The sequence below is a fragment of the Carassius carassius genome, chromosome 9 (assembly GCF_963082965.1).
Source record: "Carassius carassius chromosome 9, fCarCar2.1, whole genome shotgun sequence".
Lineage (NCBI taxonomy): Eukaryota > Metazoa > Chordata > Actinopteri > Cypriniformes > Cyprinidae > Carassius > Carassius carassius.
Window position 1 is genome coordinate 34697842 of NC_081763.1, and position 144179 is coordinate 34842020.

Consider the following 144179-nt stretch of genomic DNA (forward strand, 5'->3'; position numbering starts at 1 on the left):
GCTGTGGCTTAAATGCCGTTTCCAGTTTTGGGACGCAGGATTTTTGTGCGCACGCGACTGCATTGAACGTCTTCGCTGTTGCCTGTATAACATTTGCATTGGATGTGCTGTAAAACCGTGGCCTTTGATTCTGGGGCCACCTGGTGTTCGCTGGTAACTCCATCGTGTTTGTTGTTTTGTGTATTTTGTTTAAGTGTGTGTGAAATGGAGTTTGATTAAAATTGAGTTTGTTTCAGTTCAAGTTGCTTCATTGTATCTTATTTATTAGGTTTTGTTTATTGATCAATTTATTTAGTTTATATTATTTGGGTTGGTTGTATTTCTTTGTCTTGTTTCACATTGATGCTGCTCCAGTAAAAAGTTGAGATTGTGGTTTATTTTTGTTTTTTTCCTGGTTTTGGTTTATTTGGTTGATTTGGAGTGGATTTAAATTATTGAACTTTTGGTTTTGACTGTTTTGAAGTGTTTTTTTTTTTTTTTTTATCATGGAGCGGTGAAATGTGTTATGCCAAGCAGGGGCGTAGTTTATGGGGGGGTGGGGGGGAGGTAACCCCCCAATATTCAAATCCATCAGTTACGACCCCCCCATTATTTCAACATGAAAATCACAGTAGATCAAATGAAAAATATAATATGAAAAAATAGAATTTTGTGAAAATAATTTTGTTCCTAATCAAATATGAGTATGTCATAATAAATCAGACAAAAAATACTCCCCCTCCATTGAACCGATTGGTAACGCCCAACCAATGAGTCGCACTTTCACCAAAACAAGCGAGTGGTGTTTGAATGGGAGAGCACAGGGTTAATGTTAGCGCCAAAAATGAAGAGAAGCGCTGCACAGCGGACTATATTTAACTGCTGGTCAGAGAGGGATGCAAAAAAAATAAAGCATGTACTGAGAATGAGGTATGAAAATATTGTGTAATAGTTAGTACACACCACATATATTTTAGCTAGCTAATCCATTGCAATGTATTTAGCTATAACTATCAGTATAACAAGATACCAAAGCAGCTGTCTGTCTTGCTAGTATATTTTTCAATAGTGTCAATAGTGTAATTATCAACGACAAAAGTATTCACATCGGTGTTTGTTTTCTTACTAAATTAATCTGACTTTTGAACGAATTGGATGAATGAACGATAGAAGTGGCTAACTCATTAAAACAGTGAAACACTGCCGCCTACTGGCGGTTTCAATACTTAATTTATTTCTTTTGATAATCTCTACTATGTTAGAATTTTATGAATGATGATTATACACAAATTTCATAACGTTATGAGGTTTATAATCTCTTAACATGTTTTTATAACAGATTTGAGGTAAATATAGCTGCAGGGTAGAAAAGTCAGCAGAGGGAGAGGAGGAGCAGGTGATCAGGTAAAGAAGAGGAGGCTTCAAAATTGGGGTATTGAGTGCGTGCCTTACTAGTTTAAGTCGATCGAGTTATATGGTCACATAAAGGAGGACTCCCCTAATTTTGTGTGAACCCTTGGTATTTCTAACTGACTTGATCCTAGTGATCTGAGTGCTCTGTTAGGCTTATATTCAGTGAGCATATCTGCAATGTATTTCAGTCCTAGGTCATTTAGTGACTTATATACAAGTAAAAGTACTTTAAAATCAATCCTAAATGTAACTGGAAGCCAGTGTAAGGACCTGAGGACTGGTGTGATATGCTCAGATTTTCTGGTTCTAGTCAGAATCCTGGCAGCAGCATTCTGGATGAGCTGCAGCTGTCTAATGGTCTTTTTGGGAAGAACGGTGAGGAGCCCATTACAATAGTCCACCCTGCTGGTGATGAAGGCATGAACAAGTTTCTCCAAGTCTTGACTGGAAACAAAACATTTACGTTAATATTCTTGGCTAATCTGCTTGTCTGTATGCTTTATTAAGGTGTGTACTGAATTTAGTCATCCAGTGTGTAACAAACGTTCATAGTCACGAGAAGGAGGCGAGAACCGTCGATCATTCAAACAAATCTTTAAAACATTATACCTAAAAGAGCGTGACAGCCCCTTCTTGTTGACGACTGTCGCACACAAACAGAACCAAAACCCAAAATGAAGTCCGAGCCTGGTCCTCTCTCGTCCAACACTGTCATCAGTCCCTCCTTCAGTTCTCCCCAATGTGGCCTTAACACATCCTACACAACCATAACAAATTTTAATTGGATGACACACACAAGACTCTAGTTGTCTGTTATTTCTTTTATTCTCCATAGCAATATTTGTCTCTGAGGAATACATCAAAATATATTATTAGACGGGGAGAAAACACTGCAGACATAAATTACTGAAATAAGAAAAACATAAAATGAACAACTCTATCGTTAAGGGTTACTGTGTGTATTCCATTAAGCTATCTGATGTTGGGTCAGCAGTAGCGCATTAATTTAAATTTAAGACATGTGCCACAAAGATAAGTACTCAACAAAGTTTCCATCTGACATATAAACTCTTACAGCAACTCCCGTTATCCATACACCCAGACAATGCAATCACTAATATTCGAAGTGGAGACACTCAGGCCTTTCAGAGGTTTGCCCTCAGAGTCCGAGCATTGGTGGGTATGCTTGATCAGTTGGATGACAAGGAAGCAATTGCAATGTGCCTCACATGTTGCAGGACTCATGTCCAAACTCCCCCACGATCTCAAAGCTAACTTCAAAAGATATGTTCACCCCCTTAAAAATCCCATTCCAAATCTCCTTGATTTTTCACTCTGGCTTGAGTAATACCGTGAGTAGTGCCGCGATTAGAACAACTCATGGGTATTTTACCCAATTCAAGACAGCAGTCCAATACAGTTAATATAGAAGTTCACTTCAGGATTTAACAAAGTTGCTTCGATGAGTTTGAAGTTTTTTGAAGTAGTTTGACAAAACAGAGCAAACGGAAAGAGAAGGTGCAATCTATGGCTATAATTAGCTCCCTATATATACCCTACAGACAGAAAAAGGTTGTGAGTTTAAGATACACAATCTTCCACTCTAGGATAAAGTCATTATGAACATTAACAACAATTTGGGACAAATATAATGTGATTTTATGGTAAAAAGTATATATGTAAGTGGCACTCTGTGGTGCAGCAGGATTTGGAACAGCATCCTGAGCCGCTTGGGTTACTGGGGTTTATGTCCCCATCAATGTCAAAAGCAAATGTGACAGTATAGATGTTTGGCTTCAGGCTACTATTGGTTGCTTCAGGTAAAATTATTGAGCCTATCACAGCTAAAGGCCGAGCATATATACCTGCTTTGTAAGGAATCATGTCACGGAGCTTCTTCCTTGTTTTCTGGTTCCGCATGCTGAGTGGCATGCAGGAAATTTGTCTGTTTGGTCCCTCGTATGGCATGTAGGAGACCGAGTGCTGTTTGCCACGGCTGACATTCTAGTGTAGAGACTCCTCAGGTAGGAACGCGGTTGTTTATAGCGTTTATTTAATCTTTCTTATAGGGCAGTGGGTAATCCAAAATGCCTTCTTTTCTATTTACAGTCGTGGCCAAAAGTTTTGAGAATTACATAAATATTAGTTTTCAAAAAGTTTGCTGCTAAACTGCTTTTAGATCTTTGTTTCAGTTGTTTCTGTGATGTACTGAAATATAATTACAAGCACTTCATACATTTCAAAGGCTTTTATCGACAATTACATGACATTTATGCAGAGTCAGTATTTGCAGTGTTGGCCCTTCTTTTTCAGGACCTCTGCAATTCGACTGGGCATGTTCTCAATCAACTTCTGGGCCAAATCCTGTCTGATATCAACCCATTCTTTCATAAATTCTTGGAGTTTGTCAGAATTAGTGGGTTTTTGTTTGTCCACCCGCCTCTTGAGGATTGACCACAAGTTCTCAATGGGATTAAGTTCTGGGGAGTTTCCAGGCCATGGACCCAAAATTTCAACATTCTGGTCCCGAGCCACTTAGTCATCTCTTTTGCCTTATGGCACGGTGCTCCATCGTGCTGGAAAATGCATTGTTCTTCACCAAACTGTTGTTGGATTGTTGGAAGAAGTTGCTGTTGGAGGGTGTTTTTGTACCATTCTTTATTCATGGCTGTTTTTGGGAAGAATTGTGAGTGAGCCCACTCCCTTGGATGAGAAGCAACCTCACACATGAATGGTGTCAGGATGCTTTACTGTTGGCATGACACAGGACTGATGGTAGCGCTCACCTTTTCTTCTCCGGACAAGCCTTTTTCCAGATGCCCCAAACAATCAGAAAGGGGCTTCATCGGAGAATATGACTTTGCCCCAGTCCTCAGCAGTCCATTCACTATACTTTCTGCAGAAGATCAATCTGTCCCTGATGTTTTTTTTGGAGAGAAGTGGCTTCTTTGCAGCCGTTCTTGACACCAGGCCATCTTCCAAAAGTCAGATCATTCAGGTCGTTACAAACTATAAATATCTTGGCATTGTACTTGACAACAAACTTAAATGGGACTCTTGGACTGATCTTTTGCACACTAAGACACAGCAAAGAATGTATTTCCTAAAGAAACTGTTTGTTTTTAATGTCAATAACAAAATGCTTCAGATGTTTTATACTGCTTTGATTGAAAGTGTTTTAACGTGCTGTATCATTTGTTTGTTCAGAAATGCCACACAAGCACAGAAAAACATAATTAGAAAAACAGTCACTATTGCTAGCAAGCTACTTGGGATAACATTACCAAGCATCGAACACATTTACAAGGACAGAATGTTGAAAAAAGCCAATAAAATTGTATGCGATCACACACACCCATTAGCATCCCATTTAATTTATTACCATCTAGGCGTCGTTTCTGCCCACCTCTTATGACCAAGAACAGATCAACATTTTATTTTGTACCACAAGCCATTTAGGCGTTAAATCAATTAAAATAAGCTATCTGTCCAGCTGGCAGGGTTAGACCCAAGGGTATTTTTATTTGTATGTATGTATTTTAGTGTTTTGTAATGCATCGTATTGTTTTGTTATATGTTTGTCATGTAGTGCCTTGCGACTGCGCCGTAAACCCAATTGCCCCACGGGGACAATAAAGTTCTTCTTCTTCTTCTTCTCCTCACTGTGCGTGCAGATGCGCTCACACCTGCCTGCTGCCATTCCTGAGCAAGCTCTGCACTGGTGGCACTCCCGATCCTGCAGCTGAATCCTCTTTAGGAGATGATCCTGGCGCTTGCTGGACTTTCTTGGACGCCCTGAAGCCTTCTTTACAAGAATTGAATCTCTTTCCTTAAAGTTCTTGATGATCCTATAAATTGTTGATTTAGGTGCAATCTTAGTAGCCACAATATCCTTGCCTGTGAAGCAATTTTTATGCAACGCAATGAAGGCTGCACGCCTTTCTTTGCAGGTCACAATGGTTAACAATGGAAGAACAATGATTTCAAGCATCACCCTCCTTTTAACATGTCAAGTCTGCCATTCTAACCCAATCAGCCTGACATAATGATCTCCAGCCTTGTGCTCGTCAACATTCTCACCTGAGTTAACAAGACGATTACTGAAATGATCTCAGCAGGTCCTTTAATGACAGCAATGAAATGCAGTGGAAAGGTTTTTTTTTAGATTAAGTAAATTTTCATGGCAAAGAAGGACTATGCAATTAATCTGATCACTCTTCATAACATTCTGGAGTATATGCAAATTGCTATTATAAAAACTTAAGCAGCAACTTTTCCAATTTCCAATATTTATGTAATTCTCAAAACTTTAGGCCACGACTGTACAGTGTGCGCATTGATTTTGCACTTTGGACTGCCGTGACTGGATTCCTCGCACCCCAAACGTGCAGTGTTTTCTGCCGAGTAGCGGGGAGGATTCCGTTGCTGGGGTTACCTGTCATTCACCCGTTGATCACGGAGCGCTGCTGTTTTGCTGCGGTCTTAATTAGATATCAAAACGAAAGGATTTCGTCAAATTCATCCCACTCTGGCTGCGGCCGAACAAGAAACTGTTAGTGTTTTAACTAGGTATGCAAGTCGACAGGAGGAATATCACCGCCCTACAGTTAGTGCATGTGTGTGTGTGTGTGTGTGTGTGTGTAGGCTACCTTCGTGTGTGTATGTGTGCAATTTTACAAGGAGTGTTGTGTGTTGTTTGGTAATTGTATTGGTTACTTTCAAATGTTTATTGTTAATGTTGTACTCGCGTTTTTACCATGAACTGTGTATTTAATTCTATGTTTGTGATTCTGTTTGATTTCATTAGGGGTTGAGTGTCCAAAAGTAAAGGGGCAGGGCTTGATTTGTGGATTATTTCTGTGCTGTCTATGTGCACCAGTGTGTGAAGGTGATACTAATTTTGTTATTGTTCTGGTTTTCGTTTGTATTTCTTGTGCTACTTACTGATTGAGTGTTGTGGTGCTCATTGAGTCCCCACCTGCTGGCCACACTCAGTCCTGTTGTCTTATTTTTGAGTGTTACCCTTTTGATTAAGTGTATTTATTTTTTATTGATGTTGTGAGGTGTGATATTCAGCGCTGCAGTATTATTTTGAACATGTTTATTGTATTGTCTTGAACTTTATTATAATTGTGTCCTTTAATAAAAATAAAATATATATATATTATTTATACATCCACATCTCTTGTCCTATTAGGGGAATAAATTTGTGCAGTCTATTTTAGGTTGGCTTTCATGGGTTGAGAATTCCCAGGTGGCATAGCCCTTACACTAGATCTTTAGCAATTCCTCTGCATGCCAAATTTGGCGCAGTCGGCAGGGTTTTTTCCCATACTTGAGACAGAGATGTGGGTGGTTATTTTTGTGACTTGTTTTGGGGTTGTATTTTGTTTTTCCCTTTCCTTTCTAGAAAAGCAGTAAAGCAGCAGTGCCCATTTGGTTTGAGTCTGAGATGCTACGTCAAGAACGTGCCCCTGTCCATATCAGATCAATCTTTCTTTTATTTGACCAATTGGAGAGGGAGGCACGAGAAGAGATGTGTTACTGTCCTGCTAGCGAACGAAGTGACCCTGAGAAAATATTTGCCGCATTGCGTGAGGTTTATGGAGGTTCTGAGTCCCATGTGGCCTTGCGGGAGGCTTTCTTTTCTAGGAAGCAACAAGAAGAGACTTTGTTAGTATTTTCCCTCGCATTGATGAGTCTAATGGAAAAGGTTAAACAACATTCGGTCATTGTGATAGATGTTCCCGTTTTATTGCGTGATCAATTCGTGGAACATGTATCTGACTGTGCGCTTCGGCGAGAACTTAAACCGTTAGTGTGCCGTCAACCGACGGTTACTCTATTGGAAGTATGGGGTGAAGCCATTAGATGGGAGCGAGAGGGAATGCCAGGGGGTGTGAGGGGTCGCAGCCAATCAGTTCCATTGTCTTATGGCATTCAGTATGGTGTTCAAGGATAGATGCATTCTTTTGTAGCTGCTTCTCCCAACCTGTCTGAAATGGGTGATTTTAGAGAAATGTTGAAAGCCCAACAGAAACCATTAAATCAACTGACACACAATTTTGCTCGGTTTCAAGAGTTTTGTTTGCGTGACCGTTCCTCACGTTGTGGCCCAGTAATTTGCAGATGGTGTCAACAGCCCAGCCATTTTGCTCGAGATTGCGAAGGCCTACGAGTACCTTCACGTCCACCAATTGTGGGCCCTCCAAAGTTCCTTTGTCTGTGGATGGGCGCCGTCATGATCGCCAGCCATTGGGAAACTAGTACCCACCGAATTTCAGAGCCACAAATCGGTAGGGGAGATCATTGGCTCAAATGAATTGTCTAGCTCTGATCCTAATTCTCACCTAATGTCTTCATGCCCACATCTTGTTGTCGGTATGGGAGGAGTGAAGATACCTTGTCTCATTGATACCGACTCCATGGTTTCTACTATAACGGAAAGTTGTTTTCTCGCTAATTTAGCACAATGTGGGCAGCAGCGTTTGAGGTTTTGCCAGTCGTTGCAGATTAGGGCTGGAAATGGGCTGGAAATCCCCTACATTGGCTACCTGGAGCTGGATATCGAATTGAGTTGTGGGAAGGTAGTGTTAGAATGTGGAGTGTTAGTGATTAAGGATCCCCTGGGTGGTTTGGGTGTCCAAGTTCCTGGAGTTCTAGGGATGAACGTTCTTAGTCGTTGTTACCAGGAACTTTTTGGGCAGCATGTTTTGTCCCTTTTTAGTTTACCTGTGGTTTCAGGGGCCCCTGGTCCTGTAATGCAAGCCCTACAACACTGTCAACGGCAGGCTCAACCTTCAGGCTTAATGAGTAAGGTAAGGGTACGTGGGCATAAAGCAAGACGCATTTCTGGTGGTATGATGCAGATAGTAGCAGCCACATGTTCTGAACATTGTTCAGGGAACACAGTGTTGTTTGAGCCTGTTGATCCAGGCCTTCCTGCTTGGTTGCTTGTGTCTCCAGCACTAGTACAGGTTTATTGGGGTACTGTTTACATACCTGTGGTTAATAATAATAATTCATTACATTTATATAGCGATTTTCTAGGCACTTAAAGCGCTTTACATAGTCTGGGGGTATCTCCTCATCCACCACCAGTGTGCAGCATCCACCTGGATGATGCGACGGCAGCCATAGTGCGCCAGAACGCCCACCACACACCAGCTTACTGGTGGAGAGGAGACAGAGTGATGAAGCCAATCAGCAGATATGGGGATTGTTAGGAGGCCTGATGGTCAGAGGCCAATGGGCGAATTTAGCCAGGATGCCGAGGTCACACCTCTACTCTTTTCAAAAGACATCCTGGTATTTTTAATGACCACAGAGAGTCAGGACCTCGGTTTAACGTCTCATTTGAAGGACGGTGCTTGTTGACAGTATAGTGTCCCCATCACTACACTGGGGCACTAGGACCCACACAGACCACAGGGTGAGCACCCCCTGCTGGCCTTACTAGCACCTCTTCCAGCAGCAACCTAGTTTTCTCAGGAGGTCTCCCATCCAGGTACTGACCAGGCTCAGCCCTGCTTGGCTTCAGTGGGAAACCGGTCTTGGGCTCCAGGGTGATATGGCTGCCGGCCCGTAGGGGCCGTAGAAGCTCTTATTTATCCTGGTGCAGTCCTAGGCATGAATGCTGTTTTTGTGACTAGTTTACCCCAAGGAGTCACTGAAGTTAAAGCTGTGTCTGCAACAGTTGGCTCGCAGTCATCCAAGACTGGGTCCACTGTGCCTGAACCAATCGATTGATTTAACTGTTTTGACACAGAGTGACCAGGTTCAGGTGAGAATGTTGCTTCAGCATTATCAGTCAGTGTTTTCAGCCCATGATGGCGATTTGGGTTGTACCAATTTACTCTCTCATGATGTTCCTCTTCTAGAGGATACTCCGGTTAGGCAGAGGTATCGACGCATACCGCCTTCCGAATATGATGTTGTGAAGACCTACATCAGTCAACTTCTCGATGCTCAGGTCATAAGGGACAGCTGCAGTCCCTATGCTTCCCCTATTGTTCTCGTTAAGAAGGACGGTAGTCCATTAAAATGAGAGGGTTTGAAAGCAAATTTAGGCAAGTGTGCTTTCTTCCATCAACAGGTGAGGTATTTAGGGCTTATTGTGTCTTCTCAGGGGGTGGCTACAGATCCCAGCAAAGTTGAAGTGTTAGCACAGTGGCAGCGCCCTCACATTGGTTGGTAGCCGAAATGGGTGGTTGTCGACCCCAGAAACTAGCAGAGCGGAATTTTACAAGTACATGGACAGCCCGGTGCCAGGAAAGTTTTACGCTCTAAAGAGTAAACTTATTACAGCACCTGTCTTGGCATACGCCGACTTTTCCTTGCCGTTTATTTTAGAGGTGGATGCGAGTCACAGGGGTTTGGGAGCTGTGCTCTGTCAGGAACAAGAGGGACAGGTAAGACCTATTGCTTATGCAAGTCATTGTCTTAGGCCCACTGAGCGCAATACTTCCACCTGTAGCTCTATGAGGCTAGAGCTTTTGGCGCTCAAGTGGGCCATGGCCGAAACATTTCAGAAGTACTTGTTAGGGCATAAGTGTACTGTTTTTACTGACAACAACACTCTGTCACTTGGCTTCCACTAAGCTTGGGCGATGGAACAGTGTTGATCGTCCCAGCTTTCAGCTTTTAACTTTGAGGTGCGTTATCGTTCTGGGAAGAGCAATCACAATGCTGATGCCCTTTCCAGGCAGCCTCCACTAAACAGTGGGGAGATGCTCGAAGTACTCCCGTTTACTTCAGTTCCTGGCTCGGTAAGGCAGGCAGCAGAGGCAGAGTTGGCCTCAGTGGCTACCCAGCCCCTGGCTACTCAGTCTGTTGTGACCACTCTTCCTGGTTGTCCATTGGCGTATATTAAGAGTTGCATTAGGCTGATCCAGTGACTGGAAAAATATTGCCATTTTGGAGGCGTGGAATGTTTCCTAGTTTTCAAGAGCATCAGCTGCTATTGAAAGACACGATGACTCTTCTTCATCAATGGGAGCATTTGGTTGAACAGGAAGGTGTTTTGTATCACCGTGTTTTCCGCCCAGATGGAAGGGAGGAGATCCTTCAGCTGATTTTGCCCTCTGTTTTAAAAGATAAGGTGGTAATAGGGTTGCAGGGTTGAGCGCACCGCCGAATTGGTATGGCAGAGGTGGTTTCTCCCAAGGTTTTTTCTCCATTCTGTCTCTGATGGAGTTTTGGTTCCTTGCCGCTGTCACCTCTGGCTTGTTTGGTTGGGGTCACTTCATTTACAGCGATATCGTTGACTTGATTGCAAATGAATGCACTGACACTATTTAAACTGACTGAGATGATGACATCACTGAATTCAATGATGAACTTTCTTTAACTGTCATTTTGCATTATTGACACACTGTTTTCCTAATTAATGTTGTTCAGTTGCTTTGACACAATGTATTTTGTTTAAAGCACTATATAAATAAAGGGGACTTGACTTAATATAGATGGAGTGCTCCGCTATGCTACCCCCCTTTTGAGAAAACCAGATATGCCTCAACTGAAAGCGCCTAAAGAATCTGTCCTTCCCAAACTCAAAGCATTAGAATGATGACTCAGTAAGAGTAATGATTAATTAAATAAACTCTGCCTATTGTCTAAAACTACCTATGTTCACAAATAAATGGTGGTCTGCGCTTGTCTAATACATTCTCAGTGCAGTGCACAAAGGTGTGCCAAAGATGTATAGGCTAGTAGGTAGTTGTGAGTGCAGGTGCAAACTAAATTAATATTTAGTTGAGAAACCAAATGTTTCACTGGTAGGTTTCAGAATTTATAATTTTTAAAAATAAGAAATAAAATATTTTTTTTCCTCATTACAGCACCCCATATTGACAGAAACACAGACTTGTTGACATTTTTGCACATTTATTAAAAAGAAAAACAAATATCACATGGTCCTAAGTATTCAGACCCTTTGCTCAGTATTAAGTAGAAGCACCCTTTTGATCTAATACAGCCATGAGTCTTTTTGGGAAAGATGTAACAAGTTTTTTACACCTGGATTTGGGGATCACCATTCCTCCTTGCAGATCCTCTCCAGTTCTGTCAGGTGGGATGGTAAACGTTGGTGGACAGCCATTTTCAGGTCTCTCCAGAGATGCTCAATTGGGTTTAAGTCAGGGCTCTGGCTGGGCCATTCAAGAACAGTCACAGAGTTGATGTGAAGCCACTCCTTCGTTATTTTAGCTGAGTGCTTAGGGTCATTGTCTTCTTGGAAAGTGAACCTTCTGCCCAGTCTGAGGTCCTGAGTACTCTGGAGAAGGTTTAGGTCCAGGATAACCCTGTACTTGGCCCGCATTCATCTTTCCCTTGATTGCAACCAGTCTTACTGTCCCTGCAGCTGAAAAACACCCCAACAGCATGATGCTGTCACCACCATGCTTCACTGTTGGGACTGTATTGGACAGGTGATGAGCAGTGCCTGGTTTTCTCCACACATACTGCTAAGAATTAAGGCCAAAAAGTTCTATCTTGGTTTAATCAGACCAGAGAATGCTTCAGGTGTTTTTTTAGCAAACTCCATGCAGGCTTTCATATGTCGTGCACTGTGGAGAGGCTTCTGTCGGGCCACTCTGCCATAAACCCCCGACTGGTGGAGGGCTGCAGTGATGGCTGACTTTCTACAACTTTCTCCCATCTCCCGACTGCATCTCTGGAGCTCAGCCACAGTGATCTTTGGGTTCTTCTTTACCTCTCTCACCAAGGCTCTTCTCCCCGATAGCTCAGTTTGGCCGGACGACCAGCTCTAGGAAGGGTTCTGGTCTTCCATTTAAGGATTATGGAGGCCATTGTGCTCTTAGGAACCTTAAGTGCAGCAGAAATCTTTTTGTAACCTTGGCCAGATCTGTGCCTTGCCACAATTCTGTCTCTGAGCTCTTCAGGCAGTTCCTTTGACCTCATGCTTCTAATCTGCTCTGACATGCACTGTGAGCTGTAAGATCTTATATAGACACGTGTGTGTGGCTTTCCTAATCAAGTCCAATCAGGATAATCAAACACAGCTGAACTCAAATGAAGGTGTAGAAACATCTCAAGGATGATCACAATAAATGGACAGCACCTGAGTTAAATATATGAGTGTCACAGCAAAGGGTCTGAATACTTAGGACCATGTGATATTTCAGTTTTTCTTTTTTAATTAATCTGCAAAAATGTCAACAATTCTGTGTTTTTCTGTCAATATGGGGTGCTGTGTGTACATTAATGATGAAAAAAATTACTTAAATGATTTTGGCAAATGGCTGCAATATAACAAAGAGTGAAAAATTTAAGGGGGTCTGAATATTAAAATCTGATGTCCAATTAGTAAATTACTAGTATAACTACAGTACAATTACAAAATTTAGAGTATAATGCAGAATAACACATATTTAGAATTGGTGTTCTGCATTAATCCCATCCAAGTGCAAACACAGTTAAAAACTAAAACTTAATGGCTTCTTTATGTACAGCCATGGTTCTCTATAGCACCTTAAACTACCCAAAGAACCACTGAAGAACCATTTTTCTTAGTGTATGTTTCCTGCTCTGTGGTCATTAAGTCATCGCAGATATGACACATCATGCACAATGCATACCAAATTCAGACAGACTAAACAGAACTTGGATGAAACAGGATGTGAGCCTTTAAAAAAAAAAAATATATATATATATATATATATGTATAATATACATACATGCCTGTGTGAAAAAAATAAAGCTGTAGCACATCTACCACAGTGACAAACCCATCTACCCATCCGTCTCTACCTGTGTGTCTTCTCTGGGTCACATGACTAACTAGTCACACCTGAGATCAGTGGCTGTTCAGTCTAAAGCTCAACTACCCACCCAAAAACTGCTGCTGTAAACTCTGACTCTTCAGTGGCTGATCTTACAGTCCTTCATTCAGACCCAAGATCTCCATTTACATAAACACATGACAAAGGTGTTACTAAAACAGTTCATTAAACGCATTTATTTACAGATATTAACACAAAAGTAAAAACAATGGGAAAAGAATAAAACAAAACAGTAAATTTAAATAAAGTTACATCATCAATTAAAATCTCCATTAGAAATGAATGACACTGAACTCTGATCTGGATTTGGTCTGAGCTCATGAGAGTTTGATCAGACTATCAAAATTGATTATGTGTGTGTCTCCACTGGCTCCAGCCTCCTGATCTTCAGTCTTCATCATGAGAGGTTTAATTTCATGTGATTCTGAGTTCTGGTTCTTGTTTGATCCAGTGGCAGGAGATTCATCGGATCCTGCTGCGGTCTGTGTTTAGAACAGAACATCATTTTTAAAGTATCTCTCTGATGTGGGACATCAGTTTAACAAGAAGTAAACAGTCTCCATATATTGCAGGTCTTCAGACTTTTGTATTTTTTCTAAGGACACTCACCTGAGGAATCTGATCATGCTGTGATCCGGGGTCTGCATTCTGTGCTCAGAAAAATAAATAGATTTTAAACAATATTTGCACAAGATCTTTATGCTGCTTGATGAAAAAAAAAGCTTCAAACATGATACTAACCTGACAAGTCTGCAAACATGTTCTGATTTGGGGAATCACTGTGTATTCAGAGAAAAATTAGAAGATATTCAGTGGATTATTTAAAAACTGCAAACATAGATAATACATGCTTCAGACTGTATAGTGTGCTTGAAAATTAAAGTACTATTCAGTCACAGTTGGTGAGTCACAGTATCCAGCATCCTTGTATACCAAACAGTTACAATGAATGACTACTATTTTAAATGAGATTCAGCTTCTTCCCTCTGGATGGAGGTTTTTAATTACAAGGTGTAAGACTGCTGTTTTAACTGTGGTAAATAAATGGTATGATGGTGAAATTTTGAGCAACTGTGTCGTGCAGGGATATGTACAGACTTTTTGAGGGGCAGGAGCTCTCTTAACAAAATTGTAAATATATTAGTAGTGTGCTATACAGATAAAAAAAAAAAATCAATATTTTCTGGGTTTTTATTGGTAATGATTATTAGTAGGGTTGGACCAGAATATTTGTTTGGTGGGATAGCATTCGATTTTCAAGTTTGAGATTTGAATATTCTAAATATTTATTTTTAACTTTAACTTTAAATTGAGTGAGGACAAGACAAAGGCAGTGTCTCAAATATGCGATTTGAAACTGTCCTACCACAACAGCATATCAAGTTTGAAAAAATTAAAAGTTCTGTAATTAGTGCGTCTATAGTATATTGTTGGAGTACAAAAAAAAAAAAAAAAAAAAAAAAAAAAAATCTGCATCTTTTATCCACCTTGTTAATCAGTAATTTTACATATGATAAAAATGTGCACTTAATTTGCTTGGAAAATACTTGCGTATATGGCAAAACCTACGCTAGCCCAGCCTAATAATAATTTGTCTAAATTAAAAGTATTGCTCTTAACAGACCTGTGTGTTTTGCATACTGCCAGAGGCAAACCAAGATAAAGTGGGGGCCATTATTATTAATAATACAACTTACAAAAAGTAGTTAAAACACACAATATAACATAAATTGTTTATTTTTAAAAAGTTTTATTTACATTTACAAAGGCCCATTTTTATGCATAAATTATATTTTGATATATTAAACATAAAACATTGAATAGTAATATTTGAAATGATTTAAATAATAAAAAGATACTTTAAATGTGAAATTAAAACCACCAATAGGTCACTGTTAACAGTCACTGTTAAAAAGTGAGTCATTGCGATTTAATTGAATCATTTAAATGTTTCATTAACTCAGGAACGAAACACTGTCATGTTGCTCAGAAATGCAAAATAAACCGAAGATCAATGGCTGTGGCTTTGTTTGGAATTATTTATTTTGTTGAAATTAAAAATATAGGTCCTATATTTACATTTATTCATTTAGCAGACACTTTTATCCAAAGAGACTTACAAATGAGGACAATGGAAGCAATCAAAAACAACAAAAACAGCAATGATATATAAGTGCTATAACAAGTCTCAGTTAGCTTAACACAGTACACCTAGCATGGGCTTTTAAATAATATAATAAATAAAAAGAAAACAGATAGAATAAAAAAAAAGCTAGTTCAGTTTGGCCGGACGACCAGCTCTAGGAAGGGTTCTGGTCTAGAATAGAGCAAGCTAGTGTTAGAGGTCTTTACACATACACACGCACACACACAATTGCATAGTAAATGAAAAGAAAATAGAATACAAAAAGATTAGAAAGATAGTTCGATTTTTTTTAAGAATAGAATTAGAATAGTGAGTGCGTCAAATAAAGATGGAAGAGATGTGTTTTAAGCCGATTCTTGAAGATGGCTAAGGACTCAGCTGCTCGGATTGAGTTGGGAGAGGGTCATTCCACCAGGAGGGAACATTTAATTTAAAAGTCCGTAAAAGTGACTGTGCTTCTTTGGGATGGCACAATCAAGCGACGTTCACTTGCAGAATGCATGCTTAGAGTCACAGAAGTCTGAAGTAATGAATTTAGATACATTTATAATCAAAGAGAGAGAGAAAAAAAAAAACGAACTTTTCATGTGAATTTGATTAAATGAAGTTGTATAAATATATACATATTCTGCCACCATGTCTTGAATTTGTGATCATTCTGAATGTATTTTAAAAAATGCACTGTAAATGCACACTAGACTTCACGTTTTTTTTTTCTTTTCTTTTTTTAACTATATGATGTTAGGAACGAACTAAACATTTAGAATTTTTACCTCAAGTGTGTCTTTTCTGAGTTTCTTTATGTGTGCTGTTACACCAGGGGAGCGTCTATGTGGTGGCCGGGGGGCACCGACCCCCCCTGAAATTCGATTGGCCACCACAGGTGCCCCCCCCCCCCCCCCCCCCTTGGACTTTTACTTTATCAAGTGTGGGCAGTCGAGACACTAGTGATGGGAAGTTCGGATCATTTTACCGACTCTGACTTTTGAGTCGCGTTCAGCAAAATGAACGAATCTTTTTTCGAGTCATTTCGTTCATTTTAGCAAAATGTAATTAAAATGTTACGTGTTACTTTCCCAACACATCTAGTACTTACACAAACGTCGATCACACTACAAACAATACAAAACTAAAATGCTATAAAGATACAGAAAAGATTAATTAATTCTTTACCTGGGTCTTCAGTCTGTGATTAACCAACTTGTTGGCTGGCGACAGCCTCCGACGTCACTACCGGCGCGACAATAAATCAGCACCGGGAGAGCACGTCATCATCTTCTTCATCTTCACTGACTGTTCTGTTTGAAGCGTGCATCTGAAAGAACCGGTAAGGGCGAATCTTTCTCTGTTTATCATGGTGACAACTAGCAAGCGTTTAGACGATGTGTGCATCCGTGTCGGCGTTATTTGACACCCGATGACACACGCGATCTTTGCGTCAATTGTTTGGGTGAATAGCACGCACGCGATGTCTTTGAAAAAACGCTCACAGTGCACGCAGATTGCCTCCTCAATGGAAAAAGCTCCGCTCTCGTTCGTCTCTCTTCTGAAAGAAAAAAGGCAAGCCATCTGCTTCCCGCGGTTCAGGATCTGTCCACGCTGAGGGGTGGAAGAAAATGAGCTCGTGAGAATACAGGTGGATCTGTCTGAATGGTTTAAAGAGGGACTTTCCCTTTTGCGCTCGTAAAAAAAAAAAAAAAAAAAAAGGGGGGCGGCGGACGAGAGAGAGCCTCGGGAGGATGATGTTATATCTTTAACACTTTCTGATACTGAGGTTAGTGCTCTGCTGGGTTTTTACGCAGGAAAAGCAGGAGATATTTGAGGATGGTGAAGAAGCTGAGGCTGAGCCTTCCTTTTGACCATGGCCCTCCAGCTCAGGTGAGCCTTTTTATTTCTGCATGATCTCCATACAGAGATTAAAAAGAAATGAAACATGCTGCTTACTTCTCGCATCCATCGGTTTCTGCATGAAAGTAATCTGCCGACATCGAGGTGATGCACGAAAGTGGCTATGAGGGAATACCCCCTGTAGAAAGAGCTAAAATTTTATAAATAATTTATAAATTTTTATCTGTGAAAATTTTTTCTTTTTTCTTTTTTCTTTTTCTTTCTGCAGGGGAAACATCCTCTCTTAATCTCCCTCCTTGCCATCTAAGCCCCTTCAGAAAATCATCTCGCTTAAATGGCAAGGCATACGCAGTAGCAGGTCAGGCTGTGGCTTTATTACACACGATGCTGTAGAGGCAGGGGCCTTTTTCTGATCCGCACCACGGATCTCTCTTCGTGCTACCAAGCAGGTCGCCTCCGCCATGGGCAGGACTATGTCAGCCATGGTGGCAGCGGAGAGACATCTGTGGATGAACAGACATCGGGAGGAAAGAAAATGCTTTCTGCTCGATGCTCAGGTTTCGCCTTCTGAACCTTTTGGTATTTCCATTGAGACGGCGATTTAATAAGTTCAGGGAGACGAAGGCGCGCTCTGCTGCTTTCAGATCCTTCATTCCACGAAGGTCCAGGTCTGAGCCCAAACAACATAGGGGTCCTGGTCTGTCTCGATCTGAGGATCAAAGATGGGCACAGAAGGCTAGTGTTGCAACTCACTCTCCTCCCCCACCTGCGGGCAGGGGTTAGAGTAATTGTGGGTCACAAGGAGGTAAGCAGAACCTAAGGGGTATGATCTAGACGAGGCAACGTTCTCGTCCGAATCGGAGTGATACCGAGGTATCTACTCGTTACCTTTGGGGATTTTTAACCCTCTGGAGTCTAAGAGGTTATCAGGAGAAAATAGCCTCATAACGCATAGATGCGTTAATCGACTTCAGTGGGTAAAACTTCTGCTTTTATCCTCCCCTTCCTAATTCCCCTGTAACCACCAGCTCTCCACCTGATCGAGGTTAGGTGAAAACCTCTCGCACAACAGTCTCCTATGCTGGACCTATAATGTTTTTTATGGTTCTATGTCCATAGCAAGCACCTGACTGATGGTCCAGACTAAAAGGAGGCGCCCCTTGAGCGGGGCTCTGGCGTAGGAGGGTGGGTAAATATAAATAAATAAGTAAATATAACCCTCTCTGTATATACTTATGTGTGTTTAATTGCTGGTGGTTACGTGTCTACTAATAAACTCTGTGAGTTTCCTTTGCAGTGCTCAGTTACAGTGTTTACTAAACACTCGCCAGTACCGGCTTCATGTTCCGGTATTAGGCGGCTGAGATCACAGGTTTCTGAGGGAGCCTCCTTGATCATTAGGCCTGGCACAGCACTGCAGGGAATTTTATGGATGTCCGGCCAGGTCACCCCGAGGGGTCCCCTGGCTGCTTAGTAGTGCTGTCGCATCTAGCGGGAAGTGGAGGTGGCAGTTACAGAAGTCTTCTTGTATATGCTGCCTCAGGTGATGCTCCCCTCGTCCGAGGTTTGTAAAATTGAGCTTGCCTCTCCCGTGAGATTCAGCACCTCTGCGATGCTTAGGAACCTTTAAGTACACACGCTAAGCTTTGTGTACTTTCTCAAAACCACATGGTGGTCAGTGTGCACGTGAACACTTTGCGCACTTTCTAAAAATCCACAAGTGGTAAGTTTGCACGCACTCTGCAAACTTTTTTGAAATCTTGTACGATAAGGGTTACGCGCTCTGCTCCGTTCCCTTTCTTGAGATGATCAGACCTTGGTTCCTTGGACTCCATTCAGCCAGTGTGTATTTGTTTATACACCTCAAGCATCGCTTCCCTCAACATGAGGGGCTATTTGGGTGATTCTCGTGGTAATTTAGCAGCGCTCCCCTTTTTCCCCCCCAAAAAAAGGGTCACCTATGAGCGCGCTACTCTGAGCTCGGAGTTCTCCTCTCGTATGAGATGGAGTTCTCTGTTTTTTCCCCAGAGCGCTCCAGTATTTTTTCCATAGATCGAGTTGATGGCTCTTAATCATACTGTTTTGAGATGCAACATTCCATCTATGAGCTGCTCTATCGGAGTGCCACGTGAGCCCCTCCTTAGAACAGTATTTGAAAATCCATGCTATGGTAAGTGTGCACGTGTAGTCTTTGCACACTTTCTGAAATCCACACTGTGGTAAGTTCTCACACTAGTATTCTGCTTTCTTTCTAAAATCCTATATGGTGAGGGCTTCGCGCGGTTGCTTCGTGCCCTTTCTTGAGTTGGTAAAAGCCCCGTTCATCTTGGGCGCCACTCCACCTATGTATCCTCGGATACCTATCTAAACAAGGTGTTGCTACTAGAGAACTGTTGAGACAGCTCTTTCAGCAAGCTTATGCGTAAGCTAGCGGTAGCCCCTGTGTGACAGGCAAGACTTGGTACAAATGCTAGGTTCTTAGCCATATCCCTTTAAAGGAATCTTTCCTGATTCCAAGCCTTCAGCTATACCCTGGGCCGAGGCCCTAACAATTAAGTTGGGTATGTAGCTTAGGCTTTTTGGCCGTAAGGGGTACTGTCACAGACAGCCGTCTAAACGTCCCAGGGGCAACTCCCATGGAAATAGGTAGAGTTGGTACTTAGTGATCACCATGATTCTGGCCTGCATTCCCCTCAGCATGGCGGCGGGGGTATACTGTTCCCCAAAGCGCCCCCTAGAGGACGCAGTTCGAAGTTCCCTCGAAAGGGAACTGTCTCAGGTTACGTATGTAACCATGGTTCCCTGAGTAGGGAACGGGACACTGCGTCCTCTAGCTCCCCTGCCATGCTTCGGACGCAAGCTTCAGATAAAGAAGATAATGATGTGCTCTCCCGGTGCTGATTTATAGTCGTGCCAGTAGTGACGTCGGAGGCTGTCGCCGGCCAACAAGTTGGTGTTTTTTCAATGTATGCTTCAGACACGGGTCACGACGAGGTGTTCCCCAAAGCGCCCCCTAGAGGACGCAGTGTCTCGTTCCCTACTCAGGGAAACATGGTTACATATGTAACCTGAGACAGTTTTCTCAGATCAATGTTTTTACCCCGTCAGGCTCTGCTTGCGTTGGTCGTGGTTGATTTCAATCGAATGTTCAGTCAACGTTTAATAAAACACAATAAAAGTAAAATACGCTGGGCGCTATCAAACAATATACAGTCATGTTGATTTGCATATTTTGTATCGGTTTATTTTGTGACAGTGACCACATAGAAAGATTGCACCAAATGACAATATGCACAGAATGTTGTCAGTTAAATTGTCAGGCCTAACTTAGTCATTTACACGTGAAATGACATGGATGCATTCTGTACATTTCATTCACAATTTGAATTTTTTTTTTTTTTTTTTTAAGATTGAGAATAACAGACACACATAAGTGTTTCTTTTGAAGGCAGGGAAGACAGCAGTGCCAAGCCATGAAAAGAAGTAAATATATAGGGAGTTTCTTTAAAAAATAAAAAAAATAAAAGATTTATTCTCAAATTTAAAAATCAATCGATATACAGGGATGACAAAAAACTAAAACAAAAAATGTGCTTTATTACTGCATTTGTTTACAAGTAACTTGATTCAAGTTAAAAATAATAATAAAATCAATAGGATTTACGTAATATACTGTAGAATTTCGCTTTTTTTCTGAAATCAGTTACAGTTATTAAGATTTTTTTTTAAATTAAATTAGTTACTTATGAAAATGTTAACGATTACAAAAGGGATTACATTTGAATATTTACACACATCTACAAACATAATTAATTGATTTATTTTCTAAATTGCAGACATATGGCCCTATAATTTCCGCGATAAAGAAAACACAGTGTGGTTCATAGAATCCAGTCATAAAAACGGAACTCCGGTAGCCTAACGCAGACGGAATATGCCACATTTTGGACGAATAAATCAACTGTTTAAAGGACATTATTATTATCTATTGTAAAGTTACAAGCAGAAAAATAATCATATTTTATAATAGGTTTAGGGAAAGCTAGGGCAGACAACAACACAACCCTTATGAAAATTAATGTATGGCATGGTTACCACAAATTAACCATGTTTTTTGCTACACTAACCATACATTAACCATGGAATTTTTAGTAAAAATAAACACAAATGGTCATTCATTTGCCACAAAAAAAAAAAAATAATAATATGGTTACTGTACTTGGTTGCAAAACATGGTAAATTTTTTATAGGTAAAAACATATATCATGTTCAGTATTAGTATTTTTCTGTAAAGATAGTGTAGTGATGTACTAATTTTGACATGTAGGCATTGTTAAATCTTAAGTATTAAAGTCATGAGAGAGAGATATCAGGGCAAAATAAAGAAAATGAAAAGAAGAATTAAAGTGAAGGTGCAGTTTAGGAGAGAACTTTCAATGCCAAGGAACTTGAAACTCGACATACGTTCCACTACAGCTCCGTTGATGTAGATGGGTGTGTGTGCATGACTCCTAGTCCACCTGAAGTCCACAATGATCTCCTTTGTCTTCTGGGTGCTTAGTTCCAGGTTGTTGGTGGCACACCACACAGCCAGGTGCTGCACCTCATCCCTGTAGGCTGACTCATCGTCATCCTTGATCAGACCTACCACCGTGGTGTCATCTGCAAATTTGATTATGGTGTTGGAGCCATAAACAGGAACGCAGTCATGGGTGAATAGGGAGCACAGGAGAGGGCTCAGTACGCATCCCTGTGGCACGCCGGTTTTCAGGGTGATGATGGAGGAGGAGAGGTTATCTAACTTAACAGACTGAGGTCTGTTAGTCAGAAAATCTAGAATTCAGTTGGGTGTGCTGATCCAAGCTGGCTGAGTTTGGAGATCAGCTTGGAGAGGATTACTGTATTAAATGCAGAACTGAAGTCTATGAACAGTGTTCTCATGTGTGTTTTGACTGTCCAGGTGGTTGAGGGCAGAGTGAAGTGCCGTTGAGATGGCGTCCTCTGTTGACCTATTGTGGCGATACGCAAATTAGAATAGGTCTAGTTAAGCAGGGAGACAGGATTTTAAGTGGGATGCAACCAGTTTCTCAAAGCACTTGGCAATGATGGATGTGAGTGCAACAGGACGGAATTCGTTAGGGACCGAGGCAGTGGAGTGTTTCAGTACTGGTACAATGGTGGAAGTTTTGAAGATAGTGGGGACAGTAGTTTGGGCCAGGGACAGATTGAAAATGTCCGTGAAGACCTCAGCCAGCTGCTCCACACAGGTTTTAAGCACACGACCAGGTATTCCATCAGGGCCAGCTGCTTTCCGTGCATTCACCTTATGCAGAGTGGAGTAAACATCTGAGGTGGAGAGTGTGAGAGGCAGTTCACTGGGTTGATGCTCAGCTTTGAGTAAGATCTCCTTATTATTTTGATCAAAACGAGCATAGAAGTGATTGAGCTCAATTCCGGTCGGAGCGAGTGATCCGCTTGTCCGCGGTGATCTCAGTAGCTCCGGCAGGAGTTCGCTGAAATCGAAAGGATGATCTAAAACTGTGTTGGAACACCGTTTGTTGATGTCCAAAAGTGACTGTTTACTATAGCTGTAGTTCGCATAACTAAATCGCGTGAACATGAATGAAATAACCAGGTAAATTGACACTGTTTTCTGAAATCTGGTAAGACGCTGAGCCTCGCGATGTGTTCGCGCCACCATCTTGGTCTATATAGATCCAGTGTTTTCTGTAGTTATGCAAAGCTTTGGTTTCAAAAACGGTATCAGTAAACAGTTTCTTATGATTTTAAATCTGCATTGAACTTCAGATCAAAGTAAAATGCAGAACTAAAGTCTAATTGCCAGGTGGATGTGTTCAGATTTGATCATCTTAATTCATGTGTTGAAGGATTGTGAAAGTCTGACAGTTTTGAGCTCTATATAAGGTTAACCCTGCATGCTATTAATGTTTGAAAACGATTAAAAGTTGAAAATAAACATTCATTGGAGATTTAGAAAAGTAATCAAAAGTAATCAGTTACATTAATAAATTGAATAAGTTACACTACTATTACATGTCAGGGTAGCTTGTAATCTGTAACCTATTACATTTCAAAAGTAACCATAGGTTAAATTGGGCCGGAGCGCACCGGAGTGCAGCTCTGCCTCCTTGGGTCCACAACACACCATGCCGGAGCTCAGCTCCGTCTCCTTCAGCACCAAATATTGTTATTCCACTTGAATTATTTTTCATCTCCTGGTAAATACATGACATATGAGACTGAATAATTAGCAAGACTACACAGAGACACCCAGGCTACATGGAATTATCAGACGTCATAATACATTAATCCCTTCGTTCTCTGGTTCAGCACCCTGCCCACCATCGACGTTACAATGGAAACCATGGAAACCCGCGAACGTCTAGCAAATTTCAGTCTTTTAAATTCAACTGCTCGATGGGCTCATTGTGCGGTCTAATTCTTTATCGATCATACGTGAATATTTGGTTTAATTTAACTCAGATAAATAAGATACGTAATTATTCAAACACATCCGACAACTTCATTTTCTTATGTGACTAATGTAGCCTCGCTCACACTGTTTAGTTTTTCATTTCATTTGTCTGCTAAGGCCATAGCTGCCAACTCTCACGCATGTACACTCTCACGTGACGCCACACATCAATTTTCTCACGCACAGTAAAATCGCAAAGCAAAGAGGACACGGAGACCAACAGACAAGACAGAGCAGGATACTTATGTTATAAAAAATAATCTCATCTCTCAGATTATGTCAATTTTATTTCGAAATTCAAGCAATAAATACCATTTTGGCGCTTGTAAATGTGATGTGACAGATCCCTACAGCGTCACGTGAACGGATGATCTCTAGCTAATGCACAATGTTAAATACAGTTTTTGTTATAATAAATAAAAACGCATTATATGTCTGGCCTGATTAGGTTTTTTTTTTTGTTTTGTCTTGAATGCCTATCTTGTGTAGCCTACCTAATATTTATCCAAATGAGTCAATATCGAATCAAATCACAAGCACTGAACTGAATTTAAATCATAAAACTTGTCAAGCAATAAAAAAGTAACTTATCAGAAATTGTACCATGTAAACAATATAAATTGTTGTTACTAAACCTAATACAATTCTGCTTAGTTACTAAAATGTTCGTTTTTTTAAACACCAATTTGATATTTAAAAATAAAATATTTAAAAAGTATATAATTATCTAGCATCTGACTAATTCATGCATGCAGTCCAGGATGGTCCCAGAGCATGAGCTGGCACTTTTTGATCCAATAAATGTGTTGTCACCTGACACCTGACCCTTTCCAGTGCCAACAAGAACTGAGGAAGCTGTGTGATAGTCAGGCAATGAACTACTGTAGTGTCAAACAAGGAAAACCCAAACATGGCAATTAAAGAGGGTCTTCTGAAATCAAAACACACAGTAGATACTAGGGATGGCAGAGTTCGCTGAAAAAAAAAAAACCATACCGTTCGGTTTACCACACACGGTTCGCACGCGCTGGGACCGCGGTTCAATTTAAATCTGACAAAGCATCTGTAATATGGTTTGCTACAAATAGCACGTAAAACAAACAGGGTTCAGTTAATATATGCTTCTGTTGATGAATGCGTATTCTGGATTCCTAGACATTACAACAACAGCGATGAGGAGGGAAAAAAAAACCTGGACAAATCATTCACTCTTGATCAATGTGAATGCCGTATGCTGGATTGAGATCTGTACTTTATTCAATTTCTGTACCTAAAAATGTATGCTAGACCTGCCTAAAATAATATAATAATAATAATAATAATAATAATAATAATAATAATAATAATAATAATAATAATAATATTATTATTATTATTATTATTATTATTATTATTATTATTATTAGTGGGAAGTCGTGGCCTAATGGTTAGAGAGTCGGACTCCCAATCGAAAGGTTGTGAGTTCGAGTCCCGGGCCGGCAGGAATTGTGGGTGGGGGGAGTGCATGTACAGTTCTCTCTCCACCTTCAATACCACGACTTAGGTGCCCTTGAGCAAGGCCCTGAACCCCCAACTGCTCCCCGGGCGCCGCAGCATAAATGGCTGCCCACTGCTCCGGGTGTGTGCTCACAGTGTGTGTGTGTGTTCACTGCTCTGTGTGTGTGCACTTTGGATGGGTGAAATGCCATACCAAAACTGTGACTCTAAAACCGTGAAACAAACTGAACCGTGAAAAAGTTGAACTGTGCCACCCCTAGTAGATACACTGGCTGTGAGCACAGATGAGTGTGAAATGGGATTGTCAGTGATGAATATTATTGTTTCATTGCTGAGAGTTGTCAGGTTGTAAGTTTGTTGAGAAGTGGGTGATGACAGGGAGGTCAGCAGACCATGCTGCCTGTAGACAAAATACAGCATAAACCAGAGGAGCCTGCATTTACTCCTATTTGGAAGCTGATGAATGCGTGAATTGTAGTATGTGAATAAGTAAATCTGATGTATTTAAAGTGTAAACTGTTATGTCTGCACAAGTGTTGTTCGGGTTGTTGAATAATGCATTGAGTTGAGTAATTACCTCCCGTGTCGGTGTGATTTAAGTGACAAACAGCCAAGTATGGTGACCCATAATCAGAATTTGTGCTCTGCATTTAACCCATCCGAAGTGCACAAACACAGAGCAGTGAACACACACACACACACACACACACACACCGTGAACACACACCCGGAACACACACCCGGAGCAGTGGGCAGCCATTTATGCTGCGGTGCCCGGGGAGCAGTTGGGGGTTCGATGCCTTGATCAAGGGCACCTAAGCTAAAAATGGTAAAGTATTTATCTTTGTTTGAATTACTACTCAACCTTACCTTACACATTAATACTGGAAAAATAGCCCCTTTGGTGCAATTTATGGCGCGATTTTTAATGATGACCACCGTAAATAAGGGCTCCCCCTCCCTGCAAAAGCCAATTTAACCACTGAAAGTAACCATCCCAACACTTATAAAACACGCATTGCTTTTGTTTTTGTCCCAATATTCTGAACACTTTTTCTATGTACACAAAAGGCCTATTTCTCTGAAATGTTGTTCACAAATCTGTGTAGAAAGCATAATAGGTTCTTTTGTATTTTGTTGTACCCCGCTGCTCATGTCCCGTGTAGACATGGTGTTAGAGAGAAGAATATGTTCATCCCCCTCCCTCCAAAGCTTTCAATATTTAATGTTAATTACTACTAAGGTTCGAAGCTCAAAAAATGGTATTCGGACCAGCCCTAATAATTAGAAAATATTTTGCTCAATTTCTCATTGAGTCTGTTATTGTGCTGGTATCATTAAGGACTACCGTGGACAGTTTTTGATATTGTGCATATTCTGTGTGGTGATCAGTTCACAACATTGATAGAAAATAATATTTTAAAATGTTTCAATTTTTTTTTTTTTTTACCCGTTATGAGCATTTTTAACTTTTTTTCCATAATGCATAATTTGGGCTGTTAGCAAGCAAATTAAATAGGTTTTGACAAAAATCATATTTGCAATGGAGAAAACACAAAAGTGGCATTTAGGTTACATTTACATTTAGTCACTTTGCAGACGCTTTTACCCAAAGTGACTTAAAATTGGGGTATACATAAAGTGATTATTCTTAAAGAGGCAAACAGATACAGGAAGTGCTTGTAATACTACGTTTCAGCACTCTTTTTTCTTAAAATTATAATTTAATAAATAAATGTTAAATAAAACCTATATTCATAATAAAAACAGCTTGCTTGTGTTAAATTTTTCTTTTACCCCCATTATTACCCCGTTCTATGTAAAGTGCTTTGAGTGCCCAGAAAAGCTCTATATAAATGCAAGTTATTATTATTATTATTATTATTATTATTATCGTTAACATTACATCCCAGGATAATGCATTAAATATTTCTCTAACTCAATTAATTACGTATTTTAACATTTACTAAGCACTCTTTTTTTCTGGTTTGAGACCTTCGTATGCCATATAGATTTCTCCTGGTTGCTGTTTTGGATTTGTTTACTGGATTTGTGAGTGTCTTCACACTACTTTGATAAACATCTAGTGACAATTTATTCATCATTGTGATATTTGAAATCTTTGAACTATGATCTGTTTAACTGTTTGTCTGAAAATTAAAATAATTGAGGATTTATACTCACAGGGTGCCAATACTAGTGAAATCAGCAGGGATAAGAGACAAAGACATTCAGAAGAAAAGACAATGATCTTCAAATCTCCCAGTGCTCCTTCACCATTAACTGAGAATATAAATATTACAGAGAATACAATAAGATTTAAATAATGGTATATGAAGAATACATTTCATCTTAACAACATCAACAATCATTTATTGGCCATAGTAATGCTTTTGTATGGTTTAATTGTGCAACATACTAGATATACTGTAGGTAAATTCCAATAAGGGAAAACAGAATTATTTTTTCCTTGAGATGCGTTGAACTTAATTAATGTTCATAATACATGCTGTCCATGATGATTATTTATCATTTAATGAATTATAGAAATATTTTAACTCCGTTTAATTAGATGAAATATTGTATGATGTTAAGTGTTTATTTGCTTACTTGTTTTCAGTATCAGTTCAGTCATCAGAGCACCAGCGTTCAGTACCACTAGGACAACTGATCCGAGCAGATACACAGGAACAAATGTAGGAATATCTGTGAGTTTGATTAATAGAAGTTATTATCTTCATTTCATAAAAAAAAAAAAAACAGTTAAATAAAATGTTGAAAATTAGAAAAACATCAATATTAAACAACAGATTAAACTACTGGTTCTGCATTTAGTCAGTCTCCACATACAGTAGATGTAGTATCTTTCAGATAAGTTGCATTAATCTGTTCAGAAATTGACAGACTTCAGCTTTTCACTCTTCTTCTGCTCATCCGAAACTGACTGCCTGGAAGTGTATTTTGATAGCATTTATTTGTCAATATATCCTTTATTTTACTGCTTTACAGATATGACTGCTTCCTAAGGCTTAAAAGTGTCTTCCAGTTCAAACAAAATCAATAATAATAATAAAAAGGGCCATCTTGAAGATAAATGTGATTTTTCAAAATATCAAAAGGTTATATGCTCAATATAAGGGGGGTGAATACTACCATAAACACCCTCAAAACAGGATTTTCAAAACAGTTTGAACAAACCAAAAAAAAAAAACACAGAAGGTTTGAAGACAACAACTAGAGTTGGTAGAAAAACCTAAAAGTAAGATGATCAAAGCAGATGTAAACACTGTACCTGTATCATCAAATGACCGTTCAAATATCCACACTGTCCAGAGTAACTGAAGAAATCCAATCACAAAAGTCCATCCACTATGATCTGCACATGAGATTAAAAGAAAAATATCACCTATCAGTGTTTTTTTTTAAAGTGACATCACAAATAAGCTTTTGACACACATTTCAAGATGTAATTTTCACATTTTGCTTGTTTTCAGACCTTATTTTAATATTATTTCTGTTTTATGGATTTTGTTTCTTACTCAAGTTTCCTTCCTGTTTCTGAGTTTATCACTATACAGTAGTTACTGATTAAGTACATCAACAGCGTTGTGTTTAGTTACTAATTTTCTTATTATTCTTCTGTATTTATAGCCCTTTGTTTTCTTAGTTATTTATTATGTGAAGTTCCTGTGCCTTAAAGGTTTTTTTTCTTTTGCGACAATGTTTGTGTGTGTGTGTTTTGATTAGTTAATAAAGACTGTGTATTCAGCCTCCATCATCCCTGGACAATAGTGAGTTATACTAAAATCTTTCAATTCTTAATATATTTAAAATATGATCACACCTTTATCACTTTCCAGAACCATGATGTAGAAAAAGACCATAACAGCATTAATTAATAACATCAGCATTAACCACACTGATCTCCTGACCAGAGGTGAACCTGGAAAATAAATAAATAAAATAGTGTTTAATAAACATGTTTAAACCAGATGCATAATAAATTTGTGTGTGTGTATATATATATATATATATATATATATATATATATATATGGCGACAGAGCGCATCCACTCATTAGATTTTCCACCGAGGAGCCGAGAAGGTATTATCAGGGAATGAGGGTTACGTACGTAACAGAAGTCGGTCACTACGAGTTATGTCGAACGACATTAGGGGTCTGTGGAAAATGCCACAACCTGAACACTGTCACAACCCTGTGGCACTGCAAATATTGACAAACCTCACGTAAAGAGGTGATGTGGAGTTATTAATATGGACTGATATGGAATGGTTCTCTGAGGCAGGACCTTTCTTGTAATAGGGATGGAACTGCCAGAAAAGACTGACAGTGAGGCCTTGGAGAGGCTTTTATTAACAGAAATCATAAAACGGGATTAAAGTGGCCAAAGGGGGAGAGTGTCCAAAACAACAGGGGATCTGGTGTCCTCAACGCACCCCTCCTGGACCCACGAGGACACCAGTGTGCATGCACAGGGAAGAGACCGGTCTCCCGAGGAGAGGCGCGTTGGGCTTTTAAACAGCGGTGGTGATGAGGCTCCATTTCCTTCAGGTGTGCCCCATCACACGCCACCAGCCCTGACTCATCCAGCACCCCTCCTCTCACACACCCACTCCAGTCGGGAGCCTGGTGAAGGGCGGCGATTTGGGACAGGGTGCCGATGACAATCAGGGAGGAGGCAGCTGACTCGTCACTATATATATACACTTGTATTAGGTTTCACATAACGTGTACATGTTTTACTAGTAAGACTTTCTCCAAACTATAATTGCCGACTAAATGTATAATCAGGTAAAAAATTATGAAGTTGCATTTCCATCATCTAAATGTTCTACTGTACTAGTATCAGTGACCATCAAAATAATGTTAATAATGTAGTTGTCCAGCATCAGCTGCCATAACTGCCCCAAGGCTATATGCACTGCCAGCAACTCCAGACAGTTGATGTACCAAAGCTGTCAAGGTCCTGTCCAAGACCACGAGGCTGCCTGCCCCGTGCATGCGTGCATGCACACTGGTCATAATGGGTATTGAGACAAGATGGCGGATTTGGCAAGGTGTGTCATCAATATAACAAATATAACAAATCTACTCAGATATTTGGATCTTTGGGAACATATCGGTGCAGAAAAATCAATGGCAACAAGAAAAGCAGCCGAGATGGAAGAAATAAAGGCTTCCTTAAAGTTGCTACTCAACAACAAATTATCCTGGCCCTCATGGAGGACATACGTAATCTAAGAGAAATAGTAAATCTGAGAGACAAAAAGATTGACGAACTTGAACAAAGGATTGATGCATTGGAACAACAAACTTGGAGTAAAGATGTCATCATTACTGGACTACAGACAAAGCATCATAGCTATGCTAGAGCAGCAGCTGGAGTAAATGAAGGCGAGGATGCCCTCTCAGAAGAATTGCAGACATTGGAACAACAGGTTTTGCTGTACCTAAGCAGTATACACATCAATCTGGATGAGAGTAATATCTCTAGCTGCTATGCAATCCCAAACTTAGTATTCACTAGGTTTATAGAGCAGCAAAGGAAACCATTCCACAATGTGCATGTTTAGAAAACATTTTCTATGCTTCTAGTTTCAAGTATATCTGAAGAGTTCAGATGCAAAAGCCTCTAAGTGCCATCTGAAATTTTCTTATGAGTTTTTTTTTTTTTTCAAGCTCGTATTTAAGTTCAGTAATTTAACTTAAATGACCATTAATAGGTAATTTCCATTGCCAGTAATGTGAAATAAGTGAACATAAACATACAAGCTTGATAAAAATGATCATTATTGAAGGAAATTTCAGATGGCACTTAGAGGATTTTTCATCTGAACTCTTCATATTTAGAATAACCTAAATAACTGCATCAAACAGAGGGGCGTGTTTTACTAATAATTTGTTTATTTTTGCACAAGGCACTACATCGTTTTAATTATTTTGGTGTTATCAGAATACATAACACTTTAAAATTAAACTTACCAAAATAATTGAGTAAAAATTCAATAAAAGCCAATGTCATGTATGTATTTGTGGTGGTATGGAATACTATTTTATAAAGGTTTCAAGGAAATAATAAAAGTTAAATTACTTAAATAGTTAATTTATAAATATTGTTATTTTTAAAGTTTAATGTTAACTTATTTCTACTCAGTTTTATTTATTAATGTACCAGATGCAGTTACTCAGATTTACTACATTTTTTAGAGTGTATCCTCCATCTGTTTACATCTGTAGATTTCTTCTAAATTCAGCAATTTAGATTTCTAAATTTCAGGGGGAAAGACTCTTGATGTAAGTCAATAACTGGGGACGTTTTATATGCAAATTAGGCGTCAACTAGTTAAAATGCGCACATTTGCATCTAATTGACAGGGAAATGCAGGTAAATAGGATAAACAAAATAACTAAAGCATATCACCTGGTGGTGATATATGCTTATTTTATTAACTTATTTTATTACATGGCTTGGTTGAATTCCAATGTAGAATGCGGTCTGTTATAACCAACAGACCGCTGAGCGGAGTATAACAGACCGTTGCCATGAACAACAGAGCGTTGCTATGGACTCACAGGATTCTAACCGTAGAGACGGAGCGGACTATTTTCTTTAGCGGAAGCAATACAATCGGGAGAGGGAGCGCTTCAGAACTCCTGACCTGATATTAGATACTATATTTCAATAAATATATTTGTTTGACAGGGAAGCTGTGTGTAAACAGAAATATATATTATTTTTCAAAAATTAAAAAAAAGCATCCCAGAAAAAAGGGCACTTTCTCTCCAGGAATAAAAAGGGCAGGTGCTCAAGCCCCCTTTCTATGTGTGCACGTGCCTGAACACAACCATAGATGATATGTCTGACCAGGATGAACTTAAGAGGTATGATTTTGATAAGGAAATTGATCCAGATATGCATTACTATAATAATCTTGATATAAATTGTAATTATTACACCGAACATGAATTCAACAAGAGTGTGGAAATGTATGGTGCTCTGTCTGTCCTACATCTCAATAGCAGAAGTCTATGCAAAAATTATTCTTTTAATCAAACAATTTCTTAAGTTCTTCAAAAAATTGACTATAATAGCTATACCAGAGACTTGGCTTGATGATGACAAAGTGACATGGGTCTTGAGGGATATGACTTGTATACTACCAATTGGAACAACAAAAAGGGCGGAGGAGTTGCTTTGTATATAGATAAATCATTAAGAAGTAAAATTTAAAAAAATGTTTCATACACCATAGACAAAGTTCTGGAATTGTGTAACAGTGGAAATTGAAGTAGAACGCTTCAGAAACATAATAATTAGCTGTGTGTACAGACCACCAGGAACCAGTTTATCAACATTTAATAAAAAAATTGCAGATTTGCTTAACAACATGACTACTGACAAAGTCCAAATTGTGGGTGGAGACTTCAACATCGATATACTTAATCAACGTGTCCTCAAACGTACTTCTGAGTTTATAAATATAATGTATAGCAATAATTTATGTCCACTCATTGACAAGCCAACCAGAATTACAACAGAAACAGCAACACTAATAGATCATAGTTTTACCAAAAAATTTGAGGAAAAAGTTGTTGGGGGCTTATTTACTTGGAATGTTAGTGATCATTTTCCAGTGTTTGCAATATTTCCATATTTTTTTACACGAGTAAACAAGTCTCAGACCATTAATAAATTCATAAGAAGCTGCACAGCAAAAAATATTGAAGATTTCAAAAAGGAGCTTAGTAACCAAAACTGGTGTGATGTTTTCGCAGAAAATGATGCAAATGTGGCAAATGATACTTTCCTGTTTAGATTTACAGAGCTGTATAATATCAATTGTCCCATGAAGAAGATTCAAAACCAAGGAAATAAATCAGCAAAAGTCATGGATAACTAAAGGCATTGAAAATGCGTGCAAAAAGAAGAATACACTGTATGCGATATTTGAAAAAAAAAAAAAAAAAACAGGACTATTGAGTCGGAAGAAAAATACAAAAAATATAAAAATAAATTGGTAAGTATTATTAGAAATATTAAAAAGCAATATTATGACACCCTCTTAGAACAGCAAAGGCAAAATATACAAGGAACTTGGAAAGAACTGATCAAAATTATTTAAAAAACAAATAACAAAGAGAGTGTCCAAGTTATTTAAAAAATGACAATGAAGTCCCTATTAGAAATCCAAAGGAAATAGCAAACAAATTAAATTACTATTTTGTTAATGTTGGTTTAAATCTAGCTAAAGGTATTACTGACTCAAAAAGTAAAAACATAAAGAGTTGAGAATATATCAGTAGGAACATTTCCTCCATGTATGTGTCTGACATTACCAAAAAATTCTGAAATACTGGAGATTGTGAATGGTTTTAAAAATAAAAGGTCAACGGATTGGTCAGATACTGATATGAAATCAGTTAAAAATATAATCCATTTAATATTAGAACCTCTGATCTATAGCTTTAATTTGTCCTTTAAATCTGGCGTGTTTCCAGATCAGATGAAAATTGCAAAAGTTATTCCAATTTATAAGAGTGGTGACCATCACTTATACAAAAATTATAGACCAATTTCATTATTATCACAATTCTCAAAAATATTGGAAAAACCTTTTCTGAAGAGGCTTTAAAGTTTAATAGAAAAATGCATGATATTGAGTGACGATCAATATGGATTCAGGAGCGGTCGATCGACTTCAATGGCAGTTATTCAATTAGTTTATTATGTAGCAACTGCAATAGACAAAAAGTATTTTACTTTGGGCATTTTTTTCGACCTCAAAAAAGCCTTCGATACCATAGATCATAAATTGTTAATGAATAAACTAGAGCAGTATGGTATTAGGGGCTGTGCTTACTCATGGTTAGAAAGCTATCTTGACAATAGATAATAGTATGTTCACTTTAATGATCATCAATCAGAAATGTGTAAATTAACTTGTGGGGTGCCCCAGGGCTCTTTGATTGGTCCTATGTTGTTTATTTTATATATTAATGACATCTGTAAGATATCTGATTTGTTAAAATGTTTTATTTGCAGATGACACAACACTGTATGTATCTGGGGATAATCTTCTCCATCTAATTACTGATGTGACCAGAGAACTATCCAGAATCAAGCAATGGTTTGACCGAAACAAACTAACTTTTAACCCAAGTAAAACCAAATATATTATATTCAGTAATCGACAAATTAAGACCAACATGAGCTTAAAGATTAATGACATGGTACTAAAAAGGGTGAATGAAAACAAATTCCTTGGAATAATATTAGATCATAAATTATCCTGGAAACCAAACATCGCTCATGTTCAATCAAAACTGTCCAAAACAATAGCCCTATTACATAATACCGTATTTAAAAAAAAATACACCTGTATATTTTGTATAGTTCTCTTATTGTTCCATACATTTCTTACCGTGTTGAAATATGGGGGCATGCCTACACCACAAACACAAAACCTATTTTAATTTTACAAAAAAAAGCCATAATGATAGTCAATCATTCACCGTATGATGAACCGACAACCTCAATATTCCTCAAATTTAGAGCAATTAAATTTTCCGATCTAGTCACTCTGAATACTGTTGTCTTTATGTTTAAAGTCAATAGGAAAATATTGCCCGAAAATATACTGTGTTTATTTGAAAACAGGGAACAGAAATATAACCTAAGAGGAGAGAACTTGTTTAAAAAACAAATGTTCAGAACAAATTTTAAAATGAACACTATTTCAGTTAAAGGGGTTGATTTGTGGAATGGTCTCACCGATGATCTTAAGAGGAATAATTCCATTTATTAATAAAAAAAAAAACGTTTAAAATCCAAATTTTTGACAAATACATGGATGTCTAAGAAAAATGGTCTAAGAAAAGTTCATGTATAATTGTTGTGCATAAATTGAAACAACACAAGTAACAAACAAGCATCATATATGTATGTACAGTATATGGGTATATATATACAGTGTGTGTGTGTGTGTATATATATATATATATATATATATATATATATATATAATATACATATATACATATGCATATACGTGTATGTGTATGTATGTGTGTGTATATATATATATATATATATACACATACACACACACACACACACACACACACACACACACACACACATACATATATATATATATATATATATATATATATATATATATTAGGGCTGTCAATGAATATTCTAAATTCGAATATGTATTTGAATTGTTTAAAAAAAAACGAATTTCGAAGGTGAAAATTAATATTCGAATAAAAAAAAAATTTGGAAAAAAAGGCCGCGGTAGTAGAGGCGTGGTTTTCTGCTTTGCGAGTGGGTGAGGGTTCAGGGACAGGTCACAGCCTCACAGGAGTCGCACTGTCTGGCACAGCATCACTGCTAAAAGTTGACGCGTCTTCATGGAAGATGCCAGCAAGTGCAGAGCCCAACTCGACCGCAGCAGAGAAAATTAGGTAAAATTGTTGACCCGCGAGACAAAGTAGTATGCAAGCTATTTAAGATACAGTTAGCATACCATTCAACTAGCAACATGAGGTCACATCTCAAAAACGTTCACCCAAATGAGCATGGCATAATGTGTGGAACTCCAGCTAATCACGTCTTGACACTTAACGTTACTTTGCATCGCCCGCCGCAAGCTCTTTGTCTGCAACACGACAAGAGGCCATAACGGATAAAATAATTTCGTTCATTTGTAAGGACATGAGACCGATCAGTATCGCGGATGGGGCACGCTTCGGGGAGTTCTGTGAAGCAATGGATCCGAAGTTTGATTATTTATCGTTTCATGTCAAAGAAAAGTTCCATGTTTACCACAGCACAGCTTGCTCGAAGCATTCAATGTCAGTTCTATATGCTGTAAAACTTCAATTAATATTAATAATATTTGTTTCAATTACTGAATGAAGCCTGCTATATTTGGGACAACAGTCGCGACCTTAAATTGCTTGCACAAAACTTTGTTTGTTTATTTAAACCATTATGCGCAGAGAACGTGAGGGTGAGAGAGCGTGAGGTCTGCAGTCTAGGCCATTAGTTGATTTCCTTGTTTTTGTTTAGGTAATACGTTGTCATATATGTTTAAACTTAATCAGACTATCTATACAAGTAGTTATGTCTCTTTGTATTATTTTAGCCTGTTATTAACATAATGCGCAACCAGATGTTCGAATAGTTCGAATATTCATGTATTTTTTAGAGGGAATATTCGAACGTCATTTTTGAGCAATTTTGACAGCCCTAATATAAATATATATATATATATGTATATGTTTATGCACGTATATAGTTTATGCTTAATTTCTGATGGGTAGATGTTGTTTTGTAAATAGGGTAGGCGTAATAAGCCATCTGCTTCAGCCTACACCTTTTAAGTTACCCTGTTTGCTTGTATTGTAGTTGCTGTACTTACATTTTGTCTTAAGTTTTGTAACCGAATAAACCTTCATTCATTCATACTGTTGCATGTAGTGCAACCATGTGTAGTGTGCCATGCCCATCTCAGGGCTCGGGAGTGTAATCAGTGCTGAAGTGGTCTCATATGAAGCAATCCAAGTGGCGTGACTGTGGCAGCGGATGTCATATGACCCAGGAACTTCTGAAAATGTTTCGGTGGTACCACTGTCCTTCCACTACAGGAAATCAGGCAGTTTAAAACGGACTGGGCACATTTGTTGGTGAGACATGTTGTCATACTCAACGAGTCTAGCTCCATACGGAGATAAGTAATTCTATGCACAGTGGAGAGCTTGATCTTACCCCGGTTGACCTGAAGCCCCAACTGAATGAGGTGCCAAAGCACCAGGTCCCTGTGATCTCACAACTTGCCGTGACCGGGCCATGATTAGCCAGTCATTGAGTCACAGTGACATGAAAGTATGAGTCCCTTACAGGTCGATTGCTGCAAACCAATCCTGGGCTTAAATGCATTTGATAATACATTTCTGCGTCAACATCTTGAACGGGAGTTTGTGAAGGGCCCGATTCAAGTCTCGCAGGTCCAAGACCACCACTTCTCTTGGGTACATTGAAGTAAGGGCTGTAAAACACCTTCCTCATCAAAGCTGGAGGGACCGGGACAATTGCACCCTTTACCAATAGGACACCAACCTCCTTGCACAAGACAAAGGTGTCGTGGGCTGCCTACGAAGTCTTGAGGGTCGCCTGATGAACTGAATCGCATAGCCGAGATGAACATTCCGAATGAGCCGGCGGGATGGGTTGGGCTGTGCAAGCCATGCTCCCAAACTCCATACAAGTGGCACCAAAGGGACAGCGGATGTACCCGCAGAGGTACAGCGATGGAGAGTTGTGCTGAGTTGCCCAAAATGCATCACTTTCTGTGTCCATGTAGGGGCTGGCCAGAGATGTGTGGAAAGACATTGTGTTTCTGAACCATGATCTCTTGGCCAATAACAATAGGGAACATTGAGGGTGAGAGTGAGGAAACCGTGCATCACACACTGTCAATCCACGAGCCTTGCAACCCGGAGGAAAAGGAAACCACTCTTTCTTTGACAATGTGGTCACCACTGGCCATCAAGCTAATGGCGGAACAGAAAGAAAAAGATTCTCCACCTGGCCCCCCTCCAGAGGAAGAAGTGGTGCTGTCCCTGCCACCTCCTGAAGAGCCATCTTCCACATCTCTGGGTTGTCTTGTCGGGTGTCCCAACGCAGGGCAAAGCCTGAGTGGAGGATGCTGGAGGTCACCCACGGTGACGAGCAGGCTGAAACTCTGCTCACAATGGAACAGTGGCAGCTTGAGGATCACGTTGGGGCAAGATGTGCTGTATGGCCTCAGTCTGCTGTTGTACTGCCGAGAACTGCTGGGCACAGCCCTCGACAGTGTTGCCGCACATGCCAGTCTGGGTTATGGGAGAGTAATTTGTCAACATCTTTGTACTTGACCAAGCTGAGCCAGAGATGGTGCTCCTGGACCACCAGAGAGTAGTGATGTCCGATTCGCGAACGAATCGTTCAATTTAACTGGTTCTTCTTAGTGAACCGGTTGAACCAGTTCACCAAATCGAACTGAATCATTTGAAACGGTTCGCGTCTCGAATAAGCATTAATCCACAAATGACTTAGACTGTTAACTTTTTTTAACGTGACTGACACTCCCTCTGAGTCAGAATAAACCAATATCCCAGAGTAATTCATTTACTCAAACAGTACACTGACTGAACTGCTGTGAAGACCGAACTGAAGATGAACACTGAGCAGAGCCAGATGACGAACGAACACGTCAACTGCTGGAGCAGTTCTCGTTCTCGAGTCAAGAACCGGTTGCATCAGTTTTCGGATCACCAGTACACTGAACTGAGAACCGTTTCTTTCAGACGCGTCCGATTTGAGAACTGATGAACTGATGATACTGCGCATGCGTGTAATTATTCAAGTATTTTTTGAAACATCGAAAAATGTGATAAATAACTATTTTACTTTGCTTTTTACAAATTTTTTAAGCTGTATGTTTCTAATCTGTATGTTGTAGATTAAGTATAGGCCAAAGGGGTTTTCAGGGAAGTTGGAGAATAATTAAGACTCTAAAGACTCTATATTTAATAGGAATGAGGGATGATTTATGAAATATCTGTACTGTAATTATATTTAATGATGACACATCCACAAATTGAATTTGTAGTGAACAGAAGACGAACATGAATAGAGCATATGATGATACTGAACTGCAGCATGTGCCAGTTAGAGCGGTTCTCGTTCTCGAGTCAAGAACTGGTTGTATCGGTTTTCGGATCATCAGTACACTGAACCGAAAACCGCTTCTTTCGGACGTGTCCGATTCGAAAACCGAGGAGCTGATGATACTGCGCATGTGTGATTCAGCATGAAGCCGAATGACTCACAGCGCGTCTGAACCGAACTGGTTCTTTTGGTGATTGATTCTGAACTGATTCTGTGCTAATGTTAAGACGCGGGTAAACCGAGGGCTTGAATGAAGGGCAATCTGGCAAAATGTTAATTTAATAAAATACATCGCAATGGATTATGTATAGTAAGTGGATCATGGTTTCTGAGCTGATGACACCTAATTTATTTACTTTATATATGCAAGGCTTAAATCCTCATATGCACATTATTGCTGTTACTGTATTTGGGTGCGTTGTTGCAAACTTAATTGTAAACTTTTCAGGATTATGAGGTTTTTAACTGACTAAAGTTATGTTTACTGACTTTATATATTTGAATGTTTGATAGATTTGACGCCATTACGTCATTGTCAATGACGTCATTACGTAGAGTGCAAAAGAACCGATGAACCGTTTTTTTTTTCAACTGGTTTATTGAATTAAACTCTCCGAAAGAACTGGTTCGCGAAAAAGAATCGAACTTCCCATCACTAGCAGAGAGTACATCTCCTTCCCGAGGGACCGCATCATGACTTTCATTGCCCTGATGGTGAAGTCAGTCGTTGTGCACAGCTCCTGCATCTATCTAGAGTGGCTCACGTGCAAAATTGGCGGTAAGGGCAATTTTCATCTGTGTTGTCTTTTAAACTCAGAAATGTTTGGGCTCCCAAGTTAGACCCCTAATGTCATCCCAACATAACGTGTATTGACCGACAGATAGGGAACATGATCACCAGTAAGAGACAAATCGCTGAAGAGCTGGAGGATTGATTACTCCTGAACATTAAAGTATTACTCATCTCATTCAACATTATCTAACACTCAAATCCGAGACTATTGTCACAGGAAAAGTGAACATCATAAATTCATCCATATTGTAGTGGCATTTATGGATTATATATTAATCATGTTATAATGCATTGACTGATTTATGTATTTATAACAGGGATCACAATCACTTACAGCCTATATTTACCCCACATGTTTTGTCCCAATTGTAATTTGTAACTGTTGTCAGCACTGGTAAAACTGCAACAATGAAGAATACTAGAAACAGGAAAATTATTGTGTTAATGTAGACACAGCACAGTACTCACAGACACTAACACAGATGATTAGATAAAACCAGAAACATATTTAAACTATTATTAAGTAATTATGTTAATGCCATTTACTGATTAAAGATGTAAAGTCAGTCATCATAGAGTGCTAAATACACATACAGTTCAGTTAAGAATGAGAACAGCAACTTCAATCTATAACTGAACTTACAAACTACTGTTTATTAATTAAGGTTTGACTGATGATCCTTCTTCAATTGGACATATATTGTTAGACTTTCTAGTGTTATGAAAGTTGCTAGTTTTGAAGATTCCATCATTGTCACTTTGTTAACAGGTGTTATTCACAGCTATCACAAGAATAAAATAGGGGTTGACTTTGTTTCCTTCATGTCAGACTTTGTTTGAGGAGGACATTTCGAGAGTCACAATCCAGTTGTCAGTCCCAGAGATTGTGTGAACCCAAACTAAAGTCAAACTAAGTCAAAGCTGAGTCAGAGGATATTTGGTTGCTCATCACAGGTTTGAATCTGGATTGAATCTGGAAATTGCACTTTGTGCCATGATGAACTTGGAAGGAAAGTGAAATCTACATCTCACTTTGTGCTTCCTTTAAATTTTTCCCTTAGTTATATGATCTGACTGAAATGGTACCTGATTCAAATTTATTCCATGGTACATTAATAAAGAGTTGTGTTGAATGAATGAATGAATGAATGAATGAATGAGTGTGCACTCAATTCAAAACCATTATTTTACCAGAACATTGTATTCTTTCATCATTTCTCATAAATTAATTCATATAGTTTATAAAGCTGAACTCACCTCCACTGGCAGATCCAAATGCATAAAACAGGAGAATGAATTGCAATGAAGGCAGAACATCAAAGCTTAACTCAACTAAAACACGAAATATAGCACTTATCCGTTCACTGAGCTTTCCAAAGATTAAAGCCAATGCTATAACAAGAAGAAAAATAAATGAATAAAACATAGACACAAACAGACGCAAACACACACACTACTGGTTTATAAGCTTTGTGGGGACTCTCCTTAGGTATTATGATTTTTTACTATACAAATGGTATTTTCTATCGCCCTACACCAACCCTACATGTAAAGGGGACAGGAAACTTTACACATTTTTACATTCTCAAAATAACTCATTCTGTATCATTTATAAGCTTGTTTCCCCATGGAAACACACAAGTCCAAATGAGTTGGTGGGTATTCAAGTCTAAGTCCCCAACAGAATTGAAAACAAGACCCACACACATACCCTTTTTTCAGCTTTTTTCAAATGGTCATATTTCAATACTTTTAATAATGTGTTACTTATTGTTATATAATACAATATATGACAGTACATAATATAATTATGATTTTTTTTGTTTTGTTCTGAATTAGTCAGTGGATTTTTTTTTCATCATATATCATTGCGTAGTCAAAATATTTTACTGTACTTTTCTTTTGGTAATATTTAATTCATTTTATTTATAAAAGCCCTAAAGAGTCATTTACCTAATTCTACAAGATTATTATTATTATTTTTTTTTTTATAACTTTTTTTCTTATAAAAATGTGTGTCTGTAAATACTGTATCAACTCTTTTACCACACCATACTTTGCCTTTAAATTATGGAATGACCTCCCACAACTACAGGTGCATCTCAAATTAGAATGTCGTGGAAAAGTACATTTATTTCAGTAATTCAACTCAAATTGTGATACTTGTGTATTAAATACATTCATTGCACACAAACTGAAGTACTTTTAATTGTGATGATTTTTGCTCACATTTAACAAAAACCCACCAATTCAAGGTAATGAAAGAACGGTTTTACTCTGTAATTATTGACTCTAGTAGATTACGTTGAATCCTTGTTAGTGTCATGAGCACCCGAATGAACAAGTTAATATAAACTAAAGAGTTTAACTAGAATAATCAAATGTCAGAAGAATAGGCCTACTAATTAGAAACAGACGTACAACCAATTTGCATTCCAACCTAAATTCAAGGTCATATTAAAATGGAGTCAGAATAAATAATAAAATGGAGTCAGATTTGAGTTTAACCTAAATTGAATAACTCTACCGCGCTGAAAGACCGAACACGCAGGAAACATTCATCCAGTACCAGATACCTTCCTTGGGCCGAGTGCCTGGACCTTACAGAGGTGATCAGTTTGTGGCACTGCTGAGGTGGTCTTTGACTTTGGTCTCTTTGGACTCAGGTTTCTTTGACAGTGGCCTTCAGCTCATCTGCATTGTTTGGTCTCTTGTTGTTCATCTTCATCTTGACAATAACCCATAAGTTCCCCTGGGGTTCAGATCTGGTGAGTTTGCTGGCCAGTCAAGAACTCCAACACCATGGTCATTTAACCAACTTTTGGTGCTTTTGGCAGTGTGGGCAGGTGCCAAATCCTGCTGGAAAATTAAATCAGCATATTCAAAAAGCTGGTCAGCAGAAGGAAGCATGAAGTGCTCCAAAATTTATTGGTAAACGGGTTCAGCGACTTTGGTTTTCAAAAAACACATTGGACCAACACCAGCAGATGACATTGCACCCCAAATCATCACAGACTGTGAAAATGTAACACTGGACTTCAAGCAACTTGGGCTATGAGCTTCTCCACCCTTCCTCCAGACTCTAGGACCTTGGTTTCCAAATGAAATCCAAAACTTGCTCTCATCTGAAAAGAGGACTTTGGACCAATGGCAACAGTCCAGTTCTTCTTCTCCTTAGCCCAGGTAAGACGCCTCTGACGTTGTCTGTGGTCCAGCAAATTCCTGGTCTGCAGGACTGTTAGGAGAGGTGGAGGTGCAGCTGCTCTATTTAAAGATGTCTATCAATGCAAGCAAGTGTCATTTAGTCAGTACTTGTCTTTTGAATATTTACGGATTGTTCTGAAAGGTGCTCCACGCATTCTGTTTATTATTTACAGGCCTCCAAAATACTCTACAGCTTTTGTTGAAGAGGTCACAGAAATGCTATCAGTGATTTCCTCAGAGTTTGACTAACTAAATCAGCATAATATCATCTAAAAAAAAAATTGCAAGAATTAGATGTTTTGTTTCCATCCAAGACTTGGAGAAACTTGTTCATGCCTTCATCACCAGCAGGGTGGACTATTGTAATGGGCTCCTCACCGGCCTTCCCAAAAAGACCATTAGACAGCTGCAGCTCATCCAGAACGCTGCTGCCAGGATTCTGACTAGAACCAGAACATCTGAGCATATTACACCAGTCCTCAGGTCCTTACACTGCCTTCCAGTTTCATTTAGGATTGGTTTTAAAGTACTTTTACTTGTATATAAGTCACTAAATGACCTAGGACCGAAATATATTTCAGATATGCTCACTGAATATAAACCTAACAGACCACTCAGATCATTAGGATCGAGTCAGTTAGAAATACCAAGGGTTCACACAAAACAAGGGGAGTCCTCCTTTAGTTACTATGCTGCCCGCAGTTGGAATCAGCTTCTAGAAGAGATCAGATGTGCTAAAACACTAGTCACATTTCAATCTAGACCTAAATCTCATCTGTTTAGCTGTGCATTTATTGAATGAGCACTGTGCAATGTCTGAACTGATTATAGTTTTTTCACATATTCACTGTATTTTATGTCAAATCATTTTATATTTTAATTTTTTTAATTAATTTTAAATAAGTATTTTTCTTCCCGTAATTATGGAGTTTTTACTCCGTTACAGTGTTTTGAGTAGATTAGCTGCTTGGCATGTCAATTTGCTAGTTTGTGGGTTTTTGTTAAATGTGAGACAAAATCACAATTAAAAGAACCAAATACTAAACTATTTCAGTATGTGTTCATTAAACTTATTTAATACACACGTTTCACAATTTGAGTTGAATTACTGATATGAACTTTCCACAACATTCAAATTTATTGAGATGCACCTGTATGTAAGATAAAGGAAATTATGTCAATTTCCCACACTGATAAGATCTGAAACACTGAAAAGTTGATGTGCTCTAAGAAAAATATTTGAATCTAAAAATTCTTACACCAAGAACTTTTATTAAGTGTAAAAACTGTTATTACAAATTGATCACAATGTGTTATTTAAAAGAATTCTAATCATTATTTAATTAGTGCCATGTGCTATTGTAGCATTTATGCTAGCAAGTAGTGTTTTTGGCAAAAAAAAAAAAAGTAGTGTTTTTTTTGGCAAGATTTTATAAATAAAAAAAAAATGGAAAATTCTGTTACAGTCAAACTCTTTTACCTATGTAGAGTAATAATGTTGATAATGTGGAGATATAATTCACAGTCTACCGGACAATCCTGTCAGTTCTGTTACTGAAAGGGTCAACTCTGTTTATTAACTATTTTCACAAAAAAAATTTAATTGCTGTTTAAAATCTCACAAACCTTATGGATGTATTTTGGACCCTTATAACATTTCAACAAGGTTTTTTTTTTTCTTTTTTACTGGATATTGTATATAACACATGACAAATACTTACTCCAAGGAAGACATACACCAAGTAGACATTGAAAACGCCTCTTTTACCGCCGCGGGTACCGCCGCCGCGCCATCTATAAAGTGCATTTGCAGCTTTTGACCGCTGAGTGGCGCTTTAACCACAAGTTATCAAACAAGCGCATCAAAGCACATTTTCGCAAATAGACGTCAGTTTTGCCTCGCTGATGTGTTACATTTGACTGCTTCAGTCACGGAAAATGAAAGAAAAACACTATAGTTTAAATATTTAATATATTTAATATTTAATATTCAAAGATGAAAGTTTGGTACTTATGAAGTTATGTCCATTTCTTAGAACGAATTCAAGCAGGATAAATGTCAAGCCTGTGCCTGAGTCTGTGCTTATATTTTCTAAGCTACATGGTATTAAACCATATTTTAGATTTGACACATTTAAAAGGTGTGCTGTATTATTTATATTATATTAATTATCCGTTATATTATTCAAAAGAAATTGTGGCTTACTTTGCATCAGAGCTTTAAAAATGGTAGCCTATTTTAGGGGGGTAGGCTACATGGATTAATATGCAAAATGTCAATATTTTAATATATTATGCCTATATTTTTATTTATATTTTAAATATAAATATAGTTTTTCCTTCAATAAAACAACATGCATTTTTGTTATTCGTTACCTGTCCTTTAACTTATTGTGAAAAAGACATTTGTCTGTAAACTGATTAAGAAATTGTTGCAGGTTTAAATGTGAAGCACTGTATAATTTCGTTCCCATTATTTAGGCCTAATTTGCCTAAAACAAGAAGCGAATAAAATTAAACCGGCACGATTAAATCTTTAAAAACAACTAAAGTGATTTTAAAGAGAACATTCTTTACTTGTTTTTAAAGTAGCCTAGGTTAATATCATATAGCCTTAAAAAAAAATCCCTGTTCTTTTTTTTTTTATTTTAGAAATTTTTTTAAATCAATATTCAAATGACAAAGAAATTTTACAAAACAAGTTTTAATATAGTTCTTTATCATTCATTTAGCAGTCAAATTTATAACTGCAACAAGATGATTTAAAAAAAACAGTACTGTTATACCTAAATGCTGGAAAGACCTTTATTTTTTTTTTTTTTTTTAATACTAGCGGAACATTTTTTAATACTTCAATACGAGATTGAACCACCAACCTTCCGGTTTGTAGACAACCTACATGAACCACTGAGCCACTGCCGCCCCAGTAGCAGTAGTAGTGTAGATCTGGCTGCCTTTTTTATTGGTTTTATTTTACAGCCCTGCTTGTTTTAATGTTTTTATTAAATATCTGTATTGACTGCATGGTCATATTATCAAATTATTTACTGCCATGCTACCTACAAAAGTAAAGCTTCGCGAGTCGATGAACGAGCATTGCTGCAGGTTGATTTTTGGCGGATGTGCTGTGCTTGTGTTCGCGCGGTCGTCTTCATTTCGTCGGGTGAAACATCTCTCTCACTCCGCAGCAGTCTGTGAGCAGTAACAACTTCCCCTCCACGAGCTCTGATACCAGAAACACGCTTCACCCTTCACTGCGTGAATAAAGTATTTCAGTATGTTTGAAATGTTATGTTCATAACATATCATATAAAATAATAATAATAAAAAAATAACAGGAGTTTCAAAGTGGCTTAAGCTATTTTGTGTAAACTTTTTTTCCCTATATCACATGCCAAACTAATAACATTGTAAGCATTACATCTTTATTTGCTGCTTTCTGCTGTGAAAATTTTGTTTGTGATGAAAATAACAGTATATTTTTGTCAGTTAATTTATCTAAACAGATCGATTAACTTCAAGATTTCAAAATCAGATAGCATGCTGATAATGTAGCACTGTAAGATTACATTTGTTTGAACGCATTATTGCAAAAGCGATTGAGTGTGAATCTGTTTAAATCATGCTTTAACCCGAAAATAATCAGTAAAAGAAACCGACAAACTCTTAACATCCCGCTCGACTCTTGCAGTCAACCTTCTGATCAAGCTAAATATGTTGGCATGAATTTTACTCGTGATAAGAAGCTCATATTCAAGTGTTTGTGCAAAAATTATTAATGTGTATTAATGACAGGGAGGCGCCTTCTCATCACTTTAATTTTTTCATGATAATGAATGTATTATTTTTTAATTAACATAATATCGTGGTGTCTCACATAGGTAAATTAAAAATATATCTACAGAAAGCTTGAAATGTTTTTTTTAAACAAAAACGAATTGTGAAATCTGCGAATATTACATTTCTCCCGTCGGAGAGAGCCAGCACTGCGAATATAATCAAAACAACAGTCCTGTATAAACCGGTCAGCAAGTGAAAGCCTCATAAGACACTGTCCATATGAAAGAGCAATTCACACTTTTATCTCGACCCCCACATCCATGAATAACTACCCAAAACCCAACCCCCTCCAGCTGAACAGAATTCGGTCTGTGTTTTGGCTCTGAGGAACGGTGTGTTACTGGGCTGAAACATGCTTTCACTCAGCAGCACTACTCTTTGTATTCATAATTTTATTATTTTCACAAGACCATAATGATAATAACAAATCATCAATTAATAATTAATCATTATTTAAAGAAAGTCATTGTTATTTGTGATCGTGGATGTTTGCGGCAGACTTTAAGACCAAGCGGAATCCTCTGTTCCCGCCTCACAGCGAGTCCCGCTCGCTCAGTGATGCAGCTTCACTGACTACGTTTACATGCAGTTAAAATTCGGGTTATGGTCGGGTTAAGGTCACTATTCGGGTTTCTGAAACATTCGGGATAACCCGTTTACATGCGTGAGCAGAGAGAGTTACTCCTGTATGCATGGAATGTGTCATCAGTCGCCAATCCCGATGTAAACGGCGACGCACGGTTAACGTCTGGACGTACGGACAACAAGAAAGATTTCTTCCTGTATCCAAAGACAACAACAACAACAGCAGCAGCAGGCGGATAATGAATAGTTTGGGGCAGATAGCGATAGTCTTTGTTTGCGCTTTGGCGCTGGTACTGATCCACCAGCAGCACTTGACACTAATGTGCCTCTAGAGACGGCACATAAAAAAACCCCGTGTGCAGTATACTCAAAAGACTAAGATTCCTTGCGAATAGAACATGCGCAGAACACACATTTTGATGGGGATATGCCGAAACGCGTTTACAAGACCAAATATTGAGGTTAGAAAGGGGGTACCCCAGGTATAATATCTGGTGTTTACATGGCCGTGCGCGACCGGGTTATTGCTAATATCCCGGTTTTGAACGGGTTATTGGCTGCATGTAAACGCAGTCACTGTCTGCAGTTTGACTTTACTGAATCAGACCAATACAACTTATTGATCATGAGCCCAACATTTAGCAAGGCAGGACAAATCTAACGGAAGGAAGACGTATATCATTGAGCTAATGCTGTTAAAGAGAGAGAGAGAAACTAGTCTAGGGCTATTCTTAAACTTGGAGCTCATTATATTGAAGTAGCCTACAAATCCAAACACCAGAAACGTTATGCATTTTATGAAAAATGAAATGTTATGAAAATTATGCATTTTATTTATTCACACTGTATGGTTGAAATAATATTTTAGTTCACAACTTTAAGGTCCGTTGTTTAAAAAGAATTGCTTTATTGGCTAATGTTTCATAAACCTTCAGTTGTTATGCTCTAAAATCCATGCCATTATTAATTTTACAGTATTTTTACCACCTAAATGACTAATCTTTAAAGTCACAATTCTATAATGGTCAAACTACTCAGGCCAATGGTATTTTTAATTGACATTATTTCATTATTATTTTATTTATTTATTTTTTAATAATTGTAGCTTATATAAATAGGTAACGCAAAACAAATATTCGGATTGTCCCTTATTTTTTCCCTTGTTTTCTTAAAGAATAAACATTTTTTTACAAGAATAAACAAATTATTTTTATTAATTAATAATGTGTTAAGCAAATAAAACCTTTTTTTAAACTTGAATTTAAAAATATTTTACAACAAATCCTTTAAATTTAAAAAATTTATCAGAACAAAACAATAATTAAAAATATATAATTCTAATGGATAAATATAATTGCAGTATATAATAATATAGGCTTAGTAATAAAACAAAAAAAACCAAAATAATAATAATTTAAAGCTAAGCATAAGGTAAGGTTTGGCTTTCTCAATCGGGAGAAATGAAATGAAAAAAAAATCAAACATTTCCATATTTGTGATGTTGCCCATTTGAAGCTTAACTATTATTCATGAGGTAAATAGGCTGTGTGCATTTCAGTAGAGCAAAAAAAAAATCATAATTAATGTCAAAGTGCTCACGCCGAATGTCTGGTGAACGACTGCTGTTTCCAGTGAATATGTGCGCGAGGCACCAGCACGCTCAAACAGCTGAAACAAATAATACTTAATTTTTGGTCACACATAAGGCATAATTAAAAAATGCTGGTAGTTTGAAAAATCAAGAATAATAACAGTTAATACTTATACTTAAGAGTTAATACTAATTATTGCTAAATGCTGGACCGTTCCCATTTCGCTCTGCATATGGAACTTGAAGATTATTTTAAACCAAGAATGAACCGAAATTAAAATGAAATTAAAACATTTAGCGTATATATATATATATATATATAGGCCTTATATTTATTTACTGTGTAATAAAAATAGCATGCATATGATCCTTTGTGTTAAGGTCTTTTAATTTTTGTTTAGTAGACTATGTAGCCTAAGACTATCCTACATTTTAAAAATTAACAAATTGTAAAAAAATTTTTTATTTTTTTTTAAATGTTACAATGTTATATCATAATGTTATTGTTGTTTTACTTCCTTCTTTCATCTCATTTTCCAATTACATTCATTTCGCAATCCGTCCCTTTGCGCCACTTGGCGATTGTTTCACAAATTATTTTAACACGCGATTGAATTACAGTTACCGGTAAGGCCCAGATAGGCTGGCCACCTACTGTAGGTATTTTTAAGGTATGCATAGGTGAAATATGGACAATTTTCACAAGGCTGTGAGGATGCATTTAACGGTCATCAGCATCGTAAATCCTCAAAGTTTTTTTTATATTTGTAGTTATATAAATTATGTAAATTTATAACACTATTCTTTGTATTATCATCTTTGCATCAAATTACAACAAAATGGTTAACGCTAATGCGAAGGTGTTTCTAATGGAGCATCTACGGGAGGGAGGGCAAGTTTGACATTGTTCTCTCTTCTGACTGCTGTTATCAGTCTCTGTCAATTTTTTCCTTTTATTGAAAGTCATGAAAACACTATCGTTGAGTAAAGCTGAACATCTTTGCCCGATGGGACCCGGCTTAATTTCTATCATTTTACACAGGCCCTTGCCGGGCTCGAGCTCTGGTTTGCAAGGTAAATGAGCGGTCATGTGTTGTGTTTCAATTAGTGCGAGAAAGATGTTAAAATATAGCCTGACTACGTCAGACTTCTTACTTCCACTCAATTTCATTTAGCTTCTGTACTCAGTCTGAGATAGCGACTTATCTCAGGGTGGGCTGAGAGCTGTGACGTAGACGCTAAGCGCAGAATGTAAGTTCGTAGTTTAAGTCAGGGAAATCGAATACGACAGCGGACACGGAGACACGGGATGATATTCGCATAGTGTTTGTTTTGTATTTTGAATGAAGGTGATGTCGTGACCATAATCGCGACAGGTTTTGGCAAAAGTTTAATTTATCAACTGTTACCGATCATCAGTGAGAAACTGGGGAGGCCAAAGTTCGGCTTGCCGATAATTGTGATTGTGTCCTCCTTGGTTGCTCTCATGCTAGATCAGGTTCGTTTTCGCAGTATTCCGGAGGGGTTAGTGATGCTGGGTGTAACTAAAATGTGCCATTGTCCAGTGAGTCTCATATCGCATAATCATATTAACTGTTTATGTCCTGAACTGCAATTTTCTTTACCACACTATTCAGCACCAATCCAGCCATTCAGTCAATTCCACTGGTTAAGGTAAGGTGTGGGGTAAGTTTAGGGGTTAACATATAACGTACCAATAAAAACTTAAGACTCAGCTGTGGGGTGGAGTTTGCACTGAAGTGGTTTGGGGGAAAAATTGTGCATGCATGTCATGCGCCTGTCTCTCAATGGGAGGAAGCCACGCCCTATTTTGCAGCTCCCACTCTGTTTTGGAGTTCCCGCCCCTATTTGGAGATCTCCAGGCTGCAGTTATACCCTTCTCGCTGAGCTGGCGCATAACACACTTCATAACCAAAGGTTATGTGATTGGCTTACCTATAACCAATGATTTTAAAGTTCAGACAAGCACCCCCCGTGAGAAAGATGATGTTTGTCAATTATGCCCTTCCAGACTCTGTCTACGAAGCAAAGCGAAGAGCCATGTTAGCCTGAATGCACTGTAAGTCGCTTTGGATAAAAGCATCTGCTAAGTGCATAAATTTAATTAAAAATATATATATTTAATGTTGGCATTATTCTTTTATTAAATTTCAGCTGCTAGTGGCGAAGCAAATCCGGTGCAGGCTTCAGGCTATCTTAATTTCGTTATTGCCAAATACTCAAACTAAAATAAGATAAATTCTAAATTATTATAAGAAAGACTCGTTTTTATTGGTGCATTGGCCTATTTATAGGCTATGCCTATTTAAAGTGTGGATATGTTACAATGTTAAAGAGGGCTTATTTTATTATTTTTTTCCCAACTTCCAAGTGGCCTATAACATAATGTTAGTCATGAATAAACTGTTAAAACATATACAAATGACTCATTCTTGACCAATGGCAGAAGAGCTGTGTATGTGCGCACATTTGAATAATGTCCGGCTTTAAACGGGTTCGAGCTCTTAAAAAGCCGTCAATCAAAATGTACTTGTCAGGCTCGGCTCGAAATCTGTCGGGCTCGGGACCTGTTGGACCTAACTTTTAAGGCCAATTACAGCTCTATCGTGGAGTTTTTCTTTTGCTATTTGAGCAAATGCAAATAAATATATATATATGTGGAACTCTCCCATTTACTGCTCTTCACGCTAACCCAAATACTACGACTTCCGCTGCTGAGAAACCTGGAAATGTAAAAAGGGTCCATTATCTCAGTTTCAAGTGTTGGAATGTAAGGACTGGTCATGTAATTTAACAAGTTTCTTACCTGTTATGATTTATTATTACTTCTACGCGCTGCCTAATTTGTCCATAACAGAGTTGACAAATAATACTATAAAGACTTTATTATTTTTTTCCTTCATTAAAAGCAAAAAAAAAATACGAATAATGTGTGTGTGTGTGTGTGTGTGTGTGTGTGTGTATATATATAATATGGCAATCATTGAATTATAAAAATCAAATGTTTTCAATAAGATACTGCAAAGAAACATATACATATATATATATATATATATAGTTCAGAACATATAGTCAGGGTGGATTCCTTGAGAGAGGACTCAGATGCAGAATGAGTGATCACAGAAGCAATACGACTGACAAGACAAGAGAAGGTGAGGAGGGGAGGGTAGTGGACACAGTGAAAACAATAGGCAGGGGAGACTTGAAGAAAGGGAGGCTGAGATAATGGCCACTGAGTCCAGCCCAAGATGACAGTAGGCCAGTGAGCAATAATGGCATTGTAGAGCAAGACTGGTGGTGAACAGCGATGGCCTGATAGGAACACAAAGCACAAGGTTGCACAAGCACAGGTCTTGCAGCTTGGCAGAAACAGAGAAATGCCAAAAGGAGCTCAGCCTACAAGACAGGACTAAAAAAAACAGCCACAACACAAGACTGAAGGCAGCAACCAAAACTGAACAATGGCTAGGAAAGCTACAACTAAAGTAGAAAACTAAAAAGAAAAAACAAAGCTAGAGAAAAGGTAAATGAACTAGTGAAAAGGGCACAGTATACAGGGATATGAGACATGAGGAACATGTGACAGCATTTAGACAAACAAGGACTTAATTATGGGCGTGGTAATTAGTAACAAGGTGGCAGGACAAGAGGAGCACATGGCAAAGACAGCCTAGTGCTCAGACACAACACAAACAAGGAAACACTGAACAATTACAGAACAGACAAGACTGTATATGAGAAATACAAGAATTATAAATTATGACATTTCCTTAACTATCAGTTACAGCCTTTGATTCAATATGAGCAATAATTACTTTACAAAAAGGGCTAATCAGGTTTTATTGTTTCATAAAACATTTAATGCATCTCCACGAGTCTTTAACCTGATTATTTTCTTTGTGTGACTGATATCTGGTCTGTTGTCTGATTCATAAAGACGGAGTTTATTAAATTACTGTATTTGTTTTTAAAAATGAAAAAGGGAATCAAATGTATTTAAAGTATGCAACAAATCGTGACTTCAGTAATGTGACACTTGACTGACCTACAATATCTTTATGCTGCTGTTTTTAGAATGAATGCCTGAAACAAACACTGCTACAACACAACTGAACTCTGATAAAACACAATCTCATAGTACAATATCACTAATGTGTGATGGTTTCACAGATATATACTTACCATAAATGATAAGGAAGAGCCAAGGCAGAAGCACTATCACAAACAGGACTATTATCATGATTCTGTCAAATTCTGCAAAATTCAGATTTTTTTCCCAGGCATTTTTAAAAAGAACTGGAAAAATAAAGAGATAAAAATAATCCATGATTTCCAAAAGAAGCACTGCTAAATTGTAAAACAATTTTCAAGTAACAAATGCTTTTTAGTTACATTATTTTTAGTTAATTTCAAAGACAGTTTCTCTACAGCAATGTGAGGTTCATATTGTTACTGTCTGACACAAAGATCACTAAAACTTGTACTTTGAGACTTGTATTTCCTGCCAATTCTCTCAGGGGGGGCAAATGTTTGCTCGATTAATGAGGAAAGGTCACCCATTCAGTTGATAAATTAACGGCTAGTTAAAGATGTAAAGGGAACTGAACTACTATAGTATTAATTAAAAAGAAACTGACATTGAGAATCAATCTCTTGTTCTCCTTATGTTTCTATATGTGTGTTAACACAATTCAGCTGCAAATGAAGACTGACGCCAGGATGTGGTTTTTCCCCCCAAAAAAAAAATTTTACTTCTATTTCAGTTTAATAAGAATTAATTGAAGTCACATAAATAACTGTTAACACAACTCACATTACACTGCTCACTTATATCACATTACTCACTTACATTACACTGCTTACTTAAATGACTCATTTATATTACACTGCTCCCTACTATACATATGCATCTTTGCTCTTTTGTGTTTTTGTAGTCATGTCTGTCACGCTCTCGCGATGGAACAAAATGCAGCGGTAAATCAGCAGAATAAGGTCAGCTACTTCGCTAGCCTTCTCAGACAGCAATAGAGTGTTGGCCCAGATCCGGCCCACATCTGGCCCGCGTGAAATACATTCGGGCCAGATCTGGGCCGACACCGTTTGCTGTCTGGGTTTTTCTCCGTTCATACAAAGTCCTCAAAAATCCTTGTTTATACGACTTCCCACTCTTTTATAGATACTAGTTTGACTTTAAATTTGGTCTTGGTGGTTTCAATTCTTTAATTGCCAATTTATCCTTATTGCTACGATGAATGAATGGTATTTATTTCAATGACATGATAGAATTAATCTGCACTGAGGTAACGTTCACCGTGATGTCGATCAAGTTCAGTTGACAAAGGCATAGCTGTCCCCGTCTCTCTATTGTATATTTTTTTCCACATTTGATAAAGATATTAAATTAGTTTTTCATTTATTTCTTGTTAAAATTCAAAAATGTTTTTTAAATATTGTTGGATGTCACTGTTCCCACCAGTCGTTGCACAAGTTAAGGTTACACACAATGACGAAAGCATGCTAGGTCTAGCCCTCCTGGAACTCATTGAGATTGCATTGCAGTGCCTGCAGTTTAAAAAAAAAAAAAGAAAGATCTTTGAATGGAAGTCTATGAGAGCACTCGGGGCGATTCTCAGTCTGACTGATATCGCCCAAAAATGGGCGGTACTACACAAAACGTGACTCGACGCTGATTGGATTATTTAGAGGCAGAACAAACAGTCTACAATAGTGAAAGCTAGCGTAACACTGTGGATGAATGTGAAAGAAAAAAATCCCTCCCTTTCGTGCTTTGGTGGTGCGTTGCCCAATCGCCCTAATGAAGAAACCGCCACTGGTCTGTGTCTGACCACTGTCTCTGTGTCATGCCTCAAACTTATGTTAGCCAATCAGAACAACGATTGCTCCCCTCTGCTTGTCAGTCAAATTGCTTAATTGTGTAGTAAATGTTGAGGGAGGTAGCAAGATGAATAACTTTGCTTATAGAAGCTTTGAAAATGTACAGTGTTTGTCTTTATGTTACTCTCAGAATGTTTATGGTTCTGATGGTCCACAGCACTATCAGACCTTTAAAACAAAGCAGCCAAGATAACTTTTATAAAATACTTATTAGTTAATAAGTTTAATACCTAATACCGTTAATATCTTTATGGGCATGATAAAAAAAGAAAAAAAAAAAAAAAAAAGTGTGTGTATGTGAGTAATATGCGTAAAATGGGGCTATTAGGGCTGCGAAGATAAACAGATACATATAATTAATAAACCTACATATAATTGTAAGAAGTAAAATATATACTTAAATAGTAAATGTAGTAATGACATACAGTTTAAATATTTTACATCAATGTTCATGATGCTGATTGTTGGTTGACTGGTATTTTGATTTGCTTACCTGTAAAAACAACTGTTGAGAAAAGAAAATATTCTATCATCAGTGGAATAGTCTTACCTGTAAAACATAAAAATGTCGAAAGAAAGAAAGAAAGAAATGTCATTAAACAGGCTACAACAGACATTTTATTCAGCTGCTTTCTTTTGGCATATCAGTGATATAGATTGTGAAACATTACTATCTTGATATTATGATTAATTTACTGAAAATAACTTATCTTCTGATAATCTGACAAAAATCAGAAGTGAAACATACCTATAAACTTTATTTTATATGGAGCAGCTGAACACAACATAAGAGGTCTCAGAAAATAAAGTGCACAACAGGCGACGGTCTCATTCAGAGATCCTGAAACAAAAACAGATATTAAAAACATGAATTTATTGTTATATTAACAGATAAAAGAGCTGAATTGGAACTAAAATGCTCACCTTCAGTAACACACCAGAGGACAAAAGCAATAAATAAACAAATATTTGGACAAATGACTAGAGACATCTGAAGAAGACGGGCTGAAGGGTAGAAAACAAAGTTAATCAAACATTTCACAGTTTACTTAGCATTTCAACTCATTTCAAGCCATTTATATAATAATAATAATAATAATAATAATTATTATTATTATTATTATTATTATTATTATTATTATTATTTGCACAATTAAATAGTATGAAAAGACTATGTAAAACTAAGGTTGAGAAACACACCATCATTTTGTGATCTGCAGTAGATCAGACAGAAGAGCAGGAGTGCAGATCCAGACGCAGAAATACAGAGAATCAGCATCATTATGTGTGAAGCAGAGAAACCTGGGAAACACAGACAGTATTTAGTGCCAGTAATACTGCCATCAGTATTCACACTGAGCTCATAATTGTCAAACACAGCAATCTACTCTGCACTGTAGCACCATTACACCAATTTGTGTTGTACTGCTGCAATCTTACTCAAATTAGTTACAGTACCTTGATGAGTATACTGCACAGTCTTCTTTTATAAGACATCTAAATTATTTTATTCTTTTGAGTTTAATGAACTTGTTTCTTTTCCAAAACTGACATTTAACTGACACTGGACTGAGGATTTCTATTTCCCAGCATACTTCCCGGCTCACGAAAGGGAGAGTAAATGCTAAAATTAAAAGTTATTTGTTTTGTTAAATTTAAGTCCAGTGTGCTGCCTGCAGTAATACTCAGTACTTTTAGTGTTAACTCCGTGAAAGACCATTAGACGGGTCTTCTCTATCGCTGACAGCCGAGCCGCCCCCACGAAGTCCCAAGCATAATCCTCGATACTCCGAGCTCCCTGGGGGACATCGAGGATCCTACCTGCTGGACACATGTTTGCTGGCTATATTCTGTCACAGCGCGGTAGAGACGGCGCCGTGGAAAGAACAAGGTCATGGTCCAAGATGCAGGGAAGATTAATTTTTATAAGAATGAAACAAAAAGGCCAACACGGCAAAAACAAAACCGAAACGAATCACAGGGTCAAGCCGAAATACTAGCACGAGAAACACACATAATCACAAATGACATTACAAATGACATTACAATATAGCCAGAGTGGTGGGTGATACCAGAATATATGCTCGTGAACAAATGGGGAACAGCTGTGTGTGTGTAAGTGAGTGGATGAGTGGATGCAACAGGTGAACAGAGTGAATCAGGTGTATAGTGTTACGGTGAATGAGTCCGGGAGATGGGGAAGTGGCGCCCTCTGGTGGTGAGAGGGAGGAACACCGGGTCCAGACTCATGACAATTGGCAACTTTAGTTTCCAGGTAAATACTGTAATTTAATGAAATTACAAAATATTGCTGTAAAATAAACTGTTTAAAAAACTACAAACTTTTTTAACATTAAAATCCTGTAAATTCTACGGTACATATTTTACAGTGTTATAATGATATATAATTGTCTTTAATTATTCCCTTAAAATGTCTCTTGTGGCCTGTATATCATGAAAAACATGAGAAGTAACGAATTTCTCGTTAAACAGGTTGTTTTTTTTAAATTGGTGCACGGTCATTGATGACTGCGTTGTTGATCATTTTAATTACAGGCTTATAATTAGTTGTATAAATTAATAGATCTGTAAAAAAAAACAAAAAACTTTTTGAATGAGGAGTAAGCTAATAGCCTAAATCTTAATTATCCAAACAGCACATGCTATTTAATAATAAAAGTAACCTAAGAATAATAATAATAGTAATAATAATAATAAAAACCATCATGGGGAGGTTATTGCAGGGCCCCACCAGTGCATTGTCATCCGCTATGCCACTGTGTGAAAATAGTTATGGTTAGGGTGGAATGTTGTTAGAATTTACCATGTTTTCCTGCCAGTTGGCTTTTAGAGTGACTGACACTTGATGGTCAAAAAACAAAAAAAAACAAAATAGATAAATAAAAAAAATACAAAAACAAATATAGCAATTACGGGGCCAAGCACTACATAAGTAAGCTTCAGATCAACTGCAGGAATGAGTAATTAAAACAATTTTAAGATGATTGACTGAAAAATCATAAATACAACCACTAGTAATATGATTTATTGACTTATCACTTTTGTCCAATAGGTGGTGCTGTTACCAAATTAATGTGGCATGGTCAGTGTGAGGTTGAAATGGCACATGCAACGTTTGGCGTCAATATGATACAGTTTGGCACTATGCCTAAAATTTGTAGTTACGGTGTACAAAATAATAAGTGTGTGGTATTTACAGATAATAACCCCCCTTAGCCACCTGACCTCCGCAAAGCTTGGTGCAACTGAGCAACGTTGGGCTTCTCAGCTGGCTGCCATTGATTTTGAAATTAAGTACCATTCAGGGAAAAGTAACAAAAATGCAGATGCTCTTTCACGGCGAGACCCCTTGGATCCTGGTGTTTTGGACGGGTTGGCCCCTGGCTCTGAGATTCCTGAGTCATTGCGTTCATTGGTCGGGTTTGAGTCAGGTGGGGTGGTGACCCAATGTGTGGTCTCTATGCTTTCCGGGTACTCAGTTGGTGAGTTAGGGTCGTTGCAAGCAGCCGACCTTGTTATCCAGGAGGTGTTGCGATTTTGGAGACGAGGTACCCACCCAAGTCCTGATGAACGACGCAGACTGACTAAGGCAGCCCTAACGTTAACGTCAGTGGGACCGTCTGGTTGAGCAAGATGGTATTATTTATTAACGGGCTCACTGCCCTGCGGGTAAGGAAGAGATGTTCCAATTAGTATTGCCTGCGGCTTTTAAGTCGGAGATTCTGAGACAGTTGCATCAGCAACATGGACATCAGGGCAGAGAGCGTACCCTTGAGTTAGTGAGACAGAAGTGCTATTGGCCGGGATTGTCCTCTGATGTGGCAAGCTGGTGTCAAGAGTGTGATCGGTGCCAGGCAGCCAAGGACACCCAGCCACTTGCTCAGGGATTTATGGAGCGGTTATTGTCATCTAGGCCAAATGACATACTCGCTGTGGACTTAACTGCTTTGGAGCCCACACACTCTGTCATTGAAAGCGTCTTGGTAATGACAGACGTTTTTAGTTAATATACCCTGGCTGTTCCAACAAGGGATCAGCGAGCCGAAACCGTGGCCCAAGCTCTGGTGACAGAATGGTTTTATAGGTTAGTGTTCCGGACCGTCTCCATTCTGACCAGGGTCGGAACTTTGAGTACTTGTTAATCCGTCAATTATGTGAGCTCTATGGAGTGGAGAAGTCCCGAACGACCCCATATCACCCGGCTGGCAATGGCCAGGGTGAACGTTATAATCGCACCTTACACAATCTGTTGCACACACTGCCAGTGTCTAGGAAACGAGATTGGGTAACTTGTCTTCCCCAGATAGTGTTCAGCTACAATAGTACTCCTCATCAGGCCACAGGGGAATCACCACACTTTCTGATGTTCGGTCAGGAGCCGCGACTGCCCGTGGATTTCTTGTTGGGGAGAGACCCACAGCCAAGAGAGGGTAGTGTGCATGACTGGGTCTTGGAGCATCAAACCAGGCTACAGGTAGCCTTTGCAGGTGCACGGGAACAGTTGCAGATGATGGCCGACAGGCGCAAGGCCCATCACGATCAGTATGTCCGAGATGAACCGCTGGTGGAGGGTCAGCTGGTGTACCTCTGTGAGTATGATGTAAGGGACCGTCATAAAATCCAGGACCTGTGGAGCCCAGTGGTTTATCAAGTGATGAGGGCACCTAGGAGGGTGGGGTAGTGTACACAATTGCGCCTGTAGATGACCTCACCAAGACCAGGAATGTGCACCGTTCACTGGTAAAGAGTCGGGTCTGTAAGGACACCGTGGTTGTGAACTGTGGTAGTCCTTTGCATGACCCAGTTGTGGACTCGTCCTCATTGGATGAGGATGAGGTGGATCTGCTGGCTGTGGTGCAAGAACGGGACCAATTCGCTGTTGAGCCAGAGCCGAGGGAGCTGGCACCTGAGATGGGACTGGGCCCACAGGAGTGGATCGATACTACGGGACCAGTTCCTGTGATTGAACTGTCTCCAGAAAGAGGTACAGCTAGTACTCCGGGACCCCAGCCTGAAGGCTTGTCCAGGGGTAATAAGGTTGTTTTGCCCAGAACGAGACGCGTAACTGCGGGGCTGCACCCAAATCGACATCACCTTCCCCGTTAATGGGAGAGATGAGCAGAGTTTCTCTTCAGCAAATACAAGATATAACAGGCATTTTTAGGCCGTGGGATTAAGTAGTTGTGATCTGGTTTGGGCTAAGATCTGAGCGTGGGCTGTAGATTGTGGTGGGACATATGGTTGCATCCCTAATTAACCTAATGCTCTTGGGTCTTCGAGGTTCCAATTATGAATCGTGCGGGATCATATAAAAGGGGATGTTAGTAACCATTTTTTTTTTACTAGTCCTATAACTTGAATGTGTTTTTTTTTCTTTTGGTATTCATTTTCCTTATTTTTGTGTATTTGATTGGTTTGTTTATCTACATTCTATAGTTTTGTATTCGGTTTGTTTTGTTGTGCTGCAGTGTTTTTGCTTTATTTTTATTTTGCATTTTAAGGGTGCTGTTAGAAGGATAGTGAGGTGAACCGACATCCAGCTCTGGTGCCAAATCCTGAATATCACAGTTTGTTTCATGATTATCTGGTTTATTAATTTAAATGTGTATCATTTGTTTTGTAATTAAGTGTCCTTGTTTTATGTTGAGCCCGTTTTTGATAATTTTGTCCTTCATTACAGGAGCCGAGGCTTAAGGGCAGACCGCTAGTAGGCCCTCATGTGCGGTGGTGGAGGTTCTTTCACGGAGTGTTGTGTGTTCATGCTTGGCCTTATTGGTGTGCGTGTGAGACCAGTGCACCAGGCGGTAAGGGTGATATAGGAGCCTTGTGCTCATTAAAATAGTGTACCTGCCATTGTTAAGCCTCGGCCTCTCTTTGGCTTCTTTGTTGTGAATGTTGTATGTTAGTCTGATCCCACAATCTTTAAGTGTTGTTGGGTTTTTTTAGACTGCTGTTTAATTACTGAAATAAAGTTTTTGTATTTTTTTGTATCCACGTCTCTGGCCCTCCTTTCGAAAACCACGCTCCTGCGTTCCCCTTTGTAAGTGGTTAAATTCAGTAGTACTAATAGTACCCTGTTTAACAGGGTGGCGTAGTCTTGTATATGAAGAGTTAGATTTCTCCTCTCAACGTCCTGCTACACGTTGAGAGACCAATTAATCAAATCCATTATTTCAGTTTAGGAGAGCAGTGCAGAGAGAGTCTCTCAGAAGTATTAGATAAGACAAGTGAGCAGGCAAGCACAGAAGGAAAGGGGAGGAGAGGAAAGAAATATGTCTGCCTCCATTGAGAGCCAAGAAGAAAGTACGCTAATGTTTTCATAAAATACAGCATTTTAGAAAATAATTCAAAATGGCAGATGGCCAAAATGGCTGACATTGGATAAGTGTTATTCCATTTGGCAAGATGCACCGAATCTAACGAGACCAGTGTTGTGATTTTTGGCCAAAGCATTCAGAAGTTATGAGCAAAAAATTTAATTTTTCATATCTCCTGACCATTAGGGGCCACAGTGCCAAAACAATGCAACTAGTCTCAGGTCATGCTTGGTATAACACACACCAAGTTTTGTCTCAATAGGCAACAGTTGTGGAGACATAGCCTCACGTCTACCTTTGCATGTTTTTCGTAGAATTCGTTCACGTGCTATTCGGAAAGAGTATGACTAATCTACTTAAATTACATAATTTTTTGCCAGTATGGCCTGAAGATGATCTGGTTCAAGTTTATTGACAATCGGTTCAATGGCCTAGGACGAGTTCGGAAAATTGTCTTTTTTTTTTTTTACAAACAATTGAAAATAGCAAAAAAAACTAAACCTTACGATTTCGGTGTTCTTTCGACTCGGCATGAGCCAAGGAATTAGAGGAACAAAGACAAAAAGTTTAGACAAGTGGTGGCGCTAGAGAGTTTCAGTAAAGCCCTTTTCACACTGCACGTCGGACCCGGCAAATTGCCGGAACATTGTCGGGTCGCCTTCTGTGTGAAAGCAACCACGTCCCGGGATTGATTCTGGCATTGAACCCGGGTCGGGGACCTAGTAACATTGCCTGGTTCAACCCAGGACGAGCGCTGTGTGAACAAAAGCCAGATCTAATGCCGTGTCGAAGTGATGACGCACGTTATCGCGCAACTCTTTTACCGGCTGTTTTGAAGAAAGATCAAAGTTCGCAACGAAAAATGTGCAAACTGTAATGAAGCAGAGATCAGTTAGTTCCTCACTTTCCGCACTGATGCCGAGATCGTTCGCTTGCTATAACGTGCCTAACTTTTTCGACTCGTACATTACACGTCACGTCCTGATGTCACGTGTCGTCACGGGATCTTTATGGGTTGTGTGTGTAGGCACGCACATGTCCCGGGTAATCACTGGCAGTGTGAAAGTGCAAAATCTAGCAACCCGGGAACAATTGCCGGAACACTTTACCCGTGTATTTGCCAGAGTGGCAGTGTGAAAGGGGCTTTAGAGATTCCAAATTTGCTATGGTAATTTTTTTCACTGTCCTCTATCAGTGTGCCAAATTTCACAACTTTTCCACAAGCGATTCTATGGGCTGCCATTTTTTATAAAAAATTAAAAAAAATCACACTAATGGATACAATAGGTGAAAAAAGAAACAATCCCTATTTTCTATGTTTTCTATGTGTGTTCATATTGTATTATTTTTTAGTAAATGTTGTATTTGGCATTAGGCATTAGAAGTTATATTAATAATAACTGGCACATGGGAAGTTTAATACCACAGGAAAACTTTTTCGAAGCAACACAAGGTGACTGAATTTGCATGGTATTTAGACGGCTAAATCTTATAAATGTTATTTTAACTCAATCGAATTAGTTTTTTAGAACCCCCTCCGTTGAACTTTTAAGCCCCTCCTTAGCACCCCATCAAAAAAATCCTGGGGGCGCCAATGATTGTAAAGAATCTTTTTTTAAGCATAAATACATTTCCTGACCAACCAAAATAGGACCATAAAATATCTGTTCTTTGAAACCAAATTGTAATAACTTAATAAATTAAATTTGTGCATCAGTTTATGATCTGGTGTATCTTTTTTATCTGTTACTTACCCATTTGTTCCACAGTTACAGTTGCATTGGCTGATAAATCTCCAGCAAACACCTGACACATGTATACTCCTTTATCCTCAGTTCTGACACTCTTCAGTCTGAGAGAGAAGTTTCCTTTGGGGATTTCAGCAGAGAAGAGCTCAACTCTGTCTCTGTATTGCTCATCTGATGAATCTGGCAAAATCTCATTGTTTTGGAAGACCAGAACCAGGATATTTTTGTTTTTATCGGTTTTCTTCCACGAAACCTCTTCAATGTGTTCAGTTGGGATGTGAGAGTCTACAGAGCAGCTCAGAGTGATGTCTTCACCCACAGACGCAGATATGTGCTGATCTGATCCTGATACTAGCAAACGTTCTGAATAAAACATACAGAAATGTTAACATACAAGTATTTTCATGAAATATTACAATAACTTGTTTACACACGGTTTATTATGTTTATACTCACCAACATCTTTTATTTGAACCACAGTCTCACCAGACTCTTGCTGAATGTAAACTTTACATTTATACTGTCCCTCGTCTTCAGCTCTCAGATTGTCCAGCCGGAGGGAGAAGTTTCCATGTTGGATCTGATCAGTGAAGAAATGAGCTCTATCCTGATAATCCTGCTGCTGGGATTCTGCTTGACTCTCACCGTCCTGATACAGATGAACTAAAGTCTCAGAGTCTGTTCTTCTCCATTCCACCTCCAGACCCTTCACTGATAAAAGTTCATCAACAGAACAGGGCAAAACCACTGAAGATCCCAGAGGAGCAACCAGAGGACCAGAGGGACCACGCAATGTAAATCCTAAAACATTAAAGGGATTGTTCACCCAAATTATTTATTTTTATTCTGTCATATGTTACTCACATATGTTGTTCTAAATCCATATGACAGTATAATGAAAGAAAATCAAGTGGATTTACACAAAACATGTGGCTGAGTAAAATATTACAAAATTATAATTTTGGGGTGTTTTATAAATATTTTTAATTTAATAACAAACACTATAGGTAACATGAGATGATACTTTTTTGGTCTGTGAAATAGCTACAGTGCCATGGAGACTAAGCAAAACAGCAACAAACAACAACAAATAAAAAATTGGTAAAGAATCCACTCAGTAAAAGTTGTTTAATAGTCTAATCTAAAAACAGATTTACTGGTCTTTTAACTAATAAAGATCAAAATCATTGATAATTTGGGGTAAATGCAAAGTTGGCCAACTCCTGCATCCGTTAGTTCAGTCAGGCCACGTTAGTCACGCTTGCATCAGCCGACAATCAGCTATTCCTGACGTGTACCAATCCAGTCTTGACACCAATCACATGCTGTCTATTTTAATTCCATTCTTCAGTATCTCTTCCATCGCATCGCTGCTTGCAAATCAAACTGTTGCAGCTTGTTTCAGACCATCTGAAATTTGTATCTAAGATAAGTGAATGTATAAATATTTCTAAAAATCCTGTTATACATGCACAAACTGACAGTCACCACTTATAAGCTAGTACTAAATATTGTAGAAACATAATTTTCACATAAAGTTTCACATAAAGTTTCTTTGTAACGATTTGTATTGTAAAAAGCGCTATACAAATAAATTGAATTGAATTGAATGCATTTATACATATGTTCATACACCTGGAGCAATAAGCAGGTAGAGCATGCAATCGCTCTTGAGGACATGCTGATAAGGCCATGAGAACAACAAGCATTCTTATGTAGCCGTTTCAACTGGGGTTCGCTGTATTTACCGGCGTAATCTCAATGTCACTGGTGTTTATTTCTAAGGTTGATGTCACATTAGCTGTGTGAGTGTGCAGTTGTTTTAGATGCACGCAGCGTCACAAGCATGGCCGTAGCCAGCTATGAGGTCACAGAGGTCCGGACCTCTGTAAATTTTTCATGTTCAAAAATAAAATTTGTTCTCTGATTGACTAATTTGTTGTTGAACTCCTCATATGAATGTCTGCTTATATAATGTATAGCATCCGTGACATGAAAATAGTTGCTGCGAGACACTTCTGAAGTGAACGAGTCTACTGAGCGAGAGCGCCAGACGCAGCCTCCGTGTTGCCAGATCCAGCATCTAATCCGATACGGTTTTTACATGTGCTCGTGCTTTCGATTTTGGGACATGCTAAGTGGCCTACGATGACATACAAATTACCAGAAGAGAGAGAAAAAAAATAAAAATGCCCGCAGTTGCATAAATATTTTTAATAACTGCTCACCCTTGCTTGGAATAAACAGACTAATATTTGAACCTCTAGACTTCATTCATGCGCTCAGTCATGTGGCCAGAACACAATCACATACACACTATGGTCATCTTGCTTAATTTTATCCGCGGGCCATTTGCGTATTACGACTTCTAAAGTTTCAGTATCTGTGTATACCCTCAGTATACCCACTTGTTTTGTTGCTTCGCAAAATCCGTAATTTACTATCATGAATCGTTTCCCCTTTAATGGTGTACCATACAGTTGTGTGAAACTCATGATTTTTTGTTGTAATTGGTGCATTATCACTTCTGTCATTTTACCTTTCCCCGCACATGTTCTACTGAGTGCGTGTCCGCTGCAGTGAGAGAGCTCCGCTCAAATGCCTTCGGGGGCACTGGAACATATCTGGACCAGTTGCGTTAAGAGCAGATCTCCGAAGCGAGTGAGACCTCCCCCACATTAGGCACTGTTTCTAAATTACACCAAACAGCAAAAAGCAAAAACTGCAAAAAAGTGAGAAGCGGCACTACGCACTGCATCTGCCAGCCGCGCGCACCAGCGGAATCTCTTCATCCATTCAGATGTAACACAGAATTATTGTTATAGTCGTGTCGTGTGATATATGAGAACATTAAAGGTTCTGTAGTGATGCTGGCTGTAAACATCCATGATAATGTAAACTGCATGAAAAGGTAAACTGGAAAACACCAACAGGCCTACATAAGCCATTCAATTCAGCAAGGGGAAATAACCGTAGCCTAAGACCCTCTGTAATGCAGCTGTGAAATGAAATGTATTCTGATACATTAAAATTATTATTTTTTTTTTTACTGAATTGGAGAAATACTCAATTGCTCACCAAGTTTTGCTAAACAATAAATCATGGGGGGCGGCTTTATGAATGCAGATAATGCTTGCAACAAGTTATCACACAAAATGTACAAATGGGTTTTATGAATCTGTAATAATTCATACAAATGACAAAAGCAAATTTTGAACTATTTGTTGTTTTCATTGAGCTATTCAGTGCCGTCGCTCCCTACACGCAGAGTACGCAGTTTGCATAAGGCACCAACTCCCAGAGGGGGCACCATCCCAGTTGCTCAAAAAAAAAAAAAAAAAAACCTTCCGCCATTCTCCCATCCGCGCTCGCGACCGCTCGCACCTCATGTTTTCGGCTGAATGTTCATAATTGATGGATGAACATCTATGTCTGGGTAAAGGACAGCAGCAATCCACGCAGAGAAAAGAAAACTAAAGAAAGTAAAACAATTAAAAAAAAAAAAAGTTGGCTTGATGTTAGATGTTCGAGAGTCTCAAATTTAGGGGCCTTCTCTAAAGTTAAATGCGATATTGGTACACACTTTTCTAACGTCAGTAGCATATGAGGAGAATGACTTACATTCATAAAAACAACTGTAATTGTTCATCTAGGTGTCAGCTACAATGCACACCTTATACATTTTTAATATATATTAAAATAAATTATAAATCATTTAGGTAAAAAAATAAGCCACTTTCAGGAACATTCCTGTGAACGTTTTTCTTTTTTCTTTTTTTTTTTTACGAAAATTACCCATGGTTTTAACAATAACACCGCAAATCATCGTTCTTGTTGCCATGGTAACTGCAAATTAACCATGGTTTGTTACTTCAAATAACGGATGGGAGAATGGCGGAAGGTTTTTTTTTTTTTTTTTTGAGCAACTGGGATGGTGCCCCCTCTGGGAGTTGGTGCCTTATGCAGACTGCGTACTCTGCGTGTAGGGAGCGACGGCACTGAATAGCTCAATGAAAACAACAAATAGTTCAAAATTTGCTTTTGTCATTTGTATGAATTATTACAGATTCATAAAACCCATTTGTACATTTTGTGTGATAACTTGTTGCAAATAATACATTATGTTAGGGAAGTCGTGGCCTAATGGTTAGAGAGTCGGACTCCCAATCGAAAGGTTGTGAGTTCGAGTCCCGGGCTGGCAGGAATTGTGGGTGGGGGGAGTGCATGTACAGTTCTCTCTCCACCTTCAATACCACGACTTAGGTGCTCTTGAGCAAGGCACTGAACCCCCAACTGCTCCCCGGGCGCCGCAGCATAAATGGCTGCCCACTGCTCCGGGTGTGTGCTCACAGTGTGTGTGTGTGTTCACTGCTCTGTGTATGTGCATTTCGGATGGGTTAAATGCAGAGCACAAATTCTGAGTATGGGTCACCATACTTGGCTGAATGTCACTTCACTTATTACTTATTATAATAATTTACAAAGTATTAATATACTGTAATATTGTTTTTGATGTTGTTGTTGTTGCTATAAAAAAGAGCTAAGCCATCAATAGCCTTTAAAATGACTTAAAATGCATTATATAAAAAAAACAATGAGTCAATAATGATTGGTTAATAATAAAACTGTTAAAAAATACATAATGTAGGCAAATACAAAATAAACAATTTATGTACATGTTATTTCAGATGCAATGTAATCGCTGCTGTTACACTTACAGGAAAATCAAATCCTTGTTTAGGCTACTGACCAAACATTTATTCCAAATATTCACTTAATCTTTCATTTTTGGACACCTTTTTGCTATAGATGACACAGCCTTTATAATTTCCTCAACAAAAAACGAGCATATCACAACCCTTACAAAAATAAACCATGGTTTTATCATAGTAAAACTGCTTAATTTCCTTTTGCATGATTTCTTAATACTTGAGACTATAAAATAAATTAGTCATAATAAAGTTATAGCCACAGGTAAATGCTGAGAGCTACAATTGTAATTTGAAAATAATACAATTTACTCATTTACTTTTTTATTTGATTAAAGCTCTATTTTCACCCCTATAGTAGGTGTTTTTTTCATCATCATATTTGAGGAAGGGGGACACAACAATACAATCCTGCTTAGGGCACCCATTTGGCCAGCAGCGGCCCTGGAGCTATTCACTATCATCGTGTTGTTTCTAAGCTGAAAAGCAGTACATTGTGCTTCCTTTATTACATCAGGTTCTGCTCTGGTCAGGAGAGCAGATATGACCGTTCCTAACAGCAAGCGTTCTCCATTCTAATGTGTGTTATTGTATAATTGGAATCATATCTTTTTCGTCCACTATTTCCCAGTCTCTACTTTAATGTCAGTGTCTACAAATCACTGAATGCACAGTGTTTGCCGACATCACGTTCCCATTCTGATGACTACAACTATTGATGTGGTTACATAGATACAAGTAATCGGTTTAACACGTTTACATGGCAAAATTTTAATTTAGTTCGGTTATAGAAGGTTATCCCACCCCTTTCAACAGATTACCATTTCAGTTTGGACAATTTTATTCTGACTGAAGTGTTTATATGGAGCATTTTCATTCAGACTGGATGTCATTCGAAGTTTTCGAAGGGTGTATGCTTCCCCTGCTGGACCACCACCCTCCATTATGCAAGTTACAGCATTAATGCATATTACATGCTCCTCGTGCCGCAGCAAGGGGTCGTATGCTTCCCCCTTTACAATCACACATTTGCTTTAAAGGGTGGCTACAATGGTGTTTCGTAGATTCAGAGTTGTTCACAGTGTTAAAGAAATTGATTTCCGTGCTAAACATTGCCAATTTGGATGAATGGAGAATTTCTGTGCCGAAAATCTTACTTCTGCGTGGTACAAGTTTCGGCAGGTTTTTTGTTCGATCATGGATCTAATGACTTAGACGATGGTGGAACTTCTTATGAACACACCAGCGCACACGTCAACCAGAGGATAGCGAGACCTCGCCCATAAACGTACTTCATCGGGAAATCGTTGGCAGTGCTGCATGGGATTTGTTTGTAAATGTCTCCAAATAAGTGTGTTTTGGATGTGAGGGAAAGTTTACTGTGTTCAGCTTCTCAAAGAACCTAGCATTACACGAGCCGTGGATGCAGTTTGCTTTTCTGGGGCAGCAATGGAGTGTAGCAAGTGTGTTCTCGTTATATCAGTGACGAATGTTTATAAACAAGGCCAGGTTAATGATGGATTTGCACATCGTTTGCTATTAAAACATGGTAAAAGACCCCTTTTCAGGTGAGCAGAACTGCATCAGATTTCTGTATGTTGTTGGAAATCAGCACATAAGTGGATATATGTAAATAGTAACAACACGAAACATCAGTATTATAGCTCCACCCACAGCATGCCTCCAGGAGCTCTTTTTTTTTTTCTGAGAGAATCGGAAGCTGTATTTTTCTTTTATAAATGATAAAACTAAAGACTTTTGGAGATAAGGATGCAGAACTGCTCTATAGGTACTCAAGATTAACATAAGACTAGGTGAAACTGTGTATGTTAGGTGACCTTTAAGCATTTTAAGAAACATGCTTTTTGAACATCGTCGATTGCTTTACTTGGGGGTGACGCTTCCCCCTTTATATGATTTTTACAGGATGTAAGACACTTAAATTTAAAGATATACAAACTGCCATCTTATTAGACTGCTGCTGCTGCTAGGGGTGTATGCTTCCCTGGTACATTCAAATATTTGCATAAGCAGCTAAGCAACATGCTTGTTGTATGCTTTCCTCCGAGTTTGGGCGATGCCTCCCCCATAAATATAGTATCAAGCAACATTTCTCATTGCTGGCCATTCAAATTGCATCAGTTGTGTTGGGGAGTTTTGGCATATGGTTGTTTTGAGGGTTTGTCTTGCTGCTCTCCCCGCTCTGTCCAAGCATGGCTGCATGGACAGGCGTGTGGAGTGTTGCCCAGAACATAACCATACCACCAACACTAACTGTATGAAATTATAATTTTCATAAAATATACTTGACGGAAGTGGTCCTGATTGAAGTAAAATACTTTTTAATGTTTTTTTTTAAAGATATAAAACAAATTATTTAGGCCTACTACGTATGGGCTTTCCACAATAATAAAAAATTAAATCAATTTAGAAATTTTCTCAATTCAATTTAATTCAAGTTTATTTGAATAGCGCATTTCACGATGCAAATTTTTGCAAAGCAGCTTTACAGAAAGTTTCTGCATTATATTTAGTAATAGCTTATCTGTGGTGACTATCTCAAGGTGATTTCAATATGGCAAAAATTTTCAAGCCGTTAGTAAATGTCATGCAAACAAAAAGACAGTGAATACTATTAACAGCAATTAACATTTTGCGATAAAACTTTTAGCTAAATTTCGTAGTTTTGTATGTTGCCTGAGATTCATGAACTGTTTATAAGAAAAAGAAAGTTAAGAAAAGATGGACTAAAGGCATAGTCTACATAGTCCATCTTGTGTAAATGGATAATACATACCATCAGCGATCATCAGCAGTACTGAGATTAAAACAAAGTTTGATAAATACATCCTCGGATGTAAAATATTACAAAAATAGACAAAACAATTAGTCATGTCTTCTAAAAAATAAACTACGCTCACTTGGTTCGTCTTGTCGACAAATCAACTTCTACTTTCATTTTTAACCATTACTTTCACTTTTAAATGTCCAGTGCCCCAAATAATTGTTATTATTATCAATATTTAACACAGTTTTTTCAGGATTCTTTGATGAAAAGAAAGATCCAAAGGTAAGCTGGCTGATGGATGCCTGATCAGACGTGTTTGTGCTAATGCCTGAAAGGGGGTTCGGCGAAAAACGGCAGCTGTCAGCAGGAAGTGGCTGCCACTAAAAACCAGACGTTAGTTGTCACTAAAAATCGGAAGTTGGAGGAGGCTGCCAGCAGCACCAAGACATATAAATAATTATGTAAATGTATAATAATCTGTTAAGTATAAAGCTCAGTGTGGTATATTATTTGTCTGAAAAGGTTTATCAAATATAAACAAAGATAAAAGATAAGTTCTAAAGATAAGGCTACATTTTAAATTCCAGCTGAATGTTATGATGAATGCAGATGTACATCAATGTTTGTGTGAAATAATTAAATATATTTTAGTGACTCGGTAGTCAGCACTAACAGCCAGGTGCATTATGGGCATTTGTTTAGAGTTCATTTATGTGTTATTTAAGCAAGATGGTTGGGTTTTTGTGTTAATGTGTGTTTATGTTCAAGTTAATTTGGGTTGATTTGGGGTCATTTACTGCCCTGTTATATAAAAGGGTGACTGTCACCATCATGGAGAGATATGTGTAGGGGAGTAACTTGTGATATGGCCTTGCCTGTGTAAGTTTGAATTCTGGGTTCAGAATTAAAAGAGAAAAGGACAATGCTGTTTCCTGCTGGCTTGTTTTGTTGATAATTCTGCTCACAGAGACACTGTGGTCGTGATGGGGTATGATACGCCAGTGCTCGCTCTGCCCACTAGCCAAAGTAAACGTGACGTTCAGGTGCTAGCACCCTGCTAGCCGTTAGTTTAGTAACAGCATAGCAGCCGAGCTTAGCTCTGCTCAGCGTATATATATATATATATATATATATATATATATATATGCACAAAGTAGAGTGTTGTGGGGTTTCAGTCAGGGCCTTCAGTAAGCTACTGTAAACTACATACCCTTACACATCTATCTTACACAGCTCTGTAACAGCTAACACAGCAATATGCATATAATTTGCATATTATGCTGCACACAGGCTCTCAAAGAAAATGACAGCTGATCAACAATTTCAACAACTAGATGGGGGGTAGGGTGGGTATCGATTGGGTTTTATATGATACCGGTGCCATTTCGATAATTTTAAAATGGTACTGGTGCCTAAACGGTGCCTGAACCGTAACTTCTATAAAAATAAATAAATAAATGCATTTAAAAAGGCCTAAAAAGGATAAAATATTAAAGTATATTAAAAAGATTTAAAATAAATCCATAGTTTCCTTTCAAGGGAACTTCAAACTGCGTCCTCTAGGGGTTGCTATGGGGAACACCTCGTCGTGAACCGTGTCTGAAGCATACATTGAAAAAACACCAACTTGTTGTCCGGCGACAGCCTCCGACATCACTACCGGCGCGACTATAAACAGGCACCGGGAGAACACGTCATTCACTTCTTCGTCTTCACTTACTGTTCTGTTTGAAGCGTGCATCTGAAAGAACTGGTAAGAGCAATCTTTCTCTGTCTATCATGGTGACTACTAGCAAGCGTTTAGACAATGTATGCATCCGTGTCGCACACAATCTTTGTGTCATTTGTTTGGGCGAAGAGCATGCATGTGATGTCTTTGTGGAGGCAATCTGCGTGCATTGTGGGTGTTTTTTCAATAAAAAAGCTCCACTCTCATTCGTTTCTCTTTCCGAGAAAAAAAAGGAAAAAAAGACAGCCATTTGCTTCACATGGTTCAGGACCCACTGCTGCTGAGGCACGGAGGAGAATGAGCTTGTGAGGGACTTTCCCTTACACACTTGTCTGTGGTGGACGAGAGAGAGCCTTTAGGAGGATGATGTCATATCTTTTAAAACACTTTCTGATAATGAGGTTAGTGCTCTGCTGGGTTTTTACCCAGGAAAAGCAGGAGATATTTGAGGATGGTGAAGAAGCTGAGGCTGAGCCTGCTCAATTCTCCTGCCCTGCGTATGTAGAGCTGTTGGAGGTTATGGATCGCACCACGACAAAGTTGGACTTGCCATGAAAGTGCACTAACAGGGTGACACCACGACTCACGCTCCTCCCCCAGCTGCGGGCAGGGGTATGAGGAATTGTGGGTCAAGAGGAGGTAAGCAGAACCTAAGGGTTGTGATCCTGATGAGGCAGCGTTCTTGTCCGAATCAGAGTGATACCTAGGTATCTACTCGTTCCCTTTGGGAATTTTTAACTTCTGCTTTTATCCTCCCCTTCCTAATTACCAGCTCTCCACCTGATCGAGGTTAGGTGCATTATTTCTAAAATCCTAAATGGAAAGGGCTTCGCACGGTTGCTTTGTGCCCTTTCTTGAGTTGGTAAAAGCCCCATTCATCTTTGGCGCCACTCCACCTATGTATCCTCGGATACCTATCTAAACAGGGTGTTGCTTCTAGAGATCTGTTGAGATAGCTCCTTCAGCAAGCTTATACATAAGCTAGCAGTAGCCCCTGTGTGACAGGCAGTATAAAATGTAAGGTTCTTAGCCGTATTGCTTCTAAGCCTTCAGCTCTACCTTGGGCAGAGGCCCTAACAATTAAGTTGGGTATGTAGCTTAGGCCTTTGGCCGTAAGAGGTACTGTCACAGAAAGCAGTCTAATCATCCCAGGGGCAACTCACATGGAAATGGTAGAATTGGACTTGGTGTTCGCCATGATTCTGGCCTGCACTCCTCTCAGCATGATGTGCCCACAGCAGCAGAACTATACAAATGCTGGACATCCACACACCACAGCACAGAATTATCAGACAACATGTACACCTGCATAACAATGTGCATGAATCAGTACTCGTCAAATAATGCAGCGTTTCCACCTAAATTACCTGGAACATTTGTACCAAGAACTATATTTTCCCCCCAGACCTGTTGCTTTCTGCGTTTCCACCGCGGTGTAAAGTACCGGGAAGATTAGGCAAATTGACTGGTGACGTAGGTCTGCACGCGTTTCTCAATACAAAGTCCGCTGATTTTGGACTTGCATCCTCGATAGTTCAGACTTTGCGCATTTGACTCGGGAGTGTGATGTCTGCGACGACGCAAATCCGGTAAATCTGCAAACAGCAGCGTACTTGATAACTTCAGTAAGCTCACCTTGGCTACTGCAATTTTCCTCTCTGTGTATTTGCGTTTTTTATTTTCATTTTAACCAGAGATGTATAGTAACGAAGTAGAACTACTTCACTACTGTACTTAAGTACTAAAAGGCGGTATCTGTACTTTACTAGAGTATTATTTTTTTCTCCTACTTCCACTTTTACTTCAGTACATATTTTCGATGAGTTTAATACTTTTACTCCGATATTTTTTTTATGTGCTGCATCGTTACTCGTTACAATTATAAAAATGTTACGAATCATTCCATTACAAACCCACATTACCACTGCCAGAACTGTAGATGGCAGGTTTGTTGGCACATCACTGAGCGAATCAAGCGATTAAGAAGACTGCCCGTGCTGACTGAACTGCTGTGAAGAGAGAGATGAACACCGAGCCAGATAATGACTCGTTCATGAGTCAAGAACCGGTTGCATCGGTTTTCGAATCACCAGTAGTTCTTTCTGACAGTTCGATTCAATAAACCAGTTGAAGAAAACAGTTCACCGGTTCTTTTGCGCTCGACGTAATGGCGTCATTGGCGTTGACTGCAAGCCTTCGGTTTACCCGAGCTCATAACATTAGCACAGAATCAGCTCAGAATCAATCACCAAAAGAATCAGTTCGGTTCAGACCCTCTGTGTGTCGGTTTGCTTTCACGCTGAATCACACATGCGCAGTATCATCAGCTCCTCGGTTCTCGAATCGGACACGTCTGACAGTAACTGTTCTTGACCACTGATCTATAATATAAGTTATATATATAGATCAGGGTTCTTGACTCGTGAACGAGTCAGTATGTTGTTCGTTATCTGGCTCGGCTCGGTGTTCATCTTCAGTTCTCTCTTCACAGCAGTTCAGTCAGTGTACTGTTCAAGTAAATAAATTACTCCGGGATATTGGTTTGTTTTAACTCAGAGGGAGTGTCAGCCACATTAAACAAGTTAACATCTTAAGTCATTTGTGGATTAATGCGTATTGGAGACGCGAACCGTTTAAAACGATTCAGTTCGATTTGGTGAACTGGTTCAAAAAGATCCGGTTACATCGAATGATTCGTTCGCGAACCGGATATCACAAACTGCTTTGATTTGAACTCTCTCACAACAGACACGGAAGAGAAGACAATGCTGAATAAAGTTGTAGTTTTTGCTATTTTTGGACCAAAATGTATTTTCGATGCTTCAAAAATTTCTAAATGACCCTCTGATGCCACATGGACTACTTTGATAATGTTTTTCTTACCTTTCTGGACTACTTTCTTTAATAACTACATAACACAATACTTGTACTTTTACTTTCAGTACTTGAGTAGTACATTTTAAAATAGACTACTTGCAATACTTAAGTACAGAAAATTTTGAATACTTTAGTACTTCTACTTAAGTGTGGTGCTTAAAGAGCACTTCAACTTCTACTCAAGTCATTTTTTTGATAGAGCACTTGTACTTTTACTCAAGTCTGGGTCTCTAGTACTTTATACATCTCTGATTTTAACATATAGATAAATTGAATACGGACCAAAGATAACCTGTTAGATTTACCCAAAACAAATGATATCTTATATTTAACCACTAAAGAGACATCAGAGCCAGCGGCACACATCAGTAGGTCTAGCAGAGGTGAGGCTGCTTCTCGGCGGATACATGAGGACTGAGCTCTCGCTGATCGCTTGGAGCACACCGTTTCCGAGATCGGTGAAACATATTTTTAAATAGGTGATGTCTTTATAAATAAAGCACAGATTTGAGTTTTAAACAACAACATTCTCACCTGAAATACTTCTAAAATTACATTTCATGACACAATAACAGTAATATTTGGAAAAAGATCCTAATAAATGGTGGTTGAAGTCACAATGGTGCGTGAACTCAACCAATCAGCGTGTTTAACGTCCAAGTCCCGCCCCCGAAAGTTCCAGAAAAAGTATTACCTCGCCAGCAGGGAGTTTTTTTTACCCAGAACTTTATTTAGTTCCTGGTTCCTGCAGTGGAAACACACCGAGTACCAGGCCGAAGTCCCTAGTTCCTGGGTAAAGTTCCTGCGATGGAAACACGTCTTTATAAAGCACTCACCTCTCACTTGTAAAAAAAGTTACTCGCATTAAAAAAATAAACATGGCCAAATAACTTGTTTATCCTTCAGATATTCCTCTTTTGTCTGCAAAAGAGCACCTTGAAAAAGGCAGATCAGCAACAAGATCTGGTGTAGAGGCGCCAGGAATACGGCTTGGAAATTCCCAATGACTAACCATGTTCCGTTACACTTTTCGCTATTCAACGCGCGCCATCGACCACTCATCCATTGTTGAAAGACAGACAAGCATGTTTGTGTGCTCATTCTCCGGGAAACTACCTATACAATCCACGCTCTGATTGATGTCTTTAGGACCAATAGTTTTTGAGAAAATTCGGGAAAAGTACCTCCTCAACCAGTGTTCGGAAGATGATAGGGTTAACGGTGTTCCGTACAGCGCTCATAACTTGATTCTGCGTCCTCTAGCGGTTGATCTTGATCTGCAAAACATTGACATTTTATTTGATCAACTGTGACCTGTTTATTTATTTTAAATAAACTGACTGAATTTAAATCTCTCTCTCTGTTGTCTGTGCTCATCGTTAGTCTCGTGAAGTTGAAATCAAACACATGATAATCCATCAAGATCCTCTCCCAATAAAGACGTAACTTTGCATGAGTTAAATAATACTGTACAGCCATGAATGAGCGCATGTTGAAAAAACAGTGCTGAATTTAATTCTCTCTTTGTTGTAAATTTGCTCCATCATTAGTCTTGTGAAGCTGCTTTCATATTGCTGTTCACTCAGCGGGTTGATGTGATTGATGCTCAGGAAATGCTCCAGTACGGCCACCGCATGTAACTTTTAACAAGATTCACTTGTTTCACCTAGTCCTAAAACATAATCATTATTTTGCTAATAAACATCTAAATAATTACAACTCTGTAGAAATTAATTATTTATTAATGCCGCGAGCAATCACAGTTTGAGTGTAGTTCTGTGTAACTGCACAGATAAACCACGCTGTCAGCAGGCATTTCATAGAAGGACAAAACATTAATAATTTTTATATAACATTCCAGTTGAGAAATGGAATAAAAAACGATGTTTTGGTTATAATATTCCAATATTCCAGAGAATAATATTCAGTGAATTAACATTATCGAGTGAATTATTCTTGGATCTGTAGCTATTAAACAGCTCATAAAACTACTATAACTGTAGTTTAAAATGAAGTTTATATGATTCCCGTCCTTTATTTTCTCCATTTTTTTTGCTTATTGTTAATATTAGTGTTGTTGCTGTTGATGCTTTTTATAAATAAAATGTTTTTAATGTAATATAAAGAATCAATTTAATACGAAAGACAAATTTTCAACACGTAAAAAAAAAAATGCCTGAAAAGAGGAAAAAACAAAGTGAAGTATGTTCTTTCTTCACTCAGTCATTTATTTACTTTATAAGAGTTAATAAATATTGGTTCTCGGGCATATAGACATGCAAAAAACTGGTATCAGTTATACAAAAATCAATATCGGTCGATCACTAATCTCAATCAGGACACACACTGTTTCTCTCACCTCTGAACACGGTCTCCAGTCTGAAATGAGCAGTGTTGGCCTTCGTACTTTAAAAAAAAAAGTAATTAGTTACAGTTACAAATTGAGTTAGTAACTCAGTTACCACATTGTAAAAGTAATTAGTTACTCAGCAAAGTAACTGTGACGTTATTTTTATGTTCCATAATGCTATTGTGCCATATAACATCTTTAGTATATAAGATGTTTAAATATTGAAAATAAAATTCAAGTGCAAAATTAAGATAAACAAATTTAAACTTGGGTAAAAAGAAACAAAGGGAAACCTGGCCATTAGTGCAAATCTCTGTAACTGTATATTAGGCCTAATGTTACTGCACAATAAACAGAACACTATCCAACTCTTATGGTGCGTTCACACCAGACGGCAATAGAGTGTCGGGCGAGAGTGATTTCAATGTTAAGTCAATGCAAAGACGCGAATAGACAACCTCCGAAAATCAGCGAAACACATTCTTAAATAGACGCTGTCTTTATAACTAAACCGCATATTTGAGTTTAAAACAACTACATTCTCTCATGATATACTTTTAAAACTAGATTTATTCGCGCAAGTCGCAATTAAATATTCATTACAGTAACATGTTTTGGATTTTACTTAGGTTTTGAATTGCTTGAGACAGACGTGGATTAAGTCTTTTTTCCTGGGCATACCGTGCATGTTACAGAAGCATTCTTGCCTTTAATTCCCGGTACTTCCAGTTCGAGAACACCATTATCGCTGATGCAGTCTTGTGTTTAGTGGTTGTCAGAGCGTGCAGTGAAACCGTGTGAGCAAGGCACCACCCACCCAGCCAATCATCATCGGATTTGCAACGGTGTCAGGCAGCTGATGTGTAGCCACTAGCCAAAGCATGACACCTCGCGCTTTATTCAACCAAATTGTAGTAACGGTACACTTTACATTCTCAGTAACGATAACGGCGTTGCAATGACGGGAAAAGTAATTCATTAGATTACTCCGTTACTGAAAATTTTACTCCGTTAGTAACGCCGTTATACTTAAACGCCGTTACTCCCAACACTGGAAATGAGTCTGACATGAAAGAGAGAATTAGAGCAGCATTTATAATATTTGCTGTCAGACGATCATCCTGAACAAATAAAACACCATGGCTGCATCCGAAATCGCATACTTCCATACTGTATAGTAGGGCGAAAAACAATATGCGAAGATGATGATGTGGACATATATGTTAATTACCAAAAATCATTATTAATTTTATATAATCCAGAATAGATTAAGAACAAATTTCTACGTACATATTTATTCAGAAGTCTGGCAGAAGGAACAAGTGGAATCGATGAGTTCAAGGCTTGACAAAGGACAGGCAGAATCGATGATTTCAGGGATTCTAGAGGAACAGAGTCAGTGTGTAGGGGTATTGTTGCAAATGTGCTGTTGCGTGGAAAGTACTAATCCCCTTTAAAAAAGGGGGGGGGGGCTCCGACTGAGGTCTGTTAGCCCCAGACCACCATTCCTGCATGCTGTCCTACTTGACCCAGGGGGGCTCGATACTGACTACTCCCCCAAGTGACCCTTTGTTAACACCTCAAGATTACTCAGGTAACCCGATAAGAGTCTGTAGCATATCTGTCTCATCTTGGGGCATGCTCTGAACCAGAGCTGGATCTTTTTGGGTTTGACCTAGTGAACTCAGGGCTTAGGGCTCTGTAGTGACCAGGTTGTCCTTCAGCCATACCTCATGCATGATGATTTTGGTGTGGCCTTCTCCAAATAAGCCATAGATCAGCTCCTGCAGATCCCCCGAGATATCAGACAGTCTTTCTGAAGTACCCAGAGACCCTTTCCCAATCCAGCTCAGGAAAAAAAGGTTTGCCATGAACTGTAATTTTTTTTTATTGTATTTGTTAAATTGAAAGGTTAACATGTTATGCCCCAGTCAGCAAACAAATTTGGCCCAGATTTGGCATGTGTCTGGCGCAGCTGGCATTCATCCGGCACTGACATACAGCATGTGGGCCAAACATGGCCAGGGTTTGGCAGAGATGGCACTGTATTTAAGACGGCACCCAAGACATGGGCCAGATGTCAAATATAGATATGTGGGCCATATATGTATGGCAGATTCTGAGCCACATTTAAAATCCTTTTCAAATATTTTTGAGTAAAATCCCAATGTTTTCCCATACAGAAAGGTAATATATTCACATATATGTGAAACACTGTAAAATTTAGGGCTGGGTATTGATTCAGATGTTCCAGATCTATTCGATTTCGATTCACAAGCTCTCAAATCGATTCGATTTGGATTCTCGATTCGATTTTCAATTCGATTTTCTTTTAAGACCGACAGATTAAAAGTTAAGACCGACAGATTTCGGCCCGACAAGTACATTTTGATTGACAGCTTTTTAAAAGCCCGAACCCGTTTACAGCCCAACATTACACGCACGCAGCTCTTTTGCCTTTTGTCAGGAATGAGTCATTTTACATTATTCGATAGAAGTATTGGACTGTAATAGGTGCGGATTTATTATTTCTAGCTTTCCTCAATGGGGTGTCGTTCAGAACGCAATGGATTCGATCAGTTCGATGCAAAGGAGGTTTATTGTTGACAGTTTTGGCTATGCACAGAACAGCAGTACACAGGTTGCTTAAAGTATTTAGATGTGTGTGTTTATGGTATATATTTATTGACGCACTTTGCACACACAGTCTTGCTTGTACAGTCCCGCTCATACAGTCCCGCTCTCTGCTGACGATGACTGACAGTAAATAGCGCATGCGCACATGACTCAGCCTTTACAAATTTACAAATTTGCTCCATTGAAAGGCCGACACTATAGGGACTACCGTTAGTCACTAGTGTGGCTTTTATCAACTTCATCTCGGATCTCCGGAAGAACAATCAGTCGAGTGATGGGTCTTGTGTAGACTTTGTCCTTAATCTGCACCTCGACCATTCAAACTCGATTATCAACCCCCGGAAAGACATTAAGCACTCTCCCGATCTGCCACAATGAACGGGGTAACTGAGGGTCAACAAGCATGACAACTGTCCCGGGTTTGATGTCTACTGATGGATTCTGCCACTTTCCCCTGGCCTGCATGTCAGGTAAGTAATACTTTATGAAGGCCGTCCAGAATCTGTCAGACAATACTTGGGAATGCCTCCATCTCCGTCTTCCTAGGAGCTCAGACACTGGATATATGACTTGGGGTAGGGACCAATCCGGCCGCCCCATTAGAAGGCAGTTCGGGGTGATCGGATCTGCATCAGCAATGTCTGCTGAAACGTAACCAAGAGGTTTGGAGTTGAGGATGGCCTCAATCTCTATGAGGACAGTTTGAAGCACTTCTTTGGTTACTGATTCTGAGCCCAGGGTTGTATAAAGTGCAGCCTTTACTGAACGAATCTCACGTTCCCACACCCCTCCAAAGTGTGGAGCAGCTGGAGGATTGAAACAAAAGCTAATTTGTTGCTTCGCTAGCTGCTGTTGCAGATCACCACTGAACTGACTGAAGGCTTCTCTAAGCTCTCTCTCACCACCTCGGAAGTTGGTGCCTTGGTCCGAGTATAACTCTGCAGGTTTTCCACGGCGACCTATAAACCGACGTAGTGCCATGAGAAAGGCATCACTATCTATAGATGTCAGCACCTCAAGGTGCACCGCCCTGGTGGTCAAGCACTTAAATAAAAGTTTCCACCGCTTCTCCGTCCGATGATCTATTTTGACCAGAAGAGGTCCAAGGCAGTCCATTCCGGTTGAATGAAAAGCAGGCTTGAACAACCGAAGTCGTGGTGGAGGTAGATCAACCATCTTCTGGGAGGCTGGCTTCGACCTCAATTTACAGCATTCAAGACATGTTCGCTGGTGCTTTCTCACTGCTTCTCTCCCTTTCAGTATCCACACATTTCGACGGAGCTCCGCAAACACTCGCTCTGGTCCTGGATGGCAAAGGCGAGCATCATATTCCTTTATGAGTAGCTGAGTGTTAGGGTGACTGGGATCCAACACAATAGGGTGTACTGTGCTTGGGTCTAATCCTTCCACCCGCCTTAATCGTCCTCCAACCCGTATTACCTCACCGTTTCTGTCGAACTCTGGGGAGAGACAAAGTAAGCGGCTGCTAGAACGAACAGGTTTACCACTCTTCAACAAATGGTAATCTTCATGAAAACTATCCATCTGGACCTGTCTCAGTGCGGTCAGTTCTGCCTTTTGGTAAGCACTGGCTGGAGGGGAGCCACTTTGTTCTGCCGCCCCGTGCAACTCCTGTGCTACTGCTTCGATCAAGTCTTTCCAGCTACTAAACTTGCCACCATCTGCTGTCACTGCTGCTGAGTTAACCACGCCACAGAAGGCACTTCGCTTTAATTCCGTAGCATCATCAGGCACTAAGCTGTGCACAACTGGTGGTGCTGGCCAAGTACTCTGAGGTTGGAGGAGGAATTTTGGCCCTTGGATCCAACGATTGGGTTCAATAAGGTCCTTAAGGCTCTTACCACGGGTAAGATCATCCGCAGGGTTCCTGACAGAGTCAATGTAATTCCACCCTTTAAGGTCAGTCAATTCTTGAATCTCTGCCACCCTAGTGCCCACAAACACCTTGAAGCGGCAGGATTCGGAATGTAACCAGTGGAGGACAGTTGTTGAATCTGTCCAGAAAGTGACCTTCTGGATCTTCAAGGTGAGCTCATTTTCAGCCAGCTTGGCCATCTGCGCTCCTATTAGAGCAGCACACAGCTCCAGTCTAGGAATTGAGCACTGCTTACGTGGAGCAACACGTGATCGGGCCATGAGGAATGAAAGGTGTACCTTCCCGCATGGATCTTCTGAGCGAAGGTAAGCGACTGCCCCATAAGCCTTCTCAGAAGCATCGGTGAAGATATGGATTTCCCGAGTGACCTCTGAGTTGTCCATGCTGGATGGAATGTAGCACCTAGGGAGTACTACAAGAGGTAAGCACTGAAGCTCAGCTTCCCACACCCTCCATGCCTGCTGAAGATCATCGGGAAGTTGTGGATCATCCCAGTTCCTGTTCTTAATCCAGAGCTGTTGAACAATCACCTTGGCTCGTGTGGTGAAAGGAAGAATGACACCAAGGGGGTCATACTGACTTGCTAACACACGATATATGTTCCGCATCGTCAGAGCACTGTAAGTAACAGGTCTATGCTTAAATCCTAGGTGGTCCGACTCACAGAGCCAATTCAGTCCCAAGGTGGATTCACGTGGGTCTTCTTTACTCTGTGAAAGCCACAACTCTAGTTTGGGAGATCTGGCTTCTGGTGGCAAGTGACTGACGACTTCTTGCACGTTGCTGGCCCATTGACGGATATCAAACCCTCCGGACGCTAGCAGCTTACGAAGTTTGTCTAGTAACTGCCGTGCCTCCTGAGCAGATGGGAAGCTCTGTAGACAGTTATCCACATAAAAGCAGTGTTCCACAGAATGTCTCACATCTTCATCCGCTGTGCTGTGCGATGAGACATGTCTTTGGAGGGCGAAGGATGCACAGCAGGGACTGCACATGGTTCCGAACGGCAGCACCTGCCATTCATAGACGTCAGGGGGATCGCCGCGTCTCATGCCACGCCAGAGAAAGCGCAGGAAGGGTTTGTCCTCAGGTAAGAGCAGAACTTGGTGGAACATTCCACGTATATCACCGCCGATAGCAACACAATGCTCTCTGAAACGAAGTAGAACACCTAACAGAGAAGGGCTCAAGGTTAGACCAGGCATCAAGGAATCATTGAGGTTCAGTCCTTTATATTGGAAAGAGCAATTGAACACAATACGGTCCTTATCATTGTGGCTGACTAAGTGGTGCGGGATATACCAGGTCTCCCCTGCCATAGTGCTTGCAGCAGCTGAGAGTTTGGTAACTGCTCCATTCAGTTCCAGCTTTTCAATTTCAGCATTGTACACGGCTGCTTTCTCTGGATTTTGGGTTAGTCGTCGTTCCATACTCCGGAGACTTGGAACCACAGCCTCTTTCGGAGCACTAAAGGAGGGTGAAGCCTTTCTGCGCAACAAGGGTGTCGCGTAACGTAATATTCCATTCACCTCCACGCGAGTTGTCCTGGTCTCTAAGAGGTTAATGGCATCCTGGTCCTCCCTGGACCTTGTCACCTGCTTTTCACAACGGAAAGGCAAAACATCAAGTTGCCATAGCCTTTCAACATCTCTTTTGAGTTCCAGTTCCGTAGGGGTGAGAGACAGGAAAAGGCACTGCTGTGGCTGCAACTTAGTCTCCAAGATCCTGGCTGGTCCCTGCAGTGTCCATCCTAGCCTTGTCTTTATGGCGGCCGGACCACCAAGTGGACCAATTCGGACAAGTGCAATTGGTGTGATTAGATGGGTGTTATCAGCTCCGATGAGAAGTAAAGGACTCACTCTTTCAAAGGCCTGCAGGGGGAGATCTTTGAGATGCTTGTACTTCAACAAACTGACAGGATAGGAGTAATCGGCCAGACCAAGACGTTTCGCAGTGAATGCTGCATTGATCTTAAAGGTCTTCTGTGGTTGAGTGGCAGGAGAAATGTGGAAGGTAACCGTGGTTCCACTGATGGTCTGCACATCTTGGCGGATGGTCCGTAAGGCTATGTTTTCGGCTTGACCTTGTATACCAAGCTCATGGGCGGCATCAGGAAGAAGAATAGTGCGCTCGGACCCATCATCCATGACAACATAGGTGTCGAGCGTCTTGCCTCCATAGCGCAGCAAGACCCGGATGACCTTTAGGAAAACACGCCTGCAGTCGGTGGGTCTGTCCAAGTACAGCGTCTCAGTGGTTGAACTAACAAGGCAAGAACCTTCTCTGGTACTCTTTGTGTTGACCTCATGCAAGATTTGTAAGTGCTTCCCTTTGCAGATGCTACAAGGCTTCTTGAGTGTGCACTGGGCTGCTTGGTGTGCACGTCCACAGCGCCAACAACGATGATTGGTCTGGATCCATTCAATCATTTGCTGTTTATCAAAGGACTTAAAAGTGGGACATTGACTAAGATAATGGTCCTCGTTATCACAGTAAGGACAAAAGGCTCTAGGTGGGAGTTTAGGTTTCTCCACTTTAACTGGTCTAACTTGAGACGGTGCTGAGGGTATCTTTGTGGCAATGTCGTCCACTCCATGAAGGATGGTAGCTGAACAGACAGTGGGTTTGGTTTCTCTCCAGCGTTCTGGTCTCTGGCTCTTGTAACTGATCTGTGTCTCACTGCTTTGACACCAGGCCTCATACTGGAGCCACTGTGAAAATTCACAAAGGTTATACACAGACCCAGGACGGTGGTACATCTGTCTTCGGAATCCTGATCTCATTTCAGCAGGTAACTTACTCAGCAGCCTCTCTACATGTGACCCACAACGAAGCTCGGCTTCACCTTCGTCTCCAAGAGTTTCCAACATACCCACCAAAGCCCTAATTTGTAAAGCAAATTTGTCAAAGGCCTCAGTATCTCCTCGTCGAATATCTGGGGAATCCATAACTTTGGCAATCTTCTTGAGTGCCACTTGTGAGGCTGGCCAAACCTTTCATTGAGAGCAGCCATGGTAGCAGAGTACGGAAATGGTGAATTGAGATAGGAATCTGCCACCAGACGAGCTTCATCTAGCTTCAAATGATCCAGCAAGATTTGGTACCGGAACAGCTCTGTGGCATCTGATGGTAGAAGGTTCTAAAGAGCTATCTTTAAACGAGTAAACTCACTGGGGTCCTTAGTACAAAAGTTGGGTATGGTTGGCACTGGACCTCGGTAAGTGGTTTCTTGTCTTACAGGATTCAGGTTAGAGGCATAAGGATCTCTGTATACTAACTGTGGCCCTGTGGGTTGCTGGGACTGAGAACGCACCTTTGTAGGTTAATCTAAAGACTCTCTAGGGGACTTATACAATGTCCTGGAATGACAGTGAGGGACAGGAGTATCTGTTTGGAGGCCCGGCATAGGAAGAGCTGTTCTCTGATAAAGAGGGTGACTTGGGTTTTCAGCATGTTGCCAGGAAGGGAAATCATTGCCAGCATGTTCACCACACATGTTTGGCTGAATATGTGATTTAGTAGGTGCCGCCGCTAAGATCTGATCTTTCATTATCTGAAGCTCACCCATCATTGTTCCCAAAATGTCTAACATTCTAGAGTCACCTGTTGTGGCAGGAAGGGGCTGGTGTGGCTTTAGAGGTGACGCTGTTGTGTAGTCTGTCTGGCGATGCTTACCATAGGTAGGTGGGGGCAAAGATGTAGACCCCATGGAGTGTGGATTGTAGGATGCCGTTCCAGGATGTGGGAGGAGTCTATCCTGTCCAGGGAAAGATGTACTTGGCAACGGCGTGGACTGATGTTTTTCCCATGGCCGATGATATGGAGAAGTCTGAGGACTATTAACTGGCTGCACGGGAGCGTAGCTGGCGCTAGGTTGTTGCAGTTCTATATTATCCATTCCTTGGATAAAAGGATCCCTTTCCCCGACTATGGGCGACCATTCATCCACTGTGTCCCATGGACCTTGACTTATAGGACTCGTTCCTCTGGTAGAAGGTGAAGAGATGTTCACTGCAGAATCTCCAAGCCACTGTGTATGCTGTTTTGTGTGAGGTGATACCAGCTGGCTGGCTGCCTGCTCTATGATGTACTGTCGTAAGATCATAATCTCTTAGGTAAGCAGGAAGATGAACTTGACGTTTTGGTCTGACAATCTGTGAAGATGCTTCTTCAGGTTGCATAGTGATACTGATCAATTCTTTGTCCATAAGGAATGCCAGCTCCGGCTCGAAGGACTATATGTTCGTTAGAAATATTGGACTGTAATAGGTGAGGATTTATTATTTCTAGCTTTCCTCAATGGGGTGTCGTTCAGAACACAATGGATTCGATCAGTTCGATGCAAAGGAGGTTTATTGGTGACAGTTTTGGCTATGCACAGAACAGCAGTACAAAGGTTGCTTAAAGTATTTAGATGTGTGTGTTTATGGTATATATTTATGGACGCACTTTGCACACACAGTCTTGCTTGTACAGTCCCGCTCATACAGTCCCGCTCTCTGCTGACGATGACTGACAGTAAATAGCGCATGCGCACATGACTCTGCCTTTCCAACATACATGGTTTAACATAATTTATACATGACTAACGTAATAGGCCACTTGGAAGTTTGAACAAAGAAATAAAATAAGTCCTCTGTAACATCGTAACATCTCAGCACTCTATAAATAGCCCTAGGTATAGGCTCATTTAGCATATAAATAGGCCAACGCACCAATAAATACAAGTCTTTCTTAAAAAATTTAATTAAGATAAATTCTAAATTAAGATGGGTATTTGGCAATAACGAAATGAATTAAGATAAAGGCTCTGCCGGATTTGCTTCGCCATAGCAACTGACATAATAAAATAATAATGCCAACATTAGCTTATATAGCCTACTCTGTCTACATTATGCATTTAAGACTCAAATAATATTTAGTTATTATTTGAAAAACATTTACTCACCAAGATTAGGTAAGGCCTACCTGTTTGTGTGGAGGAAAATGATTGAATCCACTGTAGATGGCTTCAGCGCGCTCCTGCGCTCACTGATGGTGCGTCATTATTCACTCATTATTCCCATTATAAACAAGGTCAAAACTTTTCCAAACCTCAGAATTTGCTTTAGTTGCTGGTGCTACAGAAAAACATAATCGTCAGAGAAAAGCCTCCGTTTCAACTATTCATCATACATTTTCGCATCTTTCTGGCGCTAATCGAAACACATTACATGACCGCTCATTTACCGCACAAGCCCAAGCCCGAGCCTGAGGCCGGCCCGATTGCTTCGATTGGCAATGGGCTTCTTCACACTGCCTGAACATGTGCAATTGTGCTTTTGAAGATTGATCACGCGCACCTGTCCGCGCGGTCGTCTGCTCAGAGCCTTGGTACACACTCTCCGATGACGATGTTTACATCATGCCTGCCTAGCGGTCCATAGCGGACTCGCGGACGCAAGATGCAGCCTAGACGCGAACGGGAGCATGACTTGACGCGCGACATTGCAGAAAATGTGCGTTCACAAATGTAGCCTATGTTGATCCAAATATGGAAAGCACTTTCGAATTCAATAATATGAGGTTCTCTCGAGAGATGTTTTGCCACATTTCTTCAATTAAGAATGATTGCTGCGTAGTATATGCTGTTTCCATTTGCTTTAAATTCTTCAAGTGAGTTGCAAAAGTTGTGTGTGTGTATGTGTGTGTTTGTGTTTTCAGCAAATGGTGGGCAGCATTTGAATTCGTGACGGGCCGCGGGTTCAGAACCACGCCCTGCTAACACACGATGTAACAGTTACGTAACATATTGGTAATTTTTGGTAATTCCATGACTTACCAATTGACAACGTAATTACGACGTCGCATGCACGTAATTGTATTACCATCACATTACCAACTCACAACGTCGTCAGTACGTCCTTCCAAAGTGACAAGATAACCAATAACGTCCCAGATAGGTCCTCTATTCGTAATATATTGGTAACTTCATGACTTACTGGCAACGTAACTACAACGTCGTATGCACGTAATTTTAATTACCATAATTTTTGTACATTCTTTATATGCTCCCTGAGTATAGTGCTATTTATAAAGTGTAATTAAACTCCAGACACACGATTAAACGTTCCTTAAAGATAAAATGTGTTTCTTTTCACCAAGTCAGAATATGGACATGCTTTTAATATAGTGACGTGGCATACAGCGCGCGCGCTTCCACAACTGACGCACCCACGCGCACAACATTGACAAGAAAGGAAATACATTTTCCGGAGTTGTGAAACTTTCTATTTCGTAAGGAGTTGTGAACGTGAAATAACACGGACACATCAGCTGCTGGAGAGGAGAGGACTCATCTGACAGTTTCTCTGTTTCTCGTCAGTTATACCAAAGAAAGGTTCAACAACTGCGACAGATTCGTTAAGTAACACGTTAATATTATCCACAGTCTACTTTAAGTACTTTTGTTAACATTTATACCTCTGTGATTATAGCATCTTAATTATCTGATATGTCTGCTAGCAAATATTATGCTAGCTTAGAAGCATAAGTATAAAATAATAGATTTGAGCTCTTATTAATGAACGTTTGGGCTTTTAATCACATCCTATGTGTAAAGGAGCGGTTTTGATAGCTTTGTAAACGTTTTTGATGATAATATGTCAAAAGATAAATGGAAGTAAGCTAATTAATTAAAACTAAAAGTCTGCACTGTAGAGTCTATCAGTGACGTCACTCGCGGTCTAAATTTGGCTGACACTATTTCAAACCAGTGTTTCAAACATGTTTTGATTTTTCATTGTAAACAAATATTGATTAAAATTGTACTGTGATTTCAGGAGTGTCTTAAAAACCCTCTGAAACATTCAAAATTACCATAACATACCGAAACAAGAAAATTTCTAATGGGAGCTGCTGACAGAGATACAAAACACAGGTGATCCGAGGAAGCTTATTAAATAACTTAATATTTATTTTACACAACATATCATTATGCATCTGTAACATCAAAAAATGTGAATACTGGTATTTTAAGATTTATATGTATGTTTTCCATTTTGCTATTTTTCTTTTCTGCATTGCTAGACTTTGGGGGATGCAGATATTACTCAGGGACATGAACACTTGAATATTGTAAGAATAGAGAAAGTAAGAATTACTTAAGATTTTAGAATTTAATGTTAATTGCTTAAACATATATACATATATATATTTTTTTAGATATATTTTTTGTGGCAGTGTGAACTGGCCATAATGCTGTATGACAGGTGTGAGATTCATTAAACTTGATTTGCTATAATACATCTGTTCATAAGCTATTGCATATTATTTTCAATGAATTATTTGTAGGTTTGGTTAAGCGTGTGGTTAGCTGACGTATTATTTGTGGGAGCTTGTGATTAGTTGATGAATGTGTGCATTGTTAATGCATATATTTAAATGCAATGTACCGAGTGCCTACTAAGACTTGCATGTTGCTGCATACTGTTTTGACCCTGGATGCTTACAGAAGGGTATAGATATTTAAATATATGGAAATGTATTTATTATTAATATATCTCAATCTATGTGCTTCTGTATGGGCTGAATGCTTTCAATCATATTTTGATGTATATCCTATGTTTTTATTAATAATCTGGGTGTATTACTGTTCATATTTGCTTGTTAATAAATTAACTGAATTCATTTCGAGTATGTATTCATCATTCACAGCTGCTGAAACAGCCTTTAAATTAGTTTGGGCATATGAGTACATAAATTAGGTTCAAGTACTGCATGTCCGCCCATAGAATAATTATAAAAAATGACCAACTGATTACCAGCACACGACCACCGATCTGCGACGTTGCCACGACGTCGCAGTTACTTACTGACAACGTCACAAAGTTACGTTGTGGCGACGTATCTGGGAATTTCACTTTTCCGGTTGCCACGACGTAACTAATTACGTCGCCACGACGAAAGTTTGGTCACCAGATTACGTTGCAGTTAAGTAACAGTTACGTAATTGTGTTAGCTGGGCACTGCTTTAAACTGAAGGAATGAATGACAGGTTCGTTGGTAACATCGCACAAGGCACATAAGAGGGTGACATCTAGTGGATAAGATTTGTAATTAGATTAACGCTAATCTTACGTTCAATGTCTGCGGAAATAAATATGGGAAAAAATCGATTCATGACCTTTGAGAATCGATTTTGAATCGACCACATTTTAAAAAACGATTAATCGAAAAATCGATTTTTTTTTACCCAGCCCTAGTAAATATATTGAAATACATTTTGAAAATATATTTTTAAAATGCATAACATAAGCTCATGTTGCGTATTTAATTATGTGTGTTTATATGTAAAATTATATTGATGCCTCATGACAAGCGATTATATGATGTATGATATTATATCTTATATTGTAGAATAGTATATCCTGATATTATATATGACTGACTTCAAACAATGTTTTGCATTCACTGCTTTCATATTCTCATTCAGTTTACAGTTTGATGTAGCTCTATCCACTTAAACAATACATGATTAGGTTTCAGGACATTTTATTTGACTTTATGTACTACTCAGCAAACAAATTTGGCCCAGATTTGGCATGCGTCTGGCACAGCTGGCATTCATCCGGAACTGGCATACAGCATGTGGGCCAAACATGGCCCGGGTTTGGTAGAGATGGCACTGGGTTAAAAACGGCACCCAAGACATGGGCCAGATGTCAAATATAGATATGTGGGCCACATAAGTATAGCAGATCTTGACCCACATTTAAAATCCTTGATTTCAGTTCCTGCACATTGCTAAATAACTACTTAGACCACTTTTTTATGCCATGTCCTGTACACCAGTGGACTTTTCATAATTTAACATTTTTCCACTGTCATTTCTATGAGATATATGATTAAATCCTGCATTTAATATTATATTATATTATAATATTCAAAGTTACTCTATGATAATTTCTGTTACCAGTTGGTTACACTGTTAAAAAAAACTGTCAAATTTAGGTAAAATACCGGCAGCTGTGGTTGCCAGGAACATACCGTGGAAAAAAATGTGGAATCTGTAAAAGACAATACGGTATACTGGTTTTGTAACCCTAAATTTTACAGTAGACAACGTATTTTTTTACCAAAATCATGGTAGAAAAAAAACAAATATATTTGTCAATTATACAGTAATTTTATGTAAAAATGCAACTTTCCATAGCTTTTTACGGATATTTGCAGTAGAAAAAAAAGTTATAATATAATAATATATCACTGTAAAAAAAAAAGAGTTGCATCAACTTAAAAAAATAAGGCAACTTATCGCAATCGCTTTTTTGAGTAAACTTAACAAACGGGACTAAAGTCCACCCAACTTAAAATAATAATAATAAGTCATGTTAACCTTAAAAATATCAGAACAAAATATATTTTTTTTACTGAACACAAGGACTATTATCTATAAGCATACACAATTTTAAAGTGAAAAAAGTGGCATGACATTCAGCCAAGTATGGAGACTTATACTCAGAATTCATGCTCTACATTTAACCCATCGTGCACACACACCCCCGGAGCAGTGTTCAGCATTTACGCTGCAGCACCCGGGGAGCATTTGGTGGTTCAGTGCCTTGCTCAAGAGCACCTCAGTCGTGGTATTGCCAGCCCAAGTTTCAAACTCACAACCCTAGGGTTAGGAGTCAAACTCTCTAACCACTAGGCCACAACTTTATATTATTCAAGTCGTCTAAATAAATAAAAGACCATAACACGGGTCAAATAACTTTTTTTGTTATTGAAAGTTTGTGTACAAAGCACAAGGACATACCAAGTCTTGTATATTATCTTCTTTACTCAATGCATTTTACACTGAACTCAACACATGGTACATAATGCATGTTAAATAAATCCAGTGTTAATTATACCTTCATACGTTAGCAGTCTTGTGGCATGAAGTCACATGTATTTAACATTTTTGTTTGTTTTTAAAGGAACTATTACATGAAAATTACTATATTGCGTATTTTAACATCAACCTAATCCACTGGGCAAAGTTACATCCAGTGGACGTCTTTTTATGTCTTTGCAGACATTGAAAAGATGTCCACTGAGAAGACAGAATGTTTTTATGACGTCTTTTTTTTTAATGTTTTTTATGTCTTGTGTACGTCCGATATAGACGTTCACAGATCCTCCTTACAAGGTTCTGTGACTTTATTTCTGTCAGACATCTAGAGATAGCCTATAAATCTAGACGCACCCTAGCGGCAGCAAAATGTATTTCGCAGCCTAGAGTACAAACATCTTGATGTAAGTCTGGCTGGCCAGGCTAATCTAGAGAAGCTCTTATTGAGAATTAACAGAGGTTTAAATGTTGATACTTGATTCACTTGAAGTCACCATTGTGGGCCAGTACCAGAGTGCTTCTCGCAACAAGCTCATCAATTTAAAGTTCTTGCGATTGATGATGTAGTTGTGAAGCTCAATGAGAGAGATTCTTGTGTCAGAATTGACAATAAGTTGGTTTTAGTCCAAAACATTGTTGAGGATAAAGGTGCAGTATACCTTGTGGGCAATGAATATAAACAGGTGGAACACTTCTTTAAATATCCTATTGATTCAAAAGAGTTGGGAATTTATGTGGCTTCCAACCTCTCCACAAATGTCAAGTGTTTCATGACAGGAAAGAAGCTGCAGAAGTATGTGAGATTGCCATTCCGAAACAAATTTGTTGTTGTTCCACTCCTGCATCAAGAGAAATAACTCTGAAGATGCTTGTGTATAATAGTTGGCTAAGGAATATCATTCTTGTCTCTTTAGATGTTTCACATTGTTGTCTTTGACAAGACAAATGAGGTTAAAGTTGAGCCTTCAGTCTGGATTAAAAATGGAGAGTGCATGTGGCCTCCAAATAAGATAGATATAACAAAAGCTGTGAAATCACAGGAGATTCCTGGAGATGACTGGAAGCCCCATAAGGCCAGAATTATTTTCACGTCACGTGAGTTGTTTTGCCACCACTTTCTTCAAATTGAATATTTATAAAAAGTTAAAAGGAATAAGTAATAGTTAAAATCACAGTTTTACTTTGTAAATTTTTGTGATGCTGTTTTTCCAGATGACTACAAGGAAGCTAGACGTAAACTACCTCTTGCTGTTGATCACACAGACATTGATCAGACCGATGGAGGAGACTCACCAATTACATTTCAAAGAAAAAGAATGTAGGTTTCGTTTTGGTTTGTTTGTTTAATGTTTTGCACCACATTTACAAATAAAAGCCTATCTTGAAATTGATAAATGTGATGTTAGACCCAAGAACATTCTTTTCCCTGGAAAAGACGACGACTATGATAATGCGATGGAAGAGCACCTGAAAGAACCAAAATCAAGAAAAGGGTAGGAAGCTTCTGCTTTTTATAATGATAATGTATTTTATCACAGCAGATAAATGACTAAGACATTTTGTACTTTTAAGCAGAAGGTATTCTATACCCGATGCTCCGAAAATTGCTAGACATGCCAACAAATTAGACCCAGGAAAGCCAAACTGCCCTAAGATCTTCCACAGTACTCTTGACCTCCGCAATGATGAGATGGAAGGCATTAAAGGAACAAAGTCCAAAAAAAAGTAAGAAACATCAGCCTTTTTAAATTACAGTGCATTTTATCACAGCTGTTAAAGGACTAAGATGTTTTGTAATTTGCAGGAGGTATGCTTTACCTAATGCTCCAGTGATCTGTAGGGAACAGATTTCTCCTGCAGTAGACAACCTCCACCTTAGTGGCCAAGGCAGAACTGACCTTCGTCCACGCGATCATAGCAGTCCTGATGTTAGCCCACATGGCCAAAGCAGTCCTCACCTTCGTCCACATGGCCAAAGCAGTCCTCACCTTCGTCCACATGGCCAAAGCAGTCCTCACCTTCGTCCACATGGCCAAAAGAGTCCCAATCTTCTCCCAAGTTGCTACAGTCCTGACTTGTATGCAGATTGCCACAAGACTCCTGAGATCCACTCAAGTCAGCAGACCAGCATTGCTATGTTATGTTCTCTCCGAGAGTTGTAAATCAAGCACTGAGACCCTTTTAAGCCAAGCCAACGTTGAGGTCAGAAGACCAGCCCATAAAAGTGAAGAGATCCATAAAAAAAGGCACTCCGAACCTTCAAGGCTCCATCAGCCACACCAGACCACGGACATCGAGCAAACATCCAGTCACCAAATTTGTGAGTATATTAGTGTCTAGCCCTTTTCACACAGAGAATGCACTGATAGTGTGTCATGGGATTAGCCTCAGGATTGTCTGATTTTGCTTAATTCTTATTGCCAGTGATTTTCCGCAATATCTGCTAGAGATGTGCAACAGTGATCGAGTGATCGAGGACTCGAGTACTCGGCCGTGACAGCGATGATCAATCATGAAAACAATGATCGTGGAAAAAAAATCTGATTAGTTACAGCAACTCTTTGGTTGGCACCATGAGCTTTTATTGTTTAGCTTGCAACTGCATGAGGTTTAAATTATAGACGTGAGAAGAGAGCAATGCATGGCTTCGAAGTCACATAGTGATGTCTGGGTTGGCTACATCTAATTAATCTAATATAGGGTGCATTGGGATATTAACATTTATTAACATGCTGAATGCACTGAATATTACATGTTTAGTTTCATGCTCAAGTGTAATGCCCGACAATGATTGAGTTATTTGAGAAGGTCATATTGCTCTCTCTCTCTCTCTCTCTTGCATCTCTCACTCTCTCTCCCTAGTGCATAACTTAGTTCACTGGCATATGCATCCTTTTGTACAGATACAAGTTGTAATGTTAACATTAATGTTATGTATCCAAGTTATCTGATTTATATCATAGGAAGTGTCATAGAACAGGTTTCAGTTTATTGGCATAAAGTCAGCTTTACCTCAGGCAGCTATTCTTTTTTAGATGCTTCTTTTTTAATAACATTTCTGCATCATAATCATAATCTAACTGTTATAATCATGTGTTCATGTTTGATAGACATGTTTGCATGTCATATTTTTTATATTTAACATTCATTTTCATAACAGATTTGTATTATCTCCATTACGGCATTGCCCCTCCCCTGCACAAGCCCCTCCCCCTGAGTACTCGATTAATCAATTTTGAAACCTATCGATGATCGAAATTGCCAAAAATGCCCATCCCTAATCTGTGCATGCTCACAGTCATCTGCACAAAACACTTCCTCTATAAAAAACTGATAGCTATTTAGTGCTCCCTTGCTTGCTGTGTCCCATGTGAATGCATGTGTAATGTTGTTTTTATACTTATTAAATAATGTCAACACCAATAGTGTTTTGGTATATAATTGCAATTTATAGGTTTCTGAATATAAATTTTGTTTAAATGTAGACATTTTATGTTTTCTATAGGTGTGTGGCAAGTAAAATTTGGACAACTAAAAAACGAATCTGTCTGTCTTTCTCTTTTTTTCCTCTTAGTTCTTCTTCGTAATATATTAACAAAACAGGAGATGCTTATGGACCAAATGTGAATTATCATGAAGACCGTCCAGTGTATGCAATCAAGTCAGGAGACAGAGATAGGCCTAGATCGAAATTTGTTGCCTCTCAAAGATCTCACTTCTGTACAGAGCATGGAGGGCAATCTGCGGAGTACTCCTGACCTCCATAAGCAATTGGTATGTGAGCATTTCTTTTTATAACATTAAATCCTAGTTGGCTGGCATTTATTTTCTAAATAAGTTTATTTTTCTCTCATTAGCTTTAAGGGATAGGTCACCCAAAAATCAATATTGGTGTATTAATTTTTTTCACCTTTCAGATGAACAGAATTGGTTAGTTTGGTTAGTTGTAGCCCAAAAAAAGTGAATCCTCCATCCATCATTACAGCAACCCATATGGCTCTGGGGTGTTAATAAAGGCTTTCTAAAGTTAAACAACAGTTTTTTGTTTTTTTTTAAACTTTATAAACTAAAACAAACTTTATTTTTTGGTGGCCTAACTGTTTAAGCAAAGCCATGAAAGCCCACACAATAATGAACACTGGATGTTCTGATCACACTGTTGTAATCATATTGTTTGTAAAAACCATGACTATATGCTGTATGGGGCACACAGCGGCTCCGTTTGCATTGTTCTGCATGTTTATAAAAAATGTATAGGGTGAATGGTTGATAAAAGAAAAAATTGGTAGAGTGAAAACTGCAGATTTGGATTTTGTTGGATATGTAGCCTGAACCTAGCTGCATGTTGTTTATCATTGGCTGACTCATGAGCTTCCCCTTTACATAACATACGTCATCTATGGCGATGCTCATCTTTTGTTAAGCCCAATGGTCAGACTGACACATCTGCTAGATAAATATGCTTTTGAGGGCTTTAGACTTGTACTTCTGATGAAATTAAACACTGACACAATTTTTCATTTTTAATACTGTAAAACTGCTTTCCATTATGTAAGACTATATATTGTATATGTACAGTGTTGGGGAGTAACTAGTTACATGTAACGGCGTTACGTAATTTAATTACAAAATTATTGTAACTGTAATTAGTTACAGTTACTAAGAAAAAATGAGTAATTAAATTACAGTTACACATACAGATTTAACTGATTTCTTTCCCAAATTGCACTGACTATTCTGAGACATACCGCGCTAATAATTTCCGGGATGCGGAATAGTCTGGTTCATAGAATCCAGTCATAAAAATGGAATGCCTAACGCGGACGGAATATCCCACATTTTGGATGACTAAATCAAAAGTAGGTCAGTACACTTGAATCAAAACATGACATCGACTAGTGTCTGTTAATATAAAGCCCCAAACATGCAATATATGACTCCTGCACGTTCTGCGTGTCTGTGTAAATCAGGCGCGGACTGGACACTGGGAGAACCAGGACAATTCCCGGTGGCCTGACAGCCGATTTTGCCCCACTATTTAATATCATTATTGTATAATTGCCTGCCGAATGTACTAAAGCGATCATTTGCGAATCTGCCATTTGATAATTAAATCTCTAATAAATCATGAATTGTTAGTCATGACGCGCGCGGTCTCCGCGCCTCCGCCAAACGGTTTGGATCAGACTCAGAGTAATCAATGCGAGAGAGAGAGAGAGAGAGAGAGAGAGAGAGAGAGAGAGAGAGGATTGCTGGAGCAGAGAAGCTGAACTACTGTTCAGGGTTTCAGGTCAGTTTCAGGTCAGTTTCGGTTTTCTTTTCTCCTCTCCCTTGCTCCAGTTTTTCACAAGTTCATCAAACAACCGCAGTAAGAATTTTCATCAAGCACGGTGAGTAATGGCTTCTCCCGTCATTGTTTCTTGCACCTCTTGCCACATGTACAGTTTATCTATCTCTGTCGTTGATGAGGGATTCACATGTGATAAATGCAGGGAAATAGTTAGGCTGACAGAGAAGATTTCAGAATTAGAGACACGCATCCAAACTTTAATTGAGGATAGTAAAAATGTTAGGGCTCTAGATACGGCTTTGGATGCGTCTAGCTCAGGGATTCCTGTACATTGTTCGCTTCCGGAAACAGAGCCCCAGCAGCAGGGCAACTGGGTGGCGGTGAGGCAGCGTAGTCGTGGGTCAAAACACCGCTCTTCTGTTCCGATCAAAACATTAAACAGGTTCTCCCCACTCAGTGATGCACCCACTGAGAAACCTGATGAAAGTGCTCAAGTTATTGGTGATTCTATTGTACGGAACGTGAATATAGAGACACCAGCCACCATAGTCAAATGTTTACCGGGAGCCAGAGCGCCTGACATCTTGGCAAATTTAAAAATGCTGGCTAATGCTAAACGTAAATACAGTAAGATTGTTATTCGTGCCGGCGCTAATGATGTTCGACTTCGCCAGTCGGAGATCACTAAAAATAACATTAAAGAGGTGTGTGAACTTGCAAGCACGATGTCAGACACTGTAATATGCTCTGGTCCCCTCCCTGCTTACCGTGGTGATGAGATGCATAGCAGATTGTCATCACTCAATGGCTGGATGTCTAAGTGGTGCCCACAGAATAACATAGGTTTCATAGACAATTGGACGAGCTTTTGGGGCAGACCTGACCTGTTTAAAAGAGATGGTCTTCATCCCTCCTGGGGTGGCGCAACTCTTCTCTCTAGAAATATGGCAAATAGTCTTAGTGTTTATACTTGACTAACTGGGGCCCAGGTCAGGAAGCAGACAGACTGGCTAAACCGACCGTCTGCTAGCTGCCTCCCGTCACAGAGGTCAGTTAATTCTCAGCACATAGAGACTCTTTCACCTAGATATCACACTATAGAGAATGTGTCTGTTCCCCGAACTAGAAAAAAACAAAAAACGTCCAAACCAGGTTAAGATTAACAATTTAATTGAGGTTCAACAAATAAAAAACAGAAGCAATATGGATAAACAAATGATAAAGCTTGGCTTATTGAATATCAGATCCCTTTCTACGAAAACACTTTTTGTAAATAATATGATCACTGATCATAATATAGATGTACTCTGTTTGACAGAAACCTGGCTAAAACCTGATGATTACATTTTTAAATGAGTCCACCCCCCAAGATTACTGTTATAAACATGAGCCACGTCTAAAAGGCAAAGGTGGAGGTGTTGCTTCAATTTATAACAACGTTTTCAGGATTTCTCAGAGGGCAGGCTACAAGTATAACTCATTTGAAGTAATGGTACTTCATATAACATTATGCAAAGAAACAAATGTTAATGATAAATCCCCTGTTATGTTTGTACTGGCTACTGTATACAGGCCACCAGGGCACCATACAGACTTTATTAAAGAGTTTGGTGATTTTACATCTGAGTTAGTTCTGGCTGCAGATAAAGTTTTAATAGTTGGTGATTTTAATATCCATGTTGATAATGAAAACGATGCATTGGGATCAGCATTTATAGACATTCTGAACTCTATTGGTGTTAGACAACACGTTTTAGGACCTACTCATTGTCAAAATCATACTCTAGATTTAATACTGTCACATGGAATTGATGTTGATGGTTTTGAAATTATTCAGCCAAGTGATGATATCTCAGATCATTATTTAGTTCTTTGCAAAATTCATATAGCCAAAATTGTAAATTCTACTTCTTGTTACAAGTATGGAAGAACCATCACTTCTAACACAAAAGATTGCTTTTTAAGTTATCTTCCTGATGTATCCAAATTCCTTAGCATATCCAAAACCTCAGAACAACTTGATGATGTAACAGAAACTATGGACTCTCTCTTTTCTAGCACTTTAAATAAAGTTGCTCCTTTACGCTTGAGGAAGGTTAAGGAAAACAGTTTGACACCATGGTATAATGAGCATACTCGCACCCTAAAGAGAGCAGCCCGAAAAATGGAGCGCAGCTGGAAGAAAACAAAACTAGAGGTATTTCGTATTGCTTGGCGGGAAAGTAACATATCCTACAGAAAAGCATTAAAAACTGCTAGATCCGATTACTTTTCTTCTCTTTTAGAAGAAAACAAACATAACCCCAGGTATTTATTCAATACAGTGGCTAAATTAACGAAAAATAAAGCCTCAACAAGTGTTGACATTTCCCAACACCACAGCAGTAATGAGTTTATGAACTACTTTACTTCTAAAATCGATACTATTAGAGATAAAATTGCAACCATTCAGCCGTCAGCTACAGTATCACATCAGACAGTGCACTATAGACCCCCTGAGGAACAGTTCCACTCATTCTCTACCATAGGAGAGGAAGAATTGTATAAACTTGTTAAATCATCTAAACCAACAACATGTATGTTAGACCCTATACCATCTAAGCTCCTGAAAGAGGTGCTTCCAGAAGTCATAGATCCTCTTCTGACTATTATTAATTCCTCATTGTCATTAGGACATGTCCCCAAAACCTTCAAACTGGCTGTTATTAAGCCTCTCATCAAAAAACCACAACTTTTCCCCAAAGAACTAGTTAATTATAGACCAATCTCGAATCTCCCTTTTCTGTCCAAGATACTAGAAAAGGTGGTATCCACACAATTATATTCCTTCTTAGAGAAAAATGGTATATGTGAGGATTTCCAGTCAGGATTTAGACCGTATCATAGTACTGAGACTGCTCTTCTTAGAGTTACAAATGATCTGCTCTTATCATCTGATCGTGGGTGTATCTCTCTATTAGTTTTATTGGATCTTAGTGCTGCGTTTGACACAATTGACCACAACATTCTTTTGCATAGACTTGAATACTTTGTTGGCATCAGTGGACGTGCATTAGCATGGTTTAAATCGTACTTATATGACCGCCATCAGTTCGTAGCAGTGAATGAAGATGTATCCTATCGATCACAAGTGCAGTATGGAGTACCTCAAGGCTCAGTACTAGGGCCGCTACTCTTCACGCTTTATATGTTACCCTTGGGAGATATCATCAGGAAACATGGTGTTAGCTTTCACTGTTTTGCTGATGATACTCAGCTCTATATTTCTTCGCAGCCCGGTGAAACACACCAATTTGAAAAACTAATGGATTGCATAGTCGATATAAAAAACTGGATGACGAGTAATTTCTTACTGCTAAATTCTGAAAAAACAGAGGTGTTAATTATAGGACCTAAAAACTCTGCTTGTAATAACCTAGAACACTGTCTAAGACTTGATGGTTGCTCTGTCAATTCTTCGTCATCAGTTAGGAACCTAGGTGTGCTACTTGATCGCAATCTTTCCTTAGAAAGCCACGTTTCTAGCATTTGTAAAACTGCATTTTTCCATCTCAAAAATATATCTAAATTACGGCCTATGCTCTCAATGTTTAATGCAGAAATGTTAATCCATGCATTTATGACCTCAAGGTTAGATTATTGTAATGCTTTATTGGGTGGTTGTTCTGCACGCTTAGTAAACAAACTACAGCTAGTCCAAAATGCAGCAGCAAGAGTTCTTACTAGAACCAGGAAGTATGACCATATTAGCCCAGTCCTGTCAACACTGCACTGGCTCCCTATCAAGCATAGCATAGATTTTAAAATATTGCTTATTACTTATAAAGCCCTGAATGGTTTAGCACCTCAGTATTTGAATGAGCTCCTTTTACATTATAATCCTCTACGTCCTCTACGTTCTCAAAACTCAGGCAATTTGATAATACCTAGAATATCAAAATCAACTGCAGGCGGCAGATCCTTTTCCTATTTGGCGCCCAAACTCTGGAATAACCTACCTAACATTGTTCGGGAGGCAGACACACTCTTGCAGTTTAAATCTAGATTAAAGACCCATCTCTTTAACCTTTAATCCTCTAACCAGGATATTTAGGCTGCATTAATTAGGTAAACCGGAACCGGAAACACTTCCCATAACAACCTATGTACATGCTACATCATTAGAAGAATGGCATCTACGCTAATATTTGTCTGTTTCTCTCTTGTTCCGAGGTCACCGTGGCCACCAGATCCAGTCTGTATCCAGATCAGAGGGTCACTGCAGTCACCCGGATCCAGTACGTATCCAGACCAGATGCTGGATCAGCACCTAGAAAGGACATCTACATCCCTGAAAGACAGCGGAGACCAGGACAACTAGAGCCCCAGATACAGATCCCCTGTAAAGACCTTGTCTCAGAGGAGCACCAGGACAAGACCACAGGAAACAGATGATTCTTCTGCACAATCTGACTTTGCTGCAGCCTGGAATTGAACTACTGGTTTCGTCTGGTCAGAGGAGAACTGCCCCCCCAACTGAGCCTGGTTTCTCCCAAGGTTTTTTTCTCCATTCTGTCACCGATGGAGTTTCGGTTCCTTGCCGCTGTCGCCTCTGGCTTGCTTAGTTGGGGACACTTCATCTACAGCGATATCGTTGACTTGATTGCAAATAAATGCACAGACACTATTTAACTGAACAGAGATGACATAACTGAATCCAATGATGAACTGCCTTTAACTATCATTTTTGCATTATTGACACTGTTTTCCTAATGAATGTTGTTCAGTTGCTTTGACGCAATCTATTTTGTTTAAAGCGCTATATAAATAAAGGTGACTTTGACATCTGTAAAGATGCCTTTTTGTCTTTGTTTTTTTAATTATTTAATCAAGCAGCAGCACGTTGCTCATCAGTCATCACTCAAAATACTATATAAAGGACATCATTATTATCTGTTGTGATGTTACAGTAGTAATTTAGCTAAAAAAAAACAGATTTTTTTTATAGGTTTAGGGGGAGCTACGACAGAAATTTAACATTTTAATTTTTAACTATAAATCCAGAGAAAATGGTTACTATTGTTTAACTGTGATAACCAAAAATGTAAAATTATTTTACAAATGTATTAATTTATCCATTTGCAAAAAAAAAATAAAAAAAAATAAAACAAGGTTATTTTACTTTTAAATAGGCTAATAAAAGCATTATTTTTTTTTGTAAGGGAAAAACATGACTCCTGTACAGTATTAGGATTTTTTCTATAAATATATTGTAGCATTGTAGAGTATTGTATTGTAAAGTATAGTTTTGTTCAATCTTGATTATTAAAGTCATGAGAGAGATGGATAACAGGGCAAAATAAAGAGACTGAAGAGAAAAATGGAAGTGAAGGTGCAGTTCAGGAGAGAACTTTTAATTATTTTGCATGTCCCCAAATTAAAGATTTAAACCTTTTTTATGTCAGGTCCACACAAAAAATAGTTTTGTCCATGAATTTGTTTGAATGAGTTTGAATTTTCCAGTCTGAATTTTTTTCCCAGTCCGTCCCTCCTGTAAATTAATGGCAAAGACATGGTTTCATTTACTACACATAGGCCTACTGAAGCTCGCAGTGTTTTCAACCTCTGCTGCCTCAATATAGGAGTACACGAGCACATAAACATAATTTCTAGAACTGCTCTGTGTCACTTCATGTGCATTTTACTTATTTTGAGAAAACTATCATCATATACAGAGACAGCAGTTTCAAAAAAACACCAATGTTTAGGAGTTTATTACACAGAATACGTCACATGCTTATTAGATAACTGTATTTAAGTTGATGTATATGCTTTTATTTATTATTCTTTAATTTTCACAAATTTAGAAAAGTAATCAAAAAGTACTCAAAAGTAATTAGTTACATTACTTTAATAAAGTAATTGAAAAAGTTACACTACTATTACATTTTAAACAGGGTAACTTGTAATCTGTAACCTATTACATTTCCAAAGTAACCTTCCCAACACTGTATATATATATATATATATATATATATATATATAAAGCAACATGTTTCGAAGTCCAGCTTGTTCAAATGCTGTATAAGGTAAAAATATTTTCTTTCCAAACTAGTGTGTTTGTGATAGATAATGACATCTGAACTGATTATAACAGTTCAAAGTTTTCAGCACAAGGTAAAAAATAAGGTGGATACTGCTGATCATTTAAAACTTTTCTAACTTCTTTTTGACACTGAACGAACAAAAAACTTATCCATGCGTACAGGGCCTTAATGAAAGCCATCTTCCTTAATAATTTGCATCTCTGCTCTCCTTTTTCCCACAGTAAAATGGCAGTGACGCACAAAGGAAATGGTTTACAGTAGATTAGCCAGAAATTGTAATGTGTGAGCACCTAAACAGTTTCTCGGGAGCACACAATAGTTTTTTTTTTTTTTTTAGAGAGATCATTTTTGGACCAATTTCAACTATAATAATCTTTGTATTTAGTGATTGATGTTCTAAAATATTAAACCCCTGCTTAAAACTAATTACATAAATGATTTCAGGTAAACACACTGGCTCTTAAAGGTGGGGCGGACGTGCAGGAGTCTGTTTGGAGAATCATGCATGGTCTGTTTACCAACTCCTTGGCGAGGAAAGTTAACATGAGAGGATTGAATGGAAAGATTAGCTTCCTACGCCTACAGATACGAGATGTTGTGATTGGTAAGTTGCCATTTATTCCCAATATGTAAGGAGTGAAACTATTTCCTTATGAAATCAATTCCTTGTGAATCCAAAACTCAGGAACTCTTGCAACACGCATGACATTTAATCATTTTTACATTTACATTTACATTACATTTACATGTAATCATTTAGCAGACGCTTTTATCCAAAGCGACTTACAAATGAGAACAATAGAAGCAGTCAGGTCAACAAGAGAACAACAACAGTATACAAGTGCCATGACAAGTCTCAGTTAGTCTAGTATAGAATGCATAGGTAGTTTTTTTTCTTTTTTTTTAATAAAAAGACAAGAAAAGGAAAAGTGCTAGTGTTAGTTGGTTAAGTGCAGGCGAAAAAGATGAGTCTTTAGCTGTTTCTTGAAAATGAGTGAAGACTCAGCTGTACGAATTGAGATTGGGAGGTCATTCCACAAGCTGGGCACAGTCCAGGAAAAGGTCCGTGAGAGTGATTTTGAACTTCTTTGGGATGGCACCACAAGGCGTTGTTCACATGTAGAGCGCAAACTTCTGGAGGGCACATAATATTTAACCAATGAGTTTAGGTATGTTGGTGCCGTGCCAGTGGTTGTCTTGTAGGCTAGCATCAGTACCTTGAATTTGATGAAAGCAGCTACTGGTAGCCAGTGTAACCTGATGAGGAGAGGAGTAACGCGAGCTTTTTTGGCTCGCATGACATCCAACAAAACAATAAACTTTCTAATCTGACGGGAAGATTTGGGAGAAAGACCATTTTCTCATCTGTCCCTTCACCCATCCTTAAAGGAACACTCCACTTTTTAAAAAAATAGGCTAATTTTCCAACTTCCCTAGAGTTAAAAAGTTGAGTTTTACCATTTTCAAATCCATTCAGCCGATCTCCGGGTCTGGTGGTAGCACTTTATAATAGTTCATTTAAATGGAACCATAATCGGAACCGGAAAATTTCAAACAATACCCAACCCTACTTATGAAGATCCGTATACTGTAATATGTTGAATTTTGACATTGCCAACCTTTAAATTAAGTTGACAATAAGTAATAAACAGTATTGAGCATTGAGTAGTTGAGTATTTAAAAGTATTATAATCACCATGTATTCACTGAGTAAGTTACAGAACTGGCGAGTTTGTGTCTGTGCGTTCACTGTTCACAGAGTGAATTTCTGAGCAATGTTACGTCCTTAATAAACGAATAATGAATATGAATATGAAAGTATTGGATTTGCAGAATATTCAAATATCTAAATTAACATACAATTGATTTTTGTGATCAGTTTTTAATTATTAATTTTGCCTAAATTAAATGATCACTTGAAATTAGAGTCAGATTGAACATGGAGTTAGACTAAAAATGAAATTAAATCCTGAAAAATTTAGAAGCGCAAGTAAAAGACAAAATATACATTAAACCTTCGACCAGGCCACTGGATTCCTTTTGTGGCTGGTGGGTGGATCCTTACAAATATAAATTGTCATTTATACTTATAAAAAAGTTATTTTAATAGATTTTCAAGTTTTAGATGAGTAGAAGAAAGCATGGGAGGACAAAAAGAGGAAATGGGAAGAGGAGGGGTGAAAAGAAGGGCAGAGGAAAAGGAGAGAGCAGATGAAGGTTCCAGAAGTAAAAATTCCAGGCTAAAATGGAAATTAAACTTTAACACCATTTTGTAAACCTGCAAAGACAGACTTTATGTGAGCTACAAGTTTGTTAATTGATTGTAGTCAGTTCTACCTAAGCTATCAGCTTGCTTTTTTTTTTTTTTTTTTTTTAAGTAATAGTTTGAAAGTGGAATTCTTTTTGAAAAACTACACTGTCATGCTGTTTTTCATTTGATTATGCAGTGCTTCATTGGATTGCAGTTATTTTTATAAAGCCTTCAATTACACAGTATTGTACCTTTTGTCTTTTTGTCCAGTTTTCAAAAAAAAAAAAAATTCCTTCAAATCAAAGTCAAGTGTGGAGATTGACCCCACAAAGGTTTTTTTTTCTCTCTTTCGCTCTTTACTTAAATGTTTAAAGCATGAATGGAAAAAACTAATCTGGAACCAGCATGGTTGAGCATGAATGCACTATATTAGAGATTAAGAAAGTGAAGGAAGGAGAGAACATTTTATGTATATGGCTCAAGGTTGCATAACAAAAACATACACTGAATTAAAAAAAAGTAATAATAAACATCATCTTGAATGATCTTTCACCTGTAGCAGACAGTCAGAATTTGAATTTAAATCTGGGTTCAGTTTTTGTTGTAATATTGCATTTGATTCAATATCCACATTACCTGATGATGCATAAGTTAATTATACATCATGTCTGCTTGTGTTTTTCAGCGGCTGTGAGACGTAACCGCCTAACATCCGATGCCACAGAGAAAGACATTGATTCCACCGTTAAAAGATGGCTGTATCTGGCCCCAGACAGAGATGGTGAATGGAAAGAAAGGATGAAGAGCAAAGTGCATAAGGACAATATGACTGGTTAACAGGCTTTAGGCTTGGATGTTCAAAAGCTCTGTCCAGAGTTCAACTTGTTCAGTGACAGAATCATGACTGTTTCAGAGTCATTTGAAGAGTTCTACTTGTTCCTAGCCATAAACGTGGACGTTCAAGTGTTTTGTGAAGTGAAACTTGTTGATGAAACATGTTCTAGTGTTATATGTTTAGTGAATCTTGTTCGTGACCAGAAACAGGGATGTTCAAGCATTAGGCAAAGCAATGAAACTTGATTATCAAGTAACATTTAAAGTGAAACATCATAAACCAAAAAAACGGCACTTGTTTTATTTTTGTTTTTATTTCTTTTTAGCTGAACTGACAGAGAAGTGTCATTTTAGAGAGGAGTTTGTACAACGGAAAAATGTCATGATGAAAAAACAGATGCCAATGCTTTGATGTTTAACACAATTAAATATTTGTTCAGAAAACTGTCTTGGTGTGACTATTTATCTGGCAGGGGTGTGTAAGTGGCTTGGTTATGGTGGTGTTGAGGCTGACGTGGAACTCATCTGGTCCAGCGTATTGGAGTTATGGGTAATTAACTTGGCCGAGACTTGGTCCAGTTATGGCCCATGTATGGCCTTTGTCTGGAATCGAGACCTGGTCCACACTAGGACCGTCATTCATTGCGGTATGTGGGCCAAACAAAAGCTGGTTGTGTGAGCCGGAGCTGGGCCAGAGAAAATGTTCTATGTGGGGTGTTGTGTTATGTACACATTTTGTTTGTCTACCTACTGTATGTACACATCTGTGGTGGAAAATATTTTCTCTTGAGGACAAACAAATGATTTATATCATTTATAATTTATTAATTCATTCAAGTCTGTATGTCCAAAAAGTTCATGAGCACATTTCCCTATATAAAATATCCACACATTATGGGGAAATTAGGATGGTTATTTATGACGTGTTAGACAACTAAAGTGAAAATCACCTTAAGTCGTAGTAGGCTCAAACATATGTATGTATATGTATTGATAATTAAAGTTCAAAACTTATGACCAAGCCTTGAGATGGCATGTGGTCAATTCAATTGTCCTTCATCATCCCTTGTGATTCTTTTACACTTTTCAAATGTCATTTATTCCTGTTGTCTAGTTCAGCATAATTGATTTTGCTCACATTACTTCTTTCTTTACTCCATTGCTTTTACACACCCATGTTCAGAATCCAACCCATTGTCTGATCTCAGTCAGCCTGTTTTTCATGTTAAACATCTATTGTATGTTATCATTTCACAGAAGAGAAAAACATGCAATAAGGGTCTGTTCTTCTGCTATGGGTTGTTGAATACATTTCTTGAAAGAAACAGTCTTTACATCAAACTGAATCACTCAGGTGAAAACAACCACTTTAGCACAAACAAGAATGGACAGAAAATACAGGAGGGTTTCTTACACAAAATTCTGTATAAATTTGTTGAGGCATTAAAGTTTAGTTTTATTAACTACAAAGTCCGTTGTTCACTACGAGTTGTTGCATGGGTCATAAGAAATGAAAACGGGAAAGTTCTAAATCTCAGATGTTATCCTGAGGGATCCCTTCATGGAAATGAACCCCTTTTAAAGGGTTACACCACCCCAAAACTAAAGTTTTGTCATTAATTACTTACCTCCATGTCGTTCCATAGTTTTATTAGTCTTTGAAACACTTTGTGTACAAAAAGTAATCTCGTTGCATCATAACGTTACAATTGAACCACTGAGGCAAATGGACTATTCTGACGATGTCTTTCATACTTTTCTCGACCTTGACAGTGTAATTTACTTGGCAGCTTATGGGACAGTCACAAGCCTCCTGGTTTTCATCCAAATTATCTTTAATTGTGTTTTGAAGACGAATGAAGCTTTCACGGGTTTGGAACAATATATATATATATATATATATATATATATATATATATATATATATACAGTACAGACCAAAAGTTTGGACACACCTTCTCATTCAAAGAGTTTTCTTTATTTTCATGACCATGAAAATTGTAGATTCACACTGAAGGCATCAAAACTATGAATTTACACATGTGGATTTATATATGGAATTATATACATAACAAAAAGTATGAAAAAACTGAAAATATGTCATATTCTAGGTTCTTCAAAGTAGCCACCTTTTGCTTTGATTACTGCTTTGCACACTCTTGGCATTCTCTTGATGAGCTTCAAGAGGTAGTCACCTGAAATGGTCTTCCAACAGTCTTGAAGGAGTTCCCCTAGAGATGCTTAGCACTTGTTGGCCCTTTTGCCTTCTGTCTGTGGCCCAGCTCACCCCTAAACCATCTCGATTGGGTTCAGGTCCGGTGACTGTGGAGGCCAGGTCATCTGGCGCAGCACCCTATCACTCTCCTTCTTGGTCAAATAGCCCTTAATGCCTTCAGTGTGACTCTACAATTTTCATAGTCATGAAAATAAATAAATCTCTTTGAATGAGAAGGTGTGTCCAAACTTTTGGTCTGCACTGTATATCTCACCTAAAGGGTTATTAGATTATTAGGAATACCTGTTCAATTTCTCATTAATGCAATTATCTAATCAACCAATCACAATCAATGGTAGTTGCTTCAATGCATTTAGGGTTGTGGTCCTGGTCAAGACAATCTCCTGAACTCCAAACTCAATATCAGAATGGGAAAGAATGGGGATTTAAGCAATTTTGAGCGTGGCATGGTTGTTGGTGCCAGACGGGCCGGTCTGAGTATTTCACAATCTGCTCAGTTACTAGGATTTTCACACAAAACCATTTCTAGGGTTTACAAAGAATGGTGTGAAAAGGGAAAAACATCCAGTATTCGGCAGTCCTGTGGGCGAAAATGCCTTGTTGATGCTAGAGTTCAGAGGATAATGGGCCGACTGATTCAAGCTGATAGAAGACCAACTTTGACTGAAATTTGACTGAAACTGAAATCCAGTTAGGCACATCAATCATAAACTCCTTCAAAAACAGCTAGAAACCTTGGAGTTATGATTGATGATCAGTTGACTTTCTCAGACAACATTGCTACAAATGTCTGGTTCTGCAGATTTGCTTTATTCAACATCAAGAAGTTCTGGGGTCTCATTTATAAAACTCTCCGTAGATTTTATCCTAAACGTGTACGTATGCACAAAAGCTAGATTTTGTGTACGCAAAAAAGTTTTTAGATTTATAAAACCATAACTTTATAAATTTCAGTGAGGGGACGATTGTGCGTATGTGTTTCTCAACCCCGACTCCTCCCCAAAATCACCATATATGGAGCTTACAATGCCTTCTTTTACTATGCATAACCTCATTTGCATATAATTTCAATGCATATTCCCATCCATTTGACACCATATTTTACACCGTTAAAGGAAAAAAAATGAGGGCAGCCGTGGCCTAATGGTTAGAGAGTTGGCCTTGTACAGGGTATCTTCAAATTAAATTTAATGCCTTTGTAATGCCATTTTTCTTTTAAAGTAATGCCATAGTCAAGTCACCTTTATTTATATAGCGCTTTAAACAAAATACATTGCGTCAAAGCAACTGAACAACATTCATTAGGAAAACAGTGTGTCAATAATGCAAAATTACAGTTAAAGGCAGTTCATCATTGAATTCAGTGATGTCATCTCTGTTCAGTTAAATAGTGTCTGTGCATTTATTTGCAATCAAGTCAACATTATCCCTGTAGATGAAGTGACCCCAAATAAGCAAGCCAGAGGCGACAGCGGCAAGGAACTCCATCGGTGACAGAATGGAGAAAAAAAACTTTGGGAGAAACCAGGGTCAGTTCGGGGGCCAGTTCTCCTCTGATCAGACGAAACCAGTAGTTCAATTCCAGGCTGCAGCAAAGTCAGATTGTGCAGAATAATCATCTGTTTCCTGTGGTCTTGTCCTGGTGCTCCTCCGAGACAAGGTCTTTACAGGGGATCTGTTTCTGGGGCTCTAGTTGTCCTAGTCTCTGCTGTCTCTCAGGGATGTAGAGGTCCTTTCTAAGTGCTGATCCACCATCGGGTCTGGATATGTACTGGATCCGGGTGACTGAAGTGACCCTCTGATCTGGATACAGACTGGATCTGGTGGCTACGGTGACCTCGGAATAACAGAGAAACAGACACACATTAGCTTAGATGCCATTCTTCTAATGATGTAGCAAGTACATCGGGTGTTATGGGAAGTGTTCCCGGTTCCGGTTTACCTAATTAATGCATCCTAAAATTCCTTTAACGGATTTGGATATTAATAGCATAATAGTATGTTATGTGTAAGCCAGGTTAAAGAGATGGGTCTTTAATTTTAGATTTAAACTGCAAGAGTGTGTCTGCCTCCCGAACATTGTTAGGTAGGTTATTCCAGATTGTAGGCGCCAAATAGGAAAAGGATCTGCTGCCCGCAGTTGATATTCTAGGTATTATCAAATTGCCTGAGTTTTGAGAATGCAACGGACGTAGAGGATTATAATGTAAAGGAGCTCATTCAAATACTGAGGTGCTAAACCATTCAAGTCTTTATAAGTAATAAGCAATATTTTAAAATCTATACGATGTTTGATAGGGAGCCAGTGCAGTGTTGACAGGACCGGGCCAATATGGTCATACTTCCTGGTTCTAGTAAGAACTCTTGGTGCTGCATTTTGGACTAGCTGTAGTTTGTTTACTAAGCGTGCAGAACAACCAGCCAATAAAGCATTACAATAATCTAACCTTGAGGCCGTAATTTAGATATATTTTTCAGATGGAAAAATACAGTTTTACAAATGCTAGAAACATGCCTTTCTAAGGAATGACTGCGATCAAATAGCACACCTAGGTTCCTAACTGATGACGAAGAATTGTCAGAGCAGCCATCAAGTCTTAGACAGTGTTCTAGGTTAGTACATGCACAGTTTTTAGGTCCTATAATTAACACCTCTGTTTTTTTTTCAGAATTTAGCAATAAGAAATTACTCGTCATCCAGCTTTTTATATCGACTATGCATTCCATTAGTTTTTCAAATTGGTGTGTTTCACCGGGCCACGAAGAAATATAGAGCTGAGTATCATCAGCATAACAGTGAAAGCTAACACCATGTTTCCTGATGATATCTCCCAGGGGTAACATATAAAGCGAGAAGAGTAGAGAGCCTAGTACTGAGCCTTGAGTTACTCCATACTGCACTTGTGATCGATATGATACCTCTTCATTCACAGCTACGAATTGATGGCAGTCATATAAGTACGATTTAAACCAAGCTAATGCACTTCCATTAATGCCAACAAAGTGTTCAAATCTATGCAAAAGAATGTTTTGGTCAGTTGTGTCAAACGAAGCACTAAGATTCAATAGAACTAATAGAGAGATACAACCATGATCAGATGATAAGAGCATATCATTTGTAACTCTAAGGAGAGCAGTCTCAGTACTATGATACGGTCTAAATCCTGACTGGAAATTCTCACATATAACATTTTTCTATAAGAAGGAATATAATTGTGAGGATACCACCTTTTCTAGTATATTGGACAGAAAAGGGAGATTCGAGATCGGTCTATAATTAACTAGTTCTTTGGGGTCAAGTTGTGTTTTTTTGATGAGAGGCTTAATAATAGCCAGTTTGAAGGTTTTGGAGACATATACTAATGCAGGAGTGCCCAACGCTGCTCCTGGCGATCGACTGTCCTGCAAAGTTTGGCTCCAACCCTAATCAAACACACCTGCCTTTAATTTTTAAGTGAGCCTGAAGACCTTAATTAGTTGCTTCAGGTGTGTTTGATTAGGATTGGAGCTAAACTTTGCAGGACAGTCGATCGCCAGGAGCAGGGTTGGGCACCCCTGTCCTAATGACAATGAGGAATTAATAATAGTCAGAAGAGGATCTATGACTTCTGGAAGCACCTCTTTAAGGAGCTTAGATGGTATAGGGTTTAACATACATGTTGGTTGGTTAATGATTAATTTAGCCACTGTTTTGAATAAATACCTGGGGTTATGTTTGTTTTCTTCTAAAAGAGAAGAAAAGTAATCTGATCTAGCAGTTTGTAATGCTTTTCTGTAGGATAGGTTACTTTCCCGCCAAGCAATACGAAATACCTCTAGTTTTGTTTTCCTCCAGCTGCGCTCCATTTTTCGGGCAGCTCTCTTTAGGGTGCGATTATGCTCATTATAATGATGTCATACTGGTTTCCTTAACCTTCATTAAGCGTAAAGGAGCAACTGTATTTAAAATGCTTGAAAAGAGAGAGTCCATAGTTTCTGTTACATCATCAAGTTGTTCTGAGGTTTTGGATATGCTAAGGAATTCGGATACATGAGGAAGATAACTTAAAAAGCAGTCTTTTGTGGTAGAAGTGATGATTCTACCATACTAGTAACAAGAAGTAGACTTTACAATTTTGGCTATATGGAGTTTGCACAAAACTAAATAATAATCTAGGATATCATCACTTGAATGCATAATTTCAACACTATCAACATCAATTCAATGTGACAGTATTAAATCTAGAGTATGATTTCGACAATGGGTAGTTCCTAAAAGGTGTTATCTAACCGCTAAAGAGTTCATAATGTCAATAAATGATCTCAATGCATCCTTTGGATATTGCATCAACGTGGATATTAAAATCAACAACTATTGAAACTTTATCTGCAGTCAGAACTAACTCAGATGTAAAATCACCAAACTCTTTAATAAAGTCTGTATGGTGCCCTGGTGGAATGTATACAGTAGCCAGTACAAACATCACAGGGGATTTATCATTAACATTTGTTTCTCTGGATAATGTTATATGAAGCACCATTACTTCAAATGAGTTATACTTGAAGCCTGCCCTCTGAGAAATCCTGAAAACGTTGTTATAAATTGAAGCAACACCTCCCCCTTTGCCTTTTAGACACGGCTCATGTTTATAACAGTAATCTTGGGGGGTGGAATAAAAATAATGTAATCATCAGGTTTTAGTCAGGTTTTAGCCAGGTTAGTCAGTGATCATATTATTTAAAAAAAAGTTTTTCGTAGAAAGGGATCTGATATTCAATTAGCCAAGCTTTATCATTTGTTTATCCATATTGCATCTGTTTTTTATTTGTTGAACATCAATTAAATTGTTGCTCTTAACTTGGTTTGTACGTTTTTGTATTTTCTAGTTCAAGGAACAGACACAGTCTCTATAGTGTGATATCTAGGTGAAAGAGTCTCTATGTGCTGAGAATTAGCTGACCTCTGTGATGTGAGGCAGCTAGCAGATGGTCGGTTTAGCCAGTCTGTCTGCTTCCTGACCTGGGCCCCAGTTAGTCAAGTATAAACACTAAGACTATTTGCCATATTTCTAGAGAGAAGAGTGGCGCCACCCCAGGAGGGATGAAGACCATCTCTTTTAAACAGGTCAGATCTGCCCCAAAAGCTCGTCCAATTGTCTATGAAACTTATGTTATACTGTGGGCACCACTTAGACATCCAGCCATTGAGTGATGACAATCTGCTATGCATCTCGTTACCACGGTAAGCAGGGAGGGGACCAGAATATATTACAGTGTCTGACATCATGCTTGCAAGTTCACACACCTCTTTGGCACAAGAATAGTTTCTTCCCCCAGGCAATCTACCTCATGAACAGTTAAATGTTTCCCACTTAAACTTATGCTTATGCAAAAATGTGCAATATCCTTATATTTATTTGTTACCCCTCCATCCTAGAACATTCCTGCATCTCACTCAATCCTATTCCATTATCATTTATAGCACAATTGTTTATACACTTATTTATTTGCCAATTTGTAATTCTCCCGTAATTTTTTTTTTTTTTTTTTTTTTTTTTCTGTGTGTTGTTGTGTGTCTGTTTACTGGAAGCTTATGTCACTAAAACAAATTCCTTGTATGCGCAAGCATACTTGGCAATAAAGCTCTTTCTGATTCTGATTCTGATTCTGATTAATGTTATTTTGAGTGATCTCCGACTGGCGAAGTTAAACATCATTAGCACCGGCATGAATAACAATCTTACTGTATTTACGTTTAGCATTAGCCAGCACTTTTAAATTTGCCAAGATGTCAGTCGTTCTGGCTCCCGGTAAACATTTGACTACAGTGGCTGGTGTCTCTATATTCACGTTCCGTACAATTGAATCGCCAATAACTAGAGAACTTTCATCAGGTTTCTCAGTTGGTGCATCACTGAGTGGGGAGAACCTGTTTAATATTTTGATAGTAACAGAAGAGCAGTGTTTTGACCCATGAGTATGCTGCTTCACTGTCACCCAGTTGCCCTGCTGCAGGGACTCTGTTGCCGGAACCAAACAATGTACAGGAATTCCTGAGCTAGACACACCCAAAGCCGTATCTAGAGCCCTAACGTTCTTACTGTCCTCAATTAAAGTTTGGATGCGTGTCTCTAATTCTGAAATCTTCTCTGTCAGTCTAACTATTTCCCTGCATTTATCACATGTGAATCCCTCATCTGCGACAGAGATAAATAAACTGTACATGTGGCAAGAGGTGCAAATAAAAATAGCAGGAGAAGCCATTACTCACCGTGCTTGATGAAATATTCTTACTGAGGTTGTTTGATGAACTTGTGAAACACTGGAGCGAAAGAGAGGAGAGGAGAAAAGAAAACTGTGATAGGTTCGAATGAAAACGCTAATGACAAGTTAACGAGTGCTAACGCAATGCAGGTGTACTGCACTCACAGATATAAAATTCTAGAGATAAAAAAGGGAGGGGTAGAGCCAAAATATCCAGTCAAAGAAAGTACCACACAACCCATGACTAACCACGGATATTATACATATAATCTCACTACCACCTTAGAGTTCAAAAAGATAATTATTTTATTTATAATTGTTTTATAAATCACAAAACACCTCTTCAACTATTCAACTTCAATGGTCAACTTTTTAATCGCTGAAACTTAATGTATTCAAAGTGCATACAAGTATGCAAGAGCTATATAAATTGCACAGTCATTTACTGTGTAAATTAATTAAGGCATGTGCTGTAATTCAGTCGATTTTAGCTGCAAATTTTAAAATGTAGCTGATTTTCCAAGAGTGAAAGATTTGATGGTTTCAGAATCAGGAAACATTGCTTGGAATAACTTAGAAACACCTTCACTGGATGCATAAGAGTGGTGATGCAGTGTTCAGACATCAGAGCACCTCCGCCTGCAAAGTTGCATTTGAGACGAAAGACAATCGAATGTCGCTCAAAATGCTACAGTAATGTTGGTGACTACAGCATCAGTTGCCATCATAACGTTACTACTTGTAGATTTAGCAGTCACACCAAAATAACTAGACATAGTTGTTTGCTGTCTAACTCTCACCGCAGATTTGTATATGGATATGGGATTTCACAGCACTGATTCCCATGGTCCCCAACTTAAATGCTTTTTTGCAATAATATTTTTATCACTAAAAGGCTGCAACCATGTTTTTCCACTTCGGCTGGAACTTACACTTTCTTCATTTTTCCTAGGTTCAGATTGGTCTACCACTGTACAAAATGTCTGTGTCACCTCCGCATCCCAGCAATTTTGCTCCGGCCAGAACCAATTACCAAACTGGTTCCGCTTGTTTATCACACTAACGTAACATTACATATCTTGTGACAACAATTTTTGTATTAATTATAAAGGTTATTTTCAATAAATTTATATAAAATTCTCTTAAAAACAATAAAAACATTTAATATCTGTAGGAATCAAATTTAATGCCATTTAAGGCATTCAATTAGTTGCTTCCATTATCGTCATTTGTAAGTCGATTTGGATAAAACAAAGCGTCTACTAAATGACTAAATGTAGATGTGTGTTGACTCTCAGGAAAATATTTAATCCTTCTTTACTGACTTACTGATTCTTTGAATGAACACTAAATACATAACACTAAATAACATCATAATAACTTGCTCACATTACTTCTCTTAATTGTTTTTACACATTCATGTTCAGAGTCTAATCCATTGTCTAATCTCAGTCAGTTTTTCAGGTTGAAAAATAAGGGTCTGTTTTTCTGCGGGTAGTTGAATAAATTGCCTGAAGGAGTGTCAACAAAACAGTATTTAATTCAAACTGAATCACTCAGGAGAAAACAACCACTTTATCACAAATGAGAACGACAGATAATACAGGAGAACGTTTGGGGTTACGTATGTAACCCTGGTTCCTCAAAGAAACGAGACGCTGCATCGAGAACGTTTGGGGAATGCGTCCAGCGTGACGTCTCTGAATAATGTGTATAATCAGTCAAAAGGAAGGGCGAGACGTCATAGGCGGGTGACGTCAGAGACCAGGAAGCATAAAGCATGAGCGGCGAAGCCGGAAACCAGCCTCAAAGGATGAAGCAAGTGCCAGCCAGAGATGCCGGAAGTGTGGCGTCGAGAACGTTTGGGGAACAAGAATGCCCACGCCGCCAGACTTTCAAATCTCTGCCTAGTGTGGAAGAGCACAGCTAAAGCAAGAGAAGGAGCCTGACAGAATTCGGGGTCAACCCATCCAATGGCCAAACTTCAGAAGGAGTGAGACTTGACCCCCAGGATAGGGGAGATCAGAGGTCTCGAGGCTTAGGATAACATCCTGATCACCGCTTAGCATAAGCTTCTTCTGGCCTCAGCCTCAGCCTCAGCGCACCATGGAGGAAACATGTAACCAGAGGATTTCTGCCAACTGACTGGCCACCGAGAGGGGCGCGGTAGGCCACCATGGCCGCCACGTAGACCTTCAGGGTGGAGTGGGTCAACCCTGCGGAGAGCCTTCAGGAACTCCAGCACTGTACCATACGGGCAGTTAACTGGGTCGAGCTGGCGGTCTCCGCACCAAGAAATGAAAAGCTTCCACTTCAAGGCATACAGTTTCCTCAATGAGGGAGCTCTGGATTGGAGAATGGTCTTACAACCTCAGTTGAGAGACGGGAAGCTAAGAGTTGTGCCTTTTCAGAGACCACACCTACAGTCTCTAAGCTCCATGCGGGGGTGCACCCTCCGCCTGCGAGAGGAGATCTCTCCTGATAGGAACCTCCCATGGAGTGCCGTCAAAAAGAGAAATCAGGCCCAGGAACCATTCCCGGCCCGGCCAGAACGGGGCTACTAACAGCAGCGGGCTCCGTCCCGGCGCACTCTCTCCAGAACTTTAGAGAGCAGAGCAATCGGGGGAAAAATGTACAGATGAAGCCTCGGCCACGTCTGTACCATGGCGTCCTGCCCCAGTGGAGCTGGATGAGTCAGAGGGAGCCAGAGGGGACAGTGCGATGCGTCTTGAGTCTCAAACAGATCCACCCGAGTCTGGCCAAACTCTCCAACTCTGCTTCATCACCTTGGTGTGAAGCCGCCATTCCCCGGGCCTTGGCCCCTGCTTCAACAGGATATCTTCTCCCATATTAAGATGCCCAGGAATGTGAACTGCTCTGAGCGAGAGGAATTCGTCCTGGGCCCACACAAGGATATGGTATGCTATTTGTATAAACAGCGTGAGTGCAGACCTCCTTGGTGGTTGATGTAAGAGACCACCGATGTGTTGTCGGTGCGCACCAACACGTGGCGACCTCTTAGGTCTGGGAGAAAATAACGAAGTGCACGAAGCACGGCCAGCATCTCCAGGCAGTTAATGTGCCATGTCAGATGGCGACCACTCCACAGACCGCGGGCAGGGTGGCCACTCATGACCGCACCCCAGCCGGTGAGGGACGCGTCTGTAGCTAGCATCCTGCGGCGACAAGGAGCTTTCAGCACCGGGCCCTGAGACAAGAACCAAGGCTTCCTCCACATATCCAAGGCACGTAGGCAGCGCCGCTTGACCTTTAGCATGCAAAGTGGGTTTCCCTTCAGGGAGAAAGCACACTTTTCTTGGCGTTAAGTCTTAACCCCAGCTCTTTCATGTGAGCGAGAATGGCATCTCGGTGCAGAACCGTCATCTGCTCAGATTGAGCTGATATCAACCAATCGTCAATGTGGTTGAGTCGTGAAAGTGTGGGGGAAAGCAAACCTCAGGAACTGCCGATGAAGAAGGATGGAGATAAGTGCATCTTTTGATAGATCGTGACACACCAGTCCTCAGACTTGGCCTGTGCAGGCGTGCTAAACTTCAGTCCCCTGACTGAGAGGTTCAAAAAGCACAGATCTAGAAAAGGACATAACACCTCATCCTTCCTTGGAACAGTGAAGTACCGGCTGTAGGACCCGGACTCTGCCACCCAAGGAGGGACCACATCGATGGTCTACATCCTCAGAGAGAGTCTACTTCTGTTCCATTACCAGAGCCTGCTTGGGGCCCACCAGAACTGGATTCTGTGGCCTCTCACTACAGTGTGCAGGACCCACTGAGACAGCCAAACTAGTTGCTCTGGAAACCTCCCAGGAGGTCGTGAGCCTCTTAGCACGTTTCCGGGCAGTAACTGAGAGAAGCGCTCGCTGTAGAACGCTGTGCCCTGGAACACTGGCAGGGTTGGCAGATCGATCTCCTGAGGGCACTGAGGAGAGACGGGCACCATGTAATGTGGTGCATACCGCTCTTCCCCAGAGGGGCCTGCCCTCCGAGGTCCTGAGCCGCAGCATCATGACTCTCGTAGCTGAAGTCTCCCAAAAACGACGGTCCTCAGACCCACGTCATCTGCTAGGAAGACTAGACCAGAGCCTGCTCGGGGCAGGACCCCATGAAGTACACTTGGCAGGGGCTCCCACACCGCCATGTGACCTCCTAAGGGAACAAGTCTCGCGAGACTGGCCTCTGGTGTGCCTAGAGTCACTAGCTTTGTGTCCTGAAGCGGCGGACCGGCAGGGAACGACCATACTTGCTGCTCTAGAGACCTCCATAGAGGTGGCGAGCCTCTCAGCACCGCTACGTTTCCGGGCGGTAACTGAGAGAAGTGCTCGCTGGAGACCGCTGCGCCCTGGAACACTGGCAGGGTTGGCAGATCGATCTCCTGAGGGCACTGAGGAGAGACGGGCACCGTGTAATGCGGTATACACCACTCTTCCCCAGAGGGAGCTGGCCCTCAAAACGTCCTAGGCCTTACGCGTCAGGACGTTATGATGAAGGCTATCCAGCGGAAAAAACGGTCCGTAGAATGGCTTTCCACTAGAAGCCTTCGGCCTGGGAGCGCCACTCTGACTCTAGCATCTGCGGAGTACAAAAGTGACACCCCCGGCACGAGGGGCTGGAACATGGTTGGCACTGCTCCGCCCAGCACCCCCTGACCGCCTCAACCTCCTCAGAGGAAGAGCGATACACACGTGTTCTCACATAAGAAATTACATCCCTAGAGCCCCTGCACATCTTACTTCACATAGTCAGATAAATATTAATATATAGTAGTCAACAACCAGACGAGTCAACACGGTCTGGTGCAGAAAAAAACTCACATAAAGATGAAACAATGTAATACATACGTTGCCTTGGCATCGTGCATGTCTATTTTTTTTTTTTGTTTTTTTTTGTATATGCTACTCAGTCACACAGACAACATCAATCTCCTCAGAAAAGATGAATGCTGCAGCGAGCTCTGCCTCCGAGGACGAAGAAACCACAGCATGGGTTTTTAAGCCTTGAGACCGAGCTCTAGATCTAGTGAACACGGGTGGAGATAGGACGAAAGTCCCTGCTAGCGAGGTGGTACTTTTTCAAAGTTCCGGAACTTTCGGGGCGGGTCTTGGGCACTAAACATCCTGATTGGTTGAGTTCACGCAGCATTGTTTGGGTTCAACCACCATTTATTCGGATCATTTTCTAAATATTACTGTTATTGTGTCATGAAATGTAATTTTAAAAGTATTTCAGGCGAGAATGTAGTTGTTTAAAACTCAAATCTGTGGTTTATTTATAAAGACAGAGCCTATTTAAAAATGTGTTTCGCCGATCTCAGAGACGGTCAGCTCCACGCGATCAGCGGGAGCTCAGTGATCATCTATCCGCCGAGAAGCAGCCTCACCTCGGCTAGACCTTCTGATGTGTGCCGCTGGCTCTGATGTCTCTTTAGTGGTTAAACATAACATATAATTTGTTTTGGGTAAATCTAACAGGTTATCTTTGGTCTGTATTCAATTTATCTATATGTTAAAATTAAAATAAAAAAGGCAATCTTATATAATATTTCGTTTCATTGTAATGGCTGTATATACACATATCCCTGAACTAAGTACATTTCTGCAGCTCATTCATTATGTTTAAATGAAAACGAAAGGAGGCAGTGGTATTTGATATCCTATTTCGTTTTATTGTAAATATACAGAGAGAAAAATAGCAGGAGCCATGGTCAGTTGACAGAAGTTATCAAGTATATGCTGCTGTTTGCAGATTTACCGGACTTGCGTCCTCGCAGACATCACACTCCCGAGTCGAATGCACAAAGTCTGATCAACCGAGGATGCACGTCCAAAATCAGCGTACTTTGTATTGAGAAACGCGCGCAGACCTACATCACCGTCTATTTGCCTGATCTTCCCGGTACTTTACACTGCGGTGGAAACACAGAAAGAAACAGGTCTGGGAGGAAAAAAGGTTCCTGGTACAAATGTTCCAGATAATTTCGGTGGAAACGCAGCATAAGATAGAGGTAACCCCACATATAATTAGTCACAGTTATCGAGGCTTGTGGAAATGAAAGCATGAATGAATGTTGACTACCATGAATTAACTACTTTGACTTTGGCCATCCGGCTTAGATGATAAAAGCTGGTGCTGACTATACTATATGTTTTTGTTTGTCTAATTTAAGAATGCTATTGTCAGTGTTGTGGACTTGATTTTCCTTGTTTTGCCCCTGCCTTAGTTCTTGTTTTACATTTATGCATTTAGCTGACGCTTTTATCCAAAGCGACTTACAATTGCTATATACAGTACAGACCAAAAGTTTGGAAACATTACTATTTTTAATGTTTTTGAAAGAAGTTTCTTTTGCTCATCAAGCCTGCATTTATTTGATCAAAAATACAGAAAAAACAGTAATATTGTGAAAAAATTATAAGAAAAAAAATTACTGATCCCAAATTACTGACCAGTAGTGTATATTATTATTACAAAATATTTATATTTTAAAAACATAGCTTCTGTATTTTGAAATTTCTGTATTTTTGATCAAATAAATGCAGGCTTGATGAGCAGAAGAAACTTCTTTCAAAAACATTAAAAATAGTAATGTTTCCAAACTTTTGGTCTGTACTGTATGTCAGAGGTCGCACTTAAGTACAATTTTGAGAGATCTGTACTTTACTCAAGTATAATTTTTGGGGAGTACTCATGACTTTACTCAAGTACATTTGAGAGGCAAATTGTACTCTTTACTCCGCTACATTTCTATCCATAACCGTCAGTACCTGTTACTTCTTCGGCCCCGTCCACACGGAGACAGAGCTTACCCCAATCCGATCTTTTTTTGCCTCGTCTCAAGAAATATCCGCGTCCAAACGAAACCACAAAACGATGTAGTATACATGCCAAACCAGCATGTGGCGCTGTAATTCTGCCACACAGATACACTTAAAACAGAGAAGAAGACATGGATTATGCTCATAAACGTTGCCCATGGTACACAAACGAACCCGGAACAATACATTTATTAATCCGTGTTAATGTTAGTTAATAAAAAGACAATCTTTCAGTGTTTGTTCATGTTTTTGTTGCTGTTACATGAAAGCGGTGTCTGATTGGGGAGGGCGTGGGCTGATAGAAAATATACTGATTCGCCATCCACACGAAAACGCAAAGGCGGCATTTTCAAATTTATCCACTCTGGGACACGGTTTCAAAAAACATCGGTTTCACTCTTCCAAAACGCTGGATTCCGTGTGGACGAAATGCCTATCCGATAAAGAATTTGTGCATATTCACAGAAACGCATCTTTGTGTGGATGGAAAAAAAGGAATAAAGAAAAATCTCAGAAAACCTAAATTTTTTGTTTCCCTCTCAAACGTGATTGGATTGTGCAGGCGCCACTGATTGGGACAGCCTATCAGCAACCACATTCAGCTTTCCGCCAAAGACTTCATGACATTGGATTGAATTGAAGTACAGTACACACACACACACAGAGAGTTGTCACACATAGATTGTGTGTGTGAGAATGGTGTTATTCAGCTGAAAGTTTTTTCTCCTGCCCTTTGCCTGTATGCCAATGTGAGAGGAAAGGGCGTAATACATTTACATTACATTTACTCACTTAGCTGATGCTTTTATCTAAAGCCACAATTGCCACATATGTCAGAGGTCGCACACCTCTGGAGCAACTAGGGGTTAAGTGTCTTGCTCAGGGACACATTGGTGTCTCACAGTGGATTCGAACCCAGGTCTCTCACACCAAAGACATGTTTTATCCACTGCGCTAGCACCACCCCTGTCACTCAATTACCACTCAATTAATACTGTCACTCAATTACCACGACAGAGAACTTTGACATAGAACAAATCAAAAGCAAGGATGAACCAGTGGTACATATCTGATAAAGCACCGGGATTTATGTCTTGGGTCATTAGGCGATGTCCTGGTAAAATCGATTCTGACACAGATTACAGCCAACGGATCGATCATTTATATTATGTATACTAAGTAAATCATTATATAATTATACAGTTCATAAACATAGTTTGCACTATTTTCTTCTGTTGCACTCTGAATATTTCTCACTCATTTTGTGTGTAGTTTGTGAATCATTTGCACTGTTTATTGTTCATACTCCGATTGAAAATATATTTCTCAGAAGAAGATACAAACTTTTTTTGTTTGGTTTTGTTATAAAATAACACTATTTCCGTTTTCTTTACTCATTAAAATGTTTTTGGACACACCTCTATTGTTAGTTAACGAAATAGGCCTGTTTTTCACTTAAAAGTGCAGATATATTGCAATAAATTACTATAACTTGCTTGGGGAATGGTAAATGTAAACAAAATTTTATTCGGAAGTGTAAAACACCCAGACACAACTTTATAAAGAAAAATATCCAAACTTTAGGAGTTTCTGTTTGAGTACACAGTAAAAAACACCCAACTGTTGTTTGCATTTTTCTTAAAATTCTGTACATTCTGTAAAAATTGAGACTTTAAATTTGTTAAACTTAAACTGTAAGTTCTCCCCTTTATAATGATATATGGCACTTGATGTTGACTGCTAGAATAGGTCTGAAAAACAAAGAAAAACGCAGGTGTGTCAGGCGCCCCAAAAATGTTCTAGGTCTTTAAGGGTTAAATAGCAGGATTTTCTGCTATGTATACAACTTACTGCAAATAGTTGCAATTATATGCACCTCAGTATTGTAGTAGCTATATTATAAAACAGTATGTAATAATAACTTATTGAGTCTAATTTAATGGATGCCACCATATTGAAACAATAAAGCCCTCCCTGCACCTACCCTTAACTTTTTGGTTATTTCCTTAATTTTCATTGAAAATAAATGCTTTTCTGATATGATCTGAAATTTGAAAAGGGAGAAAAAATTTAAATCCGTGTCAATCACATCAAATTGTGCTTTCTTTTGTAATCTTGACTATCCGAGGACAACATGTTTGTTGGGCAATGTGTATGTTTGCATGAATAAAAAAACAACTGTTAAAATTATCCACCCCATAAATATAGTATTAACAAACTTTGATGCAATAAATAGGGTATGATTTAAAAATTAGCATCCCTCCAAAATCATCTACATTTCTGTCTCTTTTCAAGTGTTAGAGTATATAATTGGTTGTATTTATAGGGGTTATTATAGAAAACCCCTGGACCTCACTAATTTTCAAAGCCTGGCTACAGCCATGCTTGCAACTCCTACTGTACAACATTAAATATAGGGCGGCAGTGGCTCAGTGGTTCATGTAGGTTGACTACAAACCGTAAGGTTGGTGGTTCAATCCCCGGCTCCACCTGACCAAGTGTCAACACCTAACCCCAGCTGCTCCCGACGAGCTGGATGGCGCCTTGAATGGCTGACACCACAGTCGGTGTATGAATGAGTGAGTGAATGTGAGGCACATGTAAAGTGCTTTGGATGGCCATGTGGTCTGTTGAAAGCGCTATATAAATGCAGTCCATTTACCATTAAATAGTATTTCATTATTGTAAAGAGTACGTTAAGGCTATCTAGGTGTATACGTAAATAAAACAATCTAACAGATAGAAAATTTAATTAGAAACATCTAAACTTTTCAGAAGCAGCAAGTGCACCACTGCTCATGCACATCCTTTCCCGTAACAAGATTGAAAGCTAAGCCAAGGTAGAGACACAGCTGATCATAGATGACAAGGATAGACATTTTTTTTAAATGAATTTATCAGCAGAGCCACTGCAAGGTATTTTTAGTGCTGGAAACCCATTGATCCTTTGCTGAAACTTCTGCGTCTTCATGGAGAGTGGGTCATGGTTGCCTAGCAACATCAGACGCCACCAGAGCGCAAGCGCAGGCTACTGCGATCATAGTCGTGACATCATGGAAATCTGGTATTGTTTTGAAGGAGATTTTTTTTTTGGACTTGGTCGAGACCAACAAGAACATTTGGTGAGTCCAATGACCATGCAAGTCCGAGACAAGTCCGAGATGACTGAAAAATGTCTAGAGTCCGGACTTGAGTACTACAGCCCTACTTTATTTGTTATTGCTACACTCTTACACGAAAAGTTATGACAAAATGCCCATCTTGGAGAATATGCATGTAAATCTAGTCATTTTTGTCTTAAGTGTAATTAAAGATCTTAAAGCAACAGCATAAACCTGAAGCCTCTGACTTGCCATAAATGTTAATGAAAGAAAAGTAAAAAATCACTCACTGCTCTTGATTGAATCATTTATTAACTTTAATAAAATCATCAGCCTTTATATATATATATATATATATATATATATATATATATATATATATATATATAGGCTGAATTCGGTATACAGTTTATTAATAAACTATACATGAACGCATATAAGCCCAGAAGAACAGAAGCACTTTCCTCCCTTTAAGAAAATGGCTTAATGAAGACCTTGATAAAAAAAGACCAAATATGCTATAAAACTTTTTAAATATATATAAAAAATATACCACAGGCAATCAGGGGTTGCACCTGGGCTGATATCTGGGGCCCACCTGGGCTACCCAACTGGGACCCAGCTAATTTTGTCCTCGGTTTCCATGGTGGGCCCACATGGGTCCACCCACATGGGTTAATGATGGGGCCCAGATCATACTTATCTAGGGCTCTTATGGGTCACAACCGGTATATATATGGGCTACCATATTTTTTGGTTTGGGTTACCTTTTTTTTTACAGTAAAACCCCTAAATTCAAACGTTCCATGTAATCAGTAGTTCATTCTTTACTCTATTAAGCAATGTTTAATAATAATGACTATTAGGACTTGTACAGTTACAACTTTAGGAAACACAACTATCTAAAGAAATAAAAAAAAGTTACACTTTTAAAGGGTTAGTTCACCCCAAAATAAAATTTCTGTCATTAATTATTCACCCTCATGTTGTTCCAAACTCAGAAACTCTGAATTGTTTCCTGGAACACTCCCAGCACTGCACATACAGGCTGTGCAAAATATACATTTTGACAAACTTTTGACAGTTTTGAAGCCATTTCTAGGGAGAAATTAGTATTGTAATAATTAAATATTCACTTTGTCACCAATGATTTCTCTCTTTTTCTGTAGATCTTTAAACTATTACCTCATAAGTCTGTCCAAAATCAATTTTGAGAGTTACCTTATGCCGAGTTCACACTGCAAAATTTTCAATGTAGTCAGATCAAAGATCGTTTCAGACTGCATGACTATCTGGGGTATCGTTCACTCTGCATGATGAACAGGGGGTTAATGCATGAATTTTCAAAAGGAACAATCGCCGACAACTCTGTTTTGGTTGGGGAGATGCACAAAGCATTGTGTTCTTGGAAGAGTTGGAGGTAAAGAAATAATTTTGCATTGTGCAGCTGTTGCGGCTGGTCAAGCAAATGTTTCTGCTTTGTTTACATTTGATATAATTGTAAATATCTCTACTAAAATACTGATATTCTGGGGCTGTATTCATAAAACATCTTCACTATTAACATCTTAATAGTTCCTAAATTGCAGATTTAGGAGAAACTTTTAAAAATAATGGGTGTGTCAGTCCTAATTTTAGGAGTCCTATATTTTTGCTCTAAGACTATTTCACAAAGCATTTAGTGCTAAAACTAGCTCCTAAATCAGTAAAACTTTAGGTGTAGTGAAGAGGATACCCCTTTATTTGAATATGGCAACATTTTTTATTAAAAAATATATATATATATATAAAAAAGTTTGTATTTAAAAACATTTATTTTAATATGAAAACCTGACACCTCATTCTACAATATTTCTATGATTAAATCGCTGGCTCCTCCCCCATCAGCCAATCACTGTGTGTATACTCCAAAGCAATGAGGTCAGCGCCCCACAATTACTCTTAGCTTAAGACTTCAGTCTATTCCTTAGTAAAAGTTTGTCTCAGTGGCTTTATGAATAGCTTATAAGAGAAAACTCTTAGCTAAGAACTTTTACTGCTATTTAGGAGATTTCTTAGTGGTAAGATAAAATGTTTTGTGTATACGGCCACTGGTCTATAACTCCTCCCCAAACTTCTCGCTGCCCTGGTCATTGCCAATGTAGTGTTCAGTCAGAACATATTTCACACATCATGATTTTAAATCGCAGAAAGGTCAGCATATTTAGCATGCCAAATATCTCACAATTTTTCTCAAATGGCATCTGATATTTCACACTGTGTGATGAATGAGCACCAATATCCCTATGATTAGGGGCATTTGCAAATTGGCTAAACCTGTCGGAGGCTGACGATCGGGCCTAAAATTATGCAGTATGAACTCTGCATTAGTGTGTAAACACTGGTATGTTGTTGCCTGATAGGGCAGCGAGGCAACAAGTCAGTTTTCAGATGCAGCCTTTGTATGTCTCCCTAATCGAATACACCCAATTCATTTTATTAGCTCATAAGTACAAACTGTAAGACTGGAACTAGATGTGTAGTGCTGTGGGTTCCCAAGACATGTTTGAAAACCCATGATTCAATATCATTTGGCTATGATCATATGATGTTCCCACAAGTTAATAGTAGCCACAACAAAACTAAGTGAACAGAACATGTCCCCTCCCGGTCACTGTATGTAATAGCGCACAAATGGTAAAACATTTTAAAATCATTCTTGTCTTTTTAAAGTTTGTATTCTCATTGAATCCTAATAATGTATATCTTAAGACTTTTACCTATCTTGCTCTCCAACACGTGCCCTTGCAGTATGATTTCCTCCCGTCCCTGGCACTGATAAGACACTTTGACACAGCTTTTTCTGCCTCTCTTCTGGTGATAGGGTGTGTAAGGGCTTTTTTTCAAGCTTCCTGTAAAAAAAATAAAGAGCATTAAATTGAGATTAAATTCCATATTTGAGCTCTTGCAACAAAGGAGTTATCGCCACTTTGACATTTTTCAGGAATTACAATAGCAGTATCGATTATAATATTCTGTCATACACAAATCATTATCATTATTATTATCATTATCATTATGTGCATCGAGGAAGCCACCGCATTTTCCTTACCAATCCCGGGAACTCTGATGGTACCATCCCCACAGTTGTCTCTATGCGGCCCGCTGTCTCCTCGCCTAGGCATCGCTCTGCTGGAAGTATTGACTATCGGAATCTTATCCTGCTTTCGTCGCCTGTTTGCGAACTTCCAGTGACTCAGATTCCTGTGCGCTTGGCTTCTCGTTCCATCTCAGCCAAAACCGTCCTTTCCCGTGGTGGAGTGGATTCGGCGTGTCTCCGTTCACTTTGCTTTAATGGACATTTCTCTACTAATTCAACAACTCGATCTTTGCCAGTTAAATTTGCTCTCATAAAGGCCCGTTCTGTAGCTAATAAGACATTCATTCTAAATGACATTATCACATCACATGAGTTGGACATTTTATTTGTGACTGAAACTTGGCTTTGTACTGGTGATTTATCCCCTTTCACCGAATTATGTCCTCCTCAGTGGGGTTTCCTTAATTCCCCAAGGATCTCTGACCGTGGTGGTGGCCTAGCTACAGTTTTTAAAAATATATTCAAATGCAAAATCCTTCCTGTAAAAAACTACCCCTCTTTTGAAGTTCAGCTGTTTATACTTGCAAATTGTCTGCAAACACCCCTGTTATGTGCACTGGTCTACAGATCACCTAAAGCTACTGGCTGCTTCATACATGATTTCTCTGACCTTCTGTCTGCCTTGGCCATTCAGTCTGACAAGATGCTGATTCTTTGTGATTTTAATATTCATGTCTGTTGCCCAACTAAGCCGATGGTGAATGAATTTTTAGCGTTACTTGACTCTTTTAACCTTACTCAATCAATTTGTGGCTCTACTCATATCAAGGGACACACATTGGACCTTGTTCTGTCATCAGGGATATCAGTCGACAAACTTGATATCACTAATGTTGCTATCTCCGATCACTTTCTGATTGAATTTGAATTTTCTAGCTACAGTCCTCCCTCTGTCCCTCCCCTTTCTTACGTTTTAGCTCGTTCATTTAACTCCGCTACAGCTTCTCTTTTCTCAAATTCTTTTAAGTTTGCTCTCCCTCCCTCCCTCCCTCCCTCTCTGCTGACTTGCCATCATGCACTAATATTGATGAGCTTGTCTCTAGTTTTAACCTGTCTTGTACTAATACATTGGATCAGATAGCCCCTGTAAAATTAAAACGAGTAAAGTCAAACACTTTAACACCTTGGGTGGATAGTTCCATACAAGTTTTCCGTCAAGCCTGTAGACAGGCTGAAAGGAAATGGAAAAAAGATAAGCTTCAGGTCTCTTATGACATATTTCTGCAACATCTGAAAGCATATCAAGTCACTGTTAAAAAGGCAAAAGCTAATTATTTCAGTGAAATTATTAACTCACAGACTAACAGACCCAAAGTTCTTTTTAAAGCTATCGATTCATTCTTAAATCCGGCTAATATAGTTGATACATCATTAACTTGTGATGAGTTTTCTGATTATTTTATCCGAAAAATTGACCTTATCAGATCTAGCATCACAACCCAGGGTTGCATCTCAGTTACATCTTGCAGTCCTACCAGCTTTCTCCAGCATTTCACTCCTCTGTCTTCCCCTGAGTTGTCTGAGATAGTTTCTCATCTTAAGCCTTCTTGCTGCCCTTCTGATATTATTCCCTCTCGTCTCTTTAAAGAGGTCTTTGATGTCCTTTCTCCAATAGTGTTAGCTATAGTAAACTGTTCCTTATACACTGGTGTTGTTCCATCTGGTTTTAAGCATGCAGTAGTACAACCACTATTGAAAAAAAACAATCTTGACCCTAATGATCATGGAAATTTCAGACCTATTTCTAAATTATCATTTATTTCAAAAATCCTGGAAAAAGCTGTTTTCAAGCAGATCTCCTCTTTCTTGACTAATTTTAACATATTGGATAAATTCCAATCTGGTTTCAGAGCTCTACACAGCACAGAATCCGCACTACTTAAAGTGTATAATGACATTCTTCTTACCATTGACTCTGGATCAAGTGCATTACTTATCCTCCTTGACCTTAGCGCTGCCTTCGACACTATTGATCATGGTATTCTTATTGATCGCCTGGAAAATAGTGTCGGACTACAGGGCCCTGTCTTACACTGGTTTAAATCATACCTGACAGAGAGAACATTCTCTGTTAAACTGGGTGATAAATCATCCCCTCCAGTGGATATTAAATATGGTGTCCCTCAAGGATCAGTTCTTGGTCCCCTGTTATTCTCCCTATACATGCTGCCCCTTGGCTCCATTCTTGAAAAGCACAACTTAGGATACCATTGCTATGCCGATGATACATTCTTGTATTTACCCATTTCCCCTGGTTGTACTTCAGATATCGAAACAATTTTTAGCTGCTTGGAAGACATTAAATCATGGATGGCAGAAAATTTCCTCCAGTTGAATACCAAGAAAACAGAGATGATTTTATTTGGATCCCCCACCACTTCAAAACACTGGAGTAATGCCCTTGGCCCTTGGTCATCTAACTTGCAGAATATGGTCAGAAATCTAGGTGTCAATTTTGATAGTTCTCTTAATTTTAATAAACAAGTTAGCTTTAGGTAGTTTTTATCAGCTTAGAACAGTAGCTAAGCTGAAGCACTTTTTATCCAAGAAAGATCTTGAAACCGTAATTCATGCTTTTGTTTCCTCACGCTTAGACTACTGTAATTCTCTGTACACAGGTCTAACCAAACATAATTTAAATAGACTTCAGTTAGTCCAGAATGCTGCTGCAAGACTCCTCACAGGCACCAAAAAGTGTTAGCACATAACCCCGGTTTTGGCTGAGCTCCACTGGTTACCAGTGAAATTCAGAATCGATTTTAAAATCTTACTTTTAGTTTTTAAAGCTCTACAAGGTCAAGCCCCTTTGTATATTTCTAAGCTTTTGTCTACTTACTCTGCCGCCCGACCACTCAGGTCTACAACCCAACAGCTACTTGCTATCCCCAAGACACGTCTTAAAACCAGAGGGGACAGAGCTTTTTCTGTAATAGCTCCTAAACTCTGGAACTCCCTCCCACTTCAAGTCCTGTAATACAATTGCCAGTTTTAAGACAAATCTGAAAACATACTTTTACTCTCTTGCTTTTAATTCTCTTTAAAACAATCTTTTTTTTTTTTTTTTTTTTTTTTTTGATATGTTATGTTCTATAGCCTTATATTTATGTTTATGTTTTATTCAATTATTTAAGTGTATTCAAGGAGTCTTGTACTCATTTTTATGTATTGTCAAGGCATATTGTTTCTGCCTTCCCTGTTTTAACCTGTAAAGCACTTTGGGTCAACTGTTGTTCGGTTAAATGTGCTATACAAATAAAATGACTTGACTTGACTTGACAAATGGTTTCTGTGCATTTTTGTGTGTGACTGCCTTCATATATTTTCGGATAAACTGAATTTCTGACCGACCGCCTTAACTGAGAAGATGTTTGTTAAACATTATGCTTTGAAAACAATCTTTTTCATTAAAATTTTCATATCTGAATTGAAATTATTAGGTTCTTACCTTGAATATAATGACACTAAAAATCACCGAGAAATTACAGCTGAATGACAGAGAGTGATGGCGCCGGCTGGATTCAGGAGGGAGGGGGGCAGGGATGGGATCAAGGGGTAAAAGAGCACAGGAAAGAATCTCGTGATTCAGTGGAAACTTGTTCTGTGATGAAATAGACATTTATAAAAATTTAAAATGTCAAATGGAACATTTGAGAATGCAAATATTTCATTGAATGTGAACAATTTTAGAATAAAAGCTAAAGTGGTCGCTGTATGCACTGTTCTGTGATCACAAAATAAACCGGAGCAGACACGATTAAACAGTCTTGTCTCGTAATTACATTAGAAAATTCCTGCTTTCATTTGGATGTTTGAAATGTACACCTTACAGAAATTAAGAAATAACTGCCATTGTTGGATATCGTAAAACAGTGCTAAAATATTAAAGCTAGATTCTCAAATCCAATCAACTGGTACACAGTTTTTAGAGTTTTTACAGCAGGGGCGTCATGCACTCTATATTTTGAGGGGGCATGAGTGGGTTGGTGGGGGGTGGGGGCATGTGACACACAACAGCCACAACAGCATATTGGCAAAATACTTATTATTAAGTTTTTTTTTTTCTTTTTTTTTTCATTTAATTTTAAAATAAACATTTCCAGGCGCATTAACTATATCATGAAATATCTCGATTCTCACCTTCATAGATTATGTTAGATAATATGCGATGGTCAAAGCAGCCTAATAATGTAATCTATTAACTATGCATAAAAACCTGTCTGTTTACTTAAGTAGCAGATATGAGTGTCATGTCATAACATATTTTTAATACGACTGACTTTATATTAAATGTGAATTTCACATTGAAAGTTAATGTGAATAAAAACGTTGTAAGTTAGGCTACTAATCTAATCTTTCATTGTACAGAAAGAGAGCATTTTCACTGACAGTCTAGACTTCAATCACTCTCAATAACTCCCATTATAATCACTGAAACTGTTAACACTGTGAAATAAATATCTTATTTACAGATTCGTACACACATCTGCACTTAGTTGTTTCTGACGAGAGAATTCGCCAGAAAGAGATATTCAGTCAGTGAGCGAGTGAAGGAAGAACTGGAATTTCAGCGATGACTCATCTGAACGCCTCTGATTGGCCAATGCATTCATAAGCTCAACAGAATCGTGTGTGATTGGTTATAATGCGCACTGCTGTATAAACACGTCTATATCTGGCTCACCGCCAGCGAACACAGATCTGAATTTAGCAGGTGATGATATGACTCGCTGAACGATCTCACACCGGTGTGACTGTATCAAATAAAGAAAATATGAATCGGCTATTTGTTGTCTTTTGTAAGCTGCATTCAAAATCCACTTGGCTCAAAAATCTGACTTTGAATGCAGTGTGACCAAAAATTGAGTATTTTCTGTTTCAAATGTTTGATCGCGTGCCTCTGCCTTTTGCGCATATTCATTGATCACGTTCACCGTCACTTCTGATGCGAGCAGTGGTCCACTTTGGCATCTTTTTGCAAATTATGATTTTTTTTTCAGTCAATACCGAAACACACGTGAACTACAAAGCCTATTTTACCTAATGAATAAGAGTGTAGCTTCAAATGGGCAACATCACAAATATAGAAACGTTTGGATTCGTCCTGAATGAGAGAACCCAACCTTACCTTTTGCTTCTCTTTTAAATTATTATTCATTTATTTTTTTGTTTGTTTATAGCTAAGCCTATATTATTATATACTGCAATTATATTTATCCATTAGACTTGTAGATTTTTAATTATTGTTCTGTTTTGATAAATTTGTGAAATTTAAAGTACTGGTTGTAAAGTAAAGGGAACTAAAAATATCCTGTTGGTACTTCAGCCCAGTGGTTCCCAAACTTTTCCATTCCACGACTCACCTAGACAAGTGTAATCTATTTCACGACCCAACAAAATATTTGAAAAAAAAAAAAAAAACGGTTGACATACTTTAAGCCTAATCTTACTTAAAAGTTTGATGACAGAAATTAAGTATTTAAGAAAAATAACCATTTTATTTTTGAGTACACCTGAAAAATGTCACTACTAATATTTAAGTTTTAATTTTTGTTTACAGACGTAAAAATATGTAGTGTCCATAAAAATGTGAAACAGGCTCAGTCCAGTGAACTGTAATCTGCGCTGCTGTGTTGTGTTGCAGGAAATGCATTCATGATCCTCTCGTGTGTGTCTGCTAGAACCGAGCACAAACACTTTTTTTTAGAAAAGCATAAGAAGCAAAGCAGAACTATCTAAAACAGTTTTGAGATTAAAATAATCGTGAAATAGGTAAACAATTATAATAAACAGATGTGTCTCGTTTAAAAAAAAAAACAAAAAAAAACGGGATGACATTTAGTTTAGGCAGAAATTTATTTTTGTAATGATTAAATAAATGTTCAGCAATATCTTAAAAAGACTTCTAAACTTTGGCAAATTTTTCTCTAAACAGAGATGATACGTCAAGGAAAATTGCAAACTTTTGTACATTTTTTTTAAGTGGAAAATTTAAATCTTGTAGTGTTACAATTAACCCTGCGTTTGTGCCCTTCTCACCAGGTAAATTGGGAAATGATTTTTACAAACCGTTTCCTGAACGAAAACAGTGCAGAGTTCAAACGGACAATAGATATTAATGAACATGGCCTACCTGAAACCAAAGTTTTCATAACATTTGAATTTTCTGGTGTATGCAATCTAATGCAGAATATAGTGTATTGAAGTGAGCAAGTTTTTTCTCTTTTAATAATGCAGACCGATTGTGTCACGATCGGTGTTACAAAGAAACACGGAGAGATCCAAGTGCGGGTATGATATTTATTAAAGGGTAATCCGAAGGGTAAACAGTCCAGGCATGAGTCGAAACCAAAAACATCCATCCAAACATAAACCAAACAAGAAGACAAGGCAAGGGCAAGAACTGACGGACATGAATTAACATTACATTAAACAAGGACTCCGTCACACAGACTCAGACAGACCGGGTATAAATACACCGAAGGATAAAGGGGAAACAGGAGACAGGTGGGGAACAATCAATTAACTAAACAAGGAGGAAGGTGACCAAATAAGGGAACAGGAAGTGATAAGGTGACAGACACCGTGAGAAAGGAGGACATCTAGTGGAAACCCAGGGACACAACCCAGACACTGTGACAGAACCCCCCCTCTACGGAGCGGCTCCCAGACGCTCCACGACAGACATAAAACAGACCAGGAGGGAGGCGGACAGGTGGAGGCTCAGGGGGAGGGACGGAGGGCCAGAAAAGAAAAACATGGGGAACAGGCACCAGAATGTAACACAACACAGAAAGACCAGGAGGGAGGAGACAGACATTAACACAAAAACAAAAGGAAAAAACAACATGAAGCCCCCCAGGGCGGAGCAGAAGACCACCATGTCCGTGTGGTCGGAGCGGAAGCCCCCCAGGGCAGAGCAGAAGACCACCACGTCCGTGTGGTCAGGGCAAACGCCCCCCAGGGCGGAATGGAAGACCACCACGTCCGTGTGGTCAGAACGGAAGCCCCCCAGGGCGGAGCAGAAGACCACCACGTCCGTGTGGTCAGAACGGAAGCCCCCCAGGGCGGAGCAGAAGGCCACCACATCCGTGTGGTCAGAGCGGAAGCCCCCCAGGGCGGAGCAGAAGACCACCACATCCGTGTGGTCAGAGCGGAAGCCCCCCAGGGCGGAGCAGAAGACCACCACACCCTTGTGGTCAAGGACAGAGTCCTCCAGGGTGGAGCAGATGACCACCACGCCCCTGTGGTCGATGCCGGAGTCCAACAGGGCGGAGCAGCAGACCACCCGGTGACTTGACTCTGAAAGTTCAACGGTGACTGGCCCTGACTCTGAAAGTTTCTCTTTAAAACAATCTTTTTTTTTTTTTTTTTTTTTTTTTGATATGTTATGTTCTATAGCCTTATATTTATGTTTATGTTTTATTCAATTATTTAAGTGTATTCAAGGAGTCTTGTACTCATTTTTATGTATTGTCAAGGCATATTGTTTCTGCCTTCCCTGTTTTAACCTGTAAAGCACTTTGGGTCAACTGTTGTTCGGTTAAATGTGCTATACAAATAAAATGACTTGACTTGACTTGACAAATGGTTTCTGTGCATTTTTGTGTGTGACTGCCTTCATATATTTTCGGATAAACTGAATTTCTGACCGACCGCCTTAACTGAGAAGATGTTTGTTAAACATTATGCTTTGAAAACAATCTTTTTCATTAAAATTTTCATATCTGAATTGAAATTATTAGGTTCTTACCTTGAATATAATGACACTAAAAATCACCGAGAAATTACAGCTGAATGACAGAGAGTGATGGCGCCGGCTGGATTCAGGAGGGAGGGGGGCAGGGATGGGATCAAGGGGTAAAAGAGCACAGGAAAGAATCTCGTGATTCAGTGGAAACTTGTTCTGTGATGAAATAGACATTTATAAAAATTTAAAATGTCAAATGGAACATTTGAGAATGCAAATATTTCATTGAATGTGAACAATTTTAGAATAAAAGCTAAAGTGGTCGCTGTATGCACTGTTCTGTGATCACAAAATAAACCGGAGCAGACACGATTAAACAGTCTTGTCTCGTAATTACATTAGAAAATTCCTGCTTTCATTTGGATGTTTGAAATGTACACCTTACAGAAATTAAGAAATAACTGCCATTGTTGGATATCGTAAAACAGTGCTAAAATATTAAAGCTAGATTCTCAAATCCAATCAACTGGTACACAGTTTTTAGAGTTTTTACAGCAGGGGCGTCATGCACTCTATATTTTGAGGGGGCATGAGTGGGTTGGTGGGGGGTGGGGGCATGTGACACACAACAGCCACAACAGCATATTGGCAAAATACTTATTATTAAGTTTTTTTTTTTCTTTTTTTTTTCATTTAATTTTAAAATAAACATTTCCAGGCGCATTAACTATATCATGAAATATCTCGATTCTCACCTTCATAGATTATGTTAGATAATATGCGATGGTCAAAGCAGCCTAATAATGTAATCTATTAACTATGCATAAAAACCTGTCTGTTTACTTAAGTAGCAGATATGAGTGTCATGTCATAACATATTTTTAATACGACTGACTTTATATTAAATGTGAATTTCACATTGAAAGTTAATGTGAATAAAAACGTTGTAAGTTAGGCTACTAATCTAATCTTTCATTGTACAGAAAGAGAGCATTTTCACTGACAGTCTAGACTTCAATCACTCTCAATAACTCCCATTAAAATCACTGAAACTGTTAACACTGTGAAATAAATATCTTATTTACAGATTCGTACACACATCTGCACTTAGTTGTTTCTGACGAGAGAATTCGCCAGAAAGAGATATTCAGTCAGTGAGCGAGTGAAGGAAGAACTGGAATTTCAGCGATGACTCATCTGAACGCCTCTGATTGGCCAATGCATTCATAAGCTCAACAGAATCGTGTGTGATTGGTTATAATGCGCACTGCTGTATAAACACGTCTATATCTGGCTCACCGCCAGCGAACACAGATCTGAATTTAGCAGGTGATGATATGACTCGCTGAACGATCTCACACCGGTGTGACTGTATCAAATAAAGAAAATATGAATCGGCTATTTGTTGTCTTTTGTAAGCTGCATTCAAAATCCACTTGGCTCAAAAATCTGACTTTGAATGCAGTGTGACCAAAAATTGAGTATTTTCTGTTTCAAATGTTTGATCGCGTGCCTCTGCCTTTTGCGCATATTCATTGATCACGTTCACCGTCACTTCTGATGCGAGCAGTGGTCCACTTTGGCATCTTTTTGCAAATTATGATTTTTTTTTCAGTCAATACCGAAACACACGTGAACTACAAAGCCTATTTTACCTAATGAATAAGAGTGTAGCTTCAAATGGGCAACATCACAAATATACAGTCGTGGCCAAAAGTTTTGAGAATTACATAAATATTGGAAATTGGAAAAGTTGCTGCTTAAGTTTTTATAATAGCAATTTGCATGTACTCCAGAATGTTATGAAGAGTGATCAGATGAATTGCATAGTCCTTCTTTGCCATGAAAATTAACTTAATCCCAAAAAAACCTTTCCACTGCATTTCATTGCTGTCATTAAAGGACCTGCTGAGATCATTTCAGTAATCGTCTTGTTAACTCAGGTGAGAATGTTGACGAGCACAAGGCTGGAGATCATTATGTCAGGCTGATTGGGTTAGAATGGCAGACTTGACATGTTAAAAGGAGAGTGATGCTTGAAATCATTGTTCTTCCATTGTTAACCATGGTGACCTGCAAAGAAACGCGTGCAGCCATCATTGTGTTGCATAAAAATGGCTTCACAGGCAAGGATATTGTGGCTACTAAGATTGCACCTAAATCAACAATTTATAGGATCATCAAGAACTTCAAGTAAAGAGGTTCAGTTCTTGTAAAGAAGGCTTCAGGGCGTCCAAGAAAGTCCAGCAAGTGCCAGGATTGTCTCCTAAAGAGGATTCAGCTGCGGGATCGGAGTGCCACCAGTGCAGAGCTTGCTCAGGAATGGCAGCAGGCAGGTGAACGCATCTGCACACACAGTGAGGCCAAGACTTCTGGAAGATGGCCTGGTGTCAAGAAGGGCAGCAAAGAAGCCACTTCTCTCCAAAAAAACATCAGGGACAGATTGATCTTCTGCAGAAAGTATAGTGAATGGACTGCTGAGGACTGGGGCAAAGTCATATTCTCCGATGAAGCCCCTTTCCGATTGTTTGGGGCATCTGGAAAAAGGCTTGTCCGGAGAAGGAAAGGTGAGCGCTACCATCAGTCCTGTGTCATGCCAACAGTAAAGCATCCTGACACCATTCATGTGTGGGGTTGCTTCTCATCCAAGGGAGTGGGCTCACTCACAATTCTGCCCAAAAACACAGCCATGAATAAAGAATGGGACCAAAACACCCTCCAACAGCAACTGGAGGGTTTCATCCAACAATCCAACAACAGTTTGGTGAAGAACAATGCATTTTCCAGCACGATGGAGCACTGTGCCATAAGGCAAAGGTGATAACTAAGTGGCTCGGGGACCAGAATGTTGAAATTTTGGGTCCATGGCCTGGAAACTCCCCAGATCTTAATCCCATTGAGAACTTGTGGTCAATCCTCAAGAGGCAGGTGGACAAACAAAAACCCACTAATTCTGACAAACTCCAAGAAGTGATTATGAAAGAATGGGTTGCTATCAGTCAGGATTTGGCCCAGAAGTTGATTGAGAGCATGCCCAGTCGAATTGCAGAGGTCCTGAAAAAGAAGGGCCAACACTGCAAATACTGACTCTTTGCATAAATGTCATGTAATTGTCGATAAAAGCCTTTGAAATGTATGAAGTGCTTGTAATTATATTTCAGTACATTACAGAAACAACTGAAACAAAGATCTAAAAGCAGTTTAGCAGCAAACTTTTTGAAAACTAATATTTATGTAATTCTCAAAACTTTTGGCCACGACTGTAGAAACGTTTGGATTCGTCCTGAATGAGAGAACCCAACCTTACCTTTTGCTTCTCTTTTAAATTATTATTCATTTATTTTTTTGTTTGTTTATAGCTAAGCCTATATTATTATATACTGCAATTATATTTATCCATTAGACTTGTAGATTTTTAATTATTGTTCTGTTTTGATAAATTTGTGAAATTTAAAGTACTGGTTGTAAAGTAAAGGGAACTAAAAATATCCTGTTGGTACTTCAGCCCAGTGGTTCCCAAACTTTTCCATTCCACGACTCACCTAGACAAGTGTAATCTATTTCACGACCCAACAAAATATTTGAAAAAAAAAAAAAAAACGGTTGACATACTTTAAGCCTAATCTTACTTAAAAGTTTGATGACAGAAATTAAGTATTTAAGAAAAATAACCATTTTATTTTTGAGTACACCTGAAAAATGTCACTACTAATATTTAAGTTTTAATTTTTGTTTACAGACGTAAAAATATGTAGTGTCCATAAAAATGTGAAACAGGCTCAGTCCAGTGAACTGTAATCTGCGCTGCTGTGTTGTGTTGCAGGAAATGCATTCATGATCCTCTCGTGTGTGTCTGCTAGAACCGAGCACAAACACTTTTTTTTAGAAAAGCATAAGAAGCAAAGCAGAACTATCTAAAACAGTTTTGAGATTAAAATAATCGTGAAATAGGTAAACAATTATAATAAACAGATGTGTCTCGTTTAAAAAAACAAACAAAAAAAAACGGGATGACATTTAGTTTAGGCAGAAATTTATTTTTGTAATGATTAAATAAATGTTCAGCAATATCTTAAAAAGACTTCTAAACTTTGGCAAATTTTTCTCTAAACAGAGATGATACGTCAAGGAAAATTGCAAACTTTTGTACATTTTTTTAAGTGGAAAATTTAAATCTTGTAGTGTTACAATTAACCCTGCGTTTGTGCCCTTCTCACCAGGTAAATTGGGAAATGATTTTTACAAACCGTTTCCTGAACGAAAACAGTGCAGAGTTCAAACGGACAATAGATATTAATGAACATGGCCTACCTGAAACCAAAGTTTTCATAACATTTGAATTTTCTGGTGTATGCAATCTAATGCAGAATATAGTGTATTGAAGTGAGCAAGTTTTTTCTCTTTTAATAATGCAGACCGATTGTGTCACGATCGGTGTTACAAAGAAACACGGAGAGATCCAAGTGCGGGTATGATATTTATTAAAGGGTAATCCGAAGGGTAAACAGTCCAGGCATGAGTCGAAACCAAAAACATCCATCCAAACATAAACCAAACAAGAAGACAAGGCAAGGGCAAGAACTGACGGACATGAATTAACATTACATTAAACAAGGACTCCGTCACACAGACTCAGACAGACCGGGTATAAATACACCGAAGGATAAAGGGGAAACAGGAGACAGGTGGGGAACAATCAATTAACTAAACAAGGAGGAAGGTGACCAAATAAGGGAACAGGAAGTGATAAGGTGACAGACACCGTGAGAAAGGAGGACATCTAGTGGAAACCCAGGGACACAACCCAGACACTGTGACAGAACCCCCCCTCTACGGAGCGGCTCCCAGACGCTCCACGACAGACATAAAACAGACCAGGAGGGAGGCGGACAGGTGGAGGCTCAGGGGGAGGGACGGAGGGCCAGAAAAGAAAAACATGGGGAACAGGCACCAGAATGTAACACAACACAGAAAGACCAGGAGGGAGGAGACAGACATTAACACAAAAACAAAAGGAAAAAACACCATGAAGCCCCCCAGGGCGGAGCAGAAGACCACCATGTCCGTGTGGTCGGAGCGGAAGCCCCCCAGGGCAGAGCAGAAGACCACCACGTCCGTGTGGTCAGGGCAAACGCCCCCCAGGGCGGAATGGAAGACCACCACGTCCGTGTGGTCAGAACGGAAGCCCCCCAGGGCGGAGCAGAAGACCACCACGTCCGTGTGGTCAGAACGGAAGCCCCCCAGGGCGGAGCAGAAGGCCACCACATCCGTGTGGTCAGAGCGGAAGCCCCCCAGGGCGGAGCAGAAGACCACCACATCCGTGTGGTCAGAGCGGAAGCCCCCCAGGGCGGAGCAGAAGACCACCACATCCGTGTGGTCAGAGCGGAAGCCCCCCAGGGCGGAGCAGAAGACCACCACACCCTTGTGGTCAAGGACAGAGTCCTCCAGGGTGGAGCAGATGACCACCACGCCCCTGTGGTCGATGCCGGAGTCCAACAGGGCGGAGCAGCAGACCACCCGGTGACTTGACTCTGAAAGTTCAACGGTGACTGGCCCTGACTCTGAAAGTTCAACGGTGACTGGCCCTGACTCTGAAAGTTCAACGGTGACTGGCCCTGACTCTGAAAGTTCAACGGTGACTGGCCCTGACTCTGGAAGGTCATCGGTGACTGGCCCTGACTCTGGAAGGTCATCGGTGACTGGCCCTGACTCTGGAGAGGTCACTGGCACCTGACTCTGGAGAGGTCACTGGCACCTGACTCGACTCTGGACTGCCTGTGGAGACTTGAGACGCCTCGGCATCGGGCACCGCCTCGGCCTCCGGAACGGCATCGGGCACCGCCTCGGCCTCCGGAACGGCATCGTGCACCGCCTCGGAACAGCATCGTGCACCGCCTCGGCCTCCGGAACAGCATCGGGCGCCGCCTCGGCCTCCGGAACAGCATCGGGCACCGCCTCGGCATCGTGCACCGCCTCGGCCTCCGGAACAGCATCGGGCACCGCCTCGGCCTCCGGAACAGCATCGGGCACCGCCTCGGGAACGTCCTCTGGGGCCATCTTGTGCTGTGGCGCTGGGCTGGCGGCCATCTTGTGCTGTGGCGCTGGGCTGGCGGCCATCTTGTGCTGTAGCGCTGGGCCGGCGGCCATCTTGTGCTGTGGCTCTAAGCTGGCGGCCATCTTGTGCTGTGGCGCTGGGCTGGCGGCCATCTTGTGCTGTGGCGCTGGGCTGGCGGCCATCTTGGGCCATGAATCTGGATCAGTGACTGACTTGGGCATTGGCGCTGGGTTAGCGGCCATCTTGGCGGAAGAGACAGGAGTGGCTGGGGCATCCCACGGAAGCCTATGCTGCAAGAAGTACACGAATTCCCAGAATTCCAGTGTCTCTAAATGCCCCATCTCCTCCTGAGAAACTGGATCATCCAGCCCGCTGTTGAAATAATCCTTCAGAGCCGCATCGTTGTATCCCATACCCTCGGCCAGGGACCAGAACACCTGTGCCAGGGCACCCACCTCATTGCCCTCTTGGCGGAGGGCGATCAGCCGGAGATACTTAGCTCTCCACTCCGCCATCTTGGCTGGGGAACGGGAAAAAGACATACCGCTGGATCTCAGTGTGACGGAGTCTTTCTGTCACGATCGGTGTTACAAAGAAACACGGAAAGTGCGGGTATGATATTTATTAAAGGGTAATCCGAAGGGTAAACAGTCCAGGCATGAGTCGAAACCAAAAACATCCATCCAAACATAAACCAAACAAGAAGGCAAGGCAAGGCAAGGCAAGGCAAGGCAAGGCAAGGCAAGGCAAGGGCAAGAACTGACGGACATGAATTAACATTACATTAAACAAGGACTCCGTCACACAGACTCAGACAGACCGGGTATAAATACACCGAAGGATAAAGGGGAAACAGGAGACAGGTGGGGAACAATCAATTAACTAAACAAGGAGGAAGGTGACCAAATAAGGGAACAGGAAGTGATAAGGTGACAGACACCGTGAGAAAGGAGGACATCTAGTGGAAACCCAGGGACACAACCCAGACACTGTGACAGATTGAACCTTTTAATGACATTGCTCTGAGACCTTCACTGTACAGCTGAAGATCTTTACCCGAACCCGACGGGACCCGACGGGACCCGATGGGACCCGACGGGTTCGGGCTTAATTTATATAATCTTACGCGGGCTCGTGCTTGCGCTCCGGTTTGCGCGGTAAACGAACGGTCATGTGGTGTGTTTCGATTAGCGCGAGAAAGATGCGAAAATGGATGCTTAGTAGGTGTAACAGAGGCTTGCCTCTGACGATTACGTTTTGGTTGCACCAGCAACTAAAGCAAAGTCTGAGGTGTGGAAAAGTTTTGACGTTTTTTGTTTATAATGAGAATTTTTATTGGTGTGTTGGTCTATTTATAGAATATAGATTATAGGCTATGCTTATTTAGAACGCCGAGATGTTACAATGTTACAGAGGACTTATTTTAGTTCTTTATTCCAACTTCCAAGTGGCCTAGTCTACGTTGGTTATGAACAAATTATGTTAAAAAATTTATTAATTACGCATTCTTGACACAAGGAAAAAGAGCTGTGTGTGTTCACACATTTGAATAATGTCGGGCTGTAAAAGGGTTCGGGCTTTTAAAAAGCTGTCAATCAAAATTTATTTGTCGGGCTCGGGCAGAAACCTGTCGGGCTTGGGTCCTGTCGGGCCTAGCTTTTAAGGCCCGATTACAGCTCTACTTCACTGTTATAACAGCTCGTGAGTGCACACAACGCACGTGGACTGTATTACAATTCGAAAATCACACTAAGGATATTGCAGTTCGTTATTAATGTTGGTGGGCTATATCGTTGTGACGAGTGGGTTTTTGGTTCCTGCCTACTTCTCCCGTGATTGTGAAGTTTTTAAATGTGTTACACTGGTGCCGAATCCTGGGAGGAAGGAGGGACGCACTGCTAAAGATCCCTTGCTGCTTGGGTGAATCTGCGGTGCCATCGAGCCTCGGCCTCGCTCCGTTCCCACGTCTCTCGGCCCCGCCCACTCGTCAAATTAGTGCAGCCCTAGACTGAACTGTCTGAGTGTGTGTCATTGAAACGCACATTTTGTTGCAGCCAAGTGACTTTGTGCGACCAACCTTGTTCCATATTTATATGAAATTGTGAAATTATTGACATTGGGATAAGAAAAGAGATCATTTTTAACTCTGTATGTGTATATAATGTATTGCAGAACAAATGAATGAATCGTTATTACTCGACTCCTACATAACGTCATTTCAAAAGTGTAATTCGAGTCGAAAAAGGAGAAAATATAACTAAATTATTGTAGGTGGCGGTATATGCTCATGGCTCCAGTCAGCCATTAGATCAAAGAAGAAGAAGAAGAACGACGGCTCAAACCAATGTAGTTTGAATTATGGATCTGCGACACAGATTTCGGAAAATGTAGGTGGGGAATTGTGGGTGGGAGGAGTGCATGTACAGTTCTCTCTCCACCATCAATACCACGACTTAGGTGTCCTTGAGCAAAGCATTGAACCCCCAACTGCTCCCCGGGCGCCGCAGCATAAATGGCTGCCCACTGCTCCGGGTGTGTGTTCACAGTGTGTGTGTGTGTGTGTGTGTGTGTGTGTGTGTGTGTGTGTGTGTGTGTGTATGTGTGTATGTGTGTTTGTGTTCACT

At 39.4% G+C, this 144179-nt stretch overlaps 2 protein-coding genes across 3 annotated transcripts; one reads left to right on the forward strand and one right to left on the reverse strand.

Moving 5' to 3' along the window:
• Nucleotides 1–13126: 13126 nt before the first annotated feature.
• Nucleotides 13127–70769, reverse strand: LOC132149702 (uncharacterized). 2 transcript variants are annotated; one of them, XM_059559111.1, is made up of 17 exons: nucleotides 70444–70769; nucleotides 63394–63738; nucleotides 63253–63300; nucleotides 56052–56153; nucleotides 55776–55856; nucleotides 55600–55692; nucleotides 55345–55401; nucleotides 53139–53252; nucleotides 40973–41107; nucleotides 40050–40133; nucleotides 29025–29123; nucleotides 28473–28556; nucleotides 27791–27886; nucleotides 27365–27463; nucleotides 13935–13972; nucleotides 13803–13841; nucleotides 13127–13675 (listed from the first exon to the last, which is right to left on the reverse strand). In XM_059559111.1, the coding sequence occupies exons 1-17, from the start codon at nucleotides 70538–70540 to the stop codon at nucleotides 13511–13513; spliced, it is 1776 nt and encodes a 591-aa protein (XP_059415094.1). In that variant the 5' UTR covers nucleotides 70541–70769; the 3' UTR covers nucleotides 13127–13510. The 2 variants fall into 2 exon arrangements, with proteins under 2 accessions (XP_059415094.1, XP_059415093.1); XM_059559110.1 differs by having other exon boundaries at nucleotides 62944–63300.
• A 21538-nt stretch (nucleotides 70770–92307) lies between these two features.
• LOC132149783 (uncharacterized) lies at nucleotides 92308–93963 on the forward strand. Its single transcript, XM_059559183.1, has 5 exons — nucleotides 92308–92896; nucleotides 93014–93119; nucleotides 93208–93294; nucleotides 93377–93526; nucleotides 93606–93963. The coding sequence occupies exons 1-5, from the start codon at nucleotides 92716–92718 to the stop codon at nucleotides 93961–93963; spliced, it is 882 nt and encodes a 293-aa protein (XP_059415166.1). The 5' UTR covers nucleotides 92308–92715.
• The last annotated feature ends 50216 nt before the right edge of the window (nucleotides 93964–144179 follow it).

Bases quoted from the DNA above. Each gene is read 5' to 3' on its own strand.
- LOC132149702 (XM_059559110.1), bottom strand. From the start codon at position 70,540: ATGACTAATTGTTTTGTCTATTTTTGTAATATTTTACATCCGAGGATG. The intron at 29,124-40,049 runs GTAAGTGATTGT...TTTATTTTCCAG, and splicing joins ATGTGGGGTAAATATAGGCT to GTTCACCTCTGGTCAGGAGA. The intron at 13,973-27,364 runs GTGAGTATAAAT...CTGAATACACAG, and splicing joins TTCACTAGTATTGGCACCCT to TGATTCCCCAAATCAGAACA.
- LOC132149783 (XM_059559183.1), top strand. From the start codon at position 92,716: ATGTTTCACATTGTTGTCTTTGACAAGACAAATGAGGTTAAAGTTGAG. The intron at 92,897-93,013 runs GTGAGTTGTTTT...CTGTTTTTCCAG, and splicing joins CAGAATTATTTTCACGTCAC to ATGACTACAAGGAAGCTAGA. The intron at 93,527-93,605 runs GTAAGAAACATC...TGTAATTTGCAG, and splicing joins GGAACAAAGTCCAAAAAAAA to GAGGTATGCTTTACCTAATG.